The 144179-nt window shown below is 40.2% G+C and overlaps 6 protein-coding genes across 7 annotated transcripts; 3 read left to right on the top strand and 3 right to left on the bottom strand.

Moving 5' to 3' along the window:
* The first annotated feature begins 24649 nt into the window (after window positions 1-24649).
* Window positions 24650-40598, top strand: tango2 (transport and golgi organization 2 homolog). Of its 2 annotated transcripts, XM_079221927.1 has the most exons (10): window positions 24650-24696; window positions 25045-25104; window positions 25400-25526; window positions 29735-29823; window positions 31276-31395; window positions 31751-31868; window positions 37955-38022; window positions 38212-38362; window positions 39314-39418; window positions 39759-40598. In XM_079221927.1, the coding sequence occupies exons 3-10, from the start codon at window positions 25471-25473 to the stop codon at window positions 39877-39879; spliced, it is 828 nt and encodes a 275-aa protein (XP_079078053.1). In that variant the 5' UTR covers window positions 24650-24696; window positions 25045-25104; window positions 25400-25470; the 3' UTR covers window positions 39880-40598. The 2 variants fall into 2 exon arrangements, with proteins under 2 accessions (XP_079078053.1, XP_079078054.1); XM_079221928.1 differs by lacking the exons at window positions 24650-24696; window positions 25045-25104; window positions 25400-25526 and adding an exon at window positions 25803-25827.
* Window positions 40599-43529: 2931 nt separating this feature from the next.
* On the top strand, window positions 43530-54918 carry dgcr8 (DGCR8 microprocessor complex subunit; the record flags this gene model as incomplete). Its single annotated transcript, XM_079222044.1, has 13 exons — window positions 43530-44216; window positions 45635-45797; window positions 46432-46574; window positions 46875-47304; window positions 47431-47628; window positions 48030-48131; window positions 48411-48509; window positions 50038-50120; window positions 50309-50409; window positions 51045-51151; window positions 51307-51434; window positions 52241-52354; window positions 53138-54918. The coding sequence occupies 13 exons, from the start codon at window positions 43530-43532 to the stop codon at window positions 53219-53221; spliced, it is 2439 nt and encodes an 812-aa protein (XP_079078170.1). The 3' UTR covers window positions 53222-54918.
* A 96-nt stretch (window positions 54919-55014) lies between these two features.
* On the bottom strand, window positions 55015-59173 carry trmt2a (tRNA methyltransferase 2 homolog A; the record flags this gene model as incomplete). The annotated part of the gene is made up of 11 exons (XM_079222785.1): window positions 55015-55691; window positions 55808-55904; window positions 55986-56102; window positions 56249-56324; window positions 56660-56782; window positions 56946-57057; window positions 57152-57267; window positions 57366-57480; window positions 57621-57802; window positions 58103-58211; window positions 58548-59173. The coding sequence occupies 11 exons, from the start codon at window positions 59171-59173 to the stop codon at window positions 55538-55540; spliced, it is 1827 nt and encodes a 608-aa protein (XP_079078911.1). The 3' UTR covers window positions 55015-55537.
* Window positions 59174-60279: 1106 nt separating this feature from the next.
* ranbp1 (RAN binding protein 1) lies at window positions 60280-65353 on the top strand. The gene is made up of 6 exons (XM_079221929.1): window positions 60280-60371; window positions 61884-62017; window positions 62149-62306; window positions 62788-62916; window positions 63165-63233; window positions 64128-65353. The coding sequence occupies exons 1-6, from the start codon at window positions 60357-60359 to the stop codon at window positions 64295-64297; spliced, it is 675 nt and encodes a 224-aa protein (XP_079078055.1). The 5' UTR covers window positions 60280-60356; the 3' UTR covers window positions 64298-65353.
* A 2896-nt stretch (window positions 65354-68249) lies between these two features.
* zdhhc8b (zDHHC palmitoyltransferase 8b) lies at window positions 68250-118076 on the bottom strand (the record flags this gene model as incomplete). The annotated part of the gene is made up of 11 exons (XM_079222474.1): window positions 68250-68382; window positions 68943-70009; window positions 70198-70304; window positions 71180-71285; window positions 71890-72022; window positions 73448-73539; window positions 73954-74056; window positions 74284-74456; window positions 74901-75058; window positions 77511-77632; window positions 117973-118076. The coding sequence occupies 11 exons, from the start codon at window positions 118074-118076 to the stop codon at window positions 68250-68252; spliced, it is 2298 nt and encodes a 765-aa protein (XP_079078600.1).
* A 3164-nt stretch (window positions 118077-121240) lies between these two features.
* piwil2 (piwi-like RNA-mediated gene silencing 2) lies at window positions 121241-136079 on the bottom strand (the record flags this gene model as incomplete). The annotated part of the gene is given in 26 exon segments (XM_079222917.1): window positions 121241-121397; window positions 121855-121962; window positions 122406-122659; window positions 123848-123953; window positions 124173-124261; window positions 124453-124569; window positions 124683-124784; window positions 125112-125300; window positions 125756-125869; window positions 126435-126575; window positions 127203-127295; window positions 127665-127694; window positions 127697-127751; window positions 127902-128090; window positions 128616-128729; window positions 128823-128896; window positions 128899-128905; window positions 129252-129373; window positions 129553-129588; window positions 129590-129671; window positions 129993-130106; window positions 131069-131141; window positions 131290-131465; window positions 131957-132065; window positions 134303-134399; window positions 135828-136079. Coding segments are annotated over 26 exon segments (3000 nt in total).
* Between the last annotated feature and the right edge of the window lie 8100 nt (window positions 136080-144179).

Below are 144179 nucleotides of genomic sequence, written 5' to 3'. Positions count from 1 at the left end.
CGTGATCACCTCCCATATGTCAGAGGCTCCTCCAGAGATGGTAGTGTGGCTCTGGCAACATTGGAGGGGGCAAGAAAGAGAGGGAAAATGAGGATGAAGAAGATGTCAGACACAGAAGACGTAAAAGTAATTCTTAATCCAATGTTATAGCAATGTCTGCATATTTGCATTTGAGTGAAGTAAATATTGATACTTGTTTCTGTGTATCATCATTTTGAGGGGCATTCATTTTGTATTAATTGTATTTCTTAATGAAAAGACTGAATGTGGTAAATGTGGCACAAAAGACATGAGGTCAGTCGGCAGCAGGCCCAGCTGAGGGGAGGTGTGAGACACAGTCAAGTGAAGTTGCTGATACTATTGTGTTTTACAGCCTTAGAGAGAATGAACCCCTCTGGGCTGGCAAAGCCGCAGTTGTCCTCGTCTAATTATTTATCATCCACAAACACAACGCCGAGTGAGACCAAAATGCGTCAGTATAAAGTGACACCGGCTGACAAGGAAAAATAAAAAGTGCCATAGAAGAAATTGGGAAAATTGTTCACCATTTTCTGAAATTTTTAATGAAACCACAACAAATTTGAAATGATAATTTAGATCATTGTTATGCAGCCCTAATCCAACCTGGTGAGAAGACAGCAGATAATGATGTGGAGTGTGACAGAAAGAAGGGAAAAAACACTCAATAGAAAAATGAAAAATCCATTTTCAGAATTCTTGTTGTTCTCCCTAATTAAAAACTAATGTGTTTTTTAAATAATGTCTAAATTATATCTAGTCCTGTATGTCAATATCTGTCACATTATCCTGAATACTGTCAGATAATCACTATACCCGATGGGCAGATCTTTTTTGTCAGTGTCCTGGTTTTATTGTACCAAGACTGTAGTTATATCACAAATCCAAAAATCCACATACTGTATCAATAGGGGAAAAAAAACTATGCTCCAGGCTCTCTGTCAGATTATTATGTCCAAAGCTTTGAAGGAGGAGGGGAGAAAGAAGAGATTAGAGATTCTCATTTTATAGTCGAGCAGTACTTGGAAAAAGAGGATTTTGCTGTCATGACAAGTATTGATTTGTAACCTTTCACAGGGTGATAATAACCTGCGAGCTGCTGTCCCTTAAGGCCTGACTGACAAAAAAAAGAGGGAGGACGCCACAGTGTGTTCTCTATTTTCACCTCCTGCTGGGAGTAACATTTAGGCATTTTACAAGTGTCAAGCCATTTCATTTTCTCATAAAAATGGCAATTGCTGTAAGAGAGAAGGCCATATTTCTTTGTAGTTAAGTTCCTTACATAACACTTTATGTTACCATAAAAAAAAAGCTGACAGTGTAAGAACTCCTGCTCATGAAAAAATAAGCAGATTCTGTGTTATTTTAAAACCGCAGTCTTAGCGTAGGATCTAAATGTGTTCAGGAACTAAAGGAGCTTTAATCGGCGAACAATCTGAGTGGCTAATGCACAGAGGCACAACGCAACCTGTCCATACATGGACCTGAAGAGGATTCAGCCCGGCTACTCGCTTTCACTGCCCTGCACTTGAAGGTGCTGTCACATAGCATTGTGAAGGGTTCAATCACACAGTACAGCTTAATCACATGAACAGCACGAAGCCTCCTGCAGGCCCAATTGATGGGCACGTTACAGAAAATAACCCCACCAGGGTGAGCCGTTTGTCCCGACGCGCTGGTTATGAAGTGGGCGGGATGGAGGGAGGTGGCAGCATTCGTATTTGGGGGGCTTAGGTGACGTCACGTACCTCCCCCAACTGCTGTTTGAACTAGATTTCAACTCTACCGCAGTTCTGATGTGTGTCATGCCCTAGAAACCGCTGCCGAGTGGCTTAGCCTGACCTCGATATTTCCAGACAGGCCACATCGATGGCTGCTGGGCAAACAGGGGGCCGCAGTCAGAATCAGCGTTGTTAAACGACTTGTCACCAAGGCCGAAGGAGCGAGCTTTGAGCCACGGTGGGGATTGGTCAACAGCTTTCAGGATTACAGAGGTCACACAGAAAGACGTAGCCCAATTCTGAAAAAAAGGAGTATTTGCTCACACTGAATCTGGCTCGTATGCTTCGTTTTCTTATTACATTTCTACCCTAGCATCAATTTTTTCCAAGACATGTAGCCCCTATTTGGATTTACAAGAATTTCTACTGGACTTTATGATTTTTGTATAAAGTATCTTGATTATAACACAAGGGTAATAGGTCAAAGTAATGCCAAAAAGTAGCACTTCTTCACTGTGTTTTATTGAGGAGCTTGCTGTATTTTTTGAGAGTTGGTTTCTCAATAGAAGAGGACACAGTCCAACTGTGGAAGCGAGGAACACATATAGCCTCAGGGTCTCTAAGGAGTACAAAGGCCAGACTCCCATCATAACAGACTAAAGCTTATGGATAAAACCATATTTAAAGTTCTCCAGCACCTTGCTTTGCTTTTCATTATTTTCTCTGTTGGTTATGATGCCAACACAAGTTGCCTCTCTTTTTTAATTGGAGTTTAAATAGGCATCTTGAATCTATATTCAATAAAATCAAACCATATAGCTCACTCAGTGCATATTGCAATCCTGGCATACAAACAAAGAGGTGCCCCACAGGTGGCAGCCATTATTGGTTGCGATGTGACTCGCACAGCGACGCTGATGTCCAATGTAGCTTGACTTTTACACGAAAGAAGGCTTACAGGTCTCAATTAGTTACTGTGGTATTGTATGTCACAAAAGAAAACAAATGATATTGATCTCAATCCATGGTTTTGCCAAATAGTCCAATCCCTACAAACACTTTTGTCTGCTGATAAGGTTAGAGCATTCTGGGGAGGATAGCAGCTCTCCTGACCAATGGAACAGCTTGTACTCTAATACACACAAACCTACACACGACGAGTGAGGTGGAAGCTTTGAGATGGTTTAGATATGACCCTTTGTTGGTTTGGGGGGAAACATTTAAATTTGCATCTAGACAAAGCTCAGCTCCTGTGTGTGTGTGTGTTTGTGTGTGTGTGTGTGTGTGTGTGTGTGTGTGTGTGTGTGTGTGTGTGTGTGTGTGTGTGTGTGTGTGTGTGTGTGTGTGTGTGTGTGTGGAAGCTACTGTCTAAGTGAGATTAATCGGTTTAGTGAAAAGAGAGCTAATTATAGCAGACTGGGACCTGCGCTTAATACCTGGATCTCTCTCTCATTCTCACACACATACACACAGGTGAGGATGACAGTGAGGATGCTATATTTGTGTGCACATGACCAACCTGACATTTACTTAAAGGCATATAACAACAGGATTTAATATAAATTCATGAAACCAACAAAGGGTCATATCTAAACCATCTCAAAGCTTCCACCTCACTCGTCGTGTGTAGGTTTGTGTGTATTAGAGTACAAGCTGTTCCATTGGTCAGGAGAGCTGCTATCCTCCCCAGAATGCTCTAACCTTATCAGCAGACAAAAGTTTTGTAGGGATTGGACTATTTGGCAAAACCATGGATTGAGATCAATATCATTTGTTTTCTTTTGTGACATACAATACCACAATTTTTTGTATGATCTATTTCTACAATATTTGCAAATGGAGCCTAAAATCAAATAGTTATTGTATGGTTAGGGTTAGCCACACCTGGTTGAGGTTTGTGAGATGGTGGTTTTGGTTAATAAACCATCCATATTAATGTTGATCCCAAGTGTCCTGCATGGCAGTTGTGCTATAATGTGCAATAAACTCATACACCACCCCAACTTTCATTGCCACTGAATGTTGGTAGTGGACGTAAATCATGAGATGCATATACTGTAAGTATGCATGCAGAACACATGGCTGAATCCATTATAAAAAGAAACAGCTGAAAAACAATCAAGAAAATGCACTCAACCTTAATCTATTTAGATCTGTAAAATCAATTAACCAATCAGCTATTAATTTAATTAATTTCCTTGAGAGGATAACTGCTCTTCTGAGGTCCACAGGAGCAGGCTGGGAGCATCCTCTGCCTATATGGCAGCTCTGTAACACGGTCACTGGGGAGCAGCGGGACTTCCATACCAAATCAAATTAAGCCCAAATTAGAATTGCGCGCTTGCATTCTGATGCAGTGGATCTAAATACTGAGCTCCATCACTGTAAAATTGTGTTTCTGCACTCCTCAAAGAACATCCCCCACGGACGGATATTTCTCTCCCTTCGGTCTGACCATTTTCTCAGTTATTTAAATGTAAAAGAAATGATGTGCTCAAAATAGAACAATTTTGTTCTATAGGGCTGCTGCCAATACACTTTTCTTAAAGAACACCCACAACCATGGAGGATGCAACAAAAAGGAAATGGACCTCGTCTTTGAAATCCTCCTCTTCATTTTGACCAAATGACTGCAGTCCAAAAGAGCAACATTACTGATAACAAGATTTCAAGAGAAAGGCTATGTGCTAATTGGAAACCCTTGAAGTTCTCTTATCACTAGCCTGTAAAAGTCATTTGAATAATGCCCATGCCCCCAAGGTGCTTTGAGATTGAATCTGCCAGAATCCTCTCTCCTGTGTGCATCGCTGTCAGCCCTCCTGCTTCATTCCTCCCGCCTCATGCCTTACTGACGACGCAGGAAGGTTTTCTTTGTAGGTACTTTTGAAGCAGCCTCTGGAGATGTCCTTTACTTCTGCTTATTTAACCATGTGAAAACATGCCATTTTATTGCACATAATAACTGCAGCAGAATGCTGACATCAGCCCAGGGTATTTTGTAGCCTTTTTTAGGAGTTGGACATAATGATAACATAATTTGAGAGAAAATAAGCCTGTTAGCTTAGCATATACTAATGGAAACATAAAGAAAAAATAGCCTGTTTCTATTCTACTACAGTTTTTTGTACGGATTAAACAAACAAGATATAACTTGCTAGTAAGCTTTAAAAGTGCTGGTAGGTGAATGTGTTACCTTTAGACAAAGCCAGGCTATCTGATTGTCATGCACTCAGCCTTTATGCTAAGCTAAGGTAACTAGCTGCTAGCTCCAACTTAATTTTGATTGGACAGATATGACCGTGGCATTGATTAGAGAGAAAACTAATTAATTTGTTTATTATTTCCTAAAATGTCAAACTATTCCTTCAAAAGTCATGGATGTTTCACTCGCCCGGTGCCAAAACTTGTGAAGGTATCTGATGAAGGTTTACCAAAACCAGCAACCTTTCTTTACTGCTTTGCTTGTAATTTTTTGTGCTGTTTGAACAAAAACACATTAGTAAACTATTGACCAAAAGGAAACAATATGTTGGTGCGACAGCCTATTCTTACAGTAATTTGCAGAGCACCAGTTACTCTCCTGTATAACATCTCTATCAAGTTGTAAACATGCACCGGTGCTGGGATAATGCAATCTTACACTGAGTCTTGGCAGAACATGGCTGGTGCACATAATGATGACTGATTCTATTCCTCACAGTATGATTGAACAAAGCACATAGTACACATGAACAACACGGAGCCTGTAATGTATTCAAATATACAAACATGATTGTTACTGACTTCCATAAGGTATCTGTCATAACGGCAAACTAAAATAAATGACTGCTCCTGATGAATCACACTCACTATCCTTCAGTAATGGTTTCCCAGACACCTTGTATTCATTTGCCTACACAAGCCAAAGTAAAATGGACTGCAAACTGTATCCTCCACACATACATGCAAACTATTACACAAATATTCAGGGAAAAGGTATATATGCTGAAATGTGGGTATCCTCAACCACGCAGAATCATTTAATTAATCCCCTGCACGCAGCAGATGGGCGTGAGCTTAGTTGCTCCGAGTAAGATCATTTTTGCACTCAATGTAACGAAGGTCACGATAGCTCGGGCGAATGGGGCTGTGGGGTCTGAGGACTAACATAGGGAGACCTGGCAAAATATGGAAAGCACCTCTAGGTCAGGGGTTCCTGTAACCTGCTAACTCAAAAGGATATTGTGTCAAGGCAAGTGCAGAAAGATAGATGAACGGAGACCTTATGTCCATGTAATCCTCTAGTCTAGACGGGAACTACTCAGGACTACAAAGCAGTTTGTCATATACAAAAAATACCACTCAAACTGTCCAGAACACGAAAAGATCACTACTCGAGCAAATTGTAATGATGGTTTCAGCCCAATACCGTATTTGTCAACATAACAACCAAACAGAAAAGTGTGATACTGTTTCAAATTCATGCTGGCAAACTAATTAAATAATACAAATATTTTATATATTTTTACAAATATATTTTTATATATTCTTGACCAATGCTGATATTCATGTGCTTAATATTGTGTTACAGGTAGCCAATATTTTGTTTAAACTATACTGAGATCCTGCAATACATGTCACTTACAGCCAGGATACTGGCAGGCAGATGAAAAGCTGTCTCAGTCCTGCTAGCGTGTACATGTATACATTTTGACTGCTAAGACAGCTCCACATCAGACTTTGTTTTGACAGTTTAGAAATGTAAAAAGGCAAACATAATGCAATAAAAGGTACTGAACCTGATATGAAACCAGAGCAGCAGCATTGTCAGCTGCCTTAGTGATACCCTGGCATAACTCTGTAGTGTCAATGGTTACACATGTAAGCCCACGTAACATGTTTGTGGCAGAGCACTATTTTGCAGCACACAGGTTCATACCAGGGATACTTGAAGAAAAAGATATGTAGCCAACTGGAGCAGAATTAAAGCAAACAATATTGTTACAAAATAAGCAAGATTTAAAATGCATCATATGTAGTCAAATGTAGTCAAGAGGCTAAGATTAAAGTTATGAAAACATACATAAAACATATTGGAGGATTTATTAGCACACAACAGTGCACGGAATTACCAGATATTATTTCCCAGTTATCGAGGCTCACTGCAGCACTCGTAAACTGAAATTGAAAGCCATGGGAGGCTTGTACGGGGACCAAATGTGAAAATTAAACACACTTGAGGGACAGACTGTATTAGCTTAGTGGATGCTCGCTGAGAATAATCTATCACCCATCCTCCAAATTCCCTCTGAACGTTACCAGGGTTACAGCAGCCCTGAGATTTCACATACACTGCTTCAATTTCCATCATGCGCCCGCTAGTGAGGCTTTGTTCTGTCTATGTAGGAGCAATTTGTTCTATAGCGTGACTTAAACATCACCTCTTCTCACAAACAGACTTCAGAATAGATTGCAGTATTGTATATTACCTGCTAGCCAGACTTCATCCTCCGTTAACAAAAGAGAAATGTATGAAAAACATCATAGTATATGTTGAGTTCTGTTGGTATTTTATAGTGCTTGATATTCATTTTCACGCTCATCTGGAAAGCTAGGTTTCAACTTGGATGCACTTATGTGCAGAAAGGTCTTACATGACTATTAGAGGTGGCCAACATTGAATTGGAACAGAGGTTACATGAAAGGCAGAAAGTATTTATGTTTCCTGTTGAACAGAACAAAATTACATCCACACTCATATGATGTGCATTATCCAGGTCAGATTGCAATTGGCTAATATACGATTGTAGGCATTCCCCAGAGGTTGATTATCATGGCCAATCCATCCGGATTTCACTGATTCCACTGCTTTATTTGTGTCTTGCACTGGTATCTAAAGTTGGACAGAAGGCTTCAAATAAGAGACCTAAAGCAGAAAAAATATATATAATAATGACACCAATGAGCGATAGGTCCAAAACCACCGGCATATACTCCAGTGAAAAAAGGCTGACAAAATTCTACTTAGTATGGAGCACAAGCAAGACTCTCAATGCACTGGTTTCCTCCAGTACCATGAGTTTGAAAGCATTTTAGCCTTTTATCTGCCTAATTAAACAACTCATAAACTCAATATCCACCAAGCAGTCTGAAGAGGTCTGTATGTAAATTCAGGTTGGCATGTGTAGGAACCCCATGCACTGAGTGGGACTTGACTGTGTTGGAAAACACAGCGGATCAAAGACACTAGCAGGGGCTAGAGGCAGAGGGGCATGTGAGATTCCTTCAGGGGGCTGCAAAGACTCATTTAATCTCTCTATACCTCCCTGTCCTCAGCAGCTGTTGGAGACGAAGGGGTTTAAAACGCCACGGGCTGAGACCCATAAGAGCAGATTAGGATGGAACAAGAAGGAGGAGGAGATAAGGGAGGGAGGGATTTCTCATCACAAATATGGTACATGGTAAAGGCCTTGCTGTTACAGTGCTGTAGCCTGTCAATCATTCACACAGAGACACGGGTCTCTGGGTAGAGGCGCCACATGGGTGTGCAATGTGGGCCATCTTTTCTGACTTCTCTCTGACTCTGACAACTGGTTGCCTCTCAGCATCTTTAGGAAAATGCCACGGTGAACATGAATGTTTTTGGAGGGGTTTGCTTTGCTTTGCTGTGTATGCAAAAGAACTGCTCAGAATATTCATATCCTGTCCCGAACAGCTGAATGCAGATCGCAGACCCAGCGGGAGCGGTTACAAAAAGGGGAGAAACATGCAACAAGATGGCATGGCATTTGGAATTGGTGTCAAGCTGCACTCAGATAACTGTGTTGCCTGCGGTCAACCAATTGATTTGCAGTGCTGTAATATACATTCTAAATCCCCCTGATGCAACCAGTGTTGCTTATTTGTGGTATAGTGTTGTACAGACAAGGAGCGACAGATTAACACCATTATAGTGAGACAGGAGATTATTTAAGGCCATTTCAAACTGTGACCATTCTTGCCTGAAACAATTTACACAGTAAAGGATTACTCTGTATTTACAAACTTGTTTAAACAGTTGACTGCACTGTAATGTCAAAGAGTTAACTCCATCCATACAGCTTCTTGTTCTACAGCTACGATCTCTGCAGGGCAATAAAAGACGGACAAATAAAAATGATTTAGCAGTGCATTTTTTTCTAATGAGCCGTTTGCAAATTGTGTGTCAGAGTGCATAATCCTGATTAATGCAAACATGCTGTGATTCTACAAAGATCCGGATATTTGCAGGGCCCAAACCTTACAGTTTGTTGCTTCACTTGTTCACACTACTCCCATAGCTGGAATGAGGTAAGTGGGGTCATATCATGTCATAGAGTTTAATTATTCTCAGATTCTTTTTGCATAATAAATAGCGATGGCATGGGAACATCTGGGGTTAAAGTGTGAAGAAGTGGGCTGGATTCTAGCCGATGTTATTGTGGCTGTGAAACTTAAATATATGCATTCCCCAAGGTCAAACTGGGGTGCATTTGCATGAAAATCCCAATTTCTCCTCTTTAGTTTAATCTCTTCACTTGTAAAAGTTTTGAAAAGATCCAGAATAAAGATCTCAGTTAAGAATAGTCTCATTAGAGAACAAAAATGAAGAGCAGATAAAAGTTAGAAAGAGTCCAATTCATTAAAAAGTCATTAAAAAAGATATATTATTTAGTCAGAGACCTTGACTATCACGCAAATCTAAAACACGCTGAAAAAAATGGGTCCCACTTCCAAAAAGAAAATGACAACTGAGAATATCCAAAAGCACACATTAGTTTGATGGATACACTGCAAGTAGTTTTCATTCACTCCAAAGTAATAGCTTACAGTTCCTTTAATATCCATCATCAATTCGGAGAACTTTGTAAGTCCCAAATAGTGGTAATTAATTTTGTGACAGTTTATTTAAAAAGTGAATCTCTTCTTATGAGGCCAAACAGACTTTTAAATCCCATTAGTGGAAAATTTGGCAGCTTTCACAATTTATAAGAAGGTTGTTTGATTTGTTTTCAGTTGTGTGGAAGGACTGAAAAAGTTAGACAAAGTCTGCTGCATGTTAATACATAAAGGTGGGTTTCTGTAGACAATCACTTTTTTTAGTGCAATATAGCATTACAAAAAGACATGGGGCGATTGGTGTAATAAGACATACAAGAAGACATGGGACAATTGGACAAGTACAGCACATCACTACAGTTTATAATAAACTTGAAGCTTGCATTTTACCAGCATTTGTGATGTGACATGTAAGCATGGGGGAGCTGTGTTTTTAACAAAGATGGCTATCGGCTAATGAGTAATAACAAGGGAAAGAGAAAAGGTAGGGTTAGAAAAACTAATATTTATAAATTAGAAGGATGAAAACAGAGGATAGAACAGAGAGCAGGCTCCGGGACATCAGCACAGGGCAGGATGGCAAGGTCAACCATGATTTAATTATAGAAAAGGCAAAAGGACATTGGCGTTTTATGGGATTTGTCGCTGGTTTGGTCCACCGCTAAACTGCCCATCCAGAATCCCCAGGGAGCAAGTACTATGTTGGTTGGTGTATGTTTGCTCCCCCCCCCCCCTTTTATCTACATCCAACCTGTGTCCTTATTATTTAATCTACTTGTATGTAAATAGTGTGAGAGCTGCACCAGGCTTACTCCTTCCTTCTGCACACACTGCAAGAGTTAATTTTTGGTCCTGCATTGTGGAAAATGCCAATATATAATATAATAAGACGGCCAGATAGCTATATACATAATAGTCACAGTCAGCCATTTAGCCGGCAGCTTGCTCTTGTGCACACTGACAAATACCTTTAATGTAAATAAAGATAACCAACATTCCCCTCGCCTCACAATATTTGGACTACTCTCTGATAGGCTAAATACACTGCAGGTCACGTTTTATTTTGAGGCCTCAAAGTAAAATTCTGATTGTCTGCTTGCTTAAGTTGTAGATGCCTCCTATCACACAGGTTTTTTTGGAATCCGTAAGACCACAGAATGCTCTGACTTTTCCAAAACACACAAACACAGAGTGAGAGATATAATTTAAGCCAGTGAGTGCCAATGAGAAATGAGATCTTCCATGAGGAGTGTAATCTTTACAGGTTGTTAAGTCGAAGGTTACACACATCTCTTGGCATTCCCTCCATGATGGCTTGCGCTGAGAGACAAGACAAGTGAACACATTGTGCTTACATCTTATAGATATGGGGATACCATATCAAGCTTAGAGTGTGATAAGAACATCAAGAGATCAAGAGAAGGAGTAGAAATGCTGATGCAAACTGAAAATAATTCAACCACAGCTAGCGCAGAACAGCGTTGTGGACATGCAGCGATGTGATCTCATATCCTGAGAAGGGGTGCTTGGGTATATGTCCCACAGTATGTCAGTGCACCCAAACAAACAAATGATCACACACAATCCTTTAACAAATCCTGTTACATCATTCACAATGACGAATGCTTCGGGTAACTGGGTCCCTGTGGGATATCATGGCTTCGTCCTCGGCCATGCCGTGCCAGCAACAGCAAGGGATCAGCTACCATTCAATCCCATCAGCCCTTGCACCCATCCCCTTTCCCCATCTCTTCAAGGGTTTTCTTTCATCCATAAGGCCTCACAGTTCTACAAGCCACTGGGTGGTTGAAGGTAAACCACCTTAAATGTACCATGTTTATAAAGCTCCACTAAGCAATGTTTTTAGTAAAAGTGGCTGCTTTTTTAGACAAACCGACAGAATGCCAATACCACTTTGTAACGCCTCTCTATCAAGGGTTTATCTGTCTGTAAGCTAAATGTTTTTGGTTTTACTGCCGGTTTTCATGTTTACATTCAACCCTTCACCAGAAACACAATTTCAAGTTGTATTAGTACTTTTGAACATAATCTATGACAACTTTCTAATTACCGGAGTAATTGCTGAGATCTGGGAACACGGAAACATTCCTACAATGAAGTTCAACAAAGCAAAAATAATGAGCATCAAATAATCAAAAGAGGTTGTAACTTTCAAACTGGTACAGTACGGCAGTATGAGAACAATGAAAGGTATAAATAAATGCTTTTCTGAAAATATTCTTGATTTTTGTATGATAATCACAGCACAGAGGTAAAAGATTATGACACTGCCAGCCATGATTGTACATGTCGGCTATTTTAAGTGCCTAAATGGGAACTGAATTATAAACTATTCCTTCTCTTCACTGGACCTTAATAATGTATGGCAGGCAAGAACATTACAATGTATGTCCTGCTCAGATCACGCACAAAAAAAGGTTCTACTTATCAAGATATCACACTAGAGTTCATTCATAGTTAAAGCTTACATCCACTGCATTGCATTGCAGCAGGGAGATCACAGTGATAACTCTGCCAAGGTTAGAGGTTTGATTACTACGGAGGCTTAGACCGCTGACTGCCTCTCTCATTATTGGTGAGCCATTTTCTTCCCAGAGCCAGCTCTCCCACTACACAGTCCCTCCAACACACACACACCACACGACCCCCAACGAATGCGCTGAATGTTTAAATCAATCCGAGCACCGGTAATGCTAATGTGTTCTCTTTATTTTCCTCCGTTCCTGCTCCCTCCCTCTTTCCTTCCTTCCTTTTCTCCTCTTTCCCTAGGGACCTTCAGTAGCCGTGGTCTCCTGGCCGCTCTGTGCGGCTGGCTTGGAGCTACAAACTAAGCACCCATCACCCATCCAACAGCACCCACCCGCGGGCCTGCTGCACTATCAAAGCGCTCAGCTGAAATGGAAGAAGAGGCCTTCTGCGCAAAGAGCTCAATCGTTGGGTCTCTGATTTCCACACAGGCACGAAGGAGATGCACATTTGGCTCACACAGATCGATCCAGATCATGTTATGTCATGGTGGTGCCTGCTGGATCCCATGATGCCCTGTGGTAGTGCTGCTGCAAGATGACTTCAGTGAACTTGCTGTAGAGCAAAAGTAAGGCGAGCCTAATACTGCTACACAAATAGAAGGTCACACAGCAGCAGCAGCTTGGCCAGGCCCTGTCTGAATTCTAGTTTGCAGTGGGGATACGAGCAGAATAAGAGGATTACAATGCTTCCTGCAGATGTGATGATGACAAGTTAGTGCAGATACCATGGCAACAACAGAGGAAATGTGAAGTGGTTACATTTTTACACACTTTTCAAAGTAGGGCACAAAGAAGCTTAACTAAGCGCTACTTGTTGGAGAATTATTAGCCAATGAATTCCAGCTAATTCCTGGATTGTATTGCTGAGTTGGCTTGATTTGCCCAATATGGCTTTTTTTTCTGTGGCTGAAGGAGCCTCATACACACTACAGCACTGCCCTCTGTGCTGCAAAGCGCTACAGCAGCCACAATTAATTTCAGCACCGCCACAACATTGTTGTGGCATAGAGACCCTCATTTGCAGTTCTTGTCTATGATACCCAGATCTCTGCATCTGAGAAATCTACACTTCAAATAGATAGGAAAATAGGAAGAGGGAAAACATGCTTTATTAATAAACGTGCCCAGCTCCCAAAAAAGCATTTAAGAGAGGTTTCCAATTAAGCTGTCATAAACTCCAAACAAGTCACTTCCAATCCCCCAAAGCCCTTGTAATGGGACGGTTCACTGTTACTTTGCACGCTCTAGTCATTTCTCGCCGAGTCTGAGGAGAATTGTCTGCTGTGGGAGGAAAAAGAGACAGCTAACATCTACACTCGCTCAGTCCCAGCTGAGCAAAGCTCCTGGCTTTCACCCTCAACAGAAGACCGCTGCAGCGCGAGCCCTGCACATCAAAAACTCTCCCCCACATAAAGCCCGGCATTGATGAATATGCTGGCTTCTTCTCCACCACATTCATGTTCTGACAGTGTCCCTTTATATTTGCTGCCAGCTCTTAAGTAGGGGAGAAAAACATTTTCCTCTTTATTTGATAGCCTCTTCATGAGGTATTTCGCATTACCGCTACGCAAATCAGCAGTCACATCGGTGCTTGGCCAGAGCGACAAACATTAAATGTGTATTCTTTTTCTAGTAACTTTCTAGTAACTATGCAAGCATTCAAATTCAATTAATTTCTGATTCATTAATTAGTTTAAAAGGAGTGATACAATTATGTTCTAAATATCATTTGCAATTGTAACAAAGTAAAGGAAAATGCCACATCAGGTACTCTAATTTAACTTTTTTGTTCTGTCCTGGCTATTTTCCTCAGCCTTTCTTGATTGCTCCAACTTAAAGGAACAGTTTGACATTTTGAGAAATAATCAGCCTACTCTCTTTCTTGCAGAGAGTTAGATACAAAAAATTGATACCACTCTCATATTTTCCATTACATACAGAGTGACAGCCAAGGGATCAAGTCAGTTGAGCTTCGCTTAAAGACTAGAATCAGGGGAAAAGTTGCCTGACTGTCTAAACGGTAAAAAAAGGAATAAAGAAAAAAAGAAAGTGCAATTGCTTCCTGACATCTTGATGTCACTGTGAGGATGCCAGGCAGCCAATGATGAAACTGCTCCCAGCCAAGAAATAGTCCAGCACGTAACCCGTAGCAAAACCCAACTTGTACTTTTACAGATATGAGTGTATGAGGGTGGAATCTTCTCATTTACCGAAAACTAAATAATTTAGCTAATTGCGGCAGGACAGCAAACTTCAATGCAGGCAGAGGAAATAACTTCAGTATCTAAATCTCAAATAAGGTTCACATATATCTGCATACATTTACACCCGTAAAGATCGTTTTCTCTCCCTCCAGACTAAAACTATTGGTGGCTGCTCCCTTGTGTGTCCTTTCAAATTCAGTTTAACGAATCCCATGCTGTCAGTGGGCCTCTACTTTTTGCAAAGTGACAACAACATTTGTAATGTTCTTCTTTAAAGCTCAAACAAATAGGTTGCCTTCAATTTCTCATCTTAATTCGTCCGTGGGGTTAATACCGCTCCATTTGATTAAATTAGATAATGTTATCTAGTTAGTTACTTAGTTGAGAATATCGATACCACTTTCATACGTTTCCGTAATACAGGGATAAGAAGCTGGACTGTTTAGTGAAGCAAGTGTCAAAACAAGTTGACGTGACGTTGAAGTGGGTGATAACACAAAAACTAAATTAATTGATCATATCACAGCCACCAAACTCGATGCAACTTCACTCCTAGTATTACAATTCTAACACTGTAGTGGAAAAAAAGTGCATTCAAGGGGGATTTTGCAGTAATTGGCTCTGATGGTCTTGTGCCGCAAGGACAGGTCACCTGAGACATGACCTCAGCTCTGACACGACTAAATGCCAGATGTTCAACCTCTTCCGCTAGATTGCCTTTGACATGAGAGTTCTCTCAATTAACTTGTGACGATAAAACTCTTTATTAAATGGTTTTCTGTCATAAAGATGTCCTTTTCAGTGGAACAGACATCAAGCTGTACTAGCTGTTCAAAAGGACAGGGTTTTCCCACACTGCAACTCACTGCAGACCATCTACCCATGAGTCCAAAGAAGCCAGCAGAAGAAAGCAGAGATGCAATCCTGAGGTCACCAAAATGGATAACTAAAATACAGCTTTGACAAAGTTAAATCAGAATCAGAACCATTTATTGCCATTTATTGAAATACCCGTAAAGACTGCATTTGACAAAGAGTGAGAACTTTGTGACAAACCTTAATGAATTAGCCATACGGACATAATCACCTCAATCGGAATAGCAAGAAGTAAATAGGCCTAACACTTCAGTATACCATTTCCAGATGATTGGGGAATCCAAAGACCTTCTCAAACAGTGATGCTGCAGAGAAATAGTATTATGTGTTGTACTATCTCATCAAGTCCCCCCCCCCCCCACCAACCTTTCTTTGTGAAGCAGTTCCTTCTAAAGCAAAGAAATGACTGCTTGTTCAAGTGCCTTATCCCCCCCTTGAACCATCTAATGATGTGTCAACTTCATTTCACACTTTCAAGCTCCAGTGCAAACGTCAAATAGGAACAAAGCCACAAATGATCAGCGAGAACAGCTGCAGGCAAATCAGTATGCTGAAGATTTGCAACTATAAACTATGTCAATGAATTCAAAACAGTTTACGTTATTTTCGGTCATTAAGATATCAATTGACCAGTATGGGACCAGTGCAACAGACGCAACAAAGAGGCATCAGAACAGTAGATTCCAGTAAACCTACATGTTTTGAGCTTGCTAGAGCTTTTCCTTACAACAATGAAATCCAGACGTATCATGGAAATTGATGAATGATGAAACAAAAGTGAGTCATAATCATGTGTCATCTAACTTTGGCTGTTAACAAGGCACTTTATATTACATAGGCCATGTGATAAGCATCATTGTTTTTCTTTTTTTTATTTCATTTAGTTATGATAAGTAGCTTCCTGCAACAAAACATAACCTCCTGTACAGAGATGGCCAATTACTGAGGACAATGTTGTCATCTTAGAATGTTTTAACAGGTAGGGAAATGTTGTTTTTCCATGTTCTAGTGTAGTGTAGTCGAGGCTGATCCATGCTCCTGTGTTTACACTGCACAGGGCAGCTCCAGTGATTACAATTAAGCAGCTCTTATCCCTGGACATAATCAAGGCAGGCCAGAATGTAAAGGGCGGGGTTAATCCTCAAGACCCAAGTCTGGGGGTGGAGGAAGAGGGGTGGTGGGGGTGGGTCAGAGTATAGATGGACAGACAGACAGACAGAACATTCACTGTTCTGTTTGGTCACCGTCTCAAGTGGAAGCCATTAGATACACCACATTACGATTAACTGAGCGAGAATATTCACTACAGGTCTCTGTTTGTGTGTGTGTGTGTGTGTGTGTGTGTGTGTGTGTGTGTGTGTGTGTGTGTGTGTGTGTGTGTGTGTGTGTGTGTGTGCTTTACAGAGAGAAAATAAAAGTACACAGCTAACAACAATCCACTGAGGAGGGGGAGAGGGTGAGGGGCGGGTCTCAGGAATATTCAGAGGAGGAATTCAATCAGCGCTCGTTGTTGATGCGAGACTGACACAGAGGGTGCAAGAAAGGGGAGTGGATTATCAGCGACTCAGCATGTTACAAAGCTCAGGCCATCTGATATTCTAATAACAATGAAGCCCGAGGTCCTGACAATTGGGGAGAGAGATGATGCCACGAAAATCTGATTTAAATCCAATTTTGACACACGCGTCATCATGTGTCTGGCAGAGAAGAGCTGCCTGCACTGACCCCGGCATTTAAGGACACAGCACAGCATCAGACTGAGAAAAAAATTAAACCCACCGAGAGTATGAGTCATAATATTAGCAAACGCCTGTAGACTGAAAAACTCTCCGCTGGTGTAAACAAAGTTGTGATGGGAGTAATGAAGAATTATTGTTCATGTTACTAACTTTCATAAACATGCATTCAAGTCCAACCAATAATGGTACTGTAGGGACATTTTGAGGATTGTTAATGCCATTATAGTATCTAATCGGTGATACAGTATGAGTGCTCAGAAATAACATTGGTGATGGTGTTATATAAGCCAAGCAGGTAGGAATTCACTCTTCATTAGACTCAGCTGCAACCGGCGATTGGATCACTGAACTGAACTGTAATGTAATCTGTAACTGCAGGAAATACATGTCGGCAATATCACATTACACATGACAACACTAGTCACAATTTGATATTCGCATTCAATTAATCTCCTGGCTGTACAAAAACTCACATTGTAGTGAAATTAATATTTGAATTGACAGTACAAATAAAAACAAGATAAGTTATAACGTTACAGTAAGTTTGGTGACGAACACAATACAATCATGTACAACAAGCTAATCTTAAATAATCAGTGTACAACATTTTGGAGATTAATTGGCAGAATAGGAGTATAATATGCATAACTATGTTTCATTAATGTAAAATAACCTGAAACCAAGAATAATTTTGATATATTTAGCATATACAAATACAGTTATATCTACATAGAGACACTGGCTCTAGCAAGAGCCGTTTGTATTACCTAAAGGACAAGATGGCTACCGAAACTCTGTATTAAACGTGCCCCGGATTCTTAAATATCTGAGTATTGATAAGCTCCGATGTAACTGGTGCTTTGTATTCGTACTTTTCAATGTTTTGGTGTAGTTTAATATCACGCGAAAACAAGCATTTCCACTGCTTGAGCTGAGCTCCTCCAACTACACACAGACACATAGACACAAGCACAGACACACACACGACAAAGCAGACAGGAGGACAGAAGGAATGACTCATACTGATGTCTGTATTCTTCATTATAGATTATTATCATTTATGAACTTCACCCAGGAATGTTTGTTATTTGATTAACATTTTAGATTTGTTTCCAGTGGGATATTAATGACTTTATACAGTGACTGTGTTGTTGTAAACACCATGGTTGCTGCTCGAAAGACAATATTTAGTTGTATAAAAATAATAAATAACTTCTAATCCTGTGCTGAATTTATTTGTTTTTCAAAATTCTACAGATGTTTATAAAAGCAATCAATTAGTCATGAAAAAGAACCGAGTGTAGATAAACGTTGCTCCTTGTAGTAATACAAAACTAAAGATATCTATCACTACCTGAAGGCCCCGGATTCTCTGCAATGCTTGGGTTGAGTATTTGCTTGCTATCTGCAAACTCACCGCTAGATGCCACTAAATCTCACACACTCTTCCTTTAAACAGCATATTAGCTGCCTGGCCCACAATCCCTTTTTTTACTTCAATGCTATGTTAAAATGTTAATGTCAGCTAATACAAATTTAAAATATTGAGGGGAAAAAGGTTACATTTGCTGACTCAAACTTTTGCTTTATTTGTGGCTTTCTTACAGATTGGATAACAATATATATTTTAGCTCCACCATTTCTAAATATAATTTATTGCAGCCTGGTATACTGTTAAATGATTTCAGTCTGAACAAAAATGAGTTCAATTAACTGTAGGACTGGGCCATGTTTGCTCTTTTACTTTTCTGGCAGAAACACAAGCTACTTACCTCATGTCTTGGGACCTTACTGTCTTTCCACTGGCACGCAGAACAAGTCAATACCTTTTAAAACTGGCATTAAAAACATACAGGTATTTTGCACACATCAACCTTAATATAATACCTCCCCTGCTAGAACAAAGCCACACTGTCTAGCTTTTTCAAACTTGTAAATTGAACCCCTTGACAGTAACAATCGATACAATTCTAACACAGTTGGGTAGTCATGCTGTGTTTGCCCAGCCTAGACAAAGACATGAGTTATAGCCTTTGCAGGATGGGCGATGTCGACCAGGTGCCAAGACAACACAGCAGTGCCAGGATGGGTGTCCGAGGGACTGGGAATGAGAAGGCCAGAGAGGTTGGAGGTGCATGTTAATCACTTCAAGAGCAGGAGGCAGAGCTCTGCAGGTGTCTGTCCCACAAAGGACCATTCACTCTGGGTCGGGGCTGGCTCATCCCTGGTTACTTGCTATCGGACCGCTTCAGTCAGCTCACAAACGCCACACATCACAGCTCATGCAGGATATAATACAGCAGAAGAGCTTTGAATCGCAAATATTGCAGTCTCCATGAATACACAGGAATGAGATTGCCAGTGTCACTTGAAATAATTAATGTGCGCTATAAAAAGTATTGCGGATAATTACCACTCTATGAGACTCAGTCAAAGAATACTGCATACATTTTGAACACGATTTCTGCTTTATGCATTAGGCATATCATTTCATCTGTACCATTTCTATGAAATATGGCTGCTGCTCTATAATTTCCATGCACACTAAGTAATGAAATGTTACACTAGCCATGAAATAATAATGAGGTAGGTATAAGGCTAATATGATTATGAATATGAACATAACACCGGCTCTCCAGAGCGTGAGCAGTAATATATTTATGTTCATATGCAAAGGGTCATTTCAGTAGTTCTTCTCCATTGTTGAGACAAAATATGAAACATAATATTTGGTGTGCTTCACTTAAGTGATGTAAATGCAAATTTGAATCTCCAAATACAAACTTTCTGCTATTGTTTTTTTTCTGCATATCCCTATATCCCAGTTACTGTACAAATACATACTGCAAGACAATAGGGGCATACAATTAAGGCTTTAGAACCATTGATTTATAGACAAAAGTATTCCATCCAATAAAAAAAGACAACTCAAGGCGGGAGAACATTCCCCCGGATGCGAGCTGTTGTGATGTAATTACAATAGCTGGCTAGGTCAAGTAACAAATGCTTGAGTGAAATAATAAAAAAAAAATTTAAAAACAGAGAAGGTTAGCCTTGTTGTTCAGACAATATGAAATTAGATACTCAAATATGCAAACTGAATAATCTGTGAAGTGATGTATGTAATTTGAAGGAAACAAAGTCCTTGTTTTCTTTATTAAAACATTTTACTGGATTAATTTTTAATTTAAAGAATGTAATGAATCCAAAATTCTTCCTGAATAGACAAGATCTTTGTTAGGAACAAACAAATACTCAATCCCTGGATGTTTTGACCTGAATATACCAATGGTCTATTGCAGTGCATTGCATCTGTTATTACAGTGTGTTGCAAAACCAATTAATGCACGGAGACTGTTTACTACTCTCCTTTTTCAAGCGCCATTAGGACTTCTTCTGTAAAGAATACCAATACCAAATATTTGGTCCTGGTTGTTTTTACACAACATTTTTTTATCAGCTTTCAGAAAAATTGGACTGGGAAAAATCCAAGAATTGTATTATCTTCTACAAATAAAGCAACCTCCTTGCTGAGAGACTTTTCTTGCCAACTTGGTTCATATACAGGTCTGAGAGCACAGTGCAAGTCAGTACCCCTATTGAACAGACACTGTACTGTCTTTTTCACAGAACTAAAACACCTTTGGCAGCAGATGACAACTCCATCTCTCCTACTAGCAGCAAAGAAGCTCCTCATTATCCAAAATTAAAATGTATACAAATATTTTTTTGGAAGGACTAATATCACATAAAATCAATTTCTGACTGACACATGAAAGAGGTATGGTGGAATAGCTGGTTTAGTGGCATTAAAGCCATAACTTGCTCTTTGACTATTTGTCTGCAATACCACTTATGACCCACTTGACTAATGTGTGGCCCCTTTTGCCCGATGCATGTTTTGCCCCACAGTCCTGAGCAATATGACAATATATAAAATGGATGGATAGAAGGAGTGAAAGACCAGGGAATCGTATATAGATTGTGCCAAGGCAAGTCAGTTTCTGCAGACTTGAGATAAAGGGAGGATCTGACAGTAACCAGCTTCTACATTTCTAACCAAATTGTCAACAAGCTACAGGGCTGACAGTTAGGAATAAGAAATCTTCTTCAGGCATTGTACTTCTTAATAAATTAGTGTATCAGAGCATGAACTGCTCTTGAAAATAAAGCTGACCTTAGGTCTTGTCAAGTCCATTAGAAAAATTACATTCAACCTTTAACATCGTCAAGTGATGATACAAGAATTAGTCCCATGGACAAACAAATAAATCTATTTCAAAGAGACAGGCATCATCTCGGCTAAAATATGCTAGGTAAAAAAATCACCAACAACAACATCAACCACAGTTATGTGCTTGCCACAATGTGCAGATATGTTTGGTTGGTCATTAATTGGTTTGTTAACTGGTGATTGTGGTAGTAAATATGAACAACTCTGCTTTTTTGCCTCAGGAAAAACAGAATAAATAATACAGGACAAGACAATGTTGTTATGTTTCGTGAGCATACAAGAAAGCGTGTGATTACTAAAGTCGCAAACAGATGAAATTGGATTTGTTATTAGCATTCATGAAAAGTCTTTGAGTTTTCCCCAGATTACAGAGCATTTTTCAGCCCAGTAACAGGTGGTATGGAAATTCTCACCTTGTCCAGAGACTGCTCTGTGTTTGAGTTGCAAATGTGTTGTGTTCCAAATAAGATACTTCCTGGTTGCCAATGAGCCTAAAATGTATTCTGTGAGCGCGGGGATGTGCTGATAAAGCATCTGAGGAGGCCTTGCATATTACGGCCTAAAGTACACAAAGAATTAAGTCGCTTACACGGAAATTATGAGTATAAACAGACATAGAAATAGAATAGAAATTATCGGCTCCACTTGTCATCAGTGCAACACCTAAAGACAGAAATCTTTAGAACACAACTGATCCAGAATAGGTTTTTGCAAGAATGGTTTTCCTTTTTGAATTACAGGTTTACATAGTGCATATATATATATATATATATGTGTATATATATATATATATATATATATATATATATATATATATATATATATATATATATATTTATATATATATATATATATATATATATATATATATATATATATATATATATATATATATATATATATATATATATGTGTGTGTGTGTTTGTATGCACTCTGTGAATCGGTAATTCAAAAAGGGAAACCTGGAACGCCTGGCCTCATTGCGCAAGCCCCCAGTGATCAGTATGATCTGTCTCTTCCCTGCACCTGCAAATCCTTTTCTGGTTTTGCTTATCTTTTTGTTCCATACTTCACAACACCGTCCACAGACACAGACAGTTATGCTATACCACTGACCAACACACCTTGTATATTAAAAGGTCAGTGAAGTACCACTATACATATGTCAATTAAGTTTGCACTTTATAGCAACTGGGTGCAAACCTGCTAAATGCAGTGACCAGATTAAACATAAATATATGGACCAACATTCTCATTAGGTTTCTTATATCTGCAAAACACCACAGGTCTCTTCAAAAATATATGAATCAATCAAAGTCTACTGAGAACTTCCATTGGAGGTTCTGTAATGGTTCGTTGAGGTTCGTTGTTCTGAAGCGTTCAGTCATTATGGCGGTTCCTCACATAGGACATGAATACAGACGCTTTAACCGACCAATACCATCAGACCAGTCACTGACAGCAACCCCTTCTTCTAATAAGGTAATTAGAGGAGAGAACCGGAAGACTCTCCATGGTAACTCACTCACAAACAGGAGGAGCAACACAATGGAAGGATGAGATGATTGACAGCTCGTTGAAGCTCGCGCTCGCTGCCTTCGACCGCATTCATTAGCGATGAGAGCTTTCAACAACACAACACTACACAGTACATTTTACTTTTTAAATCAATGACTGTGATATAATAAGCTAGTAATTTAGTTCCCACCGTCGTATCGCGTTAAAAAAACACCGCATATTTCATAAAAGCGTGGCAAATCTTTTCTAACACACCGGGTCCGTGTATCCTAATCAATGCGTTACGAGCACCGCTCACTCGCCCAAAAGGAAGCCGACGGTTTATTTTCAGTTCATACATTTTTTTTAATTTTCATTGTAATTATATTGTTGTTATTATATTACTGTCACACCCTCCTTCTGAGTTGTAATGGCACAGACTACAACTTGGCGTTGCACGATAATCTTCCACCACATGCGAGAAAGCAAAGAGCTGTATCCTATTGATAAAAGCCTACCTCAGTTTCTTCTGTTCATCCTTGTTATTGAAAGCGAGGAGACTCTCCGGTGTGACGTGCAGTAGTCCGAGCTTCGGCTCAACAACGCTGTTCTGCATGCAACGTGTCTGCTGCAGGGATAGTAGTAGCCCGTGGAAACCTTCGATATCGCAAACTAGAGTTGTCAGGTTGCTGCTCGCGCGTCCTTTAGTCACGCGCAACATACACACACACAAAAACGAAGAAGGCGATCCTAACTGATTTAAAAGTAACTTCTCGCAACGGTATTGTTAATGTGACTATCGTTAATTATCACTGGTTAGTGACTGCGACGTTGTGTTGTATGAAAGGCAGGGCAGCCTCTACCCTCTCATCCACAACAGTGCAGGATACTATCGGTCACAAGGTGTCTCCGCCCATCACCATTCGCAGAGTGATGGAGGACATTTGTGATTTACTTTTTGATGATTTATCTGCATAATTATGATATAATGTACTCTGTTATTACTTTAAATGTTCTCATTTGGTAAGTAGTCAATACTATATTTGTTTATGGAAAAATATGATTTTGTTAACTCGCTCAATTAAATGCCACACAACACAGAAAATCAATTAGTCACCCGTATGTATTGGTTATATTTGATCCTTTGTTTTAACATGTCCCATCTTCTATTTCTCTAGATTCGGTGCTCCTATTGTTGTTTACTGGTACTGTGGTATTGTCAAGTCAGCACAAATACACAGAAAACGTCTAGTGGATATTTTTCAAAGTAAAAGTTATCAAAGCCAAACAAATACCACAGTAAAACATATACAATATAATATAGTTTTTCTGTGCAGAATAAATCAGCAAAGAGCAGTTATTTTTCATTTTAAATGTCATGGTAGTGGACAACCTTCTGTGTATACCATATGTTATGCATTGAACTGGTGTGAGTTTTTTCATTTTGTATATATATATATATTTTTTTTTTTTAACTGTGTCTGGTTCTTATTAAAGGTGCTATAATCATTCAGCACTTAGAATTGTTCTTCCGCCATTTCAGTCAGATGAAACTCTTTGGAGCATCATGTGTTAAAAGGTTGATCATTGTATCTAATTAAAGTCAATAAAGAAAAATACGTTTGCTCCAATTTAGCTCTGGTATCAACAAGCCAAGACAAATATTTTTGAATAATTTTACCAAAACGTGTTTTTAATACTAATGCTTTTATTATGAAATAACCGGAAACGTCATTATTACTGTTTGCTGTGTGCGTGTGGTCGCTTTATTTCTTGTAAACTGACCAATCACAGCGTGATTCAGAGCCTCGTTTTAAGGGCACTCGTTTTATGCACTGACAGTGCCAAAGTGGGCGGGATTCAAGCCAACGCATAGAGAATACATATTCACGCCCGCTGGAGAGGCTAATGAGACGACTGGAGACAGAAATCGAGGGGACTCCGTGTGGACACTTCCTTTTAGTTTTCAAGAGCAAGTGTATCGATAAAGCGAGCAGAACTAACTGTGTTGGATACAGCAGGTAAACCATTAGCTTATACGCGATTGTGTGCAGTCCTACGTACGTAACAAACGTTAAGTCGGCAACATTAGCTAAAGTTTGCTTTGCTTTTTTCATCTTTACGTAATTAACTGCAGACATGCTAACATTAGCTAGTTATTGATTAGACTTAGGTTAACTAGTTGCGCTGAAACGCTACATAGAGGCTCGCTCGGTGGCATCATCATTGAATGACATTGTGAATCACGGACGCGGCGTCACGTATTGTAACCTTTGCTGTCATGACAGTTAAAAGTAGGACAAGGATAATAAACCTTTTATGATCCCATGCCTAACCCTTGCTATTCTGAACATTGGTCATGCACACAGGAGGACACACAGCATGCCCTCTGGATGCTCCATTTGTTTTCCTACAGCTAAGTACCCTGTGTAAGTATCGAAGTAATCAATAGTAAAGTAACGTCGGTTTTAGTAAAGTATTTTTTTTTTGTGATTAGTGCATTGTTTAGGTTTGGGCATGAACATCCCCAAGTATTTTTCATCCAGATATATTCTCCATGGACACAGACAGAGAAGACAACCTTAGTGGTGTCATCTCAGTCTGTATATTAATGTTAAAATTGAAACGCACCCAAACCTGTTTTTCAACACTTGTTTCACAACCGATGTCTCATTTCTACAGTCAACGAACATCCATGGTTTATGTTGTCTTTCTATTTGACAGACATGACTCAGATTTGAAGGCAGGCGAGGATTGAGTGAAACTTTGTCATCAAACCTACGATCCATCCATCCATGTGTATAATTTTCTTCAAGTTTGACCCCCGTCCCGCATCCAAAAATGCCTACAGGTGAGCAGTCAAGCCTTTCAACAAACTTTTAATCTTACTGTGCTCGATGCAAAGTAAGTACACAAGACGGCTAATTTGGTCAGTCGTGCTGTCCCGAAAAGAGAATTCCAAAAAGAAAGGACTTGCAACGGAAATATGATAGATCATGCTTCCAGACGATCATGAAACATGTGTAGAAAGTGTACTTTAATTGGCACTTACTGTAGCTACCGCTATGTTGCAAACGTTCACATATCCTTATAAGTTTTAGAGCAAACAAGGGAGCTGCCTCCAGACCTATGACAGAGACGATGGCTTACTGGTGAGTTCTCTCTGCTAGAGCAGTTGACAAATGTGTCTTTTATATGCAATTACATTAATCTAAAGTTTCAAGCAGCAAGTGGGAAGACACTAAGATGAGGATGAAACATGATAAGAACCTGTGCCCTTTTGGTTTTGGCACTGCACTGTTTACTGTATGTATACCTTTTTTTAATCCAGAAGTAGCCACTAATTGGGCCATCTTGATAAACAGGGTTGTGAGGCTGTTTTTTTAGAAGATACTCAATAGACTGTATTGTTGAGAAGTGAGTATAACAATTATGCATGATACTTCTTTTTGATGCAACTATAACAAGAGCTGGGTTTGAAAATGTCTTTTCATTTGCATCATATGGCTTCAGTGAAGTGTTAGAAACAGAATATATAGATACGTTTTTAAAAAATGAATATGAGGTGAAAACCCGTTCAGGTGTCAAGTCTTGACATCACTGCTGTCATACTCTGGCAATGCTGCAATTGTCTGGATTTCATCTTGTTCCAGGTTTGTCTAGTGCATCACTTGGAGCTTTGGGAGTTGCACACACAAATAGCAGTATAGTGACAAAGGAGTTAAGAGAATCAATTTTCTGTTTTATCTATTTTATAGAAATGTGACAACTGATTTTGGAGGTGTCAGTCTTGCTCAAGTTATTTTACTGGATGACATGAATAGCTGGGTTGGTTACTTTATTTGTACCCATAGGTAGACTTATTTTGCAATAGAAAACTGCGTCATTATTAGGCAAATTATGCACTTGCTTACGATAGAGAATACAGCTCATGTGTTGCTCTAATTTACCATTTTAAAGCACTGACTGAATCTTTATGCAACCTCCATGTGCCCTACCTGACAGTTAATGGTAACTTTCAGTCGGCAGCACAGAGCAGTGCACTATATACTGTCATTGTGAGTTACAGGGTGATGTCAAGTCCAGCACATTATCATCCCGCTAAATTTGAGAGTGAACCCTCTACCTGACCATAGACCATCTTTGTCCTTCCCTCTGGGAGTCTGACTCTGCCTAAGAGGCCACAGCTGAGGTGTGGTATGAGTTCTGACTCAGGCCTCAACCTGGGGAAAGGTGAAATGTACTGTGTCCTAATGTGGTTACATCAGTGCTATATATAGAGGCTACTAGTTGCAGAAGTAGTTTTCTCTTGCTGCGGTGATGTGTAAATCAAAAGGACTGTTCAGGATACCCAGACTAAATTGTGTTAAAGGCAAGATTTCAGTTACATTAAGAAATAAGTATTTCTGTATTTCAAAAGTCGTTTTCCAGCCAGTACTGTTTTTTTATTTATTATTTCAAAGAAATGTGCAATCAAACTAAAAACATTGTAACATGATTCAAGCTTATAATTGTAGTACTTCCTTTAGAAGGTATGGCATAAGCAAACTGCAAAACATGTTTATCTCCTTCGGAGTATGATGTTACTTATGGCAAGCTGACAATTCAATTGTTATGTGCTGTTAGCAAGTTGATATTTTGAGCCAAACGCTGGCTTAAGAGGAAAGCGTGATCCCTGTGGAAACATGAATATGCTCATTATATATTATGGCAGCGTGTCGGTAAGACTTTCACATGTTTAGCCCCTAAGGATGTCAGTGTCTGTTGGTCATTCCACCGCTATGGTCCAGACTGAAATATCTCAAAGTTGTTGGATGGATTGCCATCATTTTTTTGTCGTGACATTCATGGTCCCCCGAGGAGGAATCCGACAGACTTTGGTGATCCCCTGACCTTCCTTTTAGTGCAACCATGAGGTTGAGATTTGTGGTTTTGAACTGACACTTCCTGACGACTACTGGATGGATATCCTTGATCTTGGTAACCCCCTGACCTTCCCCGTGGCACTGCCAGCAAACTAAAGTTTCCACTTATCGAGTGAATCCTTGGATCTCGAGGAAAAGTCACATAGTCACCAAAAAACGTTTTGAAACATGAATATCCTTAAATACATAATTCCACGCAAACCTAAAGTGGCTCCTACGAGCCCCCAAACCATTGAGTTTACTGAATAGACAAAGAATCAGAGTTGGGTATTCATGAAGAGCTTTGATACCTCGCTGCTTCTCACCATTCTTCCAACATGATGCAGCTGGCTGACTGTGATCAGAGCGGCTTGCATGTGATTTCCCCCTCAGGATCCGATAGCAGATGCTCTTTCAGATGTAGCATCATTAGTGTTAGCTTTGTTTTCTGGAACAGTTGTGACTCACACAGTGCCATGGGAACAGGCTATCATTACCACCTAATGCACAGAGGTCGGCCCTGTTAGGCCTGTTTGGGTTATCTGTTTGCTCTTAACAAGGGGCATTGTGCGCTCAGAAAGAACATGCAGCTATTATAGAGGTCAATACATTTCATTAGCTTTTTCTTCTTTTCTCTGGCCTGTGTAGTTTGCCCAAAGGGTGTGTGATTGCTCCTATGCAGTAGTTAAATCCACATCTCAATTATCTCAACTCAAGTTCTATAAATGTACAACAATTAGTATAATTGACTAAGCTGCACATGTGTTGGTGCTTACACACCATAAAATACATAAGCCCATGATTCTCTGCTAGAATGCTAATTCATATTTACAAAGGTCACCCAATGCAATGGTGATAGGTCATCTTCTCCTCTGAGCAAAATAATAATTGTTTCCTGTGTTTCATAATCACTGTATGGGTGAAATTAGCTGGATGAGGGGTTGTGTGCATGTGTGTGTTGCTTTGTGCCAGTTGTTACCGGCTGGTAAAGAATCTAATGGCTGGTGTTGCATTAGAAACAGGTCACAATGCAGTTTGTAATCGTTAATGGCCATGGACATAATGGCACCATTACTCACTGACACCCTGATTAATAATGCAGGTCGAGGTTGTAGTGCGGCGCTTAACTGACAGGCAGCCTGTGTCTGACACTGTTCCGACTGTTCATTCGTGATCGTAGCAGTACATGTTAGTGTTGCCGCTTTGCTTAGGCAATAAAAGCTGATAAAACACCTGGGAAGCTTACTGATGCAAGGCAAGTGCAAGCAGCTTTGTGAGATGATATTGTTTATCTCAATCTGTCATGTCAGATTAATACATATACAAAAGAAGATGTCACAGAATATCTTGGTACGGCTTATATGTATGGACGCAGATAAACCAAAATGTTAAAGTTACATTGCATGTGCTCGGCGTTCCACAGTATGCCCCACATCATACAGAATCTTGTACCAACACAACACCAGGGAGGAGACCTAACAATGGTCCAGACCTCCTCAGATTCTCAAACTTATCTTAACCTCGAGACACAGAGCCTCCTCACATACAGCATGCCAAGTGTGAAGGACTCCGAGGCCTCTCAAAACACCAAACCCTGACACTGAACAAATAATACATTTCTTCATCTTTATTATAATTGTCCACGACAATGAGTTTAACTTTGTACAATGTGAATTCTTAAATGAACGTCATACCATCAGTGTTGATATAACTGTGATAGAGACAGTGTAATGAATGCTGTCCACATCACTCTCAGTTTATAATGCACTGAATAGGAAATAAAAATCAAAGGTGCCAAGCTGCTGTGTTACACTGACATTGGTACACTATTTTCTGTCTATAAAGACGAGTTGTTTGTAACTTTTATATTGGTTTGTCCTTTAGCGGTCCCCTTCCTTTTGATCATCTCTTCTTTGGTCATCTTTAAAGGACCTCCTCCCTGTATCCTTGGCCTTTTGTATCCCTCGCATCATACTCAATCAACTTGCAATATAACTGTACTGCGAGACTCCTGGGCATATCTGAGACCTTTATGAAGGCAGCGAGACCAGCGATTGCCTTCTTTAATACCTCATTGGATCACGGCAAAGAAACAAGATTCCCTGAATGAACAAAAATAACAACTATCTAAACCCCTCTTCCTCCCTCTTTCCAGGCTAATTTTGGCTGCAAACCGAGATGAGTTCTACAGCAGGCCGTCCAAAGTTGCAGACTTCTGGGGGAGCAACACTGAGATCCTCAGCGGTAAGTCTGTACATTACATACATTGCTGGTCTTCTTCCATGTGTGATTAAAAAGTAAACCTAAAGCAAGTTATACCAGTTAGTTGTGTTTTGAAGTGCAGGTTTTGTCTCTATCTGGCTTTCATTTAACAAGATAAGTCCCGAAGGTTGGAAGGCTCTTTAGCAAAGAAGATTTGGCCAAAACGGTAAAACAGTGCAAACAAAATGATAGAAAATCAGGCAATGGATAATATATTTAAACAATTAAGGAAAATTAAATGTTCAATCAAGACCAATGGACTTAGACTGTGTTAGACTTACAAAATCTCTCTTGGCTCTCCGACAATGCAGCAGATGTTGGCTATTTAGCCGTGTTTGACTACAGTTTTATTCAAAGCTAAATGGCTTTCAATAATCAAGGAAAAATCTGTCTCGTCCATCTGAGACTCACATTCTTATCCGCTCTGTCACTGTACCTCCCCACCCGCAGTAAACTATATTTAATTGACTGATGTCCAATACACATTATGGCCAAGCAGAGGAAATCAATCTTTTTTTTTTGCCAAAGGGGGAAACGCTGAGATAGCCCTGTTGTTCATCAGTCTGCTTCTCCCCTCTGTAATAGAGGGGTCAGGACTCCAGTAGTGGGCTCTTAATTGATCGCTGCTTTTATGCGGTGTGACAGGAATGAATGTCTCTGCCTTATCTGCGGGGCTAGAGGGTGGGGAGGCAGGGCCCTTAAGAAGACATAGCATGACGAGAAGGGAAGTAAGCTATAGCTCCCAGTGGGATCAGGCTAGCTTTCCATTCACTCCCGGAGGAACTAGACCATTTGGCTCCCTCGGTCACTGTCAGTGTAAGTGGACCTGTCTTTATTGATCGCCAGGAAGTGTAGTGCACATGCCATTTCATTTGAAGAAGAGGAATGTGGAAAGAAAACAACAGATTTATTGATGGACTGATTTTATTTAATTACCGCCAAAGCTACAATGGAATGTTTCAATAGATGCATCTAAATGCAGGCAAGTTCAAGTTCAGTATGTCGTTTTACTGTCTTTGTGAGGACATTTTGCTGTTTGTCCATCGAGGGTTTGCCTTCCCAAGGATGTTCCCCATTGTCATAAGATGACTATTAGATTCAACTGTTTGTCAACGTTATTTTTCATGTGGTGACTTGTTTGCTTGCCTGTTGACAGATTTCATATTTTTACATTTTCATATGATCTGCTGTGTCGTTAAACAATTGCAGCGCTATCAATTGAACTTCTTAAGAGAGAGTTACCTGTGTTGAACATAGGATAAACCAATGTGTAATAATTCTTCTTTTTTTGTCATTTGATATTGTGATAGCGGTTATTCCAAGTTACTTGTGCCTTTAATGGCTACTAAAAGCATGCAGTATGTTTTACATGAAATTCTGATGAACATTGGAGCTGCGTTTTAATAAACATTTTACTGCTTTTGCATTTACCAGGCCTGGACCTTGAATGTGGAAAGGAAGGAGGATCATGGCTGGGGATCAGCAAGCGGGGCAAGCTGGCTGCAATCACCAACTATATGGAAAAGTCTCTCAACCCTGATGCACAAGGAAGAGGTGCGCCAACCATGACAAATATGTTGACTCATCAAATGCCTAGTGTTACGACATCCATAGTCTCCTGTGAATCATCTTGCAGTGTATTTATTTGATAAGTTAACCGTTTCTAATACATTTTTAGTCTTCTCATCTATATATATTTAAGTTGGCACTATATTTTTTTTTTTTTGTCATCCACAATTAAAAGAACAGCATTGCATTTTTTGGGAAGATCTGGTGAAATTATTTGTCCTGCAAGTTTTAAATATCTTTTTTATTATTTATATGTACATGTTTTATATGTATTCATTAGGCTGGTTTCATTGAGTGCATAATTTAAGAACTATTCATTGTTACCCATGTTGCTCTGCAGGATGTCTAGTGTCTAACTACCTTATGGACAAGGATCTGGACAGCTACTCTTACCTAAAGAAGGTGTCAGCAGAAAGCCACTTGTACAATGGTTTCAACCTCCTCACAGCGGAGTTCAAGTGAGTTCAAGGTGGGGTGAAATCCCTCTGAGTGTATAGTCCATCAATTGATAGGGCTGAGTCAAAGATATGTTAACATCATGAGAATCCCTAGTGCCAAGATTTGGTAGCAAAACGACACATTTGTCTTCAAGAAAGCTGCCATACACTATTCGTTTTGCAAGTTGACATTTTTTCCAGAGGTAGAACAAATACAAATTGTGGCCACCTAAGAATGTCAGATGTTAAGACAAGTGTCAGCAAATAAATCTAACTGAGATTTGTTTTTATTCTTTTCAAACTTGTTGAGTAATCTCTTGTGTGCTAAACAAGAACTGGAAAAAAGCTGCTGAGCTGTGAAAGAGCCAGCATTACATGTCTAAAGGAAAACCTGTTCATATTTCAGGGTTTCAGATGAAGAAAATCTAGACAGTATTAAAAATAATGAGGGGTTTTTCATTTTTCGCCTTCTGGTCTTGACTGAATTTGGTGGTCTGACAAAGGGGGGAAATCAAAGTGGGATTAGTACAAACCAAGATAGATGCCATGGTGGAGGCCCCTGTAGACAATTGGCATGGAAACGCGTCTCAGTTTCTGCCAGCAAGAGGCTGATGGTTCAGCTTCAACACATGCCCCTACCTAACTGTATCCCTGGCGGGGGACAGGAAAAAACATCCGGGTTTCCACAGAGGAGTTGGGTCTCATGATCCGTGTGTCCTGGTAACAAGGCCTCAGGGGGATTTTCTTCTGCTTGGCAGCCCTTCTTCCATTTGTTAGTATTCATTTTAGGTTGGACAGAATACATTGGTTTTCTGTTGTAAGAGGTGCATATTCAAAACTATGATGTTAGCAAATCATTGCTGCAGACCTCCAATATGGTTCAATTTATTGAAACAATTGGTCTTTGATTTTAAACGGAGATGACAGAAATTGCAATTGTCACTGGCAGATTGAATTTGCTGTAGATAAATGCGGTAGTAAATAGTTAAGCTAATGTTAGCACTATTGGTTGGATGAAATCTCTCTCTGACTGATTTGTAATGTTTCTTACTGACATGTAAGATAATAAACAATGATGTCTTAGACATGGACGTAATGGTTTTTGACAGGTTAAAAAAAGATACCACCCTCCAAACTCTTAAAATGTTGAGTGTCTCTCATAATACAGCCCCATGCTCCACTTAAACATGTATTTACTGTACATGCTATATTGGTTCTGTCAGCACTGTTGCCGTTGTATGCACTGTTAGCGCTTGTTGAAAACCTTATGAATGGAATAGAGATGTGCTCCGAATTCCATGTAAAAAAACGTATCAGCAATTTGCAGCTTCAGTATTGATTCAGCCTTTGAAAAGCCCTTTCCTTTCCTCTTTTCTCATCGGACTAAACAGCAGTTGGATAGCTTTGCTGTTGTTTCTTTGATAGGCTGAAGCCATCACGATATGCAAATGTCCTTATTAAGACTGGGAGCTGTAGTTACGCCTGCACAGCCCCTTAAATTAAGGAATAAGGTGCCACCCCACGCTCATGGTACACCAGCAAACCCTGTGTGTTTGTTGTGATAATGCCTTACGTCTTCCGCTTTGCCTGGGCGGTCATCGAGGGCGGAAATCACTCGCCAGAACCCCGTGCTGTGAATGTACTGTGTATGTTTCCCTCCTCAAATACCATCTGAGGGGAGCTGCTTTCTTTGCAGATGGAGAAGACACTTAGACAGAAAGCTAGCCGGCATCTTATTAATAAACACCCTTATTTACCAGCCTATTTGTTTTCCACTGTAGTGTGCATCAGAGTATGGATGGATGGACAGAACATTCACTGTTCTGTTTGGTCACGTCTCAATGAATGGGTTGAGTTGTACATCCTAACCTTCCCTCTGTGGAGCTATTACCATATATTTTCACATTTAGAGCTAGGATCTTCTCTGCTTGATGCTCTCAAGGCTGCATTATCCAACCTTCCATTTGGCTTTTCGATACATTTGTTTTTGATCTTCCATTTCATGTCGCTCTCACTTTAAAATCAGTGCCCCGATATTATTCATTTTATTGAATATAAGACAAACAGTTGAGCATCAGATATGCACATTTCACAGTATCAGGGATGGATGCACTCTCAATATTTAACATAACATTGCTAGAATGGCTCAAAATGCACCGAACACCATTTCCATGCCTTTAATCTCTGCATGTGTGGGTGTACACGCACAGATGTGTGTGTTTTGGATATGGGGAGTACATGCTGCCGTTACCCAGGAGCCCCCACTAACATGCCCATCTACATTCTGAACTGATAATGTCGAAAGCTCATCCAACCATCTCCAGGCAACTACACCCCAGCTGGTGATGGGGAAACTGCTCCGAAGCCTCAGTATAGAGGACTCTTCATTAGATCGTTTCCCAGCCAGCATACTGATTACTTCTCTTACCGAGATCTGAAAAAGCCTGCTTTTGACTCTTCCCCCCTCGTTCTCGCTCTGCCCAGTGGCCTTGACCTCCTGCAGCTCCCTCATCTCAGCCCAAATCAACCCACAGCACACCTGATGTGACTTTCTATAATTGTGCCAGTATCAAATGGCAGAACTAGAGCTATCTCCCTGCAAATCCTCCACAAGCTACCGCCACGATCTATTTGATGCATATCACGGGCAAACTGTGTACATACACACCAGGCCTTTCGGGTATTGTTGAGTTCAGTGCCGAGCTCAAACATTTGTTTGCTCACAGCAGAAATGACAATAGGTTCAAAGCTTTACAGATTCTTCGGTTTTCCTGCAGGTTACAGTGCCTTCTGGTTTCCGCTGAGCAGCAGCTACTGTGTACATGCATGTATGAGGGGTGACTACTGTCACCCGAGTCAACATTGGCCAGTGTTGCTGTGTTCATAGGCAGCAAACGCAGTTGTTTATTCAGACTGCTCAGTTGGGTTTTGGGTAAAACTTGGAAACAATAACAGTCTTTGTTTTGTTATTAGAGAAAGTCAGAGAAAGTGTAATGTCAACCTACAGCTTTGAGGATTCTTTCTCAGCTGCCTGGACACATTTTCCTGCCTTTTAATAAAACGTTCAGCTCCAGGAAATTTACACAAGACAGAAGAGTGCTTGTGCAAACACTAAAGGATGACCTCTGCACCGGGGAAACTGTTTGCAGAAAAGCAAGTTTAGCACTAATCATTTGTTGTTTGTGTTTGCTCATGTCCGTATGTGCCACATGTTATTTCCTCAGTCTAGGACGGTTATCATGGACTTAATTATAATAAACTAACTAATCAGATGTAGGGCTGCAACAACGAATTGATAAAATCGATAAAAATCGATTATCAAAAGTGTTGGCAACGAATTTCATTATCGATTTGTTGTGTCGCGCGATTATTATGCCGGCAATAAGTCGCGGAGAAAAAAAAAAAAGAGTGGAGCAGAGCAACTGGCCGGCCAGCGTTTCTGAGATTGGAGTGAGACACGAGAAAAGCTGAGGTTGTGATGTTCTCAAAAGTAGAAGATCTTTGACGAGTCGAGTCTTGGCCAATCAACGTCTTCATGTTCCTCAAACTTGTTTTTAATGGAAGCTAGTCAGCTTGCTATCGCGTTAGCTAACGTGTTTGGTTGTGTATTGTCGTTAAAGTTACGTTATGTTCCGTTACAGTTCAGTCTTGCTTGTAAAAAAACGTAACGTGATGAAACATGCCGTCACCCCCCAGTCTGGTTCAGTTCACGCTGTCACTCGTTAACGTTAAACCGGCACACCGGCGGATCTGGCTGCAGGTTTTTTTTTTTTTTTTACTCAAAGTAGAATGAAACAAATCACGTAGTTAGGCTTAGCCAACAACGTGACGTCGTGGTTTTAAGAGACCCAGAATGAAAGAGTTTAAGGAAGAGGACGCTCTATATGGAGCAGTACAGCTTCCCTCTGTCCCAGTATTTCATACATATTGATAACGCAGGGTATGTAAATGCAGCCTCTGGAGGGATCAATTACAGTAAAAAAGGCTCTCATTTGGCAGATGTAAAGTATACATGTATATGTTTTTAGTGTTAGTCCATTTTATTGTTTTAATTAACAGCTCAGGGATGTTCAAGGAGCAACCTGTTTATGCACTTTCTGAAGATGTTTTGCACTGTCACTTCTGTTTTTGAATAAAGGGTTGGAAATGAACGTTTTTTTTTTTTTATCCGATTAATCGATTATTAAAATAATCGTTAGTTGCAGCCCTAATCAGATGAGATATCTTCAATTAGTACTGTTATGTACATAATGTGAAATGCAAGCATACAGTAAGATAAAGATCCACCCTTATTCCATTACATTTGGCCGTGGAAAACCAGAGGCATTTCATTTTATCGAGCCTTAGTTGTCTCACTTTGATAAGCAAATAAACAAAATATACAAAAATATTTCTTTGCATAAAGTGTTGCATATTTTGTGTGCGTAATAATTCCAACCAAATTAAATACATCTCTAGGTTCTTGAAACGCCTTGTACTTAGTTCAAATCTTTGGCTTCAAGATTAATTCATCCATTGTGCGTTCTATAAAACATCAGGAAATATTAAAACGAAGAAATGCCAATCATAATTCTACATCCAATGTGACAATTGCTTCTTTTGTCTGACCAGCAGTTCAAACCAAAATATATTAAATTTACAGTGACTATAAAGCTGCAAATGGACACAGAAAGTGGAATAATCAAACGTTTGGCCTTTTTTCTTGAAAAGGGAATCAATTTGTTGCATTGATTATCAAAGTAGGGTGATGATCAACGTATAAATTAATGTACTAATTGTGTCAGTCCCAAACATCAGATATGAAATCATTGTTAATGGATTTTATGGAAAACATGTTCTGCTTATGTTGATGTATCGTAGATACAAAAGGCCGATCTGTATTTTGGCTTTTAAAACTGTCTCATAAAGTTTGTGGCAGAGCTACGACCCCAGCAGCATATTCTGCTCCTGTCTTGCCAGATATTGACTGGGAAACTTTCCAAGTTAGATGTTGAAGCAGTGTTGCGCCACATTTCAGATTGACTGATGCCACTGGTATGGCTGTCATAAAATTGACATCAAAAATTAATTCCACTGCTGGTTCAAAGGATTTGGTCATAATTTAATATTCACTCTCCTGTACCAAAGCCATCACAGATGCCCTTAATGTCAGACAGATTTTTCAGACTGAATAAATTCCCTCTAACTGAGGCCTTTGCAAAGAGATCTAACACCATAACTAAATGGTTTTGTGGTATTCATAGTTGTTTGCAGCACTATTTTTGTTTTTCATTTTGAAGCATTAATTTTATCCAGTTGTTCCTTTTTTTTTTTTTTTAGGATGAATTGAAATGCTGCAATTAATGATGCTGTTGGGTATTTTTCCATTAGAATTGCCTCAAATGAAACGGGCATATTAATTTCTATTTTCCAAGATTGCAAAGGCAATTGTAGGTTCACTGTTCATATTCTCTCTCACCCTGAGCACTCATTTCACAGGATTCCCTCAAGAGTACTCGTTGCTGTAAACAAAAAAGATTGCAGCGCACACCAGCATACCAGGATGGAAACTATTTTATTAACAGATTACATGAACAACGAGAAGGAGCAAACCATGCGTTTTGCATGTTGCTTCATCGAGTGTGTCTTTTAAAGAATCAGGTGCTGATTGGCGGAGAATCCAACAGTTTCACAATCACCAATAAAATGATGACTAAAATAATGGGCAACTATAATTCTACCACACAAAATTAGATCTAAAAAGTATATTTCCATTAGATAACGAGATACAATTAATGTAAGAGTACAACAGAGGATGAGTAGATCCAGAATGCATAGATTTCTATAGGACAGCATGAATATAAAGTAGATTAATATCCCCATAATAAGATGCATAAAAACTAGTTGAAAATATATAAATATATTATAAGAAAGCAGGTACTATGCAAAATACATACTACAAAGTGTCTGTGTGTATATATATATTTATATTTATATTTTCTGTATTTGTTTATTTCAAGACCAGAGAAGCATTGTGACTCTGACACGGCCTTCATAATTGGAAAAGAACAACTTTAATCATCGCTAAATGCAATCTGTAATTTTCCATCTTACTGTGTCCCATGCAGAGCCAAACAAGACACTATGTGTTACTATGGAAACAGAGGCAGCCCTGAACCCATCTATCTAAAACCAGGTCTGTTTTTTTTTTTTTGCTGCTATGGTTGATGTAGAAACTGTCCTTTCCTCTCGGCCTATGGCCCATTCATGTTTCTATATTGATATCGCTATCAGATTGTCTATTTATTAATTTCCTGCCACACGGTCTCCAGCAGAGCTCAATAGTGTATATCTGTGTCTGTGTCCTTCAAATGCCCCTCAGCAGGAGTCTATGGCTTGAGCAATTCGCTGCTGGACACTCCATGGAGAAAACTGCTGCAAGGCAAAAGCCACTTCACCAGCGTAGTCAGCGACCAGTCCCTGTCCTGCGACGGACTGGTGCAAGAGCTGATCAACGTCCTCTGTAATGAGGAACAGTGAGTGGTGAACACCCACTGAGACATGCCCTCACTGTAGATTCACACACCACAACATTGTTCATTCATTTTAGTTTAGGGATAGTTGTTTATCAAATTTTCTATGGATTTCATGGCAATTTTAGTGGTTGAATATTGATGAATTGACATTAATGGGGTCACGAATGTTGACATGCACCGACAGATGGAAATTTAAAAAGTTACGTTAATTCCCTTTCTTGCTGAAAGTTGGATGAGAAAACGCATAACCGCGCTTATGTCTGTACGTTGAATATGATGAGACGGTGCCGTATGAACATAAGTGAAAAAGTAGTGGTGTTATCACCATGTTTTCAAGAAAACAACCAAGACTCCAGGAAGTTAGTGCCCCAGCCAGGAAATTGTTAGGTCTTGGCATATAGTTAATAGACATTAGTCCTGACAGCCTTGTACCTCTACAAGAACATTTTAGAATAATTCATTTTCATAACTAATAAAAACAATGGCTAATCCTGCAACATTTAGGCCAGATTGCAGTAATGAATTCCCTGAATTGAAAGCAACATAGTTTCAAATATCAAATTGTGCGTTTTGTCAAGAGATGAGCTTACAAGTATATTATACTTGACCTGAACATTCATTAGGAGCATATAGTATGTAAACTCTCAAACCATATGGAGAAATGTGGCTAGTAGCTGTTTATTATATACAAAAAAGGTATCACGACTCAATTGCTTGACCTATTGTTTGCCTGAGATATTTTCAGAAACGGATGTCAGTGAGCTGAGTTCAGAGAAAGTTTGCAAACCAGCATGTTCAGTCAAGCTTGATATAGAAATTAAAGACAAAGCCGGTTAAGTAACAACAGTGGATTGCTGACTTGTATATACTGCATGGGGGATGTGATAAAGAATGAGCTATGCTGACTCTCTAAAGCTTCTCAAAGCGGTGTCTTGTGGGTTTGTTTAACAGGAACACGCCTGATCCAGTTCTGGAGAGCCAGAGTAATGCTTACAGCAAGCCCGAGATCCAGGCTCAGTCCGCAGTGTTTGTTCGCTACCCGCCTTATGGCACAAGGTCAGTCTTCCACTTCTGCTAAATCTCTCTGCGCTGTCCCCTGGTTGTCTTTACCTGAGGTGACTGACAGGGCTGTAAAGAATCCCCAGTGTCATAATCAATCCTGTCTGCGCTGTGATGCACTGTGGACTAGGGGGGATACAGAGGCTGTGCTATGGCCAAAAGGTCTAAGGTCACTGCCTGCTCACTTTTAATACAGGTTTTTGCTCAATAGCGCAAATATGACTTTTCAGTGATCATGGTTGTCCACAGTGTTACTCCTGCCACTTGCCTGTGCTCGTTGGGGTTTTCCGTTGTTAATGTGTTTGTTTGCTTGTATCCCATGTCCCTGCTCATCTAGGACCAATACAATTATCCTGATAGACGCAGAGGGTAATGTGACCTTCACAGAGCGCACCATGCTGAACTGTGACACAAGCAAATGGAGCACCAGTTCTTTCCAGTTCAAACTGCAGGTGTGAAGAAACGATGGCGGAAACCCACTCTGTGCCTTCCTCCATCCGTCTTCCCCTCCTCCAGATGCGCCGTAGCAGCCATGTGAAAATAAAGATTCATATGCACTTTTTCTTCAGCTAGTAGATGCTAGCTGCCTCATTAACATCAGCAATATGTATTTCTTACTTTTGATTTAAGTTAAAATGCATCTTTGGAAAATGTGTGCTAATTTAAGATTGCCAAAGAAAAGTAAACATTTTGTAAAGGACTTTCTTTTTTTTTTTTACCTACACACAAAACCACAGGGTTTGGTTGCTTCAAAAAGTCTAATGCGTAACAAATTTCTGGTAAACTGCTGGAAATGCAATCAATATCGCCGTGCACAAGATTATTTATTATTAAATATACACTTAACGCACAATTTCTGGACTAGAATTTGAAATTATTTTCTGTTTTACACAATATAAAATCTTTGGGTCATCGGTATATTTCTAGAGAATGTATCATCTTATTTAAATTTACAGTAATTGTCATACATTAGAATTATGACTACTTTTTAAATGTTGGATTACGGTAACCCTGTTGCAGGTATTTAGTTATGCCCCAACACTGTAGCCTCAGTGTTGGTTACAGCAAATGTTTAATGCAAACTGTTTCAGGCAATGGATCTCTAACCATTTTCATGGTAAAAAAATATATAAAATAACAGCATTTTACAGCTGTTTGACAAACAAATAAATATCAAAACCCTCACACTTGGCTTTCTATTCATTAATGGTTGACACAATCACACTGTATGAAACCCCTTTGTTAAGTAACTAAACATTTCTGCATTTAATCTATATAAAAAAGACAACTGGTTCTTCCTCTTACCGTTTGTATTACTTCTACTAAGTGTCTCTCTGTTTTTCTGCCCTTTATCCACACGTTACGTGTTGGGACGCTAATTCAAAGGCGAAAATATTCACAATAAGAGAACGTTAAAATAAGTATATTATTAAAGTGTTGTGTATGTTAATAGAGAAAAGATGTACACGGGTGTTATACTGTAAAACAAATTGTCCTGGGGATGTAAGTGTCTGGGCTTTATTTATGAACCCAACTGCAGATGGGAAGAAACTGTTCTTGTGGAGTGAGGTGTTGGTTCTGATGGACCGCAGCCTCCTGCCTGAGGGAAGGGACTCGAAGAACACCGTGGCAGCCATCCGCGGTGACATCTTTCTGCTACTCTCAACTATCTTGTGTGAAGAGGGGTATTTCAGTGAAAAATTCAGTTTTTGTCAAGTCTTGAGGTGCCTACAAAAGCAGACGAACCCACAATTATTATGACTTAATTTTTGTCCCCGTCATTTGATCTACTGTAAGATGTTGAGGTTTCTTATAGCCATGGGGCTGTTCCATGCAGTGTACAGCACAATCAGTAGGAAATGTGCAGGTGCAAATAATTAAATTAATTATGGCTGAAATCCATTTAGCTTCTGGTTTCTGGGGCCACAGTAATGTGATTAGTAAAACATCTGTTATTCCTACGATGAAAAGTAAATCAAATGTTATGTTGATTTAACTTCATATAAATGGATGAAAAATTATTTTCAGAAACCATTTCCACTATTCATTATTATATATCACTATTAATTTAGCTGACTGGGCTGCCACACATTGTTACTGTTGGTGAATAGTGACCCCAACTGGCAAGTTGAGATATTGCAATGCACATATTCCTTGTGGTCTGCCCCTTATCACTTTAGGATATCACATTATATACCCACATACACTGGTGGTGACAACACAAAAGAAACCCAGGCTGTGTTTATAAAAAAAAAGTATGCACATGCTGCATTCATCTTTCCTTCGATCCCTACTAGTCTCCCAGTTCCCCACAGCAAGATGCTGCCACCACCATGCCTAACTGTGGGGATGGTATTGGTCAGGTGATGAGCGGTGCCCGGCGTCCTCCAGACATGACCCCAAAGAGGTCAATCTTTGTTTCATTAGACAGAGAATGTAGTGTATTCTGCTCAGAGAGTCCTTCAGGTGCCTTTTCCTTCTTTTGGCTTCCGTCCGGCCACTCTACCACACAGGCTTACTTGATGGAGAGCTGCACTGATGGTTGTCCTTCTGGAAGGTTCTCCTCTCTTCACAGCAACGAGTGGCCATCGGGTTCTTGGTCACCTTCCCTGACTAAGACCTGTCTCCCTCGATCTGTCAGTTTTGCCTTTTTTTGACATGCTATACTACGACCTTTCATTTTACTTTCTTCGACATACTATGACATTTTTTCACTTTTTTCGACATACTATGACTTTTGTTTTACTGCTTTCGACATACTATGACTTTTTTTTTATACATGCTATACTAAGAGCAGCTCCTTGTAATAATACAATCCTAAAGATACCTGTCCCTACCCCAACACGCTTGAAATGGGAGGGGTGAACGGAGGGGTTTGTTGTTGCTTGCGATCTGCAACCTCACCACTAGATCCCACTAAATATCACTGGTCCCTTAAACAAGGAAGGTTTAGCCTAGCATGTGTCAACAAGGCAGTGTAGCTGTTACACTTACATACATTCTTCTCCTTATTACATATTTTAAATTGATGGATTTAATCACTACTAATTAGCACAATCCTGTCTCTCTGTTTGTACCGATCTCTACAAATATCTACGCATGCAAATTGCCCGCCAGGTGCTTCCTGGAAGTCAAGCATTTTAACTTCCCTTGACGCGACTCTCTCTTTTTACGGCTCTGGTTGACTCGTACAGGTCGAGGCCGATGAAGGAAGTTGTGATTGGCCTGCTCATCAATCACTCAGAAAACGCCGGTACCGGGAGGCGGGACATGAGTAGGTTTGCCGCTGTGGTTTTCTTCAAGATGGCGAGGCTGCAGTTGAGGCAGTATGGCGTTGCGTCGAGAATATAATAATTTAGAAAGGTAGCCTGGTGCCTACTAAAAGACAATCTTGTCATATTTATCGGTGAGTATGTCTGCAATAAACTGTTGTCGGACTAGCTTGCCAGTTTTGCTGCCGCGTAGATCTGTAACGTCACAGCCTTATCAGTGCTTGCTAGCACATTAGCATAGATGTTAACGTTACCAACGGCCCGACGTGCAACTGTCGACCGAACAGATGCGCGAGAACGAGGTCCCTCACTATTTTATTTTAGGATTCATTTCCTTGTTATTTGAACTTTGATGAACGTTAATCATGGTCCCACGCAAAATGAACTATTACGTCACGTTGAAGTCATTGTATTCCATCTTCTTAGTAGTAACACTAGTAAGGTAGTAGCCTTATGTTAAATATATTGAGCTTTACGCCTATAACGTTAGTCCTAAAGTTGAACTAACTTAACTGATGTCTAAAGTTACTCTCGTTGCTCCTTTTTTTTTCTTCTTCTAGCTTCCAGAAGATACCAGTGGAGGATGATCAGTGCCTAGATCCCATATTAAGCTGAATGCATTGTGATTTCCAATAATTGAGACAGTGATTCTGAAAGCTGTCTACATTAATGAAAAGAACAATGTAGTCAGCTTAGCATTTTCACCTCTGGTACGTGGTCTATACAGGGATGTGCTTCTGCATGCGTTCTGGCTTTAGATAAGCAGAGTTTCTGAACAGGTCAGATTTTAGAATACGTTATCAGCTTGTATACATTGTAGTCCATTATAAGAGAAAATGGAGATAGATGATGTGCTACCCCCTCTCCCCTTGGAGCCACCTGATGATTTTGGCCAAGATGAGGGCAGAGCACCTCCACCACCTCCCCTGCAAACGTCCAGTGACGCAGAGCTAATGGACGTTAGCTCTGGTGGTGATGGATACACATACACCCCAGGGGACGGGGAAGCCAATCCACAGCAGCCCCTCAGCAAGGGCTCTATAACTTTCTATAGCCACCTCTCAGATGAGGCTAGTCCCAACCCAACGTGCCCCAGAACAGCCCGCCACGCTCCCCAAGTCACCGGTTTTCTACCAGACCTCAAGCTGCTCAGAGATGTTAAGATCCGTGTAAGCTTCACTGAAAGCAGCAATAGCAAAGACCGCAAGGTTTTGTACACAGGTGAAGGGCAGGAGGGAGGAAGTGATGATGGCTTAGACAGTGTTAATGGTGAGATGCATGACTCAACTAGCGAGCAGGAAGTAACTGAGGGAAGCTTTGGAGCAGGGAACATAGCAGGCAGAGGATCAGAGGAGGCGGACGTAGACCTGGAAAACAAGGTAGAGTTTGCTGTCCTCGATGAGTTGGATGACCTCTACGAGAACTTCCTGGATAATGACGATGCAGAGCTTGGTGGCTTTAAGTCTGATGTCATAGTTCAGCAGGAGCAAACAGATGAGGAGGCCGTGACTTTCTCCTATGAGGTACGTCTGTTCTTATTTCTGCAGTAACCTTTGTCATTATCAGTTTCACACCCATTTTGCCCCTCAAGTCATTTATTTATATATATATATATATATATATATATATATATATATATATATATATATATATATATATATATATATAAAAAAAAAAATTCATAAGTCATTAACTATCAGCTTTCATGTCAACGAGACCACTGCTATGGCAAACATAGCAGCAACAACAACACAAGCTTGTTGAGTCAAAATAAAAACAAGTGCCAGGGCCAGGAGAATATCATGTAATAATGATAGTGTTATATTGCTACTTATCTGTAAATGTCACATAATTAGATTGAGGAGAAAATTACCGCTGCCGTAATAACATCCTCGCTATAGCTTTCTCGTAATATTATACACTGATGTCAAAATTTAACTGATTAATAACTTCCTGGACCATGTCTTCACACTAATACCTGGAGACACCCCTACAAACCAACACACACAGAACAGGTTTTAGTGGAAATGCAGCCTAAAGGAAGCCAAGAATAATGACAGTTGGTGGCATCTGTTTCATGGTGGTGGGTTTGTTAGGATGTAGCCATGCAGATACTTATAGTTTTATTTGGTGTTATTTATACCTCAATACAATGCATTTGAATGTTATTGGATCTGTGGCCTTCAAAGCATAAAAACATTTTTCCAAATACATTTGGAAAACCTCAACAACCACTACACTTTCCAGAAACAATGTCCTGGTAACTGTATATGTTTTAATAAATCGCGAGATGCTCAGTGCTTGAGAAATATTTTCTATCAAAGTACAAGCTCCATATAGTGCAAAACTACATTTGAGGCTCGTGGTAGGACAGTTGGCACATTTCTCCTTTACAATTGCTATACTGTGGTAAATATATAGGCCGGGTTATACGTTTATAGTTGAGCTATTGGCTACAGGGCAAAATAGTACAAAAGGCTTAACTATTAATTGGAAGAGGACATTGGGAATCATGTAGTGTAGCTAGTACTGAGAAAAAATATAATAGATCAAATTTACCAGCAGACATTTGGAGAAATGTTTGTTTTAGTTCATTTATTTTTTGCTTTTTATTACTTAAAACGACAAGTGAGGTGCTGGAAGAGGTTAGTGCCATTTTTGTTATGTCTCCCATTAAATGCTGAGTTTTCTTTTGATGCAATATTAATAAAAACGGATAGATCAAAGCTGCTAAACATTTGTAAATTAATCTGAAAATATAATCTGCTTTTAAAATCTAAAGTCTTTAATTTGTTTGTCTCACTGAAGTTGCACTGATGAGATTTTTTGCCGCACAGTTTTGTTGTTATCCAATTTTCACTTCATGGCGTCACACCAAACACAACTCTCTTAAACCGGTGACCCATCCTTCTCTCCTGGCCTTAACCATTGACTCTTCCAGGAGGAGTTTGACAATGATGTTGATGCTCTGCTGGAAGAGGGCATGCCAGTCCCAAAAAAGATGCGTCCGTCAGAGGACAATAATGGCGGGGACAGTGATCATCCGTCAGATGGTGAAGGAGGTGTTCAGCCCATGATGACCAAAATTAAGACTGTCTTGAAGAGTGAGTGGTGGATCTGTCTGTTTTAGGGCTGGGTACTCGCTAGGAAATGTGAAATGTGGTTTTAGTACGAATATGATATTCTTCACAGTATATGCTACAAATGTGTTACAAATTATTGGATAGTGTTGTGTTTATAATATGTACGCATTGCTGCTAATAACAATATAGATAGATAGAGATAACAATACCGGGTAAAGTGGTTAACAATAGTAGTAAGAACTGCACAACTACAATGGACAACCAAGTAACCCTCCTTTCTGTGTTGTAGTGCTCTGAAATAGTATCACAATCAAAAAGCACACACTGATGGGCACCTTTGACATATGCACACTGGTGTTGGTCAGGTGGTGAGCTGTAAAACACTACATACAAGGACCTGCTAAACTAGTAACATTTTACTTGCATGTTTGGTCCTAACAATTCTTACCTTGCATAATACTCAAACCTAAACCCATCTTTAGATTCAAACTATTTTTTACAATAAATTCAAGCCTGAAAACCTCAACTGATTGTCACACAATTATGAGTTTTGTGGTAATGCATACAAGTATTTTAATAATTATTTTAAACGTTTCTCCCAAAAGAAATAGTGTCATAATTAGTGGCTGCATTTACATTCCCCCCCCTATGCCAGGTCGTGGGCGTCCACCCACCGAGCCTCTACCAGATGGATGGATCATGACATTCCACAACTCAGGCATTCCTGTCTACCTGCACAGAGAGACCAGGGTTGTTACCTGGTCCAGACCCTACTTCCTTGGGACTGGCAGCATTAGGGTAAGAGGCAACACAAGTGTCATGTCTAATTATTTTGCCACACAGATTGTTTTTGTTTTGATCTTATGATTTGGGTGCACCTCTGTGTCAGTACTCTAAACAGAATTCTTAGTTACACATTTTGCTCCTGTTGTTGTGGCGCTGGTCAGTTTTCAGCAGCTGCCTCATAATATCAGAATCTGCCACTGATGACCTCAGTCTTCCTCTTTTTTTTTTTTAAGGTCATGAAAATATTCCAGCTTCATTCTTGAAATACTGTTAACATTTTGTGATTAACTTCTGTCTTCTTTCTCAATACAGAAACATGACCCTCCTACCAGCAGCATCCCTTGCCTACACTACAAGAAAATGAAGGATCGTGAGGCAAAGGAGCTAAATGGAGACCTGACGCCCAATGCAGAGGACATGCCCAATGCAGAGGACATGCCCAATGCAAAGGACATGCCCAATGCAGAGGACACTCCTAATTCAGAGGAGACACCCAATTCAGAGGCCTCTCCTGTCAAGCTCAGCGATGAGGCCAATGGTGAAGAGCGAGCAGACAAGTCAGATGCACCAGCTGAGGAGCAGGAAAACAGCCCTCTCACCAGTGTGGCTGACGGTGGGCAGGTTGGAGAGGCTGCAACTAATAACGGCCTGCAGGTTAAAGGGTTCAACCTCTGTAACTTTGCCCATGGCGCTTTAGGACAAGTCAGAGCCAAGGTGGAGGTGTGCAAGGACGAGTCCATAGGTAAGGGCTTTTTATTGTACTTGTTCAGGGATAAACTTCTGAAAGGTAATTGTTGTGTTTTTGCTGCTGAAGGTCACCACGCTGTGTCTCGTTGAGTGATGTAACTTGATAAAACCCTCCCCTCAGAACTTGAAGAGTTTCGCCTGTACCTGGAAAAATGCTTTGACTTTGAACAAGTCACAGTGAAGAAGTTTCGTACCTGGGCTGAGCGAAGGCAGTTCAACAGAGACATGAAGAGGAAGCAAGCAGAGTCGGAGAGGCCTATCCTGCCTGCCAACCAGAAACTCATCACACTGTCAGTCCAAGATGCACCCACTAAGAAAGGTAGCGGTTATACAGATTCATGTTTGCTTGTTTTTTAAGAGGAAGGCAGGAGTTATTTTTTTATTATCAGTAACCAATGAAAGTAACCAAGTTGTGAAGTCTGACATTACTTATACATTTGTACCATAAAATAAACGGCTATGAAAATCATGCATTTGCATTGGGATGAACCTGACCGTGATAATTGTATTCCTTTTTGCACGTCAGACTGGTCGTCACTCTGCAGCAGTGTAGTTAAAGTAAAAACAAAACTTGCTAATTTTAAACTTAGAATCTTTAGCGAAAACGTTTTAAAAAGCCTTTATGTCCATATGCATTATTTGAGAGTATGACATATCTATTCTATCAAAGCTGTCCATTCACAGTTTGTTTGTTGATGCATTTCCATTTTTCTGTAACAGAATTTGTCATCAACCCGAACGGGAAGTCTGAAGTTTGCATCTTGCATGAATATATGCAACGTGTCCTAAAGGTTCGACCTGTTTACACCTTTTTTGAATGTGGTAAGTTCTTTTTTACAAATGTCCTTTGGGAATTTAGGTATTTAAAGTCCAATGTGACTCTTGAAAAAAATGTGTTGGCCTGGTTACTACTGGTATTTATTGTGACGTGTAAATCTGCTCTGCTGTTGTCCTCTACAATCCAGGACACACATTTCCATCACCTTCTTTGTATTCACAGAAATGTCCACACACAATTATTGCTGTTGCCTCCTTATACATTGCAATTTGTTGTTGACTGTTACAAGATATCAAATCAAACTGAATTTCTGTGCCCCATAGAGAACCCAAGTGAGCCCTTCGGAGCGTCAGTCGTTATAGATGGAGTAACTTACGGCACAGGAACCGCAAGCAGTAAAAAACTTGCCAAAAATAAAGCTGGTAAGTTCTTTTTATTTCCAGTACTTATGATTGTGATTGGCTGGTTTGTGTGTTTCCCAACTGGATATACATTGTGTTAGTACTACTGTGGATAAAGACATTGGGATTGATGCGAGTAGGGCTGCAACAACGAATCATTAAAAATCGATTATCAAAAGAGTTGGCAACGAATTTTATTATCGATTTGTTGTGTTGTGCGACTATTACACTAGTCAATAAGTCGCGGAGAAGGAAAAAAGAGCGTTGCAGGGCTGAGATGAAGTGGAGCTGGGCCTGAAGTGGAGGTCAAAACAGATGTGAGAGAATCAGAATCAGAATCAGAAAAACTTTATTTATCCCCGAGGGGTAATTAAGAAGGCAAAGAGCGGCATATAAAGAGATTAAGAAACAAATAAAGAAATTAAGAAACAAACAATAATGGATGAAGACAAGGATAGGAAAGAATTATACACACACGCAAAGATGAGGAGGTTCTATGATAAATAAAAGGTGCAGGTGAATGATAAGGTGCAAGTAAATATAAGTCAGTACAGCTTCCCACTGTCCCAGTATTTCATAAACATTGATAAAGCAGGGCATGCTAAATTCAGCCTCTGCTCCAAGGAGATCAATTACAATAAAAATGGCTCACATTTGGCAGATGTAAAGCATACATGTGTATGTTTTTTGTGTTCGTCTATTTAAACAAAAAAAAATGTAATTAACAGCTCAGGGATGTACAAGGAGCAACCTGTTTGTCCACTTTCTGAAGATGTTTTGCACTGTGAATTTGCACTGTCACTTCTGTTTTTGAATAAAGGGTTGTAAATTCATGTTTTTCTTTAATTTATTTTTTATCCGATTCATCAATTAATCGAAAAGATAATCAGCCGATAAATTGATTACTAAAATAATCGTTAGTTGCCGCCCTAGATGTGAGGTCTTATGGAGGAATTTGGAAAAGCTGGTCATTGTACATATTTTGTTACAATAATGTAGTTTATTTAATGATTTAAAGGCTTCCTATGAAGAACCAAGTCGGTTGTGGTGTGTAATCAAACTGTATTTAATACATCATGTTGGAGGTAGATGATTTATTGTAGTTAAGTTTTAATCAGCTGACTCATACAAAATGCTTACTGTTGCCTTGTTCTGGCCCCACAAGTACCACAAGAATACTTGTAAGTGGCAAACTTTGTTTGTTGCATCTGTGGCACCTTCCGATCAAAGATTACAATATTAAATATATTCTTAATGTGTAGATAGTTGCACAGGTAAATCTACATGGGGCGACCGTGGCAAGTAGGGGTCGTCCTCCAATCAGGGTGTCGATGTGTCCTTGAGCAAGACATTTAACCCTAAAATTGCTCCTGTAGCTGCGCCTACGGTGTATGAATGTTAGATAATTCTGATGGCACCTTGCATGGTAGCTCCTCATCAGTGGGTAATGACTCCTATGTAAAGTGTATTCAGAAAAAGCGCTATATGAAATCAAACTATTATTATTATTATGTTGTAAAATTACTTTTGCTCTTACTGGTGACTTTAGCTCGAGCCACACTGGAAATCCTCATCCCTGACTTTGTGAAGCAGACCTCGGAAGAGAAGCCTGTGGAGGGCGATGAACTGGAGGTACTTCTTCCCCCTATTTTCAACATTTATGTTTTTCAATTAAGTGGAACAGTGTAAGCTAAACTTCAAGTACGTTGCCCCAAAATTGAAGGCAGTTAACAGGATTTTGACAATTGTTGCCATAGGTATAATATGTTTCCCTTGAATGTTAATGCATCTTTGATAACACTGTGTACTCTGCTCCACAGTATTTTAATCATATCAATATAGAAGACTCAAGGGTGTATGAGCTGACCAACAAAGCAGGACTACTTTCGCCATATCAGATTCTTCATGAGTGCCTTAAAAGGTAAAAGCTAAAGCAAAATGCCACCTGTAAAGGGCATTTAATAGGTATTTTGTGTAATTTCTTTAACACAATATCTATAATAAGCAGTTGAAGAGTTTAATCGGATGCAATGCAATGGAACACAGTTCATTGCATTGAACAAAAGTTACATTATTTAATTTACAGTATTGATGCATATGATGTATCTATGCTCTGCTGTTAAGGAAATGTTTGGTTTGCTTGTGGTTTGCTTTGCTGGGTAGAACCGGTTGTTGTTGTTGGTGTCAATGTTTAAAGCCGCTGATGGGAAGACCTTAACACAACCTGTCGCAACAACTCGGCCATCTTTTCACTCCGCTACTTAACATTGAAGGGATCATTTGTATTTTTTGAAGTTGGGTTGTATGTGGTGCTGATCCATGGTCAGTGTATTACCTACATAAGATTGGCACTCGGCAAGCCCACAGTCTGTAGAAGCATGCATTGTGGTGTTTTTAAAGTAACGCAACACCAACAACAAAGAAAGATTGGAGGCAGTGATAGACTCACTTCAAAAAATCCAAACTAACCATTAAAAACCTGCTCTGTCACTATTGTGAAAGCCCTGCGGTGTTGTAGTTATATTTAAAATGTATTGTTGTGTCTTTTTTATTTAGAAACCATGGAATGGGAGACACGAGCATTAAGTTTGAAGTGATCCCGGGGAAAAACCAGAAGAGTGAATATGTGATGACGTGTGGGAAGCACACCGTGCGTGGTTGGTGTAAGTCAGATCTAATCCTCCTCTAGGTACATGACACTGAACAGGTCGATGTGTAGAGTTGGTGGTAATTTGAATTACCATGTCTGTTTTGTTTGACCTTGTGGCACGAACATGCATGTAGCTTTCAGTGACATGTTTTGTACATGTGCCACTAGGCAAAAACAAAAGGGTTGGCAAACAACTAGCATCTCAGAAGATCTTGCAGATGCTTCATCCCCACGTGAAGAACTGGGGCTCCCTGCTGCGCATGTATGGCAGAGAGAGCAATAAATTGGTCAAGAAGGTAAGTACTCTCCTAAGCACTTATTGTAAAGCTGTGGTCATGGAAAACTTTGGAAAAGAAATGTTAATATTTTCTTAAATCTTTCTGTTCAATGTTGAGCTCTATTTTCAGTAAATATTTATTTTTAAGTATCTTAACAGGATAAGAGCTCTGATTATGAGGATTGTGTAAACTTTGTTGTCCAGCTCCCATACTGCCGCTTGTCAAACACGTTAAGGTCAACAGTCAAACCCTTAAAAGCAATTCAAATGTCCTGAAGCATAAAACCCTCTCTCTGTAGTCACTGGCAGCTTTTTAAGTTGCAGTCTCGAAGATTTTAATTTAAAGAAGTGTCTGTCAAGTCACTATCACTGAAGGAGGTAACTCAATGTTGATTGGCAAACTTTGAGCCTATAGCCTATTGCTATATTAATATTCATGTGCAGTACTACACACTGGGTGTCTGTGGTGACATTATTGGGGGGGAAATACACAAAAATTGAACTATGCACACAATTCTAAAAACTTGAAGCTCATGTATCAATCCAGAAAGCTAAACTCGTAGAAATACACAATTCTTTAAACATTTATCTTAACACATTGTTTTCACTCCAATAGAAAGTCTAAATCAACCCTGACTGAAATCTTAAGGATTGTCACCTTAAATAAGAAATAATTCAACCGTTTCAGCTGTACCGGCCATTGGCATGTGAACACATTGCCTTGTTTACTTTACCACGAAGACAACGAGTGAAATATAAATGTTTATATTCTGGTAATGACGACGGCACATCTCAATGACTTTAAAAACAACTAATCTTTTGCAGGAGAGCAATGACAAGAGTGTGATCGAGCTCCAGCAGTATGCCAAAAAGAACAAGCCAAACCTTCATATCTTGAACAAACTACAAGAAGAAATGAGGAAACTAGCCAAGCAGAGGGTGAGAATGGTTGTCTTTTGTGTAATATGAAGAAAAAACAATGTAGTTTTAATTCTACCCAGTATATCTTGTCTTCCACAACCCCATCACAGCTTTCGTCAGCTGTAACTCTGTGCTTGGATCTTCATTTGACATTGGTTTCAAACATGAGTGAAAGTAGAGTAAAAGATCAAAGCAGACATTTTGTCTCATAAAAGCACAGGTGTTAATAACACAAAATTCTGAATCTAATTGTCCCAGTAAGCTTGGGACTGAGTCAGCCTTTACATTAGCAGGACCCTGAAACTGAAGCAGCTAAATAAAATTCAGCCATAATCAATTTTATGATTTTACACCTGTGCTTTTCCTACAGTGACATGTCAAAATGCCTACTATATGAGCCTTTATAATTCTTTCAGTGCAGATATTCTCAATTAAGTTTAGGACTGTTTGTTTTTATTGTTCATCCCATCTTCCCTAGACAAAAAACAAAGGGGGTTTACTTTTTCACCAGAGAGCTCGTTGAAGGGAAAAACAAGGCAGTGGTTTTCCTCCAAATAAAGCCCAGAATGTTATTTGGGCAAACAGTAAATCTGCAGGGTCTTAATCAGTCCTCTTTATTGCAGCTACACTTGAGGCTAAGGAGGGGTGCATTTTTACACAACGTCTTAACAAGCATAGTTGTCGGTCTCCGGTGGTCAAAATTACATTGCCACTGCCAATATTTGTATATTTAAGAATTGAGAATGGATTGAGCTTACTTGTTTTTAACAACATGGTGACTTTATTGTATTTCTGTACCAGGAGGAAACAAGGAAGAAACCCAAGATGACCATAATGGAGTCTGCCCAGCCAGGGAGTGAACCCCTCTGCACTGTTGACGTTTAAGTCTTGAAATCACTGATGAACCCCGTCACTGTCAGACATCACACCCCACCATCCATCACTTAGTTATGCATCACTGAGAGACTAATGGCAATTTTGTTACACGTTGACCAGGCCGGTAGAACTGCTTGCATCCTTCACCCATGTTTTGTTGTTCTATTGGTTCGGCTGGTAAATGTAAGGGTAGGTCTAAATGCATGAACACACATTAGAGCAAATATCGTCTACCTCTCTAGATGCAGCCTCGTTATAGCACTAGAAAAAAAGAAATCACCCGGGCTGCAGAGAAGGTAACATGACTTTGATAACATGAACCACATCAAAATACAAATGCATGTTTCTTTGACAGCAAGAACCACTACAAACCTTTTTGTTTTTGAAAGTGTTGTTTTCAAGAGTACCAGCACCTATTAGTTTTGTTTTGTGCTTCAAGTATTTGAAAGGGACTACTAGTACTTGTGTATTTATACCATTAATTTCATTGGGAAACAAAGTTACTTGTTTATTGGGTATTTTAATGGTTGGCGTTCAGGATATTTTGGGTAATGAATACAAAATAGGCCTTTTTCCCCCCCTCAGAATGGACAGCTGCTGTCTTGGTTTGTACAATAGAAACATGCATTGTGAAGTGATGACTATTGAACTATTGTTATGCACTTGTGTCCTGTCAAATATTTTATGTTGACTGATCTCGTTGGTACAGGAATAACTAGTTGCGTTCGGGGTATTTGAGGTGACTTGCATTTGGAGGTACCTGTTGCCTTTTCTTTCGCTTTGGCAATACTAGAAAGAGATGTCCTGCTTCCCATGCCAACACCGAAGCACATAGTACTGGAATATGTTGAGGACAAATGTTAATTTCTTTAATGCTCTTAGTTTGTGCTAGCTTGTTATTAAAGTACTAATGCCATGCTCACCAACTAACCAGTCGGTACATTTCAGTAGCTTTTCAGTTGTGGTGCCCTTAAGAAATCATGTTGATGACATGTGGCCTTAGTTAATCCATTTCATGAAGGGCTCAGAGTATAATACATTGAATTGGACCTAAACACCCTTCAACAGGAAGTGGAAAGACCAATCCCCTTTACCTGATAAAGCATTTGTATAGCCAATTAGATATTTACTGAAGACAGCCTCTAAAATATCAGATACTTGAGGGAAAATGCCTCCAGCATGTGCAGATTTTTTAAGACTTGTCTTAATAGCGTGTATTTTGTTTTGTGTATGTTTGCCATTGTTGTTACAGTATTTTCTGACCACAAGTAGAATGCATTTTTACAAAAAGCAGCCTTTTAGTATTGAATTGGTACACTAATGTGAAAAAAAAATGCGATCAAATCATTTAGTCCAACAGAAGCTGATGAAAGTGTATACCAAAGCTTACACAGTCTTATGCATTTTATAGAATGTTGCTGCAAAATACATAGACTCACTACTTGCTGGAACAAAATAGAAACTGCTGTGCATCCTTTGGCAAGTATTTGGCTCATGTTCTTTTTCTACAAAATATTCAAGGAGATCAGTTGTGATATTGTAAATTGCTTTAAGAATGTGCTTTCCCCTCTGTGCGTTTGTCTTGCCAAGTGTGTCAGTGAGAAGAAAACAATTACTGCTTTTACATGTGTTTCTGTTCAGGATGTTGCTGCTTAGAAAACAAAGTATGTATTGCAACCTGAGCTCCATGACTTTAGCGATATTTGTTATGCAAATAAAATGTATTGACTAATGATTAGAAAGCCTTTAGCTTTATTAAGGTAAGGTACACCATTTATTCCATAGTACTCACTTCTCCGGCTTTACACTTTAACAGTCGAACAAGGTATCTGGCGGCCAAAGACAAAGTTTAATCAATATAGTAACCTTTGAGTGAATGCATCTGACAAGTTCTAACTGTCTTAATGCTCAGTGAACCAAATGCAGTGCAAAGCATATTGTATTTCATTACAAAAGAGAACCGGTGAGAGGTACATGTTATTTGAATGAACCGACCCTTTAAAATTACAACTAAGGCTTTGCAGATTACTTTACCAACAGAGGGAAAAATGCTTTGAACATAAATTTCAGAACGGGCCTTTTCTAAAAGATAAGATCCTCTGAATGACCCAAACTACAACACTTTAGTATGCCAGAAGTATTTTCTAATGCATAGTGTGAAATTCAGAAGCCAGCATGGAATTGTTTCAACACAAATGTGTTGAAACAATTCCAAATAGCATTCTTACTAAAGTACAAACTGATGCAGTGGGAAATGCTGATTTTAAAAAAAGACTGCATTTGACATAGTTAATAGTGTGGTGTGGGTATCATAATGTCTCTTCCTTATTGCTTGCTGGTCTGCTGGGAGCTGTAGTCCACTCTCTCCAGCAGCAAAAGCATCTCCACATGAATGGTCTGAGGGAACAGATCAACAGCCATGGCTCGGACCGGCCGAAATGGGGCCCCATGAACTCGCTTGGATGGTGTTCTGCACAGACTAAAAGACAAATTTCAACATAAGATTCACCATTTCATAGAATTGGCCACCTTCCAAATTGTATTAATCATTACTGCTCCTTTAAAAAACAGGCAAAATAAAACACAATGGCTCACTCAATGAAGTTGTTCATGGCTGCCTTCGCATTGCATGCGACATAAACCAGCCTCTTCAGATGCTCTGCCCTTCTGATGGCAAGTATAACCTTGGAATCTGTTTGATAAAGACAAAAACGTAATGTAACAAACCCTGAGGTGAGTAACATTCATTTTTCAGGGTTTTGACTGTACTCACGTAGGCCTGCCCTCGGCGGATCCACAATGGCTGTGATGTTTGGTGACACCAGAGAATTGAGAATGTTGGGGAACACATCCTCAGCTTTTCCACAGTGAAACTCAACATTACTCAGACCTTCAAATACAAACAAATGAAAAACTGGTCAAAACTAGAATTACTGCCAACCAGTCACGTTGCAGTTAATCTCATAATATCATCCTATTAGACATTTGTGTGAAATTGTCATAAATAGATACAGTTAATGCCGTCTGGCATCTTACCATTGAGCTTTGCATTAACTTTGGCATCCTCCACAGCTTCCTTGCACAGTTCGATTCCAATCACCTTCTTTACCCTCTAAAGACAAAAGTGAACAAAGACGTCAAAACCTGCCAGAACCACCATTTTCACAGAAAAAACATTCTAAATGTTTTTGGTACAAATCTCTCTTTGCCAATAATTGTACAAACCGTGATGAAAGGAGTTTAAAAATAGCACAGAGGTCGCTGTATGTGAGAGGAAGTTAGGACTCGAAAAAGTAAAATTTAACAAAAAAGGTATACATGGAAAAGATGAGAAAGTTATTAAACAAGTGCAGACTATTATAATATCTATTACCAACTCCTGTCAGTTGTAATTATCAAAACATAGTCACAAGTGAACTAAGTTTCTGTTACAGACAACGATGTCACCTTTGCCAGAGAGATGCCGATGGTTCCCGTCCCACAGCACACATCCAGCACCGTGCTGTCCTGGTCCAGCTGGGCCCATTCCCCCACAGCGGAGTACAGCACCTCTGCAGCTCCTGTATTCACCTGCCAGTAACATAGGCACGTTTCACACTGGCACAGTTGTCTGACTAAGACAGACACCACAGCTGGAACCATAACGCATTTGTGTCTCGTAAAACAGAATACAAAACTCCAAACAATAGACACAAAAGGACTTTTCTATGAATTTGCAGTAAATCTTTCTTACTTGGAAGAAGGAATGAGGAGATATTCTAAACTTTAGACCCAAGAGTTCCTCATGAATGCTGCCCTCTCCAGCCACCAGCTCACAGGGCAAGTCCTCTAGGTTAGGGGAAGTCCTGGGAAAACAAAAATACGCATTTAAATTTGTATAGTCTGCTCTCCACTGTTTGTCCTGCATTTGTTTTCTGATGCCGTCGGATTTTTTCTTACCTTTGACCCTCTCTGACAAAGTAAAGAGAGGTTAGGCCACAGTCTTTCCCCTCTCCTTCTGTAAAGTACTTCCTCATGGAGCTCTTTAATGCATCGACTTCCTCCGCTTCAAGTTTCTAGGGCGTCATTAAAACATGTATGAGACATCAAAAAGAAGAAATCTGAGCGAGTCCACTATCAGAAAGCTGGATCACACAGAACAAGTCCTCCTTACCTGCGGGTTGAAGAATGCTACAGCCATGGCTTGTTTGGTCCTTGTAGTTCTGACAGTCAGCTGCTTCCAGTGTCCTTCATACGTTTCAGGACTGTACACAGAGTACGATGTTGTCCTACATGCAAAATAGTAGCAAGATTAAATGTAATGGTGGAAATGTGTCCGATTGTCTGAAGACTTTTTTTTGAAGACTTTTTTTTAAAGGTTTCATGTTCATGAAACCCTTAAAATAATAATAATGAATGTTTAATGTACCTGATGAACTTCTGAAACTCGCTGACCACTCTCTTGGCCTCGGCTGAGACGTGGCTCGTCTCACCTGGTTCCACCACAGCACAGGAGCCGCCTTTATATTTTCCCAGGCGGAAACCGATGGTCTTATCCTCGCCATCTGCACCCACTGAAATGAGGAACTCGCACTTGTTTCTGTACTCCGTCTGCCACAATACAGGAAGATAAATATGAACAAGATTAGGGAGATATTAGACGCTACTGCATTACAAGGTGCAAAACAATGGAGTTTACTTTTTAATTGATATCTTAAGTGTTATGAAATACAAAATGAATGTGTTGTACAAACTGACTGAGAGCAACAAAAACAATAGGTTATTGTGTCCATAAAAAAAATAGAGATACTTTAGCCTACTGGATCCAGTCTGCTTTAGGACACTAATCTCAGTAGTATGTATGTATGTATTTATATAATTTGAAATGAGTGAGACCCAACATGTAGATACCTGTGTCGGAGATGGTCTGATAGCTTCCAGAGCACAACACATTTTGTTGTACTTCCCTTTCTGCAAAAACAGCCATGGCAACATGGCTTTGTTGGTGGCGCCAATCTCTCTGAAAAGGAAACAGCGTAGGATTGATGTATATTTTGATTTGCAACTTTTTTTGCAGTCATTCAGTAAAATATAAAATAATGCCTAAAACAATAATGGTGTGCGTGGAGGGCTTTAATGTGATGTGCTCAATACTATTTTTTAAGTGTTTCATACATTGATAAGAATAGGAGATGGTACTAGGGCCGTTCGGAGCTTCCACAAATATGGTACTGGCCCTTCAATAGAGTACATTTGGTCAAATTATAGTGTTGATGCTGTACAGCACCTGCAGCAGATCTGCTGCGGACACACATGGATGGATGAATCAGACTCGATTATAAGTGAAACCACTCACTTGGCCAGCCTCTGCAGAACCGCCACCACCTCCTGCTCCTTCCTCCTCAGCTGTTCCTCATAAGGCACGTTCCACAGAGGAGTCACCACGTTGGCTATCTGGACACTGAGCGGCTCCTCTTCCTCATCCCCTTCTGTTCGCTTGGACGGGGGCTGCCCTCCCGTGCTCTCTCCTTCCTCCTGCTTCCTTTTCCTTAGGATAGGGTCCTCTTTGGGTTTGGCCAGCCTTACGCTCAACACCTGGCCCTTCCATTGCATGCCATGAACCATTTTCATGGCCTTGTCACGGTCTTCTTCATTCTTAAAGGTGACGAAAGCAAACGTCTGCTTGCCAAACAGCTTGACTTTGTGCGGGTTGAGGCTGTGTCTGGCCAGGAACTTCTTCAGGTCGTTAAAACCAGTGAACTTGGGTAGATTCCTGATCTCCACTTTGTATATCTCAGATGTGAAGAGGTCCTCTTTGATGTAGCGGTACGCGTCCGGATCAGAGGCCGCCTCGTTCCCCCCTTCAGCTTTGTCGTCAGACATTATGTCATCGTTGTTGGAGACCTGAGGGAGGTCATCAGGCATCTCCTTGTCGTTTGAGGGTGGAGTATCAGCCACTGGGCTGCCGCTAACATCTGCCATCACTCTGTTGATGCTGTGAAAATAACAATCCGATTAGCAGCCTGATACTGATCTTACATTCAGAAAGACAAAATATGTGAAAAATAATAAGTTTTTAAACAGTGTTATCAACGTTACCAGACATTAGTCTTTTTAACACTTGTAAACATACACATTTAAATTACTTTGACGTAAATGCATGAACTGCTTCTACGGACTTGAGTTATGTCTGTACGTCATGCCACAAGGTTGTATTTACTTGCAGTGCACAATGAGGTATCCAATGTTAGCGAAAAGCTGAGGTGGCAACGAGCATGCACTGAAGTTGCGTGCTTTCTTGTTGAAGGAAAACGATTCGCCATTATCTATTTTAACTAAAAGCTTGCCGTTTCCTGTCGTGCTAAACATCAGCAACGGCCACAATCAATTGAAGTCAAGACAATGCTTTTCATGTACCTACCTTCTTTATACTCAACTTTCAATTTCACTCTCACAAAAATGTACAGGGCGCTGCCATGTTGGTTTAACCACGTGTTGCTGAGACCTCTGAACTCATTTAAAGTGGTAGTCGTCCTTTAGAAAAGGTCCATCTTCTTCAGTGGGAACTTATCGGCCCTTTTGGGTACTTTACATATCCTTGTATTTAGTGGGAAATTATTAATTAAAAAAAATGCATTTAAAGGATTCCTGTTTCCCATTAAATAACAATTGTATTCACTTTTTATTATTTATTTTGTATTTATTCAAACAAACTGTAGACCTACCATATGCACCACAACAGCACATTATAGACGAAAATAACAGAAGAGGTTACACAATCTAGTTCAGGCCCTTTATTATTCAAACTACATTGTGCACAAATGTTCAATTTTTGTGAATAAATATGCAGTTTATAAGATATATATGGATAGAATTTAGATAGATTTCACATCTACAGTTGTACATGTCAATGTATAAAAGACTAATGTTTTGCAGTATATATATTTATGATAGAAACAGGATTTTCTCAAGTGTGATTTGCGATACAGGCGAAGAGACGAGAGGTGCGCGCGCGCGCTTTCACAATGTGGGCGTGCGTATATGTAGGAAATTCGGCGCGCGAAAGCTGTAGCAGGAAGTGAGAGTATCTGAGGGGGAAACGGCGGCCAGTCTGGGATTTGAATCCATCTAACTTCTTCCATAATCTACCAACATCTAAATTAATATGGCAGACCCGAAGGTGAGGTCACGCATTTTAGGTTATTTAAAGCACTATGTTCGCATTTTAATCGGAATTGTGTGGCAAACCTGCCATTTGATATGTCGAAATGCGTCAAAGTTTGTAAAGGAAGCTGCGAACCAGAAACGCCGACAATGATGCTTTTCGTGACGCCAGATAAGCTAACGTTAATTGGATTGTTTTTGAGGCCATATATGATGTAATGAAAGATTACCCGCAGTCTGACAGACAACTAGAAATGCCCTGCGTTAGGTTTTATACTCTTACTCATTTCTCCGGGGTTAATGTTGACGAACTCAAGCACCGATGTGTGCAGCCAGTCAGCATGTTAACGTTAGCATCCTGTACTGCTCGTTAGCTATCTGATGAGGAAGGCGATTTGCACACAACTGCTAAACTGTTCCGCCCTTTAAACGGGGTATTTAACATCTACGTGCGACCAGCTGGACAAAGACGTGTCTCTTCTTTGTCTGCCAGGCACGACAGTTGCTAACATTTAACGGCTAATGTTAGCTTTAGCAGCGGGGCAATGGAGCCAGTGACTTCGTGATATTGGGCCCTTGGCCGTAACAATGTTACTTTGAGGGAATTGTCAACAAGTGAAAACATCGTGTCACCCCCAATTTCGGTCAAATTAACTGTGGCGGTAGTTAACGAAACCCACCGTGGTGTAAGAAGTCAAGCGATTACCGTAAACTGTCGACGAGCCTGCTCGTGAGAGGCCTCGTTAACTACCGTTAGCTGACTGCACAATGAGTTGTCTCAGACAAATAAAGTTGAACAACTCTTTATTAACAGTATTGAGGTAAAATGCGACAAACCTAAACGTGTTGTATGTCAACCTTATCGTTCAAGCCACTGACCTCTGTTAATGATTTGATACCGTTATTGCATTAGCTAACTATATTATATTGTCTCTTGCTTTTGTGTAGCTTAACGTCACCTCTCGGCTAAGTCGCAACGACTTCAGCGGCTATAATTAGCTGACTCGCTAACAGCTAACTAGTAAAGTATAATGGTGTAGCTAGAAGTGTAGTTTCCACCCCGATGAAGGAAAGTCTCCGGCGTTTGCTCAGTTTCTTATAAATGACACTAAACAGTTCACATTGGGTCTTTTCACACACTCACGGGTCATGAACTTGCGTCCTTTGATAAGTTAGCTGTCTTTAACCTGAGTCGTTCTTTTGTATGAAGAGCATTTGTTGTGGCCATATTTGTAGTGTGAGAACATGCAACCCCAAACAGTGTTAAAGATGCTGGGCTCAGCAATAGTCATTTATGAAAGGCTCGGCCAGTTCCCATACAAAAGCTATACTTAACCAATGAGCTCTTAAATCCCTCCATTGAAGCATTTGTGGCCTGTTGGTCAATTGTCAGTCATTTTGTTCCTGTGGATGTTTAAAGAATCTGTCCAATCTGAATTTGACCACATGCCTAACTTGCTTTGAATGTCTGACACAGATAAGTGGAAGTTTTTGCTTAAGGTAAAGTATCCATTGCTTTTTCTTCTAGGACCAGGAAGAACATGAGACCACTACAGAAAATGTAGAAGACTCAAATCACGATCCCCAATTTGAGCCGATTGTGTCCCTTCCTGAGCAGGATGTGAAAACATTAGAAGAGGATGAGGAAGAACTCTTCAAAATGTAAGTTGTTTTAGTACACTCTGACTCCTTTTGTATTCTTGCATTATTTTATCATGTGCTGTAATCCTATGTACATTTAGCTGAGCAGCCAGCACAGTGTATATATGTAAACCATACCATATTTTTCCCAGGCGGGCTAAACTATATCGTTTTGCCTCTGAGAACGACCCACCAGAGTGGAAGGAGAGGGGAACCGGTGATGTCAAGCTGCTGAAACACAAAGAGAAGTGCACAATCCGCCTCTTGATGAGGAGAGACCGGACCTTGAAGATTTGTGCCAATCATAACAGTGAGTCAAGTTGACAAGTATCATTTAAGCACCTTCCGCCTAGAAAAAATCCTCGTTTGTGTAAACATTCCTGGCAAATAAACGGATTCTGATTTAGTTGCAATTTCACATATTGTGATGGAAAAAATATTTACGTGATTATAACAGAAATTCAAATTTGCTCCACAAAAAAACATTTGTCATAAATCATTATGAATTAGATAGATATATTAAGCATAAGCTGTATGTGCTGGCAGGCATTCAAATGTCAGGAACCTGCTAACAAGATTAATAGTTTCAAGTCGAGGTAAACATGCACTACTGGTTTTGGTAGCAAACTAATCAAAATGTTTAGATAATACTGTTAGCCATTAGCAAAAGCAGTCCAACAATTACCAGCCAATAGTTGTGCAACCACTTAATATGATTATCTCATATATTCTAAATGCCGTTTTCTCTCCCTTCAAAAATGTTTCTCTTTTTCCCCTCTTGTGAATTACAGTTGTACCTACCATGGAGCTGAAGCCCAACGCTGGCAGTGACAGGGCATGGGTGTGGAACACACTAGCAGATTATGCTGACGAAAGCCCCAAACCTGAACTCCTGGCAATACGCTTTTTAAATGCAGAAAGTAAGTATTTCTACATATAGTCCAATGTTACACTTAACAGCTGCCCAAACTAGTGGTTTCATTCTGATTATCTAGTGATCTTAACACTGATGTGACAAATGCCTGTCAGATGCCCATTTTCTACATCTAAACTTTGGGCAACAAAGTCCCAGCAACTATTTTTTGAACAGGCTGTTTATTCATGCTACATTTGCAATCGTACAGCACCACCTTGATGTGAATGTTCACCAACTCTGTTCTGTTTACAGATGCTCAGAAGTTCAAGGGGAAGTTTGACGAGTGCAAGGAGGAGGTCAGAAAAACTCTAGAGGGAACAGGTACATGAAACTAAAGCCATATACTTTTTTACAGTATATTTTTCCTTTTTTTTTTTTTTAAAGATAAGAAGCCGGTTAGATTAAGTACGATTCACAACTTGGAAGTGATTTCATATTTTTCCATGACAAGTTTCTTGAGAATGCAGACAAACTCTGTTCTTTGCTGTTCACTCCAGCCTTGAACTTTTTATGTCTGCTACATGAACATGCAGAATGTAACACTTCACTAGCTTTCCAAAAGGCTGGTGTCGTTATGTTCTGATACATTACAACTCAGATTTATCACAGTTTAACACAACAGGTATGCATTTTCACTGGCCTTCAACAATTCTCAATATATTGCATCCTCAGTTTTCTATATTACTGCACATGGCTACTTTTTCATCAATTAATACAAGCAGTCGAATAAATCTAAACTCATTTTCTTTTGGAAAAAATCAGACTGCAACAGTCTATAATATATAACGCTCCATCTTTTCAATACCAGCATCTCTGTACCAGTGCATAGACGTTACCAAAAAAAACATAAATCCTTCTGCAGTGCTTCACATACAGGTGGGCTGTTCTCTACCAAAATTGGGTTGTTAAATAGTCCTACTTTGTTTAAGTTACTGCGTCTCCCTGCCGAACACCACAGTTGAATTTCTGCCTGCATGCATGTTTATCAGTCCACCTTTGTTGAAACGTAGCAGCTTTATATTGGTAGTGAGAGCAACAAGTCAGCGGACAATAGGGAGATGTAGTGGCTGTATGGCGAGGTGTAATATTCTTAAGACAATGAGTTGAGATGCAAAGTAAAACGCTAGGAATGTGATCTGTAAGGACAAATGTACATGGTAAGCAAATTAATTGTTTTCAAACTTTCACACTGCACATTTCACTGTTTTGCCACAGGCAACACTGATAGCGCAAACAAAGTGGCAGAGAAGCTGGGGGAACTCTCTGTAAAAGACAAGGCGTCGGATGAAAAGACAGAGGTCAAAAAGGAGACTGAGAAGAAAGAAGATGAGAAAAAGGAGGTGAAGACTGGGGAAAAGGAGGTGAAGGCTGAGGAAAATAATTGAACACCAAGAACTTGCTTTGCTCATCTTCAATTTATCCTTCTTTTTCTACAATAGACTCTAAATGAACTGAATTTGGACACTTGCATATTATTAGTTGTTTTTTCTATTATCTGTTTTTGCCTCAAGATCACAAGTCCTTGATGCCACTGAAATACAAGATAGCAAATTTATGAGGGGAACAAAAGCTGACCCCTTTCCCTCTTTGCATCACACCATGGAATGCAACGCTTTCCATCTTTGTCATCAACAGTTCAATGTTACATTTAACAAACTGTGAAAAAAGGCTTATGATAGTGATAATTCCCACATTGGGGTATTTTTTGTTTTGTTATTCTGAAGCAGAGTTTGTTTGTAGGGGGAGAGGATAATGTAGCCTGCTTGTTAGCAGCACATAGTCAGGGACCAGGCATTATGAAGGTGCATTATACATATAACATACCATGATGCATCTCAGTGGACCTTCTTACCCGGTCTACTGTCCATGCTTCCACTGTTAGAAACAGCAAGTACAGTGAAGACTTCTCAGTGGATGCCTTGTAGAAGTAGTTCTTTCGTGGTTCCTCCTTTCATTAGTTCTGTTGGGAACTGAAAAGAAGAGGAATCCACTCCAGACAGTTGAGCGGCATCAGATGTGTGCTGCAGATTGAAGCATCCACTGATGGCTAACTGATAGGAGGAAATCAGATGCACTTAGCTACGCATTTCCTTTGTGTTTCCTTTTTTATTTTCTGAAAACCATTAAGTTCAGTCGACAGTTCATCAGTTAGGTGCAGCTATGCTCTGACTTAAGTTCCTCACCAGGAAATCAAGTTTGTATTCTTTAGATCATAACATTCCCAAACTTAAAGCATGTAGACTATATGTAACAGTGTGCCCTATCTGATCTGTGTGCTCACCACCCTCTCCTTTTCTTTCCACTAATTGAGTTCTAAACCTTGCCTCTAAAGTGCCAGTGCATCTGTAAATACATGTATATGGATGAAATGTTGCTTTTCATTTGCACTCAAATGATTTGAGATGTTTCCTCCACCTTCGAATAAATGCTGTCAAAGACCATGTTTGCGTTCATGTAAAAATCACTTGTAGCTAACGATATAATGTGCAGATATAAATAAAACATAAGTGTTGAGGGTTGAAGGAGTCGAGATGATCATGTGACTAGTTATGTCCAAACAATAGTTTTTAAAAAGTCCCTTCAACTATTAAGAAACATCCATGCAATAGAGAAGACCTTGATATCAATGTTGTGCAGTTGTTCCACATTGTGCCTTTAATTCACAAGAACCAGTCAAAGTTGGACACTTTATTTACTCTTCTCAGATCATTGGGAAAGATTTCCTCTTCACAAAAATAGGAACTTGTACATTTATAGTATATTCTATATTTTAATACACAACATTTTCTATTTAAGTTTCAGAAAACAAAATCAGCTCATGGCTGATAAAACAGATTCAATAGCGACTGTCAGGAATGGTCCCTGACCTGCAGTGATGTCCATCCCAAAAAAAGATCATTGGACTAATGGCAGTCATCTTAAGGAGGAATGACATCGATAGTGTTTTTATACGTGGTCATGAGAGACGGGGTGTTTTCAGGCAATTTAGCAGCTAACAGTCATGTATTTCAAGATGTTCCAGTTAGCTGTTCCACTGACAATTACCCATCAGATTTGTCAAAGTATCCCTGTATACCGCAGCCTTACAACAGAAACCATGTTTAACGCTTCACAAATACATGACTTGAATAGAGTATCCGGTTACTGGTAAGGCAGCGCAGTGAGAGCGTAGAAGGGAGATCGTGCTAGCCAGACGCTTGTTACTACAGCGACTTTCATCCAACCTTGTCGGAAAGCAAGACTCTACCACAGCTACTGGGCTTCACACTCAGGAGAAAGGAATCTACGAATGCACCAGAAATGGGAAGAAAAAAGATCCTGTAAAATGCCATTTTCTGCTCCATACACAACACAAATGTTAGTTCATTGTCCTTTAGTGTACATTAGTGTTTCACCGAGCCACGTCATGTGTGTGAAAGGTAGCTTTTCCTCTTAAAAAGGCAACGATGGTTTATTCTTCATGCAAATGTAGCTGGACCAAATCTACCAATTTACACCTATGTAAAATCCGGCATGTTTTTTTTCTTTCTTTTTCATATTCAGTTGGTGCAAAATATAAATAAAAAACGTCCACTTGGATATGATCATTTCATTTGTATGGTCGAAAGTAATACATGTTCTGTAACTTATCAATTAACAGCAAAAACAATAACTCCAAAAAGTATTGCATCTCTGAGTGTCGGGTGATACTGGAGCTGTACCAGACAGCTGCTGCAAGTTGATTGATTCAACATTTTCAGTCTTCGTGATGTCACTGTGACATAGTAGCAATGTCACCAATTTACTGTCTCAGAGAAATTAAGGGATGTGCAGCCATTTTTGGCACTGAAATTTCAAGACAGCATCTATTAGTGTACAGCGCACATTGGCAAGTCAATGACTTATTGAGCCAACGACTGACTTAAATATTTCACTTGCTCAAATCACATATCTTGTAATTACTTTTCATCATACCTATTCTTTACACTGCAAGGCAGAACAAGCTATATTTACTTACTTACAGATTTTACCCATTATAATGACCTCATTTATTAACTGAATTTATAATTTATCAACAAAAAACTCCACTCAAAATAAAACATCCATTCCAGGCTTAATTAACTCTATAAAAAATGTATCAAACATAGCTTTTGAAAGGCTGGCTATATAAAAAGGAAACAAACCCATTAGAAAAAAAAACTACAAAATAATAAATGGGTGACCAGTTATCTTCATTTTACTACATGGGACAATGGCTTGTTTCTCTACATCTTTCTATTCCTATGATTATAAAACAAAGAACTTACACACTTATCCTTTTATGACAAAACAGAAACAGAAAGTTGTTTTGGTTGTGCGAGGCTGGACTCGTTCTGAACTCTTGGGACGAGGGATTCAAATCTTTCAGGGCGCTAATATATCTGCCCAGCACTTGTGTCATGGGCCATGTTGAAATCACCTAACTGAACTTCACGAAGACAAACAGAAGCCTATGATGATGCACAGCACCTTTGTGAAGTGAATAAAGGAGGCTAAGCTATAGTCAAGCCCTATTAGTCTGAGACGAAGTCGTAGCCATTCATGGCGTATTAATAAATATACAACTAGCATCTCTGCTGGTTGCATTCATTCCTGATAAATCCGTTTTTGATAAAGAAGGAATTCGATTTTTCTTTTTATCTTTTACTTTTAATCAACACACCTTTCTAAATGAATTTGGAACCCAACCACCAGACATAATGATGACTTCCCACTCTCAATACCCCCTTAACCCTGCTTCTCACCTCAATTATCTTGTCGCTAACCGATCGGTCCTCCATCACATCTCAAAGCTGCACATGGCATGAACAGTACAAGTTAATGTGAAGCACCGTGATTTATTGAGGTCAGATGACTTGGAAAGGACTTTAGTCTTCTCAATAAAGTCCATAGTGAGGATGCCAGTGTTTACTTCATCTTTAGGGTATTGGTTCAGCCTTCAGCGCTTGCGAGAGAAAAGTTTGTCTGACATTTGGAACAACGAACGCTTTATGACCGCAGCTGAGAGACAAAACTAATAACATTAACGGTCCTCTCTTTACGACTAAGATGATGAGCCACAAAATGTTAATGACGAGACACTCCTCTCACATACAGCCTGCAGCGGGATCAACTGACAAACTGGTACGAACATACACAGGCATTTATTTGGCTAGACAGACCCACACAAGGGCAGACAGATCCTCTGATTGGACGATAAATCCCAAACAGGGAGTGCTATGTGCCCCTGACTGGCTGTTATCTTGACTAAAATAACAGGAGAGAATCTCTTTGCAGGAGGGTGGTTGTTGTCACTGGAGGTGGATGCAGTGTCCCTGCTCACACTGATATCTCATATGTGGTGCCTCCTACGCCCGTCACCTTTTTGACATTACTGTGGCGACTGGGGCTGATGGTGGGACCCTGGGCACTCGGGTGGCAGTCCATCTGCCCGTTAACTTTCATGGCATCTCTGAGTGAAAACAGAAGTACAAGAATAATTATTCAACGCAAAAGGAGGCGAAGAGCTAAAGCACAAACCAAACAATAAGGGTTGTGGCAACATGCAGGTCAGTTGTCTGGACAGTTTCAAATGACAAAACAAAATAGCAGCATGGATGATTGGTTTCAAGTGTACTTGTTAGTGAGGCAGAAGGCTTGGAAATGTTAGACGAGTAGGTGAAAAGCATGCAAAAGAAAAAGAAATGAGAGGAATTACACAACTTTATTAATTCGTAAAATAATACAAAAATGGATATTCTACTAGAAAAGGCAAACAGAAATTAGAACAGAAATAAAGAATTCACACCAGACTGTTACTTAACATGAATACATGGAAATTACAATGCCATACACTTTTTACAAATGCTATACGTTGCCTAAGTAAGGGCAAGTAAACTAGTGCCCATGTACTGCTGGCTGTGTCCAGCAGCAGGAGCAGGATTTCCAGTGGGACTACATTCAATGCCCACCACTCCTCTTTGGCTCAGTACAATGCATGCAGTCCGACAGGTGTAACGTTAGAGTTCATACCTTGGGCCCCCCAGACGAGGTGATTCTGTCCTCTCATGGGCACTGATGTAGGAGAGTTTCTGGTGGGAGTAGGAGGGGGATCGGGGCATAGCAGGGGAGTGAGGCTGGTGGGCCGGGGAACGATAAAGGCCCTCAGGGCAAGTGGCCCTGCTCTGGCTGCTGTTGCTGCTACTGTGATCTGTGTGTAGAGAGGTGGACGAAGTCCTAGGAGCACGACCTAGCGTGGCGCCGGCTTGGCGCAAAACGGGGGTTCGTTGCCCATAGCTCACCAGGCCGACCCCCATCAGGTTGTCCCTGGAGCCTCCATAAGCTGGGGGTGTTGGGCCTCTGGAGCCAGGTCCACGAGACCCATCTGGGTAGCAAGCATTGGGGGCTAGGCCATAGCCCCCATCAAACACGCCAGAGTCCTGGGCATAGATATGGGTCTGGGAGCGCCCATGCTGTATCTGCCGTTTTTCCCTCTCCTCCATGTCCTTTCGTTCCTGGATGGAGGCCATGATGGTCTGGGAGAGGTTGTCATAGCGCACCGGGGATGGGTCCCTGTCCCTTAGGTGAGGGGATTGCCTGCCTACCCCCCTGGGTGGCATCACTGGACTGTAGGCGGGGGTGACCTGGTGCCTCTGCATGTCAGGTTCCCGGATGTGGCACATTTTGGTGGGCAGGTAGGGCGAGTGGAACCCCACAGTGGGCATACCACGATGGGCCATGCACTCACTGGCAGATGCTGGGGAGATGCTGGGGTTAAGCAGACTGTCATAAGACAAGCTGCCATTACGGTTGGAGAGCGTGTTGGGTGAAAAGACGCTTTTGTACGGGGTGGAGGTGACTGTCTGCGGCTGCAGGGCTGAGAGCTGGCCCTTCTCTGGCCGACGGTGACCCTGCTTCAGGCTGAGAGAGTGGGAGTTGATGGTGTCAGCGTCCAGCTGGAGGGGAGAGGACTGGAAGGTGCGGTGGAGAGGAGTATTGGTGTACTCAGGCAGATCCAGGTTTGGCTCAGATCGGTAGTCATGACCACGGACACCCTCTTCCAAGATGGCCGAAGACTTCCTTTCATCTGGCATGACAATCTGAGCAGCAAACAGCAGAATAGCATGTCAAATCAAAGTGGAAATAGGATTAAAGTCCTCGTCCTTAACAACTGCTACTGTTTTTTTGTACAAAAGGCAAGAAACCCCTGCCTATATGGTAGAGCTACCAGTAATATATTTTATTAAGATATACGTCTTACATAAGTGCCAGACAAATCACGCCTTACTTTCTCTCCAGCAGTGTGGTAGTGGACTTTAGGCATGGTGCCAAAGGACGGTCGGAATTTGTACATGGCTGGAGTGGAAGGGTGGGTCTTTCCAGAAAGAGAACTATCTACAACACACGCAGAGAAGGAAGACCAGAGTTAACACTGTGCAGGTAATTGATTAAAAGTCAGTTCTGGGACAAAAAAAAGCTATCATGAGAGTAAAGAGGCTGCAAGAGTAAATTAATTGGAGTGGCTTGGTAGTCGGTCAAAGCCGGTTCTGTTTCCTCTAATTTCCCTTTAAAAGAGGAGGCATCCATGTAGACAGGTTGCAGTACTTTGAAGTACCACCAGGCGGTGATAGTGTTCCATTGAAGAACAGAAAGCGTTCACTCCCTAATATAATGCACCATGGCAATGGAGATCCTCTGGAGGGAACCTGCTGTTGAAGGTTCACACTATATTGTATTGACTATTGAATGCAACAGTATAAAGAAAACGTTACCACTGGTTAAGGCTCTTAGCTGTAAAAACGCCACCACAGCAGGATGTCACAGTTCCTAATTCACACAAAGGACTTCTGAAGGCAGTCAGTCATTTCCCCTCCCTGATTCTCGACCATATTCCTCTCCCATCCCTCCATGTGGCTTCATTGCTAAACGGCACCAGGATAATAGAAGGTGGTGATTCATGTTGCAATAATTCACTCCAATCCCTCCATTGTAACACAAATCTGGTGCTGATTCAGTGGGTAGGACTTGCTTTCTCATTACAAATCACACCTCCTCTCCGGACTGGCATTAAAAAGGCAATTGACCCGCCACTTAGACAGACATTTATCACGCTAAATTAGAGGGAAGTCACACACTGGGATACTGGTGATGCACAGAGGCAGTTTGAGGAATTGCTGCTTGGCAAGAAAGAGAAATGGGATTGACGATGACTGACAGAAGAGGGAGAGTGTTGTTGCTGAACACAGGCACACTTTGTTCCTGTGTCTTACCTTCGCTGGAGGTCAGCTGACTCTTCAGCTGGTTGTACCTGTCAGCTTTGGGCGGCAGCGGTGGCTGGGTCTCTTTCTCGTCAAGACCGTCCAGGCTGCTTTTGGACTACAGGGAGGAGAGCAGGGGTGTTATAAAATCCAAGACTGGTGGGGGGACAGTAGGTTAAATAGAGAAGAGCATATGTTAGGGATGCACCAACCAACTCTCACGGAGGGTTATAGGGTCGCAAAGCCGGACTAGGCAGCTGCTCTGCTTGAGCTATATCATTTTTTGTTGCGGCTAATGGAGTGGAAATGGTGAAAAGATGTCAGTGTTGGATTAATATTTTACATTAACACAAAAGAGCATTCCTTTGTATATAAAAAGAAGAAGAAAAAATAGAGTACCAAACTTTTCTTTTGCACGCAGTTTTGCCACAGTTTAAAATCAAAACCTCCACATTATCCACAATGCAACTCTTCTGCCAACACCTGATCCGGTAATTCCAGTGTGTTATGCTAGTAGCAGAGATGAGGAGCGGTCAATAGAGGTCTGGTAAACTCACTTTTTTCTAACACCACACTCTCAGATTGGTCTTTAGTCCTAACTGACGCTGACTCTAGTGACATTACTTGAGGCAATGTATTATTCTTCATGCAGCTCACTCTGGATGATGGAGCTACAGGGAAAATAACAGACTAAAGCTCTGTGGCAATTGAGAAGAACTCACCTTGGAGCTGATGATGGTGCTGTGGATGCCGTTGTCACTGAGCTTGATGGTGATTTGCCTCTCTGACAGGTCAGGTCTGATGAATGGGGGCTGTATTTTGACATGGGGCTTTTTCCTGGGGTCTAACATGTACCTGCATAGAAAAAGAGCAATAGGCTCTCTCTTAGAACAAACAGATACTTAATCGTCACAATACTTTCCCAATTTATAATTTTCGAAAAGTCCTGGCAGTCAGCATTGACATTACATCTGCAATCTTTAGTGACACAGTGCCTCACTGAATGCAAGCAACATGACAAGTATGCAGCTCTGTAACACAGCCGAAACAGCACACAGTGTATGTACTATTACCGATATTCACATCAAAGTATACATCACTTATGCAAAGGAAAGGAGACTAGCTTTGTCTTCAGTAGAGAAATATTTTCTGAAAACTGAATAAATTTGTCAGGAATCACTTCTGTCATCATATTCCAGTCTAATCGCACCCTAAACCTTTGGAATTTAATCTTAATTGCTACATGAGAAATACTCGGTGGTTCATGTATCTCATGTTCACACAGAATACATATTATACAGATATACGACCAGATATATGCATTGGATCATCAATCCATGTTCTGTGCAGAGTAAAATGATGAGATGATTCAAGCACTTTGCATTTATATCCATTTGGCAATTTGAAAAGTCATTTCAAACACAACTTCCTGTCAGAAAAACAGCATTTAAGTGAGTCATACAGGCTGTCTGTGTAATTGCTTAAATATTAATAGCGTGGAGCCTTGAGTGTAGTATATTTTCCAAGCAGTCTTTATACATTTTTAGTCAACAACCCCTACATAAAAAAACATGACACTAAATTCATGTGACATGTTTATTTTATTTGTGTGTGTGTGTGTGTGTGTGTGTGTGTGTGTGTGTGTGTGTGTGTGTGTGTGTGTGTGTGTGTGTGTGTGTGTGTGTGTGTGTGTGTTCAGTATCAGTCAGGTCCAACATGTTTTGAGTCAATTATTTAGTAATTCCAAAATCCTCCATCAGGGACTCTGCAACAACTTAACAGCAGATGCTTGTAACGCAGCATTTCACCCCAACCTGTTGTCTCTCTGCAGTCACACTGGTGGTTGTAATGGAATAGAACTCATCTTCATAGATTGTGAAACTGGTATTCAGGCTTTTTAGTGATTGTGTGCGTCTGTGTTTGTAAAAAAATCTAGTTGACTAGTTCTGCGCTCTGTTTCCCATTAACTGTTCTACAGAGTGATTCAATTCTCTCAGCCATCTGCCTTCCCCCTGGATTGCTGGCTGCTTTCAGGCAAAACTGGATACACACCTCCGCAACTACCTTCAGAGCATGTGCACGCACGCACGCACGCACACACACGCCGTCCGTGTTATTATTGCACATTGTTACATGTTTCTGCACTGGTTTCATGGCATGGATGGCACAGGCTTTAATGGTCCGCAACCCTTGTCTTTGCATAACCATCCACAAACATATTCTCTTCAGGGCAGGAATACAGTACATGTCACACACACGCAGCATAATAAAGCATCTTACCTTGGTGCCAGGGGACTACATAAGACATACTCCACGTTGCCACAGCAACCCTTGGTGAAGGGATTTACTCCTCCACGAAACTTGCCCGTCACCTGAGGAAAACAATGCCTTGTTTAGAGTCGGCAGCGAAGGAAAGCCAAAGTGCAGACACATGCACACAGACACACACAAACACACACAGACACACACACACACACAGTGCTTGAATACAAAATAGTAATAATTAATTATGTGATGCATGGGAATGAATTCTGGTCATACTTTTTGGACTGTATTAGTCTCCTGGCCGGAAGTTTTGTCAAGATTCTCCAGCTTTTTCAAAGGCTCCCTAATGCAAGCACGGTTGCCAAAAGTCAGACAGCTCCAGGTGTGAATGTTTGAGTCCGTGTGAAGCAGAGCAGCACAGCTCTGTTGACTTTCGCTGGATAAATAACAGGCTAAATCGTGTGTATGTGTGTGCGTGCGTGCACATTCAGAACAAGCACGTCGGCAGCTCCTACACTCACCTGTTCGTTGGTCGTTCGACCTCGAGCAACAAGCACCATATGGAAACCTGTGAGTCCCATGACTGGAATAAAGAAAAGCCCTGCTATACACATCACCACTAGACTGGACGCAAAGGGTCAAGCTCAACAACAACAATATTGGATTAGAAGAACACAACCACATGCACTGCAAGAATAACTCCATTGAGTCCTTTAGACAGAGGAAGCTACTAGTACCAACCTATTCTCACTCAGGAAACATTATCCTAAAAAACTAAATCAACAACCAACCAAATCGGCCATAAAAAAAACAAAAGGAGCAGGCTTTGCAGTCAAGCGGTGAAAGGATACGTGACAGTGGTGTGCAGTGCTGCCAGTCTCTCGTGGTGGTGAAGAACGAAGATCAGGCCGAAGGAGAAAATGCCCACCATATGGATGCTCAACGACAGCAGGAAGAGGAAGAAGTAGCGGTAGTTCCTCCGGCCAATGCAGTTGTTCACCCAGGGACAGTGGTGGTCGAAGTCCTGAGGAGGGAGGGAAATCTATGTAACTTATTCATGAAGTAATCAATTATATGACCTACAGCTAGTCTGGGTTTGGGCGTAAAGTTTTATTGTAAACTCTTGACTGTTAAGGCAAAACAAGTGAAGGAACAAAATACTGCTGCCAAAAGCTGCCATTCATGCCAGTAATTATGTTCTTTAGTGAGGACAATAACATTTAACAAAACAAAACATTTTTCTTAGATATTAATTCTTGGCAGGAAAGAAAAAACTCCAAACATACTATGTACAAACAAACTGCATCTTATATCACATCAAACTAGCCCAACATCAACAGAACAGCATCAGATTGTTGATTAAAAGCTGATATATCAGTCGAACCTTCATGCATATTTAGATTTCAGTGCCTGCATGTACTTAACATACACGGTTTCTCTGCACATTTGTATTCTCACACACACACACCTCCACACAGTTGTCGCAGACACTGCAGTGCGAGCAGCGAGGCGGCCTGTAGAAGTGACATGTGGCGCACCACTTCATCCGGACCTGGATGCCCTTGATCTCCACATTCTTGTAGAGCGGTGCTCGGAAATCATCATCCTTGTCCTCGTCCTCGTCGGCTGTGGGGAAACATACAGAGACACACACACACACACACACACACACACACACACACACACACACACACACACATTAACAGAGCACATATGCATATGGTGGAGTGTGACAAACAGTGATTAAAGATTACATTTGACAACAAGGGAGCTAACTAAATTAAGCTCTCCCCCCCGCTGTAAACTGTCTGCAGGGACAGCAAACCCAGAGAAACAAACATGTTTATAGACATGACCTATTCATTCGGCTTTTAACATTAAGACTGATAAACATGGACACTGTAAATAATATAAAACAGAACTCGTGGGAAATTAAACGAAAAAGCTTCTAACATTATCAGAATGAAATGTTTACCCTGGTAGAGATGGTGCCTTGCTCTATCTAACCTCACATGTAACTGAAGCCATAACCTGTAAACTACAGTATGAGAGTATAAGCAACATTTCCACTGCACTTGATGTGACAATGCACTCAATCAACCTGTTTATGAAAAGACAAGCTTTGTACATTGTGCTGCTTTCCTTCGACCAAGAGCGTGTTGCTCTGGAGCCGCAGTGGAAAATAAAAATGTATTTCAGCTGATCAAAGGTCACTATTAAATTATCTACACAAAGCTCAAACCAGGGAAAATAATTTCACAGTACAATAATAACTGCAGGAAGATCCATTTGGTACACACACACACACACACACACACACACACACACACACACACACACACACACACACACACACACACACACACACACACACACAGCATTAAGGCATGAGACAAGTCCATGCCTTAATGCTCAATGACCCTTCTGGCCATCTAGCCCTCTTCTGGCTATTTATCTGCAAGCTGCCTCTATCCACACCAGTGAGGTCAGTCCAATTCTCTTCTCACTTCCTGCAGGAAGCCGAAGTAGAGCTGGGACTGAACAAGCACACAAAAACACAAACACAAGCTGCTCTCTACAAGGTAGAGCACAGAAATAAATAGTGCCATAAGCAGAGATTGTTCTGTTATTATGGCTGTTAAGTCTCTTCAAATAGATTTTTAAAGTAAACCGCCTGCCAAACCAACAGACACAAGCAGCAGTTACACGTGCATCTCCCCTGACAGCTTCTTCTTCTACAAGTGCTCGATGCAAGATGTATTCTAGACAAAGCATTGGCCTATTTTACACAAATGTACATTTACACTTTAAAATGAGCTTTCAGTTGGATTACAATCAGTTTTTGCCGGAAATTATAATGATTTGCCTAAAATTATTTTTAGCATGTACATATCAACTATTATACTATTGTATCTATATTTCTGTTCAGAATCGTAATCAAATACATAATAGGCTTAATCCTTTTATGTTAATCCTACTATTGACTGCTGATCGACAGAGAAGCCATCTGAAGACATTATCTACAAGCATTTTCTGCTTTATACCCACCACAGCATCGATACGGAGTATGCCTGCTATTGGCCATTGATAACGAGTGTTTCATCCCTTATGAACGGATGAACTATGTATTTATATAAAGAAGGCAACTCACACCGAGTGAGGGTGCAAAAGATCAGTATAACAGGCATGGCTGGTTATTAATGGGGATCAAGTCATTGACCTTTTTAAATAATAAATCCTCTCATCCACACATTTTTTACATGTACATGGCTAATATTGAAGCTGTGGTCTGGGGTAACAAATAATAGGGCTCAGCTCCTTCTTTTGAGAAGCTTGACATCTCATTTGTTGAAAGACATAATGATAATTTTCTGTGGCTCTGTTTCAATTGACCACCCTTTACCATATACATAGTCATTGACCCATTGTTAATATAAATATATTGATTAGTGCCAACACTTTACACCACTTTCAATGTGGATGACGGAGTGATTTTCAAAACAGATGTCATTTATTTGTTTTTCATTCAAATTTACTGGCGGGTCGGCTGCCTGATGCAATATAACATCAAGAATTTAGAAAGCTTGTCAGTAGTCTATTAAACGCAGTAGGGCAACGGCAGCAGAAGGTCACTGTCACCTCTGGGAAAGCAGATAACCTGAGCTTTATACAACCTAATGATTATTACCCTTTTATGAGCAGAGAAAGCTCAAGACAGGTGCTTATCATTTACAAGCGCATTACAAACATCCCCGGGGAGGAATTCAATCATCATTACTGAACCCAGCACTGACGACAAGAGGTTTGCACCAGGAGCATAAGGCAGTGCCGCTTGTTTGACGGTGTGCTCTTTACAACTCATCCTTATGTATCGTTCATTATAAATAATACTAGTTTAGATGTCAGATAAATATAGCTTTTAGACCATCATCGGGCACCATATAAGGGCAATGCTGGGCCCGATACTGTTTAACTCCATTCACGTCACATGAAAATGTAGCTCACATGATAAGATTCCTATGTATTACAAGCGCATTATAAGCTAATTTGCACACGCACAGACATCATGCATACAAACCTCTGGGGTATACACCAGGGTCCATGAAGGTTGCCATGCTGAAGTTGGCCAAGACAAAGAGGAAGACCAGGCCATTGTAGAGCGGCACGGCGGGAGAGATTACCTTCGTCAACCAGGGGCACCTAGAGACACAAAGGAAGGGACAGAGATTAGGTTAGTCACACACACTTAACCACCGTCACGGTTCTGATCGAGTCTGAGTAGTAACCGTTAGTCCCAACCATGACATTCAAGTGCACACATTTAAATGAGCAATCTCATTCTCTTATTGGGATTCTTGCTTCCAAATTGAAGCAAGATTCATAACTAGAGACATGATTATAGCGAGTGAATTAGAGCAAGGTAAACAGTGGATGCCAGAGCTTGTGACTGACAGAAAATTGAATAACACTGAAGGTAGCCAGCTTAACTGAATAATCTTCAAATACTGTAATTCTTTGCCAATTACCAGGTGAGTAACTGTGAAATTAATTAAGTGAATGATTGATCCTCAGCCTAAAAGCCTTCTTTAGAATTGCTCGTTTGAAGAGGATTCGCGTTTGCAGGTATGTGGTCATAAACCAAATAATTGTACATTTGATGACCTGATCAGCTACATCAAAAGGTAAGTTAGCATTGCAGCCATTATGATTACTCCTGAGGGGGACATGAATGTTCGTGCCAAACTATGAGATAGTTATTGAGACATTTTGCATAAAACCCACAAATATCAACCTCATGGTAGGGCAAGATGCAGAGTCATCACTATCACCACAGTAGGAATTGTCATTTACGGACCCTGAGTGTCCTTACAAAATGTCATGGCAGTCCATCCTGAAGTTGAAATATTTCAGTCTGGGCCAAAGTGATGACACATAGAGCCCTGTTGCATGTCTAAAAGTAAAGCTAACGAAACCTGCATGTTGTGCACCAATGTGCACCATCATGTTTCACACCACAATGGAACCCTGTCAGCTCAGTCATCGAGGTTATCAGCAGAAAATATCCTTTAAATTCCACCAAGACTGACCTTCTCTACTACCTGCAAGTCATAACTCAGTCAGTGCTGTGAAATATTCAACTGTGGAGGCGTCAGAGTCATACCCACAGCCCCGCTCGATCACCTGGACCCAAATGTCAAGAGTGTCCTAAGGTGATCTTATTCAAGCCAACTGTTTGTGTGGTCTCTGTAGAGATGAAACACCCAGATGTGTTAATGCTTATGGTTATGCATACTGCAGAGATCCTGCAGGTCAGAAACTCAGAGAGAATTGTATGAATTAATAAAGTTTCTTGCAAGAGCGGGAAGCGAGAGACTCTCTTTCACTTCCAGCTCTTTCCGAGCACAATGATTAACACACCTACGCCCACTTGCACACCTAACAGAACACACTTTCAAGCATGCTTCTCCAGATTATTCTGACGTCAAAAAAGTCAATTTCCTGCTACCTTGACCCTGAGATCTTCTTCAATCCATATCTCTTCTTCCACTCCGCCAGTCCTCTTTTGCTTTGTTGAATTATTCAGAGCCGTATGTCTGTATGGAGCCGTGGCTGTATGGAGCGACTAACAGAGACTAGAGAGACGGGGATGAGGTGGACTCTCGCATAACCAGTCTGCTCTGGTCCGCTGCTTTGTGAGGGCTAGTGTGGAGTGGGCTTGACTAATTCTTCCAAGATATCACTGCACCATATCAGGGCAATGCTGGGCCCGATAATGTATACCTTCATTCACGTCACATGAAAATGTAGCTCACATGATAAGATGTATGATAAGATATGTATTACAAGCGCATTATAAACTAATTTGCATAAAAAAATACAGTTTCTTATAATGAGACCATCACCAATCACATGCTAACTGTTGTTTGTGATACCATTCTCATTGTTAAGGCATGCTGTCAGCAGATGCAATGAGACTATAATTATCTTATCGGTCTTTCTTTTCTTTTTTTTAGATCTTCAGCCACACCATCTTACGGAAAATTAATATATATATATATATATATATATATATATATATATATATATATATATATATATCTGTGTCACAAACAATTTACCAAAGGGTTGGTAACTTAAGTAATGTAAGTCTCTGAATACAGTTTCAGCAGTTTATTATGGCACTTACTTACTTTTGCAAGATAACAACCTCAAAGTACATTTCAGTGGAATTGCCATTTACGCAGAGGACTGTAGTGAGTAGTACCTGGCTGTGTGATCACAGCTTCAGCAGCAAGCAGACAAGGTACAAACACTTTATGAACTGATCAAAGAAAAGCAATAGCATGCAGCTTCACCGCCCTACAAAATCCCAATTTACTCGCCTGTCAAAGGATCATGTGTTTTTGCCCACAGTGCGATACAGTCTAGCCAGAAGGAAGGGAAAAAAAAGTGAAGCTGACAGCAACCATTTTAAGACTCTGGGAGCAGACACCGTGGGAGGAAATGGGACAGAAAGCCTGATTAGGGCCACAGACATTGTTTAATTGTGTAGGAGTAACGAATAACCACAGAGCGCTTATCAAAACTGTTAACAAGCCACTTTAACGGCTTGTGTAAGCATGATACTTTTAAAAGGTTTGGACCACGCTTATAAAGCTGAAGGGGCTTTTGCTGCCAAAATTGCAGTAATGTAAAGAGCTTGGACAGTGAGTCCCTGCTAGCCAAACTGGAAGAAAGGTCTGGGATCTATGTGGTCATTAAAATGCCTGCAAAATGGAGCTGGAGAGGTAAGGAAGCTGGCACCCTCCAGCCAATCAGCATTTAAAACAGCAGATCAAAAGCCACTGAACATGCCCAGCACACTGTCGGGACAGAGGTGCAAAGATAACATTTATGCAGAGCCGTAAAAGAGATGAACATTACATTTCATCTCCTGGCTGCAATGAGGAAAAGAGCAAGCTAAAAACAAAAGTTTAAAGAGGAATAATCCACAGCTTGCTCCTCAGGCTGGCAGAGCAACACACCGTCACCTCGCTAACCTCAGTCAGATCAATATATGAGACTGCTGGCAGAAAGCACACATTTTCTACACTGCAGCCTTCCCTTTGTCTTCGTAAATTAACATCGTCCAAGTGGAAATGAGTTTGGACCTTCATTCTGCAGCTTTCTCCATTTAAATGACACGTTTTTTTTTCTTTTTCGGTTGGTATATGTGGATAATTAAACGTATGATTCAAAGTTTAGGATTTAATGCAAATGCAATAAAAGTATGACTGCGGAATGTTTTTGTCCTGTCACACACCATTGCTACAATATAAATATGAATGAATTGAGAATTTGTGAAATCGGGATTATGGGAAAGTCACTAATATCATGTGTACAGTCACATATTTGCATTCTGATATACTGGATGGAATTTAAAAAACACTTTTTAAAGCTGCACTAAACAATATTTTTCATGAACAGTGTATCAAATGGAAATGCATAACGTGAGGAGGAGTTGCTCATAGTGACAAATCAACAGTGGCTTATCAGCCCTGCAGCATTAAGCAGCTCAAGAGCGAGATGTTTCCATCAGGAGTCAGTGGAGACCAAAAAGGGTTTAAAGGAGTGGGCTTACATTCATCAGGTCTTTAGAAACATAACTCTTTGCATAAAACCATAATAACTTAACTTTAAAATGTCAAATGTCAATGATGATGACTGGGCAATTGGCCCAAAATACAGAAAAATAACAAAGATAAAAGTAATTGATGCAGCTTTAATCTCTTTCCTTTCATTCCTTTTCCAGTCAAGTTGTGTACTGAGCAGTACACATACGTTGTTTAGCTGCAATCACCATAAACTGAGATTAGTTTAATCTAAACTGCAGCTATAACTCACTCTAAATTGTAAAGCATTAGTTTCCCCTTCTGTATCTTTTTTACTCTCACGTGCCTCATTTTATTTCTGGATTACAAAGATGCTGCATCTGATGTCAACCCCTGAGACATCGTGAAATCATATGATACACACATCCACACACTTGGCTTCAAACAGCAGCAGTTTATGGACTGACAGACATAATCTTAGCCTTAAGTATCCGATAACCTTCTCAGTCACTGCAGTAGGGGTGTCTCTGGTTGGGTATTAAGATTAGAGAAAACACCAGGCTTTCGGGTGACGACAACCCAGCTGTCTTTCCCCAAAAAAAAGCCTGGACACAAATCCTCAGCTGCCACCCTTAAAAACACAGGCTTGAGTCTGTTGATTAAACAAAATCTGGGTGGAACAATTTGAAAGGAGCCCTCTAATCCCACTGGCCAGCCTTATGGACGGATAAACCACGCAGCGGCCTTTGTAAAGTAATTAGGTGCTATAGCTGAAGAACTGAAGAAGCTTTTTGAGGTGGTAGGATTGGTCAGCATAGTTATTATATAGTTTTGTATTATATAGTTAGAAATAGGGCTACAATAATCAATCACATCTGGTGGAAAGTAACTACAGAGTACATGTACTCAATACTGTGCTTAAGTTCTTGACATCTTATCATTTCAGGACACTTTATATTTCTACATTTTAGATTGTCCTTTTTACTTCAGTACAATTATTTGACAGCTCCAAATTGAATTTTGTGCACACAAATCTTACAAAGAGGCTTATAAAATATGATTGTTTTTTATTTCTTGCACTTTTTCTTTGTCCTTTTCCTGATTATGCTAAAATGCTTTCACTAACATTTTCAATGCAGGGCTTTTACTTGTAACAGAGGTAAATTAATCGAAATACTTTCTTCACCACTGCATCTACCATGAAAAGCCTTCTGCACTACACACCCCAAAGCTATTTGACTACTCAAATCTGTCCGTCCTTCATTTGCCTGCTTTTAGATTGGAGCAGCCTTTGAAGTTTCTCTTATCTGTTCTTGTAGTAGCTCTGAGTGGAGGTGGGGGTTGTGTGTGGAGGGCAGAGGCTGAAGAACCATCAAAGAGAAAACTGAGTCAATCAAGAGAACCTTTGGCACAGACACTCACAGGCAGCACTATTCTGAGTCCGACATGAAGGTTCACAAGATGCAAGTCTTTGTGAATGAAGGGATTCGGACCAACATCTACAATACTGTATGTGTCTGATTCATTCAGTTGATGAATACAGGTTTGCTGCTCAGTGACATTAAGGTCAGTCAGCTGATCTCAAAACCGTTATATGGGTGCAAATTCAATATTAAACACGTGTTAATTGGTTGTTTAAGATTCAGATGTGCCATGCTCTTGTCTTGTTGAACTGTTTTGATATTTTATCAATATAAGAGATAATGCAGGCGGTATCATTTTGTGTCAACTTCAAGCTCAAAACTCTGTTTTACTGCCTGGCATTAAGTTACAGTCAAGTTAAGTTATTAAAGTGACATTTGAATCCAGATGAAAATAAACAAATCCCAGTTAATACTCTAGTTAGATAATGAATATCTTAGAATAGTGCTTTAAAGTTTTGCTGAAAGACTGTTTAACACATTTCATTTGCCACAGTCAGATGACCTGCCACTAGTATTTACAAAATGCCATTTGACTACTGTTAGAAAAATTGTTATTCGACACCGATTGTAAAATCATTAATCAGGCCATTTATTCTTTGCAAAAAAGGAGCAGAGTCAGAGATACAACGTCATGCTTAACAAATTCGATGTCTAAGTCTGGTCCCCGAACGAGTGGAGAGTATTTCTTATATATATATATATATATATTCTTACATGTCAGTACAGGTGAGCATTCTGCAGAAAACATAACATATCTCAGCTTTTCTTGGCATTCAAACGATTAAAGTTAAATATATTTCTATAGGAACAATACATCACATATTATCAGAAAAGCCTTGTCTGACTGCAATGCCTGTGAGCATGAGTGACACCACTCAATGATGCTGCAGGGCCACTGGGAGCACTTACATTAATGTGTTCAGCACGTGGTGAGAACACCATCCTATTGATTAGTTCATCAACGCTGGACCCAGTGGGACACACATGCAAGGCCTGTTCTCCTTCAGACTGCCTGCTGAGGCCCACTGATCCTGGTGTCATTTCCCCTTCCAGGAATTATGGGGAAACAACTTGAATTTTCCATAAAGGGAATGGGGGTGAAGGTTCACATTATTGTGTTCAGTCATACCTGCTCCCTGAAGGCTTGATCCAGTATTTTCTAGATTCATAACCACTATTTAAATTCTAACCTATTTTACTCTTCGTGGTATTCATGAACGGCAGCACCGCTCACCAACTCCCCGGGGACCTGCCAATTTCACAAACGCAAACACATCCCTGAGGCTCTGCATTCACATATGTGGCATTTAGCATTCCACACACAAACACACACACACACACACACACACACACACACACACACACACACACACACACACACACACACACACACACACACAGCAGCAGGCCTGTTGTCAGTGCAGGTGATGGTGATGTTTGCTGGAGGTGTGCAGCAGAGCAGCATGAGGCAGCACTACATTGATGGACTGGGTATCATAAAATTCAGTTCCTCAAGCCCCAGGTTATTCACTCAGTTTTACAAACTGCACAGCAACACAAGTTGTTGTTCATTCACATTTAGTGAGTCATTTAAGTTGGTAGTCAATGAAATGTCAGAAAATAGTAAGTAATGCCCATAACAAGCTCTCGGAGCCCATTCCACACCACATTGGTGAAAGTTGCTTGCTGGACCGTTCACTGGAAGAAAAACTAAGAGGAGGAACCTGTTGAGCTGCAGGGAAGGCTGCACTATTTAATCTGCATTTCAGCTCAGAGCGCAGTGTAATTTACCTATTTTTTTCATTTATTTTACTAATTTACCAGAATTGCATAAGAACTCCATTTGAAATTAAATAAAATACTTTCCCCCCCACAGGCTTTTCTTTTGTAATTTAGATATTCATAACCCCATTTTTGTAGTTAAGCAGGAAATCTATCCGGAAAAGAAAAACATTTATATTTCCCTCAGCTACAAAGTTTAGTTTAACCAGCTTACCACGCTAAACTACATCACATTATAAATAAGCCCAGTGAGCACTGATGCTATTACCCTGTATCTATGAAGCTAATGTTTCAATTAACAGTTTCATTCCAAAGATACGAGTGCAGCCGATACATACAGTAATATTGCTATTTCAGCTCAAGAAATTGAAAATTGAAAATCTAAAATGAAATTAAAACAATTAAGTGATTAATGATCATCCAACTGAAACTGATTCTCAATGTTTCTTGTAACACTGGCAATGTTACAGTGTCAACTTTCACTGAAAACTTAATATTATTTTGGATAACAATATTTAATTAATATCCCCTGCATTTAAATGTGGGTTAACATATTGTGGGTGCAGATGTCATGTTTTGCAAACATGGATCTGACTTGGTGATAAAACAAATATTTCCATATTGGAGAGGAATGTGTTAGTGTGTGTGTGTGTCATGTGGAGGGGGTTAGTGTCACCTTTCTTCCCCCTATCCTCCTACTCACTGTCTGTAGTATTAAAATAAATACACTCACACACACTTTTGTTTAATTCCCCAAAAAGGAATCCACAAAAGCAGGAATTCCATACACACAAACATGCACATACACACACTCCCAACATGTCCTCACACACTCCAGTAAACCTCCAACAAAACAACGTCTGCGCTCATAATCCAATAAAACGGATGTCAATCACTTTTCCTGATTAAACGGTTTTCACTGACATGTGTCAATGTACTGGCTCAACAAACACATCCATGTGCATGCATTCACAAACACAGTGTGTTGTGTGGGTAATCTCCCCGAGTGGTGATGACACATGTGCTGCCAAGCTCCCTGTGGGAAACTGGAAACCAGTAGAGTGCCATGGGTCAGTTGGATTAAATTAGGCTTATGCGGCCAAAGACACAGAGGCTTAACTAGACAAGTACAGTACATATCTGTGGGTATTTAGACCACAGGAAGACGGTCAGTTCTGCCATTGCAACTGTTGTGTGCATGTTAAGCTCTGCCAGTTTGCAGAGCTGCATATAACCCAATCTTGATATTGGCTTTTGTGGGGGGATGAGTGGGTGGATTCAGTTAACATGGATGCTTCTTGTTTCAGACAACCATAGACAACCTGTTCACTTAGTTGCGAGGCTAATGTGTACGGAGGTTAAGCAATGCCTGCAAAAGTTGGCTAGTCCTGTGTTACATTCCCAGCCACTCTTCTTCTAAGCCCCGAGCACTGCGGCCTGCATGTGTGGCCACTGTCAGGAACTTCAAGAGTTATGACTCAAAGGGGCGACAGTCTTTCAGTCTGTTTTGGCAGCCTTTTTCCAGGTAATTGGGTAATGGACATTAGTGTTGTACAGGAAATGCAACAATGACAATGAGTTGCATTCAACTAACGGTTGCAGTAAAACCAGAACATGGCACAGCAAAATTCATCTTTGCATTTTCTCGAAATATGTGCTGGGCTAGTTAGCAAACTACAGTAGTCCACCAACTGACCGCTAACACACTAGCCAGGCCAGGGACATGCTAGTGCTAGTCAGTCATACCAACTCTCCGAGCTAGCGAGCATGCTAATTGTCAATTACCAGAAATACAGCAGACAGTTAAAAAGACACACACACACACACACACACACACACACACACACACACACACACACACACACACACACACACACACACACACACACACACACACACACACACACACACACACACAATTAAGGCATGAGACAAGTCCATGCCTTAATGCTCAATGTCCCTTCTGGCCATCTAGCCCTCTTCTGGCTATTTATCTGCAAGCTGCCTCTATCCACACCAGTGAGGTCAGTCCAATTCTCTTCTCACTTCCTGCAGGAAGCCGAAGTAGAGCTGGGACTGAACAAGCACACAAAAACACAAACACAAGCTGCTCTCCACAGAACAGAGCAATCTTCTCAGTCTGCAGCAGACACATGTGGAGATTTTGGAGAGTTCAATGACACACAAAGCTACAACAGGTTTTAACTTGCGTGCTCTGTGTTTCGGGTTGGACTAGTTTGCGTTTTTCAAGGTCAGAACCGATACTCAAAGACAAGAGCTGATAACTTGTCTCAGTAAGTAAAACTATGATTACAACTTGGATAAATTCAAACATAACACGCACATTCACGCCAAGCTATGTACAGTCATGCTGATTCTTTGCGGGCAATGCTGGCTGGTGGATCAGCCTTCTGGTCATGATATTTACAACACTCACCTACCTTTCCAAAAAACACTGATTAAATAGGATAAGCAAACAGTCGTTTTCACAACTCAAGCATGCCCTTTCTGCTAACACATTTAATCCCATAAATTACTTGTGTAATGTGTAGCACCATGGCAGTCACTACATAAACAAACCTATATAAATAATAGCAATAATAATGTATTTTCGCTTCCAGAAAATTGTCCTCACAGCACAAAATATATCAAAAAGGCTGCAGAGTCACACTAAAATGCTGATGCAGCCGGTGGCAGGCCACAGCAAATTCTGGTTGTATTTTAAATCCACTTCTTGTTGCCGTATGCTTGTCTGCCCCTGCTGAGCCCATCAGTCTAATGAACTGTTCATCAATCAGTCTAATGCGCGCGCACACACACACACACACACACGCACACGCACACGCACACGCACACACACACACGCACACGTGGGCAGAGATGGATGGCACAAACAAAGGGAGATGTCAACACATATTCCACCTCCCTTACAGCCAAAGCTTTGAGTCAGATACCAGAAAACAGAGAGGGTTTTCAGAATGATCCTGGAGAGGCCCGTGTATATGCAACTTGAGAGGCAACAACTGCCATATATTGAAAGTATGATAAAAAAATGGCCGGGCAGAGTCAGAAAAGAAACAAGTCTATTGCATGTTTTTCTACTAATGTTTAATTAAAGACAAACTTGTTTTCCCTGTAATTTGGCATAAGGGTTGTTGAAAGCAAGTATTTTTGCTGAGCAGCAGCCACTGTGGCTTCAACATCAACAATACGATGTAACAGTAGCACAAGTAGAGACAAGTTAGAAAGCCAACACACAGACTCAGAAGTGTCAATTATAGCCTTCAATATTAGCTACATTAGCCACCATAAGCAACCAGTCATATCAGACCGAGTAAATCTGTAGTGGGAAAACCCTGTTTGGAACTGAGCAGGGGTGTGTCTTATTACTCATGACTTCAATGTCCTGCTGCGGTGAAGCTGCACAACCAGCTCTGCTCAAAAAACACTTAAAAACATATTCTGTCGGTAGATATAATATATAAGATATAATAGTTATTGTGGATTCTTTACTGTTTTATTACTTTTTTGTAACAAATGTTTTGATCTTGTTTGCACTATACATCCTGTAAATTTCGCCGCTGCGGGACTAATAAACGATTATCTTATCTTAATATTTGTAAAATAATAATACAAAGAACATTCCTCACACACACAGGCCTGCAATGACCAGAACTGAAATACCCTTCTTTCAATTCCAACATGTGCTCCGTCAAACCACTTTTGGCCTTCCGCTCACCTCTAATAGATTTGACATCATACTAAAAAGCCATTATTTGACTATCCCTAAAGACAATATGGGATATTCAGAGTTGGAATATGAAAGTCTTAATCTTAAGTGATTGTCCATATGCAGCTCATAATGTTGTACTTCCAATTCAATACAGCCGCTAAACTATTATAGTATGCTTAAAATACGCAACTTTGATTTGAGTAAAGTAAGAGACCAACAATTAATAGAGGTAGTTTGTATGTAGCACAAGAAGCCTTTGTTCAGGAAACTGTGTGAAAAATTGCTGCCTCACTGGACTATCAAAGTGTAGTTCATGATTTATTTTCGCCCATAACAGTATGGTGCGTTTATTCCATGTGTAGTGCATGGCCTCGGACTCTGAAGGGAGGTTTCTGTGGTGTGCTCCATAATAGCTTGGCCTCCAAAGCAGCCCACGTACCACCATGACAGACCCGCTCTCCCACCACTGATGTCCAGATGTGCTTCCCTGTGGGTCTTGATCAGATTACACCATTGTAGTTGGAATATAGCTATGGCATAGGAGTGCATATGTGTATTTCATTGTGAAGGTGCTAGTCGTAGCCTTGTGAATATGAGTATATTTTGTAAATTATCTGGAAGCTCATGTTATAAACCAATGTCAAAATGCTTTTGGTTTTATGGGGGATTTTGTGCTCGTCATCACTGTGAGGTTGCCAGTCATCTCCTGCTTCTGCTTCAGACCGATATGACAGATGTATTTACCTCTTTGTAAGAAAGGGAATAAACGCTATGTAACAGCAAAAATCTCAAATTAGTCCTTAAGACTACATTTACCGGCAAACACTATCTAACCCGTTTCGCATCATAAATATACATGTGGGCTATAAGACACATTTCCACACAAACCCAGGCAGTTAGCATGCAATGTCAAATCCACTTAGGACTCGGTGGAAGCTGTCAATCAGGTTATTTCTATGGTACTTAATGAAGACAAAATACAAGCAACTTTAAATGCACTCCACCAACAATGTAATTTGAGTCAAAACAGAACATCAGAGATTTAAATGGGAGGATCAAATTAAATTCAAGCATTTTTAGATTTAAGAAACTTTTTCGGTGAAACAAAAATCCATTTTGGGACCTTTCGAAAGAATCTCCTTCCAGAATTTGTATGGATTTAACCTCTTCCCCAGTGTCCGCACTGCATTATGTGCTGAACAGCCATGAAGAATTTGCAGGAGGACAAAGTGTCCTTCACTTCACACTTAAACCTGCTCCTTCCCCCTCCCTTCTTCAATTTCTCAGTTGTACCTCTTCATCCATCATGAGCCCCAGAGCTGAGGCAGGTGATTTCACTAAACCTCCCTGAAGAGCTCATCCCCATCCTCCTCCTCCTCCTTCTCCTCCTCCTCCTCATCCACCAACCCTCTCTTTCTGCTCCTTCATCTCTGCCTCCACGCCTCCTCTCTCCTATTGAAGGAACTCATCAGTGGGTCCTTCACATCTGCAAGAATCTTAATTGTATATTGTCAAACGAGGATTTTTTATCCATCAAGGGAGGCGATCTAGATCAGCTGGGGGACGGCAGGGAGACTGAGAACGTGCACACGCACACACAATTTATGAACATCTACACACAATTCTTTCAAATGTCCCCATGAACACACTTACTCACAGATGAATGTGCAAAAAACACACAAACCACATACACAGTATACATATATATATAAAGGAGCATGCTTGCACATATTCTTTCACAGAGGCTGGGATATGGCAGCTCTATGATATCATAGTTCCCCCCCCCGCAGGATAGCTACAGGGTTTGGAATTAAATGTGACTATCTGCTGATCCTTTTGAAACCTTTTTTGAAAAGCACAGAAGACACACAAATGGGATGTGCCGAGTCTCTGCTCAGCAGGCCGCAATCATCACACGTCAGTAAGGGCCGGGTCTCCACGTCCTACATGCTGCAGAGGCAACAATGAGTCCCATTGATTTACCGAGCAGCAACAAAACAAGACAATGATTCCTTTTAGCAACAGAGACTGGCAGAACTGGGCAGAATCCCACCAGTGTTCTCCGGGAACAAAGACAGGGACAGGCAGAGGGTGGGAGGGTCAATAAACTGGGTTGACCCGTCTTCAACGCAAGCTCTCGAGCTCCAGCGTACAGCAAGTCACATCACAGAACGGCATGACGACACATACATGACTGGGCACATTTACGCTTACACTGAACCATTACATAATTGATATTACAGCAGCATTAGCGTTTTACGAAGAGCATCAATATGTTCTTTCACATCAAGTGCCAATTCACACGCCACTGCCCAGTGAGTCTTGCTCAGTTGGCAAATGCGTTTCCAGCTGACAGATGTAAATATAGGTTGCTTACGTTAAACGCTCACAGGGACATTTACAGCGTCCTGGCCTCACCACCCAAAAAAAAAGTTTCTATTTTGATGCAAACTCAATTGAGCATTCATTCTTTCCAAGAGAGCGTTTATAAATCGGCTGACTAAAACAGGGGGGATAGCAGTTGGAACGCTTGGGCTAAAAAGAAAAAGTGCCCTGCGGCAATACAAATGGTGGCACAAAGGTTGCATACAAGATAAGGGAGCGGAGGAACAGTTTCACAACCGATTATTCCATGTGTAAATAGTTCCCTGTTTTTGGGAAGATGGAGTTCAAGGGAAAATTACCGTAATTAGCTGAAGCTAATTAAATGTACAATTGTCATTTCAGTCATCAGTCAGAAATGAGAAACCAATTATTTTGTCTACCTCTGTCTAGTTCTTTTAATCAGAAGTGAAGCTGCCACTGCAAAGCATGTGTGCCATGTTACAATGGGACGCTTGATGGGCGAAACACCAATAATAACACAGGCTTAGTGAACAGTCAATATAAAAGAATAAAAACTACTGACTTTTTAGTCACACGCAGCAACAATAAATAGGACTGATATTTTACAGGCAGCATTTCAGCATGTCCAAAGACAATTTTTAATGTGAAATGAGACTAAAAAATATGAGATTTTAGAAACAAATGCTTGAATGTCAGCTCAGTTATTCCTGATGGAATGGATTTACAGCTATTTTCACCAAGAAAAATAAAAAAGTTTCCCGCTGACTTCCTGAAAAGCCAAACCAGGAGGTAGTTTCATCTGGATCGACTAGCACACCAAAGGATCTTATGAATTTCATGTGAAAAGGCAGGAGTTATCTTCTAAAGCGCCTGCTGCTGGCCTACTTCCCTTATTAAGGGGATTCCATCGGATGCCTCTCCCTTGACGCTCAGGTCGCGCCATCTGCTCCGGCTGCACTGGGGAGTTTATTATGGCGCTGACAGCCTTGCGAATTGTGACTCTTAATGAAATTGTGGAGCAATATGTAAGGTCTGATCCGCTTAGGGGGCTGTTGAGGCCTTTCCCCCTGCAGGCAAGAGTTGGAGTGTCAGATCCTAGCTGGAGCCATATGCAGGGATAAACGCTGATGTCAGTTCACAGTTGATTCAATAAAGCGGACTCTCCAGGGCTACTCCACTAGGCTTTTACAATAACAACATATACACATTAAGGGTGTGGGATTTCATTACTGAATTGTTAAGCGATTCCTGCACATATAATTCGCTGAAAGGCTCAATGGAGTAATGGGGAGTAGCGAGTTGGCGACATGCTGGAATGAAGACTGATGGCCTTTATTAAGATACATTTATTTTGATCCTTCACAGTATGAACTTGTTACTCAAAAGTACAGCCCTGGAGAAGATGGGAAGGATAACGAGTAATTTGCTAGTCCACTGCTGTGCAGAGTAACACAGAAACCAACAGACTGCATCTCCTTTGGTTCTTTTCTTGCAGTTTCAGATGAGCGTTCAGATGCTCTAAGAGGTTGTTTTACAGGATGCTAAGGAGAGAACCTGATCAGAGCAGGTGTTTACATAGAGCACTATTCAGGCCATTTAGCGCAATCGCTCCATTTTGTGTTTAATGTGTTTTGACAGACCGATTCGTTCTATAAATACACATGCTGACCCAATTATAGGTGGAGTAGATTCATCTGTGAATTAGTCTGAAGCCAGCCAAAAACAAATCCCCTCGAGTAGTCTGGGTGGGGCACGCCAATATGCTGAAAACAATGAGAGCTGGATATTTAAAGAAACAGTTAAAACTCAATTTTTAATACGTTGCAGAATAATTTGACTTACCAATTTCAGTAAACCCCGCGCCGCATTGGTCTTGTAGGTGAAAACGAATTTCTGGAATTGGTGAAAATGACTGTGGTATAATACCTTTCACCAATCACCTCTAAATGCAGATGTGAGCACACCCAAACTACATTGAGGACACACTTACGCAAGCCATATTTCGAGGTGGTCATATGTGCTGTGTGTACTGCATGGTGTGAATCCAAATGGCCACATAGAAGAAATGCTGAGCTGTATGGCTGAGTGCACATGTGCATCCTTTTATCAGGTCTCTAAAGGAAGTTTTCTGAAGCTTGTGGATTTGGGGCTTTTCCACATGCTGTCATCTTTTCCCAATAATACTGAAACCAAAAAATCCCTATTTGGCCAGAAGGAAGGAGGCCTTGATGAGCTGAGGTAAGGAAGCCAGCATGGGTGAAAGGTAAAAGCTCAAAATCAACACCAAGCCAAACAATACGAAACGCTAACTTCCTCATTGACTTGAAGGAATAGTATGACATTTTGGAAATGAGCTTATTCCTTTTCTTACTGAGCGGGAGAAAAGATCAATACCGCTCTCACGTCTGTATCATAAATATTTAACAGGAATAACTTCCTGGAGTTTGTGCAGGTAACTTGGCAACTGATACTGGTTCAAGAAAGCAGCAAATCATCATTTTTAGTGCAACCGAAACTAGCTGCAGGTAAGGCAAAGCAAGTTTTTTTTTTTTTTTTTTAGTAAGGAAGATTTTGTCACATTTGGACAGTCTGTGCTATGCTGAGATAACTTGCTGCTCGGTGCAGCCTAATATTTACTATGCCGACATGAGTGGTATCGATCTTCAGCTAGAAAGCGAATCAGCATATTTGCCCAAATGTTAAACTGTTGATTTAAGCTTTTAACCAGGGCGATGGCCACTTGCGACCAGCACATACAAATCAACTGTAAAAGCTCAATTTGATCACAGCAGGTATTTGAAATGCATATTCATGGAAGGTGTCAACTACAACTGTCCCAACTGGATCTAAGTCACATTTTTACTCATGCCAGTGTTTATATAGCATTCAACCTCATTATCACCTGTTGTGATGCGTGTGGTCTGTACAAACCAACACCTTCCCAGCCTTCCAACCTGCCTCATTATCACAACACCCTGGAAGGCCAGTCACATCTCTTAATTTACCTTGGATTTATCCAGATTATGCATGCTTTTGCAGCACTGTTGCATTTATAATTAACACAATTATGTTGGCATCTGGAGATGCATCTGGGCGCTGACCAGTTGCTCTGCTGTTAGCCAGTAATCAGTAAGTGGCAAGCCATCTGCACCAGCAATAGTTTATCATAGCATAAAGACTGTCCAAAGTTAACACAATTTAAACCCAGATACTGAGTTCTCACACACCACAACCCCAAATGAGAGCACCAGGAATCCGTTCCACACCCAGGCAGCCATTAGGACCCAGGGCGTGATGGGCAAGCATCCACACTGAACCAAAATAGAGCTCTGCTTCCGACTAATCCAAGATGAACAGGTGCTTCTATTTAAAGGACCAAATCCTCTTCAATCCACCCAATGGAATCCCAACCCTCTTCGTCCTCTCCCACTGACTCTACTGTATGCATTTCCCTCCACCTATTTTTCTTCCCTCTTTCTGTCTTTCCTAGATTGTGGGCAGAGAAACAAAAGAGTCCCGAATGAGCTGTGGAAATGTGCATGAGGAAAATCACTTAAGAAACCAAAGCTTTCACCACCCTTCCCCCTGAGAGAGTGCCAAAGGGTTTAACTGAACATGCCATTTTCAAATACAATGGTGAATTGGTACTTCTCGTTAAATTGAGTATAAAAAGTGTCTGTGTGTACAGTCAGTAAAACCTAGAGATGATTGCCAATATTAAGCAGTAGATCCATAATAAAGGCTTCATGTCCTGAAATTTACATAAGTGGCGCAAGAAACATGACCATACACATGTAAAATGAGAATAGTTATAGCATAGCATAAATATAGATCAGGGTTTGAAACTTATATTAAGACCAGGAGTTGCCAAAGTGATGAGGACAGAGCATCTAGGAGCCAATTTTAACCCTTAAGCCAGACCTGGTTAACAAGCAGCTTGGTAGCAGAGTGTCCCTGTCTATGTAAGGAATAGAAAAAAATACATTTAATGAAGGAACTGATTTAGTCAAAGTATTTCTGAACAGGCTTCTACTGCACTTTCTCTTGTGAGAAGTTTAGTCATTAACATTCAGGGCAGCAAAGAGAGAGATTTCTGTGATCCCAAACTGAGGAAACATGAAGTGAACACACGACGAAGTGGAAAGAAAGAAGGGAGTTACAAGATCTACTTTAGACGCTCATTTGTTTTCTTTGAACTCAAGGCCTCAAAAATGTGAGGCCTGTCAGGCTGCCTGACACCTGGCGGACACTGAGTGACGAGACAATATGGTGCAAGTTTGGCTGTGACAGCAGCCACAGGACAGATTGTTGGCACCCTGCGATCATGGCAAAAGCACAGTACGGCAAACTCTCATGAAAGCAGTCGAGTTTGAGCTATGCTAATTATAATTTCACCCCCGGGCCAGGAACCAATTTGTCTCCTTTTCAATAGAACCAAGTTTCCCCTATCACACTGATAGAATGGCTCAGGCCACTGTTTGAAAAGCGGTAATGAAAACAATTTTTTTCTAGTAAGTGGGGTCTGGATTCAGACTTAAAAAAGGCAAAAAGAGTAATCGCTCTTCTCGCCGATCATTAAGTATGAAGGAGGCAGAGAGCAATGGGACATCAATTATATTGTAGTAGTCCAAATGTGTTATGTTGTTATAACGCCCTTATAACACATTTGGACTACTACAATATAATTGTGTAATAAGGTTGACAGGCCCCCAGGGCAAGTCAGAGGAGCCAGCTATTCACAGAGCACAATCACGACCTTTCTAAATATGAATTTTGTGCGGCCTGTGCCATCTTGGCTTTTGTTGCGGACACATTATGACATGCATCGGCTGCGTCGGCTCGGCAACATACAAAAAGAAGGAAAAGGCCGGGGGTATCTGAGTGTGGGACAGTGTTCCTGGCTTTCTTAAAAGCCCTGACTAGTTCACCATGAAGAACAGAGCAGTAGTGATAACTTGGGTTTAAATTGCGTGGGACTTGATAGCCAGACAATGTGGTATTTGTAATGAGGCAGCTGATATCTGTTATTACTTAATGTTTTTATATTAAATCAGCTCGAACTTCTTGAATGTTTCTCTTGTCTCCCACAAACATGTATTCATATTAGACTAAAAAATACTCTGAAAAGGCATCATGGGTCACCAAAGCTTTTCAATGAAACCCAGAGCAACCAAATCATGCAGAAACAAGACTAATTTAACATTAAAAACGATTTGAGCTAAATGCTAACTTCAGTATGCTAACAAATTCACCCTAACAATGCTAACATGTAGATATTTAGCAAGTATTATGTTACACGTTTACCATCTTAGTTTAGCTTGTTAGCATGCTGATTTGCCCACGAGCACAAAATGTATGACAATCAACCAAATAGTTATTGAGATATTTCAGTCTTGACGGTAGTGAACCGCTGTAGCGTGACTAACGACATAATTTAAAAAGAAATACATATGACCAAATATGCAAACAAACAAAAGCTTTTTAATATCTGTGGTCATTCATGATACATAAAGTATAGCCATGCTGAGGCTCTGTGCATTCATGGACTGCATGCACTCTATGAAGTGTGATTGATAAACTCATTCTAACAGTCTAGCAGTTAAAAGAACCTTCTGGAAGGGAAAAGTTGGGACCTATTGAAGCCAAATGCATCCCAACATTCCTTGGGCTGAAGATTCACTATGAGGTCCCAAAAAATTTATCTCATCGGCGATGACAAGTGTAGCGCTGCACTCTTGGCTTGGCAGAGATACACTCAGCACTTTGTGCCCATACTCTTTCTACTGGTGCTGAATCTCAGTGACAAAGAAGCCATGACAACATCCAGAGATGACACACACACGCACACGCACGCACACACACACACACACACACACAGACACAGACACAGAGAGAGAGAGAGAGAGAGAGAGAGAGAGAGAGAGAGAGAGAGAGAGAGAGAGAGCCAGGCGGGGATATGAAAGAGTGGACATATTGTCATTGGGTATCAGCAGCTGTGATGAGACTTCTCCCACCCGAGAGTGTAACTGTGGATTCACTGAGTGTCCCATTGATACAGCCTACTTCACACGCAGTGCTTCTGAGGTGCAACTGCCACACAAGTCAGGCAGCATGATATAAGAAAAAAAATACATTTAACTTAATATTCCACGTACGATAATGTGTCTCAGTTTCAGACAGTCAAGTGACAATTAAATCCAAGGGTGTTAGTTTGCTGAGTCAACATTCTGTGAAAATGTAATAACAGTAGAACAAGGCAATAACAGATTAAATGAGCTGGAGCTAATATGGAATACATTAGCCATCATTTCTGAATCTGTGCTAACCATTAATTCAAGTATTGTTCTTAGTTTCTAACATCTGACACTCAGCTCCAGGTTGTGCAGACAGGACATTTGAGAACTGTTTCCTCACGGTTAATGTATCAGCCTTAAATGTTACTGTAAAACCGTTTATCTGTCTTGGACTACCTCCCTTCTTGCACAACATGCAATAATGCAATCAATTTTCCTTCAAGGAGATTGAATCAGCAAAGATATTCCTTGAAGCGGAAAAAAGTGAAGCGAGCTTTTGGCTTCATGTCAGAAGTCGATGGTAGAGGATGTGGAAAACAGATGGAGTGTAAATATATTTTTTTTTAGCAATGCAAAAATAAATAAATACGTAAAAATTGCATCTGCTGAAGTAATGCAGTATTTTAGGGAGTATGAACATGACAAGAAGATTCAATTCTCTTTCAATTTGTGACCAATCTTGTGGCCAGCCATAAGAGAAACACTGTGTCTACTCCAAGTTACACTGTAAGTCTCTACTCTATTGACTAAGAGAGCTGTGAAGTGTCATGTGATTGTAAACCTTTGAAACTGAGTTCAGTCCCATTCTGTCTGCAGAGAAAAGCAGCGGAGTGGGGTATTAATTGTTCCACTGTCAGCCAGACGTCCTTGTCTCATCCCTAAACCATTAATCATAAAGTGAGAGGCAGGGAAAGGGTGCATGGACAAAATATAATATGCATGAAGGCAATTTGTAACTCCAAGAATCTGATCAGGAAAAGGACATTTTGATTCCCATGCCGGTAAATACTGGATCAGCAGAGTAATATTCGCTCTTTTGGTTTATTTGAACTTCTTAGTAGATCAACACCTTGCTCATCACTGTATTTTAGACTAACTGGCAGGAAGGGTTTACAGTAAATACTTATGTGAACGCAGGATCTCATTAAAAACTACCACAGACAGAGCAAAGCCTGTCCCTCTCCATGCAACAATGCTGCCTCTCTTTTTTATTCCACAAAAACTCCCTCAAGTCTGGATTATGACCAGCACCAGTCTCTCCTGAGCCATGAAACAAACAGTTCATGATTCAGAACCTTTTACATCCACACCTATTCACAAGGAGAAGAGAGCAGCAGCCGTTACTGGGTGCAGCCTCCACCTCCCTCTCACGGTTCAATGAATGAATGGAGGCTCTATTGAGCCTGGATGGTCTGTTGCTTCAACCCACAGTGGAAAATATGATGACCCAGCAGCAGGTAGGAGAAAGAGGCTTCTGGGATGAACCCACCACCAATACCACTTTACACAAAGACCCTTGTATGTCTTTGTAGATGTTTAACTGACAGTTATTATCAGTGACTCCTAGGTCAAAGGCTCAGCTTTGTCTTGAATTGACTGATTGCAACAAGACATGTCCATATTAGAGCCCAACTTGGGAACTTTGTCAGAACCCCCTCCCCCTCCCTCTCACACACACACACACACACACACACACACACACACACACACACACACACACACACACACACACACACACACACACACACACACACACACACACACACACACACACACATTTTCACCAGAGAAGCCTTGTTCTGGTGCCGTCTCTTTAGCCATAAAGCCACATCCAGATCGACTTCATCCCTGCATGAAAAGACACATCCCACTCATTTGAATGAGACCAGTCCAGCAAAAACAATTACAATACATAAGGTTTTTTGAAAACAAAAGTTTAACCTGTCTCAACTTTTGCCAAACAAAACATCATCAGGCAAGGCCCAGGTGCTGTGGGGGATAATCAAATAATTGCAAAAGTGAAAGTTGCACATTCAGTTGATAATTCTCTGTAAGTTCTTCACGATGAGCGACCCCATTCACACTATGACACTTTTTTTATTACAATCTCATTGGATAAATTGTCATGATTCTAAAATATAAAAAATAAATAAAATAACTGTTATCACTCCCCATTTTCGTAAGGTCGGCGCATCCTACTTCTCCCATGCTCTTGAACTCATCAGGGACGTCCTGAACATCAAAACAGGCTAGACATTTTTTTTGATGGTTGCATCAGCAGCCATATTGTCATTCCAACCAGACACACTAATTATGTCTATTGCTGTCCTCATAAAAAAGCCTCATCTAGAGGGCCTGCTTTAGGAGTTTAAAGGTCATGGCTGCAACACAAAAACCTTTTGTTGAACAAATATTCCCTAAAATGTCTCAATAATGAGAAAAAAATGCTTGGTGGGCGAAAAACTGCCAGTTTGTGCTTCTCTCACTTTATTATGAATGTAATGTTACAACCAAGAGAATCAATATTAGGTATTAACTTTGTGTTTATGACAACAATTGCTGCAGGTAATGAAGAGCTGCAGTGCAGTGCTTTGGTACAAGCGGTCACTGATTCCAGGCAGCTTCTAGGAAAACACAGTGTCTCTTGTCTCCACTTCTATCCTCCCTCTCCTTTCCATCTACCTACACACTCGGGATGGAAGGCCAAAGGCTGAGTGACAATTTGTAAGGCAAGGAGGATTTGTCTCAAATGTGTCACTCCTCTACACTGAAATAACTCTTTGGTCAGAGAGAGCATTGTGACATTTTGACTGAAAAAGTATGGCAATAATTGGACACATTTTCCTCAAAAACAGCAACCCAGTGAAAGCCGGCAGCACCATTTCTGAGTAGTTAATACACAATTACTTGATGACAGTAGTAGTTCCTCTCCACATTGACCAGACTTTAAAATCGGTATGAAAATAAAACCACATCAATGAAGTGACCAAATGAATAAAACAAAAGCAAAGCATGGAAGACACAATAATAACCTTTGACAAACATTTGACTTAAAAAAAGTATGTCAGACTGATTTGTTCGTGACTTATACTAATATTTGCCTGAAAAAATAGGCAAATAAAATGTTTAGTGTCCTATCATCTTAGTGCGGTTTAAAGGCTTTTCCATGTTGCCAACGAGGCAGGGTTGAAAATGGTCAGTATTTAGGATGTATGTTATTAGCAGACATATTCACACACTAAATTGTTATCAACAGGTTCAATTAAAATGTGCCGTTTTTAGGCTGTAAATCACATATTAATTGAAACCTAATGGGATTATTTCAGTCAGGCTTGGTTGACGACACTGCATTTTTCTTAAATCCCTACATCAGCATCAACTAGCGGCCTCAAACACTATTTTAAGAGTTTCATTGGGCTTCATCTTCTACGGCTACTGATCTCCCCCAACAGATAAATCCGTCCTCTCCAAGAAAAACAAATAACTTTTTGAGAAATGGTGGAGGAAAAGGCATCCAATCCAACATTAAAGTGACCTGTCAATGTGCGACTATAAACTGTTCTTTCTGAAATACACCGTCCTTCATCTCAGCCATTGCCCCATCTAACGGAGAGCCTGGTCGTGTTGCAATTGTGCAGACCAAAGACAAAAAGAGTTTTCCATTGAAGCTTGTAAAATATTTATAGCTGGAAAATGTAAGAGAAACTTGTCCCATTTCTCACATTCAACCTTCAACAACAGCTACAGCAGAAACATTGATCGATGTTAGTGGCGTGACTCACAGCGGTGCAATAATCCAAAATCCACAATCCACAATCAATGATTGGAGCAAGCATTTACAGGATCGAGGGTTTAAGATTGGGTTGCACTAGCTATGAGTAAGAAACTGTGTAATGTTCCAATAATAAGTCATGAATTGCTAGTTTCAAATACTCATGTACTTAATAGGATTGGATAATTGAAACTAATGTCATAATGCTTTAGTTTGTTAATGTAAATTGGTTGGTAGGAAGTACCTGTTGTACAGCACAATCTAAACTATATGTACAAAAGTCACTTTTGTGACGCATATATTAATTATATATTCATTAATTGCCAGTACTTTCAATGTAGCCATTACTTATTTTACTTCTAAATGCACATTGAAGTATGTTGAATATATTCCAGACTACCTCTAATACTTGTTCAATTCATATACTAGCAAGATGGCTTTAGCTATGCAATGTGTACATATTTATTAACTAGTTTGGAACTATAGATTTTTAAATCTACCCATAGTAAACATTTAAATTAGAACTAAACCAAGTTTCATTTGCAGCGGCTCAATGCAGCCAGGTTGATGAGCAATGCTCTCCTTACATCCTGATCGCTTCACAATGAGGTAAATTGGACTGATGCCTCTCCAGTTGAAATGCTGCAAACTAACTTTAGGTAGGTGTATCTTACACTGCTTCCATGCTGCCAAATATAGTGTTTCCATTATTTCAGAAGCCACCCAAACTAAATGTGTACGCTCTCTAATGAAGCCACTTTGGATAAAAGCAGTACATTACAGCACCAGGAGAGTGCATACATATTTGGAATGGGTAGTCCGGATAATAGCGCCCATTAAATAGCAGATAATATTATATAAGGCAGCAGATGCAATGGACAGTAATAACATAATTGTTCTGTGATTTTGTGGATCCAGGCCACCCACCCCGCAGGGATTGGTGAGGGAAAACCAGGTCTTGTATTTACTTTCACCTTGCGATGACTTCACACCTTTTTAAAGCTGTGACAGGTCACAGTTCAAACACACAAACACTCACAGCTGCATTGCCAAAAAAACATGACAAGCTAAAAACCTTAGTTAAGCACCTTGCCCTCAGCTTGCCCCTACATTGTGTGCAAACAGGTTGTTTTGTTCTGTCTATTCAGGCTGTCAGGTCAAACAGTGAGAGACATTTCAGTGCATCTTTGTGTTTGAATGCCTATTTGGAGTTTAGCACAAGGCGAATGGTGCCTTGCATTTGTTCTTATAACGCTGACTCTGCTTCTCTGTTTGCTTCGAAACTCCCCTCTGCCCCCGTCAATCTAATAAAACACCCACAACCCCCACAACCCCCACGCCAAGGGGGGTGTCACCTTTTCAAGCCTGCTGACACTTTTACAATGAGTGCGACAATTTTGTGCTGAGAAGGTTGACTTGGCGAAATAATTGAGAAAAGGCTTTTAAGCTAATGTCCAGGGATTGCAAATATGAAGAGGCGGTGTTCAATCAGTTGCCGCACGCACACACAAGCTATAACATTAATCCATTTCAGACCCATGAAAGCAAGTCTCAATCTCTCTACATTATTTAATGAAAAGCAGTCGATTAAAAATATGGTACCTGCAGTGTAAAAGTCTTTTAATTTGCAAAGAGTGATGCTAGCAGCAATCCATTAGCCGTTTCAATAGCAACAGTCATTTCAATGCAACATTAGCAGGCTTCACTAAAGACTCAATAAATGTTTTGAAACCCATCAAATCATCACTGTGTGATGCTTTGGAAAATGAATACATTATGTAGCAGCAACAAAAGGTCATCATTCCAGCTCAACGCCGGCTGAGAGGTTTTATTTTTTGACACAGGAAAAGATGAACTGTAATTGTAGTGACAGTCTCTTAGTGTTTGTTTATATGGTGTCATTATATTAAACACGATAATAAAAGATTTGAACCACTCTTTTGTACCTTGAAGGAGTGAAGTGTTGCTTCAGAGCATCATTATCTTTTTCATGGAGGGAAGAATGGGACAACCTGCTGCATTTTACTGTTGAACCCTGCTTAGTAAAGCAGCGTCCAGTTTCACCAGCTGCCACTGTTTTTCCAGGACACTCAGTTTATACATGATAATCAGCCACTGCCAACAGTGTGTGTGTTTCTTTATGTAAATGTATAATCATGACTCGGGGCAGGTCTCTGTGTGTGTGTGTGTGTGTGTGTGTGTGTGTGTGTGTGTGTGTGTGTGTGTGTGTGTGTGTGTGTGTGTGTGTGTGTGTGTGTGTGTGTGCTTCCCAGGTTGGACATAAGCCACCTTCCATTGGCTGATACATGCTTTTTCTAGCACTTCCAACCACATCGAAACATGTATCTCTGCTTGGACAAATGTTTCAGTAAAGAATCAGTACTTGTACAAAAGATATTGTGTTATGAATATGTGATGATGATGATGCTAATATATCCCAATTTCCATCCCAGTTCTAATAAATTCACTAACCAGAACAGGTGTGTGCGTGTTGGTACACACAGTACAGCCTGGACGGTGGTTTCTTAAAGGAGACAAGCCTCCAGCAGAGCTTTGATCTTCACCTCCTGAGTGATTATCAGTTCTTGGTACTGAGCCTCTGTCAGCTGTGGCATAATACAAGCCTCATTAGGCCCTGGCATCAAGGAGATCGGCAGAACCGGAGCAAAAGAGTGGGGCTAAGAGACACTATTTCCTTTCAGGAGGAAGGTTTACGAGAAGAAAAGAGGACTGATTAAGGCTCACGAAGAATACACAGATTGAGTCAAACTGTGATGTTCCACAGCTTCTCAACAAAGAAATGTCTTTATTTGAAGAGCTACCGCCTGGGCATCCCATAATCAATAATATACTTGTATTTATAAAGCAGTTTCCAGAAATCAGTCACATCGATCAGTAGAAGAGCACTATTGGCTGTCCGCTATGATCTGAGGAAACGCTTCAGCAATATTTCAACAACATGCAAAGCTCTGCAGGCACTGTTTGCCTTGATGGTGTGCCATAGTTGTAATACTATTGAATTGATTAGTATTTTTTTAAGTTGAGCACCCACCTGGGACGCACATTTGCTGTCTTTCTTTTAGCCTTTCAGTACAACAACAGGATAAGAATAGGTCACTGGTTCAGGTTTTCCTATGGAACCACCAAATACAACAAAGAATTGCCATCAACATTGCCAACTTTATCCTTCAATATTCAGAAGTGACATCCCCAATGTATAATTTGGCTGAGACTGAGCCGATCTCAGTTTACAATCTGAGATCAGTGTATGTACCTGTGAACACAAAGCTCCAAGAGCATGAAGCACACTTGTGGTGCACAGGTGTCATCAGCAGAATCCGTCCCCACTTAAGCCGCAGGCCCATCTGTTCCATTGTCACAGCCACAGACAGGCAATACGAGTCGACTCGTGATCACCAGGTGCTCACAACTTATGCAAGGAAGGACTCTGATTATAAAATATATCAGCTACTGATATTGCCAATAAGGAAATGTCTCCATCTAGACGCTGAAGAATCCAAAGATTTATTCATGTTTGCACTTTCCTATAGCTGATGATGTCTTTGGCTGAAATGTTCAAGTGGAGTAAGATAAAAAGTTCATCAGAGCTGTTTTCTCAGTAAACTGGCCAGGCCGTGTCAGGCTCTTGGGTCTGTACACATGGAAGGGTGATAAAAGTGTCCTCTGGATATGGTTTGAAGATAAGGGCTGGCAGGCGCCCGCTCAGTGAGCCCAATGAGCTACTGGGATTTATGAGTTTCACAGCCAAGTTAAACTCCAAATGCTCCCAATAGCAACATTCATAGTAAAGTGCAGGTTCCAGAAAAGCCACACTGTTGTTTTAAATGAAAAACATTTTGATCCACTTGTCTGTGTCGAAAAGATGGAAAAAGTACAACTGTGCATCCTTCGTTGCTGATTGACAACTAACTGCCTTTTAGCCCTGTTAGCCATTTAAATGAGGGGCTTTGCTCGAGTTACTGGAGGGGGGGAAAAATAGGTCTCACTCAGTCACCACTTAGCCTGGCAATGTGGAGAGCAGATTGTAAATGAGCACAGTGAAGTGCTTGAATGGCAGCCATTGACACTGGCTCTCTGGGGGCGCGCGCACACACACACACACACACACACACACACACACACACACACACACACACACACACACACACACACACACACACACACACACACACACAGAATGTAAAGCAGTAACACACTGCTCACGATAGAGCAGTAAGGACACGTATCATGCATTAAGGGTCTGTATGTTGGGCAGATAAACAACAGTCCTGTTGTTCTGAAAGAGTGTGAGAAGAAATGATGCTTAGTTGTATGGTTAGACCTCTACAATGGTTTTGCAAATGCACTGACGTAACGGCCTATAATTTAAAATCTTCGTTGCACTTCTATACTAAAACTTCTATTGGAGGAACGTGTAGCAGCTGAGTACACGTCATTTAAAAACGGTCAGAAAGCCTTATAAGTGGTTCCTCTACGCTATGAGGAATGCTTACTGCACCTTCATTGATATGTTTCATTGACTACCTCATAAGATCTTTTCACTTGAATCAGAAGATATCAATTAATGTCAGTCATCAGTTTTACCATACGTGTGAATGCTACTGACCGAACCCAGAGTAGCAAAAATTCAGTCATACCCCTCTGCCTTCATGAACTTTCTCCATTATATAGACTCAGATTATATCGGAATGTAATTAGCTCATGCTTCATGCATAACTCATTAGAGGGAAGATCAATAGCCCTGCTCATTCTGCCTCTGCTTTATTAAGCACACCACAAGGCATCAACTCGACAGGGCTCGAAAAATGTTTTGGCTGTACCAGCAGCCTCACGCCGAGTCGACGCCGCCCTCAGGGGAGAGCCACATGTCTGTAAACACTCCGCTTCAAAACACAACTTTCAGAGGGACACATGGGATCCCATGTCTGGCTGCTCCTGCTGACCCACGGGCTAAGTCACATTACATTTTGAGCCCCCGAGCCACAGAGAAGTGACTATACAGTGATCTTATTAATGAAACGTATCAAGGTGCAGAGGGTCTCAGTATATAGCCCTTTTCCTGCAGCCATGCTCAATGTCCTTGCTAATCATAGTTATTTTTTTTTTAAAAATACTTGAATGTTTGCAGGCTTTGGGGAACAAAAAAGTCTGATTAGACCTTTAATGTATAAAGTGATAAAAGCATTTTTTTGTTATTGTAGATGTACTGTATACATATACGAGGTGCAAGGTTATGCCAAGCTAGAAGGCTGATGGGAGGACTTGACCCAGAGAGTCTATTAGCAGCCTCGACCTGCTTCTCTGCTGCCATTTGGCCTCAATGGGCCTGATTCGCATAGCGTGCTGCAGGCTGAGCTAATGTTACTCTAATGTCTAAGTAAATCCAGTGCTGATATCAGCACCTGGTTGACAATTTGATATTGTACCTTCTCTAGCAATACATTATGTCATGAAAATTAAAGGGTTAGGGTATACTACTGTATTTTCAAAGTTGAAAAGTTGAGACCATAACAAATTAGGCGTGTCTAAGATTTTACAGATTAGTCAACCTCCCTGAACATCATGACAGGCTTGTGACATTGTGCTCAGATTGATATTAGTAATGGTCTAAAAATATCGCTTTGTGGGAATCTACAGTAGAAGCAGGAGGCTGATGCCTTGAGGCATGTTGGTCCTTTCAGATTTCTTCTCTTTAGCCTCAGCTCTGCATATCTGTACCAGAGCTCTCCTCTCCAACTGCCACCACACCTCAACCCATGTGGCATGAAAGCAGGCGCCATGGGCAGCTGTCGTCACATTCCCTGTCACCCCTTGCTGAGGGACCGACCTTTTCTCAGCCTATCCAGACACAACAACACTAACTCCTTGCCCATCACTGCCACAGCTGAGCTGATGTTTTATTCAGGGTTCAGACTGAAACTTGGCATGTGAGCTACAGTTGCGTATGGGCTCCGTGAGGTCTTAGCTCAGAGGTTGAGACAGCTGTACTGCTGCCTTTTTGCACTATCCTGAACAATTGTTTACATTGCCAGTGCTTCCCAGAGCCAGAAGTAGCTTCTGACTGCTCAGCACTTTCTTTGTGATTTCTCCTCCACTTCTTGCTCCTCGTCTTCCATCTTTTGGAAACTATTAATTTGGGCTTTCCATCAAATCAATCACATGGTTGTTCATGGGAGTTGTGGCTCCCTGGATGGTCATCCCTCAAGCAGTTCCTGCTCTTGGCTTTGTTACATTTCTCCAAACAATAATTACATTCGTCAGTCACCAAGGCCAAAGACCAAATTGCACGGTTTACTTCCTGTGGCAAGGCCAACTGTGGGCTGCACTCTTATGCAGTGTATCCATCTTATTTAATGCATGGATATTATTTTGAGCTTTATCATGAAGAAATGCATTTACTTTTACTTTTGAAGTATCCTCAGAAAAAAAGAATACTGAGATGATGGAAAAATAGTTTTGAGAGTTTGAAGAAATACATTTTGAAAACCAGAGATTCTCCTCTAATCATGAAAGAAAATGTGGAAATTAAAATGTGACAGAGTCCCCAAGGAAGACCTGAAGCTCCCTAATAACATTCTGCACACATTCTCAAGGGGAACTTCTGAATTTGCCTGGCGTATTAGTGGCGGCAGAAATATGCTTAGGACTCGTCGCAGATAAGTGGCCCAACCATGAATGATTTTATTAACATGGAGCAAGATATATCGTGCAAGCGGGGCTAAACCCACAGGCTTTAACCTGCCCCTGTGAGAAGATGAAAACATGCATCTACGCAGACATATTTCCTTGTCACAAACTGACCGCAGAGACCCGGTTATGGCTTCGTGCTTTGGGACTTGAGTCCTCACAAGTGTTTGTGCAGCACTTGTTACTGTGAAGCCAACCTGCCTACTGTTACCCGCTCTTCATTTAGACCCATGGCAGATTAAAACTCCCAGAGAGGGGAATATACTTTTGCTGGGAGAAAAATGTGAATTGACAAGCTGACATCTTCACAAATTGCATTGCAGAGGAAGATGTGCAGGATCAGAATGTATAATGAATTAAGGAGGGCAGAGAGAACAGCGCCTTGTATAAAGATCAATAAAACAATCCAATTGATACTCACAGGTTATCCTGCCAAATATTCAGTGATGCTAAAAGCCAGCATGCTTATGGGAATAATGCAAAGAGGTACATTATAACTTCTGCATTATTAAAGTGGATTGAAGTGGAACTGAAGAAGAGTTTCTGTCGGAGATAGGGGGGTCTTGAGATACTGAGCCAAGTAAATATTTGACTGGAACTTCACTTGGAGCAGTCTGGTAAACTGCACATTCACAGACATTGAGCATCACATAACACGCAGCAGGCAGAGTGAGGTACCCTGAGTTGTGCATTTTTTTGCTCAACCACAAATCTGTCAACCTAGAGATGAAGTCACATCTACTATTTGGAGTCACTACTTTATGTTACGATAGATAATTAAATAATAAAGAAAATACTGGGCATTCAAACATAGGGGCAGTAGGTGTCAGTGTAGAGTTGGCGATTGTAAGCAGGGTGGCCCGGATGATACTGTTAAAACAAATGAGGGATCAGCTGGATTTGGCAGGGTGGCTAATAGTTCCCCAGAAGTTTAATCAGGACATTCGTAATTATTCACACTGCTGAGTTTACACATGGCGGCAGTAGGGATGCTGTGCAACAGACTTTGAGAACAACAAAGTCTGCTGCTGATGTCAGTTCTGATCAAATGGTTACAGCCTGCTGAACTAACTGGGTGCAACCAGGTCACTAAATTAGATCAACGCCGTGTGCAAGTCGGATTAAGAGACTTCGACTAAGATCCAAATTTGGAGTGGCACTGTGGTGTGTCTCTGAATCCATGGTGCTCTGAGCACAGACACCCCAAGGGCTTTGTTGTAGTTCATCACTTATTTGGCTTCAGGTCTGTTGATATTTTGCACTTGGCAGCCAGAGCACAATTTTGCCTGTGCAGTATCGTCAGTGTGTGAGGTCTGAGGTTGCATTAACTGTTCTACTAAAAAAAGGTCAGACTCTATGTTCCAGATCATCTTCAAGATGGATAATTTCAGTCAATTCCCCCGAGGCAAGGGGCATAACAAACAGAAAATACCCTCCTCAGCCTGGAAGCGATAAGCTCGGATGAAGCTCCTTACCTGGGACTTTAAGTTAGTTAGAGGACTTAAAGAACTTGAGGCTGCACAATGACATGGCACACTACCTTACGTCCAGACCACAACATTCTTCAAGACCCGCCCATTGTAGTTACAGTTGCTACGTGTGTCAAGCTTTACAATCTGTGCACGTGTGCAGTTTGCACGTTCTCATTCCCTCAAGACAAGATGGAAAACAAGCAGAAAACATCCTCGCCCTAGACGAGATAAGGCAGGCCTATTGAGGTCTGCAGAACCACACTGCCCTTTGCCTCATAAAAAACATCCAGACCACTCAATTAAATGGCTTGACTGAACCATATCACACTAACATTTTAAAAGGGCTATGTACATAACAATAATACAGCCAGTGAACATCTTACTGTAGTTTATGTATGTGTTTCACTATCTCCAAAAGGAGTACGAGTGAGGAGTGAAGCCTCCTCTCTTTGTTTTTCAGTCAAAGATAGAGCAACTATGATTTGCTGAACATGGATAACGTTCACAGAAAAATTGCAGGCTTTTCTGCTGAATTTTGCACACAGCTGGGCTAAAGAAAACAGTATAGCAGAGGAAATCCACAGCTTAGAGCTGGCTGTGATGCTCTCCAGCAAAGGGTTCAGGGCACCGCCTCTGTCACAGATGTGGTCAACAACTTCCCTCCCCATCATCAAGGGTATTAATTCATACACATTTTTTTACGTCTGCCAAATTGGGTAATACGAATAGCTCAGCTGTACGAGACGGTCTATTACTGGTTTGCGACGATAGCTGAATAAAACATCCACGGAACAAAAAATTAAAGTCACTTAAAGAATTGAGACTGGATGACGTGGAACCTCAAATTCCCCATTCTGACCTTTCAAAACTAACTTCATTATTCAAACTGTGACAGATATTTCTCTCCAGACACAATATATAAGGTGGAAATGGATCTGGAATCCACAGAGAATGATGAAGGCCTGAGGGCTGAATACATTTGTGCATTGTGAATTTAACCTCATTCTAAAATATCCTCACTGTCAAGCATGATGCCATTATTTTTAAATAGACATTTGGCAAAAGGATAGTAACTGGTTGGAGTATGGAGGCTCTCCACCAAACTGATTCACTGGGGTTTGCCCTCTGTCTCTGTATTCTGACTGTAGCTTAGCATGTTGGCAGGGTTTTAATAGACAAACAAACAACAATAATGACGTGGCCGTATTTGCCTTAAGAGTTTTGTTGCCAGAGGAGTCCATTACACTTTCAGATATGAGAGTGGATGAAAGCTAAAAAGGCTTGGATGGAAGGTAGCAGATAAAGCAAAAATACGATTAACCACTAAATGTATGAAACAGTTTTTGTCCGCTGTTTAAAGCTTTAAAAAAAATAATATATATATATATATATAAAGAATAAATATACCAAACTGTATTCTGTGTGCCATGGCCATGAACAAGTAACAACATATCTATAAGTACATGACATTTGGCAGGTTACGCTCCAATAAATATCAATATTTATCCAATGCCTATTCATAAACTGTCCAGAGTGGTGTGAAATAATAGCATGTGACAGATGTGACAGGATAAGGTCGCCTCTACAGTGAAGTACAAAGAGAAGGTCTAACAGAGGCGAGTCTGGCTGAAGCCCCCCGGATCCATGGCTTCAAAGACGAGAGCGACCACTTATATTTATAGAATGTCACATTACGCAAACCCATCATACGGCTATACAAGAACAATATCAGCTAGAAGTGTTATGTTTCAGAATATATAAAACTACTCTCATCTGCATACTATGAAAGCGGCTATAATCGCATAACAAGTCTACACATCGTGGCTTTAAGTAAAGAAAATGTTGATATCTGGATTGGCCTATAGCTCAATGGTTAAACTCTACCACACAGATGCGTGGGGAGGGGCTTTGTCTGCTGTGCCCGCTCATCTCCAACGACTTCTGAAGTCACAAACTACAAAAGTGACAGAATAACTGTGCGTATAATCACAGTCTGTCATCCCAGGGATGGACACCGCTTCACTCTTGTAAACACTGGGAGCCTCGACTTGCAACACACTACCTGCTCTCTCAGAAAGCCACTCTGGCTGAGGGTCTTAAGACATAGACCTCTGTTTCTACTTATTACCAGTCACGGTCTCCCTCTGGCAAAACAACATGAGGAGAACAGGGTGGAGACACCGTTGGAGGGAGAGGCTGGAGGTCTAAATTAATCCCACATGTTCCCCAAGAAGAGACTTTCCAGGCGGCCTCGGTTTACTCGGCTGGTGGAAGACAGCGAACTCTGAGAGCACCTTGCTGCACTTTCCCGCATTTTTCGCCCACACACTGCATTGTGCACTGAATCCACATGGATCCATTTAGCTCAACTATGGCATCACAAGGCACAATTTACTTTTTTGGCAAGCACCAGGGCTCCATAAAGGCACTGCTTTAGAGAAACCCAAAGTACTTTAAATAGACAGCGAGAAAGGAACAGTCTCGAACTGCAGTGGGACAAAAAAGGGAATCTAAATATCCATCCAACTCTTTTGATTTCAGACAAATTCTAGACGTTTCCTCTCCTTTCTTAAAGTCATATTCAATTTGTGAGATTCTCTCATACTACAAAAGAGAGAAAAAAAAAAAGTTTTGAGCTTGGTAGAAGGAGGACAGGCTAATTTTAGAAAGCACTGATTTCTATTAAAACTCAACATTTTCTTGAAAACCATGCAAAGGACACACTACAATTTGAATAATTGTATCACCTGCTGTAGTAGATTAGGACATCTGTGCTTTTATTCATTTATGATAAATCATGCAAATCTGCAAACAATGATCTCACTCCGTTAAAGACATATGGTCTTAAGCAGATGGGTTTTTCTTTGAAATTAGCACTCCTTATAAAATCCTTTCACAAAACAGTGAACACATTGTATATAGTGTGAAGAATTATGCAATGCATTTGTTTCAGTAACCGCAATATAACCAGTACATTGCATTTTTTGGGCCTCATAATCTTTTTTTCAAAAAATGTACAATAACAAAAGGAAACTGCTTTTTTGTACAAACACGATCATTAAAATGGAGCTTTACGACATAATAACTGTGTTCATCTCGTAGAGTGATGAAGAACCAAATCAAGGTAAACTTGACTTGGCCTAGAGCTTGAGGTAGTAAGAAGTAATTATAGTGTCGAAATAACAACTCATACAAATGTTATTTTTTCTGCTGCCCCCCCTTAGAAGTCTTTAAAAGGATCTTTGTTGAACTCCGGATCCCAATGAGAAGCACTACTTTAGATCTTTACTCTGAGGAGACACAACAGCTGGACATACCATGGCTCGACAGATAGATATACGACAGCTCACTGCCCGGACAGACAGGACTGGTGTGTGTGTCTGTGTGTGTGTGTTTCATTTATTATCTGTTTGATAAATGGTTAGCTCCAAGCCATATGAGTCCCATTCAGAAAACCCATTCAGAAACACACTCCGTTAGACCACTGATACAGTACATCAATACATTTGTCTAAAACTCACATTTGATCACGTCACATGTCAAATAGTCAGCAGCTACAAATATTATGAGCGATGGGAGTTAAGATTCAGACATATCTCGCTCCTGCTAGAGTAACACCACAAGTTTTTTATATATGATATTTTAAAAACACCTAACAGAATCCTTCCAACATTATCTCTATTTATATCATGTAAACCCAAATTACACAATCGATCAAAGTCATTGAATGCGTTACAACAATGTGTTCTCAAACTCACTCCCTTTTTGCTTAACTCTACCACAGGAGCATGCTACATGACTTATTTTTTAAATGTGAAAGCTGCTCATAATGACCCACCACTAAAGACCAGACGAGTCTATGTATAGTGGCTCAGTAAGGCTATGATTAGGTACAATTATGCCTTGAGCTAAAACATACAGTATATAGTGCACTAACTGAGAATAATCCAGATCAAATGCACTGTAACACTGAACACTTATTTCTGGAATTCCACCGGTCTCTACATTCAATATAATTATAGTACAGTGTCTGAGGAGTAATGTTCTGCATTACAAACAAACATCAAAACAGTGCTGATGGATTTAAATAGAAACTAACTCAGCTTGGTGTTACATGATGGTATTAAAACAACAGCGCTACAAAAGGAGTTTTGCTTCTGAATTAATGAAATCAGGATATTGGGGGTTGGGACATTCACTGAGTTGTAACCTTGGTGTAACACAGTTTCCTGACTGCCACACCATGTAGCTGCAGTATCACTTTGAAAAGGAGATCTGCTGTTTATTTCCACCAGGCATATTTCCCATGAATGTGGCTCTTGTGGCTTTTTGGGACTAATTATCCACTACGTCTCTAGAACAAACACACGCTAAATGTAAAGCTACTCACAGCCTCATATGTAAAAAAACTAAAAAACAATGTGCAAATTGATCCCGATGTAGATCCCTATGCAGTTATAATGGACGTTCCAGGAAGCTTCTTTTTGTGTTTACTTTCATTCAGAAACGAGCGTTTGAAATTACTTGTGTAAAAAAGAAAGAAAAAGAGAGCGCTTATTTCCCCACACCTCTGCTGAGAAGTGGAGAGTTTAACGCAACTCAGAGAGCCACAATTGCCACATTTATGGGAAATAAACCGGAGTTATCCTTTAAGGCTGTGAAACTGCAGGAGCGGAGGATTGGTGAACAATCTGTGTTGATCTTAAAAGGCTGACTAACACACAGACTAAAATATGCTTTCAAAAGCAATACGGTCATTTTATAAATGAAAAAGGTCAATTTATAAATGTTGCCTTTGCTCCTACATTAGCTCAAAGAGAATAAGACCACTTGGCTGTCCCCTTAAGTACCTTCTGAGAGCAGAATTGGCATAACCCTGTCCTGCTGTAAATCTCTAGACCCTCACTCAAGGTGCCGATGGATGAGAACCTACAGAGGAAATTACATCTTTATCTAATCTGACAAAGCTAGCCGCACCGCACCGGCCTGGTACTGTTTTTATCCCGTTATCTTAACAAACCAGCAGTCTGCTCCACATGGATTTTATGAATAGGCTGAGGGAATATTTAGTCGTGGTGAGCTTGGGCGCCTATGGGCTACTTTTGGCCCTGTCAAGATAATAAATTGTATCCTCTGTGTGACATGAGGACAGGATAGTTCCTTATCCACCTCAGCTGAGTGGCTGAAACCTAATACTGTGACAGTATGTGAGGACAAGATAGTAATATTTAAGCAAATGTTTTTGATGGCAAGATGAGTGGGAGTTAAAGAGGAATATTGATGAGGTTGCCTTTAGAGCTAAAATGCCCTGCTCTCATGGGAGCCACGGAATATGTATTTTATAAAGCTCACTTGGAGGTTAAAGTTGTGCGAGTATGACACAAAAACTGTTAATTTGTCATCATGCTGCACATGAGTATCATATCAGGGAGGCCTAGATTATCTGGTTTCTTGCTTTAATAGATGCTTGTTCAAGAGCACAGACACAGAAAAAGCTACAAGGGGATATTCATATCATGTCAATTGGTAAGTTCCTCCACCAGAGAAATGCTTTGTCTTTGCGACACCTCAAACCTGGCAATATATCCTCATCACACATTTGAATAAACAAACTAAACCCAAATCAGCTCCAATGTCAGTTGAGAAAGATTTAACACAAGCAGCCAAGACGATCCGGCTCATAAACAGCCCGGGTTAAACCAACGATTTCTTTAACTACAGTGAAAGACGGGGGCGCCTCAAAGCCACACAAAAGGAAGCAACCGGGCTCTCAAGGACACTAATACCAAGCAGTGAAGCATTAATGGTTACAAGCTTGTTTACTGAACCACTCGACAAATAGACGACAGCAGCTCCGCATACATAATCACACACAGGGAGGGGATTAGGATCAATGAACCAGCATTCAATTATGCTCTTAGGCTTTCAATTAATAAGACACAGATAACCACGATGTTACACACTGCAAAGTGGGAAGGTACAGGTGAACACAGAGTTCAACACCTCTGGCCATCTGTTGAATGTGAAATAAGTTACATTCAGCAATTGAAACTAGCAAACTAGAAGAGGCTTTCCAGCTACGGGTGAGGAGAGCTACAATGCTGCTGTGCCTATCGCCGTTCTGCGGTAACCCAGAGTTTCCACTCCATTTCTTTTACATTATTCTCTTGCACCGTTTCTTTAGCGTGAGCGTTTCAACATGAGATTGTTGCATGAACTGAACTATTTGCGAGCTAATTAGTTCATCTTCAAACTAATGTTTGTTAACTGCCAACTGAAAGAGAGGTCCTATGTTTCCAAACCCCAAATCCTCTCAGGGTTTTATGTTCTCAGCAATGCTTTTTGTTTTTCCATGAGTAAATGTTCTGTGTTTGTTTCCCTGGGTCAGTTATGTTGAAATCCCCCACTTACAGCTTATAACCTGCTGATGTTGTGATATGCCCTCATGTTGGCCAGCAAGACAGTTTTCTTGACTTTAGACATTGATACCATTCAAACTGCATTTGACACGTCCATCTCCCTTTGTCCTTTTGCAATTTGAACTGTAAAGATAGCCCTTACCAATCTCTTATGAGGACTCTGGGAATATTGGGATGACCCCAACTTCAAATGTCAAGCTCCCTGTAACGTAAATACACTAGGTGGCTCACAAAAACAGCATAGTATAGTAGCTAATGTAGAAACGGCTTCATAAGTAAGCCCCCCTTCAGCTTTTATTAACAATATTTAATTTCAAGAGTCACTAAGCTAACGCTATCTACAATTGGCCACACCACTAAGCCAGAGAGGGAGTGGAAAGTGCCTGTACTGTGTAAATGGGGTAACTATATACCCAGGGATCTGTATAATTAACCCTGTACATGGCTCTATATTTAACCTTATATGTAAAATAACCTAAAGGGTTAAATATATGAGCACTTGTTTTAACAGCGTATCATCCCCCTCTTTCCTATGTTTCGACAACTCTGCACTCTCAACTAAAATCGGAAATACCTTTACAAATCTCTATAAGAATCTCAGAGTGGAGCACAATGCAAAACAATGCATTGGGTAGGTTCTGAATGAAGTACGACTCAACCGATATACAGTGAAAAGGAGGAAACAGATGTGGAAGCTGAAGATTAGATTCCTGACGGGCTCATTCTCATGTGCAGCTCTGCTCTCAGCCTTCTGATCATGGCTCCACCACTGACTACCTCGCTCATAATTCACCTTTACGCAGAAAAAGCTGCTAAACCAATCAATCAGTCGATAGTTTCCACACATCTTTCCATGCATACTCTAAAGTTTGGACTATTAGCTTGGCAACAAATAGTAATGTCCTGCTTTGCAGTTCAGTGTCCTAAACAGGTTTTCACTTTTGCATATGGTCAAGGGCAGCGATGAAGCCACCCTGAGGGATTACTTAAAAGCAAGCTTCTTCAGTGCAGCCATACATACGTACGCTGGGACACATTTAGACACAGTGAGAGGTCTAAGCTACTGCAGAATATAATCTAGTTATAGACCCAGGACAGGATAACATTATGATGGCTAAACCATGACTAAAAGCTTAATTTATCATCAATATTATTTGTGATGAGTCGTGGTCATGCTGTGGAGATATAAATAATTCTGTACTAATTTGTTCTAATTCAATCTCTGTGAGAAACACAAACTGTCAGGCATCAGTAAGCCAAACACAGTAACACACTATGGACTGGTGCTGGTGTGTGTGAGCCAGTGCTGGCCCCGAGTCTCATCTTCCGTTGCCCAAATGACACCAAGTGGCCCGCTGGCAACAGTGGGACCTTTAACACAGCCTAGAAATACAAAAACATTTGTGTCCCTGGCACTCTGCTGTATGAATGTATACGATGGACTGAGTATAGTTCTTTAACCCCTGCATGTCAAAGCTTGTGGTTGCCAAACAAAGTTGGCAACAAAAGGTGTTCCTAATTTTGTACTTGTTGTATCTGGTTATTAAAATGCAGATACCACACCACTGTTCTATGGTTTGTAGTGTAAACACGTAACTTTGCACTCCAGTCAACGACACGGCTAGACCGGGTTCAACATGAACGACTCTGTGTGTTTGAGAATGAGGAGACATGGCCTAGTTTGGATGTGCACTGCTCCCCAGGGGGTTCCATTATGTGCGACTCAATCCTCCGGACCTTTTATTGAGAAATGAAGGAGCAACCGAGTAATGTCTTAATCCTCACCCTTGAACAATCTGCTGGGGGGGGGGAATGGACCTTGATGTGTAGAACCCCAGCAAAAGAACAGCTACAATACAATAAAATAAATCTGACTCCTGCTATTTGCAAATCACAACACGCTCTTCCCACAGCAAGGCTTGTAAATCAGGCCATGTGTTAATGTGTTAATGCAAAGCCCTAGACACCAAGGAGTGCTGGGACTTTTAAAGCTAAAATCCGACCTAACGATGCAACCAACAAACACCATATGTCTCCCTCCGTCTCGGTCATTGACCGGAGACTGAGGATGCAGAACCACTTAGGGTGCAGCCTAAGCATTTTCTGTGTCTCCCTGCATTTTCTCATTTATACAAGTAAAGAATACACATGGTGTCAGACTTTTGCATCTAACACAGATCCGTGTCAAAAAGCAATACATGATTTACATATATACACACACACACACACACACACACACACACACACACACACACACACACACACACACACACAATGTTGGATAAAAAAAAACAGCAATTATTGGAATATATGAAATGAAAAGAATAAATGGAATGGAATACCAATATAAACAACATAAGGTCTTTTAAACACAGAGTTATCACATTTGGCAGTGTTAGAATTTGGCAGATAACATGACTGCAAAGGCTAAAGGTTGGATGATCTTTCCCAATAGTCCTCAGTCTTGATCAGAGGACTCCCAACATGATGGTGTGGACGACCCACTGTCCCCTGCTTGTCTGAACATAGAAATTCAATAAAATGTATATCTGTTTTTGAGAGAAGAACCTGTGTATTTGGGTTGCCCACAGTCCCTGTGAAAACCCACAAGGCTGTGTAGGCTACACATATGGTGACACATGGGCGCAGATGCAATAAAACCGAGGAGGACTCCTTAAGGACTCCACTCTGGGAACCCCGAGCTTACCATGATTATAACGCCTCTTGATAGGTTGTGTGTATCTATCCCAACCGAGTGAGCATGAACCACACACACAACCGCCTGCTGAGCCAATGCAACCATTTTAATTGTATCAACAACTGCTTGCGGCATTTCTTCAATGGAAAGTGAGTAACTGCGGCCTAAACTGTGGTTTCCTGCACGAGAATAGCGACGTTAAACTTGCATGGCTTAATGGAAGTTTGCCGAGCAGGTATTAGCCTGTACGGCTGAACGGTCTGTCGGAGGCTGCACATGAAGGCAGGGCTGCGTTTTGAAAACCCATTTCAGGACCGCTAGGAGATTCCCCGCTGGGAAAGATAAGGTTGTATATCTATACAAAAAAAATCACTTATTCTAACAAAGTGACTGAATCCACCCATGCAAACTTCGAGCTGCACATCCACTCCTGTCGGTGTAATCTAGTGGGCACACACACGACCAGTGGAGGAAAACCTCGGCATGCAACGAAGGAGAACAAGGAGCGATGCAAACTTACGTGAATACGAAAAATAAAGTGGTCGATCCCACAAGGAGTGTGGCAGCAGTGGACACTGGGATGTATTTGGTGGGTTTAAATCTCTTTCCAGCGCTGTTGGGCATTCTGTAATTTCCACATTCCTCAATTATTTATTCCGTTTGGAGTCGTATGGAGAAAAAAAAGATCCAGTGTGCAATATATAGGCCTCTCTGTGTCTTTCTAAAAGGTAACAGTTACGTCTTTGCTATCGTTGAAGCCGCATAGAGCCTAAGATAGAGAGGCAGGAATACACAGCGCTCACTCACTGGAAGCCTGGAAATCACCACCCTCACAATCCAGCCCACTGGTGAGGTCACTGAACCGCGTGAAAAGGTGGAGCCTCCGTGCAAACCCTGCAAGTATCTTCACAAGTAAATGGTCGGCGCTGTAGTGTGGATTGGTCTCGTCCCTCTGCACGGTTACATGTGTTGTCCGGAGATCTCGCGCATTGAAATAATTATATTTGTCTCGCAAATGCTCACCGACTCAATCAATATCGATGTGTGTTAGATCGATGGGGAATTCAAAATGTCTCTCGCAGTTTCAGAAGTCTAGTCCAGCCTGAGCTCTGGTCCTGAGAGGCAGCAAACTTCACTGACAATGTTGCAGCGTAATGTCGCTTCATCTCCCAGCGGACACACATGGAAAAAAAACAGGCATGGTTGCTTTGTACAGAAAGTTGGCTATATAATTTAATTCGCTATGATTATTGCAATAGGCATCTATTAAAATGTAACATAAGTAGCTAAAATGACTTTCCCCAATAAGAGACTTGAAATGTTCCTGTAACTCTGGGCTGCACATTGTAACCCAGCGTCTGAGAAGCTCACTGGTTTGGCCCTACTGAAGTGTTGAATGGGCTTTACAGTGACGCGACAGCAGAGAGGAAAGAGAGAATAATAATCAGGGCAACTCCGCTGGAGCTACTCCTGTGGATTTAGGGACCACAGCGCCCTCACGCGGCTGAAGTTGGGATCTACGCAAACGTCAACTGCCCGGGCGGGGGTGAGGAGAGGAAGTTGTCATCGTTGCGCAGGAGGGGAAATTGAGGTGATGGGAGCAGGGTGGGGATGTTCAGGGGGAGGGATCAACACATGCTGACTCTTCCACGAAGGAATGTTTGGCTCTAAAATGACTCAAATATAACAATTAAATACATGATGTATACAGCTAGGTTGCAAATTAACCATGAACATCAAATATCAGAGAAAATAAACAGCATTAAATACATGTGTCAATAACCTAGATAATTATCAAAAGACACAGGTAAATATAACAATCTATGTTTTTAAACACTTATACTGCCATCTACTGGTAGAAAGGGGAAACACCTTTACTCTGCGTCTCCTACAGGCTCTGCGGTCACTCAATAAATACAGTGTAAAAAATAAATAGGAGTGCTTACAACTCTGCACACAAGCAAAACGTTGATTAAATGATATTACGAACTGTGTTGCATTAAACAATGCAACGATTAATTGAAACTTGATTATTGCTGTGTACATGAATATTTACTGTTGCAAACATGCTCCCATCGGCCCATGTTTATTTATTTATATCGATTCATTGATTTTCTTCTGTTACCTTGGTATGTGTTTGCATCATACTGTGAATAAGAATTTCTTGCCTACAATCCTATTGCCGTGGCTTTTATTTTGACAGACTCGCACTTCCGGTCACCTGCCCTGCGTCTCTCTTTAAAAGGAAAAAGAAAGACACTAGATACTTATCGGTAAAGACATCGGTAAATAGAACTAAATGTATGGTTTACATACTTATACTGGCCTGGGCCTCCTCTTCGCTCCTGATGTGACACATTACATATTTTATATTTAAATAAAATTAAAAAAAAGTGATATGACCTGTCCTTGTCAAAGTTAAGCCTCAGATATGAGGAACTCTAGCTGGGTTTAGATTAAATACAGAAACTAAAGCAGAGCAGGTGATTTTGTTCCAGATGACAGCCTATTTTTGATGGTCAGAGTCCACGATCTATTGACTCCATTAGAGGACAACAATGTGGATGAAACGGTGAACCAAATTCTGCAGCAACATCCCAACAATGGATACAAAATGATGGTTGGGCACTTGAATGCACAAGGCATATATACAAATGGACAGTAGTCATATTTTGTTTGGTGGTTATTTACCTATATGCTGGGATTTGGTCTACTTGCTGATTTCCTCACAATGTGGTAAAAGACAGCTTTACTTCGGTCCAGTCTGGACTTTGTGCTACTTTAGAATGTAGTGCTGGACTGGGGGATGCTTTACGTTTATGTTTTCTTTCAGTACACCCCATCTGTGCATTGTTTTGCTCCACACCCTTCCACTGGACCCAAGAAGGCGCAGGAAGTACTCTGTACCAGCACCAAACATAAATCATAAACGGATGAGGCATCAAAAAAACAAACCATCTCAAGCATTGCTCAAACATTCACTTCCCTTTAGATTGTACTACTTTAAGATACTTACTACCAAGTATAATGTATATCCAGAACGGTTACAAAGATAGGCTCATCTACAATTTTAATTAACCCATCAGCATCCCTGCAAGCCAGCCTTTGATTTATTCATGACGGATGGAGCAAATCCATTAAAGTTCTCGTACATAAACATCAGTTTTACATGTCCTGTGCCAGCATCGAAAAGATGAGTAAAGCTGGTTGGTTCCTTTGACTTTAAGTGGAGTGATTATGATGTTGGAGTGTCAGGGTTAGAGAGAAAGAGTTTCCCAGTAATTTAAGCTTTATTTATACCATGCATTATTATGCAGTATTATGGACATGCTAAATTGAAAGTTGTATAATGATACATACTGGGATCCAACTTTTAAACCTTTATAAACCAGTACAGAATTGTAAACAAAAATCTGACAGTGGAAGGGTCTGCACATTAACAAAACAGACTAATAATTATGCCACAATAACGGTAGCTAAAACATACAGAACTTGTCTGGGCCATGTCTCACTTTAAACTTAAAAGCATTTACCTTTTTTCCCTTGAAACAAAAATACACTTGTATTAATATGCCATACAATTATTCCAGTGATGAAATATGGTGTTACCTTTACAAAAAGAATTAGCTCTTTCATTATGGTATGAGAGGCAAAGCAGCCTTCCCAGAAACATTAGTAATAAAGGCATGGTCATTATCTACAGTATATTTTTAAGTCTTAAGTGACACGTCAATTATGAATCCCTCATAAAATCGGAGCAGTTTACTTATGGTAGTAACTGGTGCAGCTCAAAGGAAGAAGAGCTTGTCTGATAGCTGGATGGCTGGCTCTGAGTGCAGATACTGGCCGGCCAGGTAGGCCAGTTTGTGGGCATACTTGCATGGTCCTGGAACACGAATGGTGCCCGGCCAGTTCCAGTACAAATGGCACATCTTGTAAGTCAGCCTGGTGTAGGAACAAAGAAACAATGTTGAGTTGTCATACAGTTTATAAAAAGGTACACCTAGCTCAAACTAATGAAGTCTAATCCAACAGCCCTGAAATAATTCTACCTTTTATAAGGGTTATATTGTCTTGGGTTAATAATTTGGTGTGTTCATACACTTATTCAACATTTCATTGTTCTGCTTTAATTCTGTACAATAAAAACATGTACAGTAGTATCTAGTGTGTGTTTTAATACCTGCATACATCTCTACACCTTCTAGCCTTCTTAGCCTCCTTTGATATAATCTGAATCTCATAGATATCAACAACTGACTCACTCACTAACTCACTGACATTTACATGCATATTCAAAATATTAAGTTAGCAACAGCTCCGACTCCGGGTCACTTCAGGTGGCCTGACCTTTGAGGTGGAACAGCGCTATTCTTGTACTTGTACTCCCTACTACGAATACCTTTGCAAATGGTCTGGTGTGAGATTTGCTGTGTTGTACAGAGCGATGTAGTGTGTAGGAAGTCCACAGCCCTGACGACTGTGATGGGCCAACAGAAAGAAGTCCACCCTGAAAAAACAACAACAAAAAGTTAAGCATTGGAAAATGTAAATGGCCAACAGCAGACAAAAGTGCACATATTTACTGCTGTTGCCATCGGGTACAAAACGATAAGAAGAAGAGTCTCTTTTCTTCTATATCACCCCGGTCCTACACAACCTCCACTGGCTCCCGGTCAAATACAGGATGGACTTCAGATTATTACTCATCACTTACAAAGCCCTAATATCTTTCAGACCCCCCCACACGCCCCGTTGCCTCAGGTCCGCCGGTACACACTCAAGATCATCAGGGACCTGGGGTGACAGGGTCCGGTGCTTTGTTCAGCCCCTGCAACCCACCTCTGGAACACTCTTCCCATCCGTCGAGGCAAAATTCTCACCAATTTGAACAGGTACCACTAAGGGTTTTGTGAACGAACAAACAGACACAGGGTAATTTTGCTGACTGACCAGTCTGTCTGAGTGAGGGTGTGATCCAGAACGGTTCCAGGTGGCGGTGTACCGATACGGTTTGCAGTCCAGGCGTAGAAGGTGGTGTTGATGCGCTTTTGGACCACAATGAAGACCAGCTTAGGCTCATAGCTGGGGAAAGTCTCAAAGCATTTGAGCAACTGTGGGATTTCGTACTGCTCCACCATCTTCAGCTGACCATCTGACACTCCATCCCGATACACCACAATCTTCTCTGGCAGATTGTGGTTCACCTGAAGAAATTAACACGTGATGCGTCAGGTGTGGGTGATCAAATGAAATTCTTTAGGTGTTTAAAATAACCATAGCGTACATTGTCATTGGGAACTGTCTCACATGAGAAAACTCTTGAGTTTACAACAGAAGACTCCAAACAATAAAACTAATTTAAAAATGAAAGTTGTATGGTTCATGAGAACAATAATTTCAACAGGTGCAGATATATACTAGCATGATTTCAGTCAGTACAATATAAACATCGTATAGAGTTTGTATTTTGAGTATACCACAAGAAAAATACACTGAAATTTACAACTTTCTTCATTTATAAAATTTTCATGAACCGTTTATTCCCTCAATAACTTTAATGATGGATTAAATTAAAGTCAGAGAGGTGGAGAGTGTTAGCAGAAACACTTTTTACATAATTTATCATAATTTCCATTCAGTCACATGAGGCTGATTACTGAGTGTTGGGTTTGATGAGTTATGTCACTTAAATTTCGCCCGAAACATTGAGCGTAATAAATATATTCCAGTTTTCAAGAGAAACCATAATCATATTCTGGGTTATTTAATAACGTCACAATTATAATTTCAAAACATACAGATGCAAATAATTAATAAACAAGACAAACGCATAATAAGCAGGACACAGAACACAGTATAAATACCATACAATGTCTATAAATACTCAATGCAGTTTGTTACACAGGTAACAAACCAGCTACAGAGAGAAAACATCTCCTAGGGACTAAGACCCAAGGAAAAGACGCAAGTGAGGGAAGAGGGGATGCAAGACTTGGGATGTACCCCATGTCGGCTCAACTCACATTACCTTGAGGATTTGCGAGGTCGTGAGATCTATGCGACAATATATACTGTGGTGGAAACGGTATTGCCAAATCTCCACCGGTGGACACAATTCTACCGTCACGGGGTATACAAGGTAAAATTGCCCCAACCAAGCCTCCCAGTGGATACTTCAAAACACTAAACCAGCTGAGGGGAACAGAGGAGACTAAGGGGGATCATGGGGGGTTTTGGGCCAAAAAGGTTTAGGGTGTTTAGAGAAAAGGGGGGATTGAATTAAAATTATATATATTTTGTGTAGCCCAAAATCCCAAATTCGCCTCAGAGGGATTTACTATCTGTACACATGCATGAAAGACATTTATGTAATGCATGTTTCCAGTACTTACCTCGTAGTACTTCTGCAGTGCAGCCAGGAAGCAAACTCTGAAGCCATAGATCAGTTCCTCAGTTGGTGTCTGGAAAGTTACTCTGGAGTACCAGCGAGTCAGTGAGCTGGACAAGAAAAAAGAAATTACAACTATTAGCGCAAGTGAATGTTGCAAGAGAAAAAGTGAAATACCAATTTTCTATAGCACAAATCTGTAGATATGAGTATATTGTATATATATATATATATATATTTATTAAAAGGAAATTTGGGAAAACATATGAGGGAATCTGGGTAAAATAAAACTGTAGGTAGTAACAAATAAATTAAAAATAAAGTTTTACCTGTTCACACTCGCAACAAAGCCCATGACTGATTGGCGCGCTTTGCTGGTGTCATGATGGACATCAACTCCCACCACCATCAAGTGTTTCTAATAAATTGAAATAGAGGTCCATTATTTCCCCCATTGACTGCACATTTGAATAATCAAGTTTAAGTAGTACTGTGGTAAATATTCACAATTTCAATCACAGTAGTATGTTTATAATTAATATTACCTACCAGGAAAATCACAATTAAGATAAGGCACTCTCTTACGGCTATTTAAGATGTGATACTCACCAGAGGGACATTGACAGTCCACAGTTCTCCTCCTAACTTGCAGTTCATCTGCAGGAGTATCTTTTGGGCGATACTCTTCAACTTCAGTGGCTGGGAAATTGTCCGGATATTGATGGCCTGTGACAAAAATCTTACTTTTAACTGGTAGAAAATATTTTCAGAAGACCACCTTTCTTTTCCTCTTAATTCTAGACCACCCATGCACAACCACACGGACAAGCATTAAAAACCTGGGATGGGATGGGACTTTTGACACAGCAAAGCTTCTTGATGGCACTGTAGAGATCGTCTCTGTTGCCGACCATGATGGACACTACGAGCTGCATATTGGGCTGTAAACAGATAGGCAATGGTAAGTTACACTGGAAGGAGTTCACTGGGTCCAGACAGTCGTCATTTCAACATGGTCAAAAAACAAAAAAAACTGCATTTCTGTGCTAACATCACAACATTCAATAGTAATGACAAAGAAAGATGGATCCCTTGATCAGGAGGCAGCAGGCAAGGCTATATCACACACACACACACACACACACACACACACACACACACACACACACACACACACACACACACACACACACACACACACACACACACACACACACACAGAATAACTTACTTATTAAGCTACTTGTCTAAATCTTTTTATATCATACCTCATTGGTGAGCTGAGAGTGGATGCTCTTGACATATGTCTCAGTGCGATCATCCCTCAGTTCCACACGAATGGGTCGCTCCAGACGCATGCCAATAGGCCCAGCCACCTTGTTGAAGGTGGACACCAGCTCGTCAGCCTGCTCTGCACAACGGCGAGGGTAGAAAATGGCCCAGATGTTCAATGGGACCTAAGGGAGATAATTCAGTTGAAGAAAAAAGTAACACAGCAAGCCAAAATACACACCGATATCTGAGAATTAAGCCGACACGGATCACTAGATCATGAACTACGGAAAAAAAGGGCACAGGGTGGACAATGTTGCAGCCTTGCCTCCTCAACTTTCCAGTTAAAAAGTCGTAAGATAAAATATTCCTTTATTAGTCTCGCAGTGGGGAAATTTGCAGGATTACAGCAGCAGACAGGTAAAGTGCACACAAGACAAAATAAAAAGTAATATAAATAAACAGTAATAAAAAATACAGTAAGAATCCACAATAAGAATATGAGATATACAGACAGAATACATGTATTTATATTGCACTGGTTGAAGTGATTAAAGTGAATAAAGGGTGTTTTTTTGGTCTACTGGGAAGTAGGTTGTATTAAAGCTAAGTTCTCTCCAGACTTGTCTCCAACACTCACAGAGCTGATTGAAGCATCCCTAACAACCTCTCTGGACCAGGACACATCAGCACCGGGGGTAGAGGATGAAGACTGCAGACAGATGGTTTCAAGTGGAAGAACTCTACCTTTAGTCTGAAAGAGAGGAAACCAATAAACAATATACTGTCAAAACAAAGGGAGGAAAAGAATGGCCAAGGAATACAAGTATAAAAAGGAAGTGTAATATAAAAAATAACTTCCAGGACTTCTTACCTACCTACCTACCTATCAGACAGTCAAGCTGCATTTAAATATTGCACAGAGTCATATTTCATGTTTTTAAAACCTGTTCCTCAGGGCCAGACTCACTTCCAGTCAATTCACAGTTTGATGACTTGAGTGGGCTCTAGGTCCCTGACCAAGATTGTTAACCACTGCTTAAAAAAAAAAAAAAAAATTACAACTCTTTTACATCTTGTATTCTTTTCCTGTAGGGCTGACAAAAAGAGTGCAGTGTAGCATTACATGTAGTCAAATTTGACTATTGTTAGAATAAAGGGCATTTAAAAACCTGTACTCTACATCACTGTCTGAAAATTGAGTTGCATTGTTTGCAATATGTGGACTTCAAAAGCATGTCTCTTGACATTATAATTAAGTTGCCATTATAATTAAGATGAATTGAAAGTTGAAATAAACTTAAACAGCAGAGCCTCACCTTCATGATTTCTGAGTCAATGTCCAGTCCCCATTGACCGAGCTCCTTCCTACTATCAGGATTGGCGCTGATGTTCTTCAGAAGCTGTTTTAATGAGTGGGTATACTGCTCACCGTTCACATTGATGTGCATGTTCAGGTCCTACAACACATAAAAAAACAAAAACATTTTAACTGAATCTTTTTCCACAAGTTCTTTTATTAACAATATTTTCAGATCTGTATCTCAACATTTCATCGGTCTTAGGGTTTGAGAAGTGGGGATGATAGTGTCTGCTGGAGATGATATTTCTCACCTTCTACAGTGATATAAAACAAGATACGCTTCATATCATTTGCCCATTTGGACTAATGTTACAGTAATTTGACCACTAGCGAGCTGGATGTTGACAAAGCTGTTGTAAAATACCACTGGTTGTTATTTGAGTTGTCTACATTAACAGTCACTGGTTCAAATGTATTTTCTGGAAGAAGCTTTCTTTTCACCTCAACCTCTTTTAGGCAGAAACTAATCTAATCTAATAAGGGCTAACCTGGTTTCATGACTTATTGTGAAAGGTAAGAACAGAACAGTAGGGGTGGATCTGGTATGCGCAGCCTATGTCAAGGTTGAAAGGAGTAATTGGACTTTAACGTAATATTCCTGCTCTGTGCTAGTGACAAAAACTAAAGTTTGAAAAAAACATATTGATGTGTGAATTTATGGCATAAAATGACTTTGGGTGTGTAAAGGCCTGTGGAGAAGAAGACATTGTGTTGACCGATTTACCTTCATAGATCTGAAGTCCTTCCTCATTTTTTCTGGGATTCCCGTCATAAAAGAAAGCTCCGGTACTAGAAGGATCTCTCCAGTAATGATTTGCTGCAACAATTCAAAATGATGTCATTATCTACACCGTGTTACTGCTCATATATTTTTGTTATATCATTTATTTTTTGTATTATAATGCATCTGTTGGACATATAAGCAAACTACAGTATCATAGACTGTTATTATGTAGTATGGAACAAGTATTACTGAGGCCTGGTAGGTTGTTTCAAGCATAAGCCATCCTTTATTGAAGTAAAAAATAATTCATTGTTAGACTTACTGTAGCCACAAGGTGGCATTCTGATACAAGAATTCAGGTCATGACAGCTGAGTAGTCTACTGTCCAGCTTAAAAAAAACTACACTTGTGTCTTGTGTGCATTTATTATGTTAACATAACTGATGCTGAAGAGATTTTTACCTTCCCTCCTGGCTTGGACCTCTCCTTTGGCCCGATAGCATGAGCAAAGGTTGGTCCATCTCTTTGATTGCGATCCCGTAGTTCTTGCTGTTAAAAATGTGCACGCCCGTGCAATGGCAATAATTAAGAGTTTAAAATAGCGACGACTTTTATTGCTGCTCTGAATTTCAAATCACAAATATATCTGCTATATTTTCCTCCTCAGTTTTAAAGAGGTCATGGACTGAGCAACCTCACCTGTAGTATTCCACAAAGGTGGTTTTTGTGCCATCCATCAAAGTGAAGGTGTCTTTGGGTGATTTGTCCCATTTAATGGCATCAATGCGGTAGGTGCAATTGTTGTAGCGGGTGATTATAATGTTGCCGATCAGCTCTTTGGTGCATTCGTCTTGGAAGTTCTCTTTGGTTTGTTGGTACAACGTGTTCCTAGCAGACAGACAGCCAAGGCCAAAAGGTCAACGCTTTTCCATTTTCAGTGGAAATAGATTTTTATAAATAATCTATAGATGCAATAATATGCCTGTTGCATTTGCCACTGCCCTCAAAATACAACCCCATTCCCAGAGGGAATGGTTATAGTGGTTGAGGGTATTTATAGTTCTGTCTCAGGACAGATGCACTAAGAATCTTATCTTACAACGTGGTATTCAAATATGCATGACTATATCACAGAATATGACATTCATATAGCTCTGAGTGGCTAGGTCATGCCATATTCCATGTTTAAAACTTGTATTGTACATGTCTACAGAGGACAGACAAAATGAAATAAAAGATGCATTCTGTATTTTATAAAGAAAATTGAGTACTACCCTGGAGCATTCACAGCTCATTGTCATTATTTTTACAAATATAAGTGTCCTAACTATATTACAATTAAAATGTATGATTTATATGAATTTTTCTGCAAACTTGCCACCGTTTGTATGTTGATTTGCTGTGTGAACTCACATGACATTCAGCACCGAGTCATTTCGCAGGACTTTGTGAGACACATCCACATTTAGGTACAGGCCTCCATCTGTGCGCTTGATACCAGTTGAATAACCCGGCCACACTTGCAGCCTACAAAAACAGGCAAACAGGATAATGAATGGACTAGATCATAATATAAGCTGGCATATGCCCTCTGATGTTAAAATGCAATTCAGTACTAACCGATGTTTTCCAAGAATGACTGCGCTTTCTGGATCGTAGTGATTTCGACCCACCAATTTCAGGCCCGATGATTTTTCATTACCCTTGAAAAAACAAAAACAACACATCAGTCATGTCCTATCATTTGACCATCCTAATAAGGAAAAATGGAAATGTTCTAAAGCAACATGGTTGTGTCAAACAGATGAGAAATAACATCTCAAGGCAAGACATCTCAAGGCAAAATTGTAGACACAATGTAGACATTGTGTCTGCATTGCTAACAACACCCTTGAACTGTACATTATTGATGATACAGTACTGCCTCTCGTGCCTTATTGCTCAAGTATAAAATATTGATGCAGATGGGTCTAATTTGATTTGTTTACAGCCTAAAACATAAGTGGTCAATCTCTGATAAAACAGAGTAAGAGACGTTTCGTGAAATACCTCCTGAGCACCACATTGTAGAATGGAATGCATAGATCCGAGTTGGGTGGCAAAATCTTGGTCATCTGGATTTTTATTTGTATTTCCTCATTATCGGTTCGTCTCACACTTTTAAGAACCACCTGCATGTCATCAAAATATTATGCAAAAAAGCAAACAAAAAGTAATCCAGTGTTCTGTTCAGCAATGTGAGAATGTCAGTCATCTACATAATTAAAATCAACTCAAAATGTTAAACTTTCTTCACTTAGGTTGAAACACCATATTCAATTAGCTACACAATACAGTAACTGATACCTACTTCATTCAGTTTAACAGGCAGGAAGAGTATGGAGCCCATCAAAAGCTACCACTTCTCCTGTGACAGAGCGGTGATCTTTCATCATGCCATAACGCATTCCCATCGACTCAACATTTGGACTGAAAGATATTGAAAATATTCATGACTTTCAAGAACACATAAAGCACTTTTCCAAGTACCAGTATAAACTGACATTGATTCAACAAACAATTGCTTTGAAATAGCCATGCGCAGAGCATGTCTCCGATGGGATTTTATGTCATTTCAGCATTGGTTGGCCATGTCCATTTTTGGTTCATAGCGTAGTTACATTTTTAACAACCTAACATATAAAGTCATTATTTCACGGGAAAAGGTGGCTTAAACTTTACACATTTATTTTTTGTAACTGTGGTGGTTGCTGAATAAAGGAACATAAATGTATGACACAAGATACTTACGTAAATGTAACATGATACTGATAAACCGCTTCATTCCTACATCGAATCGGGATGTGGTTTGAGCCAATATTTATAGGCGTTCCTTTTGTTCCGGCCTTGTTATTAGGTGGCTCACTGGCCGGATGAGAATAGAAATGGACAAAAAGATCATTTCAGCACAAGACACAGTCAGTTACTTTTTGAGAGTGTGTGTTATTTTCTCTGTCTGTAAAGCTTAATTGAAAAGTGGCCCTGGTACAATAACTTCATCTCAAAATACAAGCATTGATGAAGGCTGACAAATCAAATTAATCATATTTCACCTTTCATCTGGAAAATGTTGCACTTTAAAAAACCCACAAAACTCAGTCAAAGGCCTGCTGACAGCCAAAATGCACTGTATTCTCTATGCATCTTTATTTCTAATCAATAAAAGGGTTGAATTATATAATTACAAAACAATTTGTTAATATAACATTTTGCTTAGTTTTGCACTGGCATCTTCAGTTGATAATATGTATGGAAGAATAGGTGAATATGTTATGCACAAACAAACAAAAAATGTACTATATATTTGAGCCAAAATATGTACTATATATGAAAACAAACTATTTACTATGTTTACACAATGTGCATGTTTCAGTTTTTATAACAAGAACAAAAGATGTACTCTGTATGTATGTACTATGTACTCTTTACCAGCGCATGGTCGTGTGTTGCGTCGCGCAGAGTAAAACTGAACAGCTAATCTGATCTGACTGAAAACCGCAATTGTTTTGCAGTGTAAGGTGGGTAGGTCCTAAAGGATTTCCTGAGTGTTTTCTAAGGGTTAAGTAGATTTGATAGATTATATACTAATAAAAACACAACTATGAATATGATATTCCTTTTCTGCTGATAGATCACCTAAATCATTCATAGTTGTATTTTTTGTAGGCTACTACTACAAGGTAATACAAATATTTTAACAATAGAAATGTTTTTATTCACACAAACTCCTACTCCTGCCATACCACACAATATTAAATTGAACAATTGCACAACCCTAACAGGCGATGTTTGCTACCGACACAGGTAAATATAAAAACTAGACTTACCAGACTTTCTCCATTTTCAGCTCAATCTTTGCCGTTGCAACAGCAGAAGCCAGAACCTCTTGAGTGGTGGGCCCTATGGGGTGTGGTCCCTTCACATTATTAGCATTTTAAAATCTTGTCCCTTTTCAAAAGCTCTTGTCACTCATATTAACTAAATATCATAACTTTATCTTTTGCATCATTTCATGTATTCTCAGAATCAATTTGAAAGTTTCCCCTACCTGTGTGTGAATCTTGAGTTTGTTGTACTACTTGTTGCTCAGAGGCTGGAGAAACAGACTCAACACGACTTTGAAGAAAAGTAGGAAGAGCGCGTCCTCTTCCAACTCCAAGGTGAGGCATTGCTGCTCTTCCAAGCCCCACCATCGTCTGGGGGGAAAAACCTCGGCCATGGAAACTGGAACAGGTCAAATTACACTGTTAGTTAGAGTTGTATCTGTTTTTTTAATTTTGACAATTAGTGCAATAATAAGTTATAAAACAATGTGTCTTAATTATGAAATCCATTTAGCTATATATATATATATATATATATATATATATATATATATATAATATATATATATATATATATATATATATATATATACACACACATACATACATATACATATACATATATATATACACACACATACATACATACATACATACATACACACACAGTATATATTAAGACTGGTCACGTTTTATTGCAAACATTTTTGTGGCCAAGAAGCCTATGATGGTGAAAAACCCATGAAGTTAGCGACAAACTCAAGACTATTATGATAATGTATTTTGTACAATTAAGTTTTTTGGAGGAGATTATAGTTTGTGGTGCTATTGTATTGTACAAACAGGTGTTTCTAGTATTTAGTGCATGTCTGTTAATACACTTCTACATACCTACTGCCTCTGCCCATCACCTCTTTAGGTTGGCTTGCTGGGCTGCTGATGAGACCTACTGGGGTACTTTGCAGCTCCACATGAGCAAAATCTCCAGCTCCTCCTCTTCCTACAACAAAATGTAACAACTCAGTACACATGGACATGTTATGGGTTAAACCTGAACTGTCAGTTGATCTGAATGGATAATCGTGTCATCCCATTGTGCCCGAGTCTTGGCTGAACTCACTCCCTGCCTGCCTTAAACTGGTGTCTCTATTTGAGAAAGACTTAATTTACAAATATTAATGTTTAAATGCCTTTTAAGCAACTCCGCTAACAGAATAAGAAAGAGAAAACAAAGTGTGCACATGTGGACGAGCCCAAGCAAATCATTTGAAATGAAGTGTATCAAGTTCCTTCCACAGCATGCAGTTTCTCAGTGCGCCCCGAAAGGATTTCCAAAGATTTATGCATTGTAACTAATACTATTAGTATAGTTTAGCTGTAACATTGTTGCGTTTACCTTGTCAAGTCATTATTAGACATCAATGTACTACTAGGATCTACCATTAAACCGGGGCTGGACCCAAATATTTGGTTATCGTTTGTTGGGTAGGTATTCAGTTTGTTTTAAAATATGTATTTCTCTGCTTAATTGACTTGAATAAATTGTAACTTAAAAATTAGTAAAATCAATCAAGTCGACTTGAGCCGAAGTTGTTAACTTCGAGGCTAAGCCCTTCACTTTAAACAGCAGGTAGCAAGCAATGTCTAGTTTTAGCATTTAATTGACAGACATGTTGCCGAAACTGTATACAATGCACTGCTACATCTATACTATTACTGCTAACTTCATACTCGTCGTAACACACATGGCAGGCGGCCAGCTGGCAATACACTAGAGCAGGGATTCCCAAAGTGTGGTGCGCGCACCCCCAGGGGTGTGCTGCCTCTAGGGGGTGCGCGAGAGGAAAAATTTAATGGTGGTCTAATGGTGTAATAATTAATAATTAACAATTTTTAAAAAATTAAGTAGGATTTTTTCATTATAAAAATTCCCTTTGTAAGATTTACATTTAATTACAATTAAAAATGTACAATTTAATAAATAGATGCACTTCCGGTCCGGCCGCCAGACTGTCTTTTACGTACACACTAGCTAGCCTAGCTTGTGCACCTAACGTCAATTCATTCATTCAGCAACATCCATGAAAATATGTTAAACTGGCTGAAATCGGGGAAGCTGTCAGGTGGGACATCTGAAGCTATCAGTAATAAAAGAGGAGAGGGACAGAGAGAGAGTGAGGAACCGGAGGCGAGAGAAACGGAGAGGTGCGTTGGGGAGAGACCGGGAGAAGAAATCGACCGGGAGTCGGAGAAAGAGGAGACGGAGCGGGAGCACAGAGGCCCATCGCGGAGTCAAGGTGAAAAAAGAGGAAACGAGAGTGAGCATCAGACTGGGAAAAAAAAGAGGAAATATGATAACAATTATCTGGGTCTGGGCTTCACTTGGATTGGCAATGCAGATTGCCCGAAGCCACAGTGCGTGCTGTGCAGTGAGGTTCTGGCTAACAGCTGTCTGAAGCCTCTTATTTGCGCCGCCACCTGAACACCAAGCATGCCAGTGCAAGTCAGAAGCCCCTTACATTTTTTAGATCAAAATTGGAACAGTTACAAAACAGCCAAAAACAATTGCAGTCTCATTCATGTGTTGGGTCTACACCAGGGATTCCCAAAGTGTGGTGCGTGCACTCCTGGAGCCTCCTTTTTTTATTTATATCTGTTTCTGAGCCTATGCATGTGCCACTCTTTGTTCTTTACGTGGCTTACTGTGTTTAAGTAAATAAATGTGAAATGCAATCTGCCTCTGAGCCTGTGCCCTCGCCATCCTTATTGCTCTTTAAAAGTGACGCCTTGTGTAACTGAAATTTATACAGCGGACTAAATCTTGTAACAAACGCCACGCGCGAGCAAACAGTTCTCGCATTGGTCCGATTTTATGCGGCTATAAATAGGCTCTGTTGCATTTTTTTTTTTAAGGTGTGGGGGTTGGGGGTGCGTGAACCCGGTCGGGATGTAGAAGGGGGTGCGTGGCCTAAAAAGTTTGGGAACCGCTGCACTAGAGGAAACCTTGATGCCAGCTAGACACAGCTGACAACCTTGCAGCTAAATTAATTGATGCGGTGAAGACTGATTGGGAAAGTGGCAGCAGGGGTCCACAACAATGCACGTAACACGGTGGCTGCTAATTCTTCTGAAACTTCTAAATTAGCATCACTAGTCACATGTCCCTAGAAGCCTGTCAGTCTAATGAGGGGTGAGCTAATTATCCCTCTCAGGTAAAAATAGCTTTTTAATACTGACCCAGTGGTGTCGTTCCTCTTCCCCATGAGGTCATTGAGGACTCAATGCCTATTCCTCGAAACATTGAGACCAGTGCTGATTTTGGACCAAGGGTAACCTGTAGGCAGACAAAAACCTTAGCAGCTCTTAAAAGGGATAATTTAGGTGTTTTGAAGTGGGGTTGTATGAGGTACCTAGCCATAGTCTGTGTATTATGTACAGTAGATGATAGTTGGCACGTCCCCAATTAGGAGAAACAGAAGCAAAGCAATATATTGCTGTCAACGAGGGCAGCAGCAAAATGTTCCTAAAAGGCCCCCCACCTACATAAAACCATATAGGATTATATCACAGATTGCAATAAAACCAAAAGTTGATTGTGGTAAATTTCCATTATCGTGATAATCCTAAATATTGTCACAGGTGACTTGAAGCTATCACGGAGGATAAGTGAAAAATAGAGCTTGATTTACAAAAAAATTAAAAAGGGTATTTATAGAGCTTTGTGGCTCAACAAGGGACAGCGAGTGGTGGTCGAGCGAGCTAAAGAGTGAATGAAAAGAGCAAGCGGCATTGGGGAGAACAAAGCACTGAATCAGAGGAAAACTGTATTTTCCGATTGTTTCATTGCGGTTAAATTTTAAAGCACACAAACACAACCCACACCTCCCCACAACCCTGCTCAAAGGCTCCGTATGAACAGATTTTGAATGAATGTCGCTGAAGCAAACATTTTATCCTGTTGGCTTGACTTCGCTGTGTTGCTGCCTCTGCTTGTGTGTCTCTTCCCCACTCTGGGTCAAACAAATGCGCAGAGGAGAGAGACGACGATGTGACTTGGTTGCTTTGTTTCTATAAAAGACCCAACCTCACCTGTGTACTCTTATTGGCTGGGGGATTCACACACTGCCCAGAAATGTGAGAGGGATTATTTTTTGGAGTTTATTTTGTAGGTAAATGCTGCATAGTATAAAATACAGAAATTATCATGCAAGAAAGAACACCATTGTTAAATGTACCCTTTAGTTATTCATCAAGAACTACATACCTTATTTTAGATTTTGTTCACACAAAAAAGAATGTTGACGACAAAAAATTTGTCTTGGGAAAATGGAAATTTATTTCTATATTTTTTTTCTTTGTATTCTGTGTCATTTTAAAAGTTTGAAGCATATTTTTATGATTATTGGGATAACATTTTTTATTATATTTGGCCAGGATAACCATGACGGGAATTTCTCATATCGTCCCATGTCCAGTGTACGTTATATATTTAGAATATTTTCTAGAGAACTGGAACATCTGTACTTGAGCACAGATAACTTTCACTTGAAGTTCAGTTCTCCGTCAGAAAGGGCTGTCTGATGGCAAGATAGAGCCGTGAAAATATTCTAAATATATTGTATATGTATTAATTGATATTGCCTTTTATAAGTGAGCTTCGCTTTTAGATAGCTAAAATAAGTTTTGTTGCTGCCCCCGACCACAGTAGTACACTGTTAATATCCAAACTGAGGACGTACTATCAAAGGTCAACCTTACTTACCTTTGAATCACCTGCTTGGAAAAGCAGCCCTCTGGCTCGGCCAACCACAGGGTCAGTAGTTGGTAGAGTTACTCCTCGTCCTTGTGGTGTATCGCCAAAAGTGGGAAAACCTCTGGCTCGTCCTAACCCAGGCCCTTCAGCAGAGAGCAGCAGCCCTCTGCTACGTCCTACAGCCAGCTCCTGAGGCTGTAGTTCCACTCCACGTCCCAGCGAAGGGACACCCGTCAGTGAGGGAGGCTTATTTGGATCCATTTGTTTAACTGATATAAACAGTCAACACAACAATGGGTTGACTGCAGGAATACACTGATAGGGTAAAGTTAGCAGTATGTCTCGTTAGTGGCATTCTACAAAAAGAAATAATGCACACAAAAATGTTATGACAGGAAATGCTTTACGCATCAAGGCTTGGTCTAAATAAAATGTTAGTCAAATACGATTCTGGCTTTCAACAAATATGAAAAGATAAGAGAAAAAAATATTATTGTGCTGGATTCAGTTTCACAAACATGCTCTAGTTTTGTCTTGTGCTTTTAAATCCAGCGCACCCCTCCTTTACTTTAAAGCTTTCTCTGAGGGACTGACTGGAATACGTTTTGTAATAAAGTTTACTAATAGGTTGAATATATGATCAGGAGTTTTTAAGGTTCAGTTGTAGCAGTGAGTTTCGATAGATTTGATCCGATATATTTTTTCAACATTACAACAGTTTGTTCATATTATCATTTTATTATAACGTACCAAACGCGTGTGTGTTTGTGTACAGGGCTGCAACCAATGACTAGTTTGATAATAGTTATGGGTCGACTAATCGATTAAACGATTTTTTAAACCAACATTTTATAAAAAATACTTTCGTTTTGTTATGTTCAATGCTTTTACTACACGTAAGGAATGCACTGAGAAAAAGTAAAGTTAACATACAAATTCTAAATTTCTCATTGGTCTGTTTTTTTTATTTTATTCAATTTTAGCATCTGCCGTTTTAATGTTATGCTTTTTGTAAATTCTATAGAAATAAGACGCATTATTATTATTATTATTATTATTATTATCACATTGATCAAATATTGCTTACGTTTCATTTGTGTACAAATACATAAAGGATGAATTGACTGATAGCATGACATACATTGCTTACGAGAAATAAGGTTAGCTAACATAGCTTTTGAGAAGTAATGGAAAGCTCTAGCTATATTATCGAGATGCCAGACACTCGCGGTAAGAATGACTTATATTTATACATTCGTTAACTGCCGTGAGCTAACTTAGCTATCAAACACTGGATTGAACTAACTAAGCGATCGCGTTGTTAACGTGACACCACAGTTAGCTAACTAGCTAAAACAGGAGCTAACGTTAGCTAACTGACAACACGTGTTTAAGGAAATTACACAGAGAACGTGACAACCACGAGACATTAAATGAAACCGAAATACGGCCAGACAACTCAACGTTTTAAGTAAATAAGAAAACACTGTTCGAGTGCGCGAAATATACAAACAACACTCTAACATATTAAGAGGCTATGTCTCTCACCTGAAACAAGGTGTCAATTCCGCACTAAATTAATCCACTTAAGGATTCAACGGATGCATGGATAGTATTTTCCCTCCCACATCCTTATTGGATACTCAGATTAATTCTGACGCGAGGCATTGGTTTACAGAACTGTCAATCTTTTATTGTTCATTTACGTGACATTGAGGAAGACAGTTTTGTCGCCCTCTGGCGGTTACTACCTGGCACCTCAGGCATTGGTGCAGGTGGTGGAAACGCAATTAAGTACATTTACTCAAGTACTGTGCTTAAGTACAGTTTTGCAATACCTATATTTTACTGCATTTCCATTTCATGGTACTATATACTTCTACTCCACCACATCTCAGAGGTAAGTATCGTAGCCTACTTTTTGGTCCACATTTATATGACTATATATATAATTATAATAATAATAATAATAATAATAATAATAATAATAATAATTGTATTTATAAGCACATTTCACAGACAAAAGAGGTTGCAAAGTGCTGTTTATGTATATGACAGATTTAAAGCATACAAAGATTAGATGAACTAAAACATTATGATGTATTATAATAGGTTAAGCAACCTAGCACTATATAAAGTAATTGCAATTATCTAAACCTTTACCAGCTAAAACAATTAAGCACAGGTTAAAAACAATTATGAAATGAGCCATAAGGACTACTGTTACTTATACATGTTGATGCTAATACTTTTGTACTTTTACTTAAATAACCATTTTAATGCAGGATTTTTGCTTGTAACCCAATATATCTCATAGACGTTGTAAAATAAGTATTTACTGTGGTATCATTCTTCCACCGCTGAGTGTTGCAAAGGTGAAAAATGTGTGCAATAATGGGAAATCTGGGTCACTTGATGACAATATTATCTGTCTATTCATGTCAGGGACATGCATGTCCTGTAATAGACTTTTAATGGAAACTCATGAGATATAAGTTCAGTGAAAGTCAGGGTGAAGTAATGTGCAAAACCAGCTGACAGATTCTAAAACTCATTTCCAACATTAAAATTGCATTTGGCCTGGTTGTAGTCTTTAAACAAGTATGTCTGGACTATGATTCAGCATTGGCATGTTTCATATTCACACAGTTCATATACATTTGAACCTGGGAGATACATAACCAACTGCTGTTGCAGCCCACTTAGGTCGCTGGGGCAAAAGTATCTTTGTGCACCTTGGTGATGGTGGATATTATATTTTACAGGCGTAACCATATGGTGGCAATACATCTAATTTACTAATATTTGTTTTGACAAATCATCTATAATCCTACATTAAGCTAAACACACTGACTTTTGTAAGCAACAATTACACAGAAAAAGTGATTGCTAGAAGCAATCTTCTTGTGACTCTGACCGACACCTAAAACATCATGAACAATGTCCATATTCAAAATGCTTGAGCCAAAGGTAAACATTACTGTATGATTAAACAGGTGGTCTCGGTTGTCTTCTGGGCAATTACCCACATTCTGTATTTGCAGTGTGTACCACAGCTATATATATATATATATATATATATATATATATATATATATATATATATATGTATATATATATATATGTATATATATATATATATGTATATATATATGTATATATATATATATATATTTATATGTATATATATACATATATATATGTATATATGTATATATATATTTATATATATACATATATATGTATATATATATACATATATATGTGTATATATATATACATATATATGTATATATATACACATATATATATATATATATGTATATATATAGGATTTATCTTGAATCTTGAATGTTATATATATATATATATATATATATATATATATATATATATATATATATATATAACATTCAAGATAAATTAATAATAAATGTCCAGTCTTATGAATCTTGGCTTTCACCAATAGTCTCACGAGGCAAAACTAAAAAGATAATCATGATGGAAAGATGCTTCGCACACTCTAGGCCAGCTGCTGACATGCACTTACATTGATTTGTGTCTCCTTGTCATTTGAAAACGTTTTTTTCTGCAGAAGAATGCTGAAGGAGGTGGACTGATATTCTTTCCAAAAGTCCAAAAGTCCAAAACCCACAGAGCTTTGGTTTTCAGGTCACCGGCCATGCATGTTGGCAATTAGCCTGAGACTCTTTCGAAATAATCACAAAAAGGCTCCCAGTGGTATTGAGGTGATGACTTTGTGCTCGCACAAGGTCTCTTTAAGAATAAATGAATCACCGTTTCAGAAAGTAATCATTCCTACGGTCCTTTAATATTAACTACTGTCTTTTGAGGTGAGTTACTAGACGGGATAGAGCGTTCAAGATAAATTCATGCTGGAGTCGACCTTTAAGAGCTAAAGGGAAAACAGTTATTAACATTATGATGAACATGTTTTTTTTTCGAGATTTTTATACGAGATCTCGAATACAAGCGGCCGAAATGAGCTTCCTCCGCAGGGTGGCCGGGCTCACCCTTAGAGATAGGGTAAGGAGCTCGGACATCAGGAGGGAGCTTGGAGTCGAGTCGCTGCTCCTTCGTGTCGAAAGGAGTCAGCTGAGGTGGTTCGGGCATCTAGTCAGGATGCCTCCTGGACGCCTCCCATTAGAGGTTTTCCAGGCACGTCCAACTGGTAGGAGACCCCGGGGAAGACCGAGGACACGCTGGAGGGATTATATCTCCCGGCTGGCCTTGGAACGCCTCGGGATCCCCCAGAATGAGCTGGAAAGTGTTGCGGGTGAGAGGGAAGCCTGGGTCGGCCTGCTGAACCTGCTGCCACCGCGACCCGACCCCGGATAAGCGGCTGATAATGGATGGATGGATGGATGGATGTTTTTTTTTATTTTTATAAAGTCAGTCTTCAACTGACTCCATTTCCTCCTTAGTCCTTGAATATAAACAGCAAAAATGAAAAGGGTTATATTTTATGCATAAGGGTTGTATTGCCATCTATTGACATATTGAGGCAACTGCCCCAATATGATAATCAAATTATCCTTTAAACACTTCCAACATCCGAATCTGTCTTGACATTATGTGTTATGTTACAGTCAATGTGATGTGTCAATATATATAAATCAATATGTTGTATACTGTCTCATTACGAAATGTATGTGCCTCAGGAACATGTTAATGTAATACACTGTAGCCAACAGTTTGTCAGTGGGAATATTTAATTTAATTATAATAGTAAGAACAAGCCTTGTTTCAAATGTGTGGTAATCAGCAATCAGTATTTGTTTAGCTATTGAGAATGAACCCAGGCGAGTTTGAGGTGTTTGTGACCTTATATTTAGACTCCCTGCAGGGGGAATAATCATATATCAATGAGAGTAGGGAAGGGTTTTTTTCTCTCAAAAGCTATCAGTGATGTTCCTCACTCTAAGGGTTTTCATTGCAGCCACTTTGTAGAAATATGTGGCAGTTTGTAGGTGTGATGTGTACCAGGTTCAACATGCTGACTCAGCAAACCCGACTCTCACATCACTGAAATGATCAAACTCTCATCTTCGGTCTCTCTAATGTCCATTCTGTTACTACAATATATATTTCTCTACCACTTACGTTACAGCGACTCACAGATGCTACTAACAATACCCAACCTGTTCAAAACAACAACTAGCAATTAAACAATCTAAACCATTATGAATGCTTATGGTTGCATATATATATATATATATATATATATATATATATATATATATATATATATATATATATATATATATATATATATATGCATTTACCATGTCAACCATATATTATTTGTGGTGCATAGATGGATGGCAGATACCTCAAGAGCCAAGATGAAACAACAACCTAGATATTATAGTGAGCTAAAGAGCTATGCCACTGTTCCATGAGCCTAAGAATGACACTCATAGCACGACCCTTGCTGTAATTCTCTTTCAACTATAGTTTTTGGAATTTAATCACAATGGAAGCTATAAACTAAGAATATAAATATGTTAGGAGAAGAAAAGTCAAGTAACATTTCTTGACACAAAGCCTACAGACCTTTTTTTGCTATGATATGATGTAGCTTTTCACTTTTGTTGTCCACATGAATATGTTTTACCTAATAACATTGCTAATGGATCTATTAGGATAATTTTTTTCAAAGTCACATGACCGCTTTCTTTCATTCACTGTGATACGTGTCCTGAATACTTATTCCTACTTTCTATCAAATCCTTTTTATGAATTTGTTTTTCTGTACTGGGAAAATAAATCTTGTGCAAGCTGTGATACGTATTACTGTTTTAGACATCACTCTCAGAAAAACACTTTCAATCAATTGGGTTCAACACTGATGTAGATTAGCTTGATTTTAAAGTTTGACCTAATCAGAAACGTTTATGGCCAAACCAATTACTTTACCTTATTAGGATGTGATTAATTCTCCTAATATTCACCTGTGACTCTGAATACACATAAGCTGATAATGCATAGAATGATGTGTTGTTGAGATAAGACAGTATTAGCCACCGCTTGGCTTCTGTAGTTCTGATTTTATAGGAAGCAAAATCAAACCCATTATATGAATATGGCTTATACTGATGCTTGCAAGAAAACACTGGCTCTTTAATATTATTTCCTTTGGAAGTGATCTTCCCTTTGAGTTCAGCACAAACACCTTGTGTGTGGTTCAATGGTCATTTCTGTGGTGAGGATACTTCTGAAAACAAATGTGTTTTTCTTTTCTGCTTCTCTCTTACAATTTGTTCTGATGATGAAATTAGCTGTTTGTTGCCCAGCTACTGCTCTGTGCCTGATTGTGTCACCTAATTAAGGTCATGTTCGCAAATCCTCAATTTGCTGCCAAGAAAACGAGATAAACAATGTTTATCAGCCTTCAGCTGTAATCTACATCTAAAGAGCAGACATTTGACTTCATCTAAGTGACTGATAACGTTATGCCAGTTCATGTCACGGCCACAGATGGGCAGAAGTCAACATAATCAGTAGCATTACCCATGTCTAATAAAGCATGTTTAGATTAGACCTGGAGCGATACTTTTGAAAATGGCCGACATGCTGGTGTAAGTATAGGTCAAAATGTAAAGAAAAAAATGTAATGTTGGTTTCATTAAGGTTCTTACTGCCCAATGAGGGTTCAAGGGCTTGTGAGCAAAAGTCACATGGATGTGACTTGTTTATTGGGCAGAGTCTTAGTAACCCAGCATTCAAACAGGTCCACAGGGATTTTGACTGCAAGAGGGATTAAAACAATTTAGCATTTTGAGGTAATTTCCTCTAATTGGTTCAAATGACGCTTTCAGTTTTGACAGAGCACACCACGATTTAACAGAGGAGCATGCAGATCTGCATTTTCAGCTGTCTCAGCGCGGTAACCTGGTTGCATCAAAGCCTGAGACTTACCCAGTCTCAAAATGGAAGGGGGCCTCTGGGCTAGAACTTCTGTTTGAAGTGACGGTTTCTTGTTGAACAGTCAAACGACTACAAAGACAACAAAAACAAAAACCATGAAGACAGCAAACAGACATGCAAAGCCACCACAAATAGATACAAAAATGACCACTAGGAGATTCAAGAGACATAATATAAAGACAGCTATGAAACCAAGATGCCAAGATGCAAAATTACCATGCGGGGGGATGCCTGTTTATGTGGTTCGGTCCACAAAGATGAAACAGCTCCATCAACTGTTAACAATTTGCAGTGGTTTAATTAAAATTTCTGCTTTCTTCTAACCTTCTCCCTATTTGCTTTTTTAAACAGGTGTAATTCATATTCAACCCTTTCACATTACAAAACCCTCAGAGGAGCTCAAAGAGACACTAACATGTTGACAGGGGGATTTGCATAAGCCCTGAGAACTTGCCTCAGAGGCTTTCCTCCCTGGAAACATGACCTGTCTATTCTGACTTCCACACATTATATCTTAATTTAAGGGACCAAATTTCCTTGACAGCAGACGGCCCAGCGGAAGTTGCCAATGGTCAGTGGCATTAATCTGATGTGACAATCATTACTGACCTGTCTGTCAGACAGAGTGGTAGGTAATAGTGACTAAAAGGCCAAGGCTATGTGATGGATTGCATCTGAGATGTGGGGAGGAAGGGAATTGGGAGACAGCGCTGCCCTCCAGAGCCAGAGGGACAAACACACCACAGCTGTTGCTGCCTGGACAATGATGCAAGCAACCAAAATCCTGGGAAGCTTCCCCATATCTGTCCTCACTTTCTTCCAGGATGATTAGCAGAGCTGGACTTTTTTTTAAATGTGTCTTATGTGCTTACATTTGAAGAGCCAAGGCAACCAATAAGGTCATCGGCACAGCAGAAACACATATGTACACTACAAGAGAGTTAAGTTTGAGTGAGATGATCTATTTATAACCAGTTGATTTTTGCTTGTTTGAGGCACTGGCAAAATGCCATGGGGTTCATATCCTGTCTCTTCTTCAAATTCAAGAGGCATGTGGGAAAAGCAGGGATTTTAAAGCAAACATTAACAGATCCCCCACTCAAGAAATGTGTGGCTGTGTTAAGGGCTTCAAAACTAATATGTCTCAGGGGTTTCCAAACAGCTCATTCAGACTATTATAATAATACCTATAGACGTGTACTGAAGAGGAGATATTGTGTGTGAAATTATGTGGGAGTTTTGTGACATTAACTCACAGCCAGATATAAAATAGACAAACGTTAGCTTGAAACGACACTCAAGGAAACCCTCGGTAGAACCGTTTCTCTGATTAGTAGAAAACACTAACAAGGGGAGTAGAATGCAGTTTGGAGAGGAAACGTTAAGAGCAAAAAAAAGTATAAATAACAA

The sequence above is a fragment of the Taurulus bubalis genome (assembly GCF_910589615.1).
Source record: "Taurulus bubalis genome assembly, chromosome: 8".
Lineage (NCBI taxonomy): Eukaryota > Metazoa > Chordata > Actinopteri > Perciformes > Cottidae > Taurulus > Taurulus bubalis.
The sequence above is the reverse complement of the archived record's forward strand: the minus strand, read 5'-3'. Positions and strand labels throughout refer to the sequence as shown.

What these genes read in the sequence shown, in the direction of transcription:
- tango2 (XM_079221927.1), top strand. Translation starts at nt 25,471, where the DNA reads ATGTGTATAATTTTCTTCAAGTTTGACCCCCGTCCCGCATCCAAAAAT. An exon ending in ACCCATCTATCTAAAACCAG is followed by an intron (nt 38,023 to 38,211) that starts GTCTGTTTTTTT and finishes GCCCCTCAGCAG; the next exon opens with GAGTCTATGGCTTGAGCAAT. An exon ending in TACCCGCCTTATGGCACAAG is followed by an intron (nt 39,419 to 39,758) that starts GTCAGTCTTCCA and finishes CTGCTCATCTAG; the next exon opens with GACCAATACAATTATCCTGA.
- ranbp1 (XM_079221929.1), top strand. An exon ending in GAGGAAGAACTCTTCAAAAT is followed by an intron (nt 62,018 to 62,148) that starts GTAAGTTGTTTT and finishes TATTTTTCCCAG; the next exon opens with GCGGGCTAAACTATATCGTT. An exon ending in AAAAACTCTAGAGGGAACAG is followed by an intron (nt 63,234 to 64,127) that starts GTACATGAAACT and finishes GTTTTGCCACAG; the next exon opens with GCAACACTGATAGCGCAAAC.